The sequence below is a fragment of the Amphiura filiformis genome, chromosome 13 (assembly GCF_039555335.1).
Source record: "Amphiura filiformis chromosome 13, Afil_fr2py, whole genome shotgun sequence".
NCBI classification, from domain to species: domain Eukaryota; kingdom Metazoa; phylum Echinodermata; class Ophiuroidea; order Amphilepidida; family Amphiuridae; genus Amphiura; species Amphiura filiformis.
Window position 1 is genome coordinate 6,981,134 of NC_092640.1, and position 144,179 is coordinate 7,125,312.

General features: G+C 35.8%; 5 protein-coding genes and 1 long non-coding RNA gene across 7 annotated transcripts; 3 read left to right on the plus strand and 3 right to left on the minus strand.

Moving 5' to 3' along the window:
- Positions 1–45,930: 45,930 nt before the first annotated feature.
- On the minus strand, positions 45,931–68,885 carry LOC140167934 (serum paraoxonase/arylesterase 2-like). Of its 2 annotated transcripts, XM_072191228.1 has the most exons (9): positions 68,481–68,885; positions 64,443–64,513; positions 62,735–62,790; positions 61,894–62,052; positions 59,675–59,816; positions 58,109–58,309; positions 53,905–53,986; positions 50,405–50,533; positions 45,931–47,667 (listed from the first exon to the last, which is right to left on the minus strand). In XM_072191228.1, exons 6-9 carry the CDS (start codon positions 58,189–58,191, stop codon positions 47,500–47,502), a joined length of 462 nt encoding a protein of 153 aa, XP_072047329.1. In that variant the 5' UTR covers positions 58,192–58,309; positions 59,675–59,816; positions 61,894–62,052; positions 62,735–62,790; positions 64,443–64,513; positions 68,481–68,885; the 3' UTR covers positions 45,931–47,499. The 2 variants fall into 2 exon arrangements, with proteins under 2 accessions (XP_072047329.1, XP_072047330.1); XM_072191229.1 differs by lacking the exon at positions 64,443–64,513.
- Positions 68,886–69,177: 292 nt separating this feature from the next.
- Positions 69,178–113,541, plus strand: LOC140167936 (uncharacterized). The gene is made up of 6 exons (XM_072191231.1): positions 69,178–69,284; positions 71,457–71,758; positions 76,153–76,280; positions 105,742–105,860; positions 105,990–106,117; positions 107,076–113,541. The coding sequence occupies exons 2-6, from the start codon at positions 71,474–71,476 to the stop codon at positions 107,190–107,192; spliced, it is 777 nt and encodes a 258-aa protein (XP_072047332.1). The 5' UTR covers positions 69,178–69,284; positions 71,457–71,473; the 3' UTR covers positions 107,193–113,541.
- On the plus strand, positions 77,009–83,625 carry LOC140167935 (putative nuclease HARBI1). Its single transcript, XM_072191230.1, is given in 4 exon segments — positions 77,009–77,247; positions 77,249–77,594; positions 80,616–80,856; positions 81,689–83,625. Coding segments are annotated over 4 exon segments (1,077 nt in total). The 5' UTR covers positions 77,009–77,058; the 3' UTR covers positions 81,990–83,625.
- Positions 96,590–100,006, minus strand: LOC140167937 (uncharacterized). The gene is made up of 3 exons (XR_011861091.1): positions 99,862–100,006; positions 97,760–97,881; positions 96,590–96,645 (listed from the first exon to the last, which is right to left on the minus strand). It is a non-coding gene; the product is annotated as an uncharacterized lncRNA (long non-coding RNA).
- Positions 113,542–126,355: 12,814 nt separating the features above from the next.
- LOC140167383 (uncharacterized) lies at positions 126,356–132,718 on the plus strand. Its single transcript, XM_072190689.1, has 3 exons — positions 126,356–126,399; positions 130,401–131,519; positions 132,685–132,718. Exons 1-3 carry the CDS (start codon positions 126,356–126,358, stop codon positions 132,716–132,718), a joined length of 1,197 nt encoding a protein of 398 aa, XP_072046790.1.
- Positions 132,719–141,308: 8,590 nt separating this feature from the next.
- Positions 141,309–142,385, minus strand: LOC140167384 (5-hydroxytryptamine receptor 1D-like). The gene has a single exon (XM_072190690.1). The coding sequence runs from the start codon at positions 142,383–142,385 to the stop codon at positions 141,309–141,311; it is 1,077 nt and encodes a 358-aa protein (XP_072046791.1).
- Between the last annotated feature and the right edge of the window lie 1,794 nt (positions 142,386–144,179).

Genomic DNA, 144,179 nt, shown 5'->3' on the forward strand with positions numbered 1-144,179 from the left:
GATCTGCTTTACGGCATACATATATTCTTTTTCTTGGGTATACCGTTTACCTTTCAACGTACTCATGGATACTTCTTCGGCGAAACTGGCTGTATGATAACGGTTTTCTTAAATCATCTCTTCGTTATTGGAAACCTTTTATTACTCGCTATTAGCGTTGACAGACTGCTACTGGTATGTTTAAAATACTCCAATTACATGAAATTTCAGACAACTTCTCGCGTTGGAATCGGGATTGCAATGTGCTACGTAGCAGGAGTTACCTTAGGTGTCATCGAGATGAGCATGTGGAATTTTGCGAAAAAAGATAAAACAGTTGCTGCGAAAATCAACTTCAACAGGTATTGTATTTCGCCACCGCGAAATCAAGGAGTATTTGGACTGTTGCTGTCTTTTGGGTTTTATGTCACTCCAATTACGTTGGTGTTTCTCTTGAATATAGTGTTCTTTGCTTTATTGCTTCGTAAGATAAAGAAACGTGGACAAGTTGGGACTACTCAGGCTAACAGCAGAGTTGGAAGTGAAATGTATTCCTGGCAAAATACTGGTGGACAAAATGCAGCTTCAAGTGCCGCTAATTTGGAAATCACGCGCAGCCAGAATGACAATACGGATACAAATACAAAAAGTCGCTACGTGAAACCAGCAATTACATTAGCAGTGTTGGTTGGTGCTATGGCTATTAGTAATTTACCATACTGTACATATCTCGTAGTCATAGCTTTCTGTTCAAGTTGCAGGGATCCGATCATGGTTCGATACTGGTTGTTGGTTTGTCAGTTGAATTCACTTCTTGATCCGTTGTTTTACACTCTGACGCAACGTAAAATAAGAGAATATTACAAAAAGAAATTGACGAGACTTTTAGGATTTCTCAATCGATAGCACAGAAGTTATCATTTGAGGCTTAATGTTAAAAACACAAATTTCAATATGCAATATTAATATTCGCAAAGATAATGCTAATATGCACGAAGATGGCAAATTGTACGAAGTTTCTATTTCGTAAGTATTTCACGGAGCTTATAGAACTCCTTTAATATAATTAGGATAATTACGTAAAGGTAAAATTATACACTACAAAAAAAGCTGATATTGTAAATGGAAATGAGTAAGTAACCAACATGTGTTATATAAAAAATAGGATAAACATTTGCCAAAATTTGGCATTACATGTACAAGTAAATTGCACCGTTAAAATGTGCCAATGTCAAATGTTGTGCCACATTGCTGGCCGTTTAAAGTGTTTCAGTATTCACATTGAAGTCTAGCTAATACTAATGGGCCGAAATCTTAGTACAAGAGGAAAGGAAGATGGTTAAAGTGGATATTGTTTCACCGATGCAACTAAAATATAGCGTAAAGAACAGGGAAATATAATACAGATCAATTGCAAACCATCAACAAAACAATAACCCATACCATGTATTCGCGTTTTAAAAATATATAAATGGATTGTTAAAAAAATCTGACAATTAACCGTTATACAAGAAGTTAAACTAGCAATTATGTTTATATTAGTCTTGGTTGGTGCCATGGTCATTACTAAAGTACCATATGCTGTACACTTCTCGTATAGTCGTTGCTTTCTGTTTGAGGTACAGGGAAGCAATTATGGTTGGATATTGATTGTTGATTTGTTAATTAAATTCACATGGTCTGTTCTTTCACACAAGGACGTGACGTAAAACAAGCGAATAGAAGGCCTATGTTACAAAAAGAAATTGCTGAGAGTGTTTGGATCGTTTAATAAATCGATAGCACCGAGGATGTTTTTGAATCAAATTTTCACAGCATAGTTAAAATCTAACTCAGAAACTATATTCCTATAAATATTATAAATATGTTTACATGTTGACATTGATGAACAGGACCTATTGCGATATTTGCAAAGTTTTTACAGTTTTTAGTTAAAGGGTCAAAACCGATAAATCGGCAGTATTTGGAAAAAATCGTGTCGCACACATTGAATTCTAATTTTCACGAATACTTTAACTTCCATTGTTAATTTCTCTCGTATAATCAAACAAGCAGACTACACGCAGAAAAATGGCAATGTTTTTTTCATCTTGCATTGTTTCGTAAGGCTATGCCATTGTTGAAGAAAGGAGCCGCTATGGTGAGGGAACAGGTGTTAGATGAAATATTTTGCATTGTTTACCATCGAAATATGTCGCAAGGTTTCGTGAAACCTACATTACCCTGATATGTTACACTTACCTTAGTGGTTGCAAACACTGAAATTGAGCCAAAGTGTCCTTATCATGCAAGTTATGAGAGTATTGTTTGTAGGTCCACATGATTTATGTATTTGATAAAGAAATACTAGGACCGTGTGGTTAAGAAATGTAACATACGTTACCATAAAGTGCAGAGATAAAACAAAAAAGTGACTATAAACTGTTGGGCAAATTATAGCCGCATGTGTACTTGATCAACTTTATTAATATTATTTCGTCAACGCATTTCCAACATACTTGTTGGGCATTTTGAAGTTAAATGTAACCTACGTGACCGAAACATACGTTACCATTAATTTTTAGACCTTAAAATTGACTAAAACCGCGCCCGATTACCCGTGTATTGTTTTCTTATTAAACGCCACCATGCATTATAAGTACTTAGAAAAGGGCATTACCGAGAATGGGCTCAATGAAAAGTATCCTAATTGTAAGGTAAGTTTCATCTAAATTTTCAATACTTTTTCAACTCTTTTGTGAGGCAATCCAGTGGCGTACCGTGGCCGCCCCAACCCCGGGGGGCTGAAGAAGAAACAATTTTGCCGCCCCTTCCTTAACAGCCCGAAAAGGTTGACCCAATTTTTTACACGGTCGTTTGAAAAAGTGAAGAGCAAAAAAAAAAAAAAAAATCTTTTTTGCCGCCCCTACTTTGACCCCGGGGGGCTGGCGCCCCCAAAGCCCCCAAAAACAAATACAATATTTGCATCATTTTCGAATTGAAAAGGCCATATCTCCTCAATGGTATGAGCTATAGGGATGCGTTAAGTGCTTGTTTGCTCAGTATTTCAATAGCTAAATGGTGATATAACAAACAAGTAATCTAGATATACAGAAAAAGAAAATAACTTGCAAAATGCTACCCCCACCCGAAAGGATTTTGAGGGCGTGAAAAAAGTCACGGATTTTGCAACAAAAAAAAGTCCTCCCTCTAGAGCAACATGTTTTTTGTTTAGCCCTTAGTATCCCCATTTTGAAGGACTTATTTTTTGCACCAATTTTCGCTCAAATTTGAAGACTTCAGGCAGAAATATGCCAGTACAGTGCTATGGGAAAAATTTTCAAGTTGATAATTGTGCATTTTTGTGTGTGTCAGATTCAGTTTCTACACAAAATTTCACCCTAGAAAATGTTCCTTTAAGTGGGATATCTTTCACTTTAAGTTCTCACCATTCTGGCCACCAAACGTAAGTCAAAGCTTGAACGCTGTCATAAGCTCAAATGAGACACGTCTTCTGACAAATCATGTCTACTATAGGATACGCGAATAGACATGTCTTATAACCGGCGTGTCTTGTATAGAGTACCGAAGTGATGACGTCACAGAAACCTTTTTTTGCATTTCAGCGTTTTGAATACCATGTGTCGGTGGAGCATGATGAAAAACATCCGCAGTGCAAATTTGGTGGGAATCGGATCATGAGGGCCCGAGATATGGCCACATGAATACCTAATTAGCCCCATTGAAATCAGTGTAAATTGGCCTGGTTCCAAACAGTTATGAACCAATTTAAACTGATTTCAATGGGGCTAATTAGGTATTCATGCGGCCATATCTCGGGCAATCATGATCCGATTCCCACCAAATTTGGACTGTGGATGTTTTTCATCATGTTCTACTGAAATATGGTCATGAAAATGCTGAAATGCAAAAAAAAAAAATTTTATGGCGTCACACTTCGGTACTCTATTGAGACATGGCATTGTCTTGAGTCTTACTGTGAGCGTCTCAAAACAAGCTAACCAGGACGAGTTTTAGATTGTGTTTTCGCAAAACACATAGCTTTTTTCCGTATTATATCATTGAAGACATGACTTTTGCATGTATCACTATAAGAGTCGACTTGAAAGTGAAGTTTTTTTTTTTTTGTTTTTGTTTTTTTGTTGTTTTTTTGTCTCCAACAATCATAACATTATGCCTTATAATTATGTTAGAAAAATAATTATCAAGCGCAACATATTGCCCATAAAAACGAATAAAAATAGCCGCAACACGCGATATTCAAAGTTTCCGCGCCAAAATTGACTAGTGCAATGACGTAATCATGGTAATGGTTATTTGTGCTCAATTATCGTCAGCCTTCATTGTAATACTGGGACGTCATTGCACTAGACAATTTCGGCGTCCGGGAATTTTAGTATCGCGTGTTGAGTGAGACGGATGTTTTTATTCGTTTTTATCGTGCGTGATAATTATTTTCCTTACATATAAGGCATAATGTTGTGATTGCCGGAGACATCCTTTGGCACTTATTCACTCAATCGGTGCAAAAATCTAACAGCTGGACGTGTCGAGTCATTTTTACAGTGACATAAACATGTTACATGACAGACCATGATGACAGATCTCCATCGTGATATTGACAAGTCTGATTTTTAATATTTTGAGTAGTGGATGCCGGCGCAGCCGGTATCCACTACGATAAAAATATTGGCCAGCCCATCCATTATGACACGATATTGGATAGGCAAAAGACAAAATCCTATCTTTTATTCTCATTCTTATTCAGTTTTAATGTAATTTTTGCGAGAAAAACTGCCTTTTTTCAGAAAAAAATAAAGTAACTTTTGTGAGGACATCCCCGTTGTTTTAAATGAACGAAACCATCACGAACATCTAAGCCGCCGAATCGCGTTCTTAGTTCTCGCACGTGTATTACGCGAACGCATTATCGCGCGATCATTGAGGAGCAACAAGCGTGCCGCCGCCGTTGCGTGGCGGCGTGAGCCCTGACTAATATCACTATCAACTATTGTGAGATATTATACACCAGAAAACCAATCAAATTACGTGAATTCTTTACAAGACGCGCCCATTGAATAAGAATGTCTTGTCATTTTGGTTGAAATTGAATTGATGTTGGATTATGAAACTATATTCACTCAGTACGCCAGTGACCATCCTCTATTGTTATGCACGTGCTTAAGGTCGATCGATACATGTTGAAATCAGCATAATTTAGAAACACACCTTTTTGCTCTGAAATTAATTTTCTCAAAAAAACAAAAAACAAAAAAATAATATTTTTTCAGTAATGTCAGATAAAAATATGGCACGTGGATATACCTTTAAAAATGGTGTTAAAATTAGGCATGAAATTGTGTTTTTAGTGTAAGCTTTTTGATTTTTATAGGCCTCAACTTCGCCCGTGAGCTTTTTTTGGAATTAACTTTTTAGCGTTTCAAATTAATAAAGTTCGCCAAAAAAGGATTTTCCCACCTCTATAAGACATATCGTGTGGGTCTAATCATTATAGTTTTGTCAGAATATCCGTTTTGATTTCACAATTTTTCACTTGCGACTGCCAAAATGTCCAACTTAGTACTTCATTTCTAATATAACCAGCAGAAATAATCGATATATTATTGTGGCTTGCAAAATCATCCATCCATGGGTACATTTGCGAGTTGATATTGACAAAATTGGTAGTCGGAATTGAAACATGGTGCAATCAAAACCGAAATTCTGTCAACACTATGATATATGGCCCTATTATGATGTGCTTCAGAAAGTTGGAAAATATCTTATCGAATTATGTTACTTTGAAAAGCAAAAACGTTGACCCCAAAAAAACCTCATGGGGCAAGTTGAAGTCTGTGAAAATCGAATCGAAAATCTTACACTAGAAGCCTAAATTTCATACCGACGTTTAACACCAGGGTTTGAAAAAAAATATTGCTTTTTATTTGGCCGAGAAAATAAATTTTACAGTGAAAAGGTGTTACTCAAAATGTTGCTCATTTCGACACCTATTTCGATCGTTTGTACTGCCTCATTAAATGACAGTGTGCATTGTATAACAATAGCCATCGGTTTACCAGCGTTCTGAGTGTATTGGTAGATTAGCATATTTCAAGCCATTGACTAATTCTTAATTAAAATATTGATAAAGAATAAATAAGTAAAGAAATCCTGCATGGTTCATACGGTTATAGGTCGAAAGTCTGAATGGTCATGGTCTGAAACCCAATAACTTAATTATAAATCCTTATCCTAACCCCGAACTTCACCCTAACCCTAACCTATAATATCAGTATTTAATTGCAATGAAAAGCTGAACTGGTTTCCTTTGTAGAAAAAATGAATAAGCTTTTACGTCTAATCATGAACATAATCGACAACAATGTCTATTTTTATATCGTATGAAGTTCAGTTCAGATTTATTTCACCATTAAATAACGTTTACATAAGTATAGCAACATCACATGGTAGGAGACCAAACAGAGCAGGGCTCAAACAATTTTGGCCACCCTTTACAATAAGTTAAACATTCAGGACGAAACACAATCAATAGTATAGATTGTAGACGCAAGCTTTCGTGCGGCAAACATAAAAACATACTCGCCAGTCGTGCGGTTTTTATGAGATTTGACACGGCGCTGAAGTCTATAGCTGTTCCAAAATTAGTTCCAAACCCTGTTTCCAGACGATAATTTGTATGTTGTTGCAAGGAATTCAAAGTAATTTTATCATCAAGTGACCCACATAGAGGAATACGACATCTATCTTGAGCCAATATGCATTCTGTTGCCTGCAAAAGCCGACGATCAGGTAAAAATAATATTAGTAAATCACCAAAGCGAATGGTAACGTAGGTATGTGGAAAGAACTGCAATAACAATAACAAACTATGTGCCCAAAGAGTTGTCTTTGGCATGTCGCTTTTGAAATATCACCAAAAATATCAAATTTTGGAATAACGCCCCAACATTTAAAACAAACACGAACCTTCCAAAATGAATACATATTCGCACTCGGCGGCCCAGTCACTACCTGCCGCTATAATTTGGGGTCACTCGTTGATTCCCCTCTCTAGATACCTGTACTTCAAGTTCGCCCATACCCATGCCTTAAGTAATCACTACAACTACCAAACAAGGGACAGGACAGGGTAAGTGCAAAACCAGAGCCGGACAGGAAGCTACAGGACATGTGCGAATAGACACTAAAGTGTAAGCAGTTACAATAAACAACAAAATCAAATCTGACAAGTAACTGTCACACAAGAAGTCAAACTAGCAATAATATGTATAGTATACGAGTGGATATTCATACGTAGTGGTAGATAAAATGAATTAAAGTTTTAACTTGAACACTACACTATTTTTCGCTCACCTGGAACGTTTTCACTAGTCCGACAGATGGTGACGCTAGTCGGACTAGTGAAAACGTTCCAAGTGAGCAAAACATAGTGTAGGGTTCAAGTTAAAACTTTAATTCATGTTTATAGTAGTCTTGGTTGGTGCCATGGCCATTAGTAATGTCACAAACCACGAAAGATCACCGACAACCGACGCCTAATAGGGATATCCAACTAGATTGCCCCGCAGGACTACAAAGAACCACAAACCGCGAAATTTGGATATCCAAGCAGATTGCCCGCAGGCCTATCTATTATAAAGAACCACAAACCGCGAAATTTGGATATGCAACAATTGCCCCACAGGGCTTCAAAGAACCACAAACCACGAAATATGGATATCCAATAAGCTTAAACTATAAATTAGCTCCCGATAGAGGGCAGGGCTTGATGAGGGAAATTAAAACCACAAACCACGAAAGATCACCGACAACCGACGCCTAATAGGGATATCCAACTAGATTGCCCCGCAGGACTACAAAGAACCACAAACCGCGAAATTTGGATATCCAAGCAGATTGCCCGCAGGCCTATCTATTATAAAGAACCACAAACCGCGAAATTTGGATATGCAACAATTGCCCCACAGGGCTTCAAAGAACCACAAACCACGAAATATGGATATCCAACAAGCTTAAACTACAAATTAGCTCCCGATCGATTATAAAGAACCACAAATCGCGAAATATGGATATCCAACAAATTAAGACCACAAACCGCCAAAGATCAACAACAACTGCCGCTCAATATTGATATCCAACTAGATTGCCCCGCAGGGCTATAAAGAACCACAAACCGCGAAATTTGGATCTGCAACTAGATTGCCCCACAGGGCTACAAAGAACCACAAACCACGAAATATGGATATCCAACAAGCTTAAACTATAAATTAGCTCCCGATAGATGGCAAGGCTTGATGAAAACCACAAACCACGAAAGATCGCCGACAACCGCCGCTTAATAGGAATATCCAACTAGGTTGCCCCGAAGGGCTACAAAGAACCACAAACCGCGAAATTCGGATAGCCAAGTAGATTGCCCCGCAGGGCTACAAAGAACCACAAACATTAAAACACGATTATCTTGCCTAGTCGGGGCATTTAGACGCTTATGCGCATTTACCAGTTCCTACTTGAAGTAGGCCTAAATCGGACTTACTCTCTGTGTCTCTCTGGCATTGTCAACATTGGGTGTGTGTTGTTCATATTTACATTTTCTTTACATATTTACGTTGCCTTGAATAATTAAAGTATATTAAAAATGTATATTGATCATTGTGTACGCCTCTTAACATTACAGTCACGCGTGACGAGCAAGTTTTAAAAATAAACGACTGATAAAGTTTTGTTTAATTATTTATTGTCATGAATCAAGAATAGCAACTTCAAACATCTATTTTTCGTTTTATTCTTTTTATTCGTTTTCTGGAGCACTTCGTAACCTGATTACTTTCCAAGCTTGGAGCTGCTTGGCTACATTCATAAAAAGAAAAGAAATCTACCAAAAAAACGTTGACAACGTAAAGAAATCAGCAAGTTTTAAAAACCCACCTTGGCTCACTTTTTGAAACTTGGTCCCATTTTGAACACAAATCAGTGTTTTTATTTTATTTCAACAGAATACAGCGTTTCCAACAAGATTACAAGCCTACTTGTTATTCGTTTAATTCAATCATTAATCATGATTATTATGAAACAAAACACAATAGGATATTGGCTTACCATGCAAGAACAAGATAATAACCTTTCAGGTCGTTCCAGAAAGCTTACAAATTAATATCGCATCTGCACATTAAAAATACATAACACTTCTGGAAATGTTTTAGATTAATTATATAAATATGATAAAGTTTAAATCAGTACCTTTTACAAATGGGACCAAGTTTCAAAAAGTGAGCCGAGGTGGGTTTTAAACTTGCTGATTTCTTTACGTTGTCAACGTTTTTTTGGTAGATATGCCTTAACGACAAACAAAAATGGTGTGAAAATCTAGAGAAAAGAGCCCACACGGTAGAAGAAAGAATCCAAATTATCTCCAAAATAAAACAAAAACAAATATGATTATTGGTATGGTATGAGAGATCAGAGTCAGGACAATAGAATTTGTTGCAATAAAAATAGAAATGTGCGCATGCGTAGATGTTACGCATGATTGAAAGTACCAAACATGTATGAAAAAAGTAAAATTTCATCAAAAAAGCGCTAAATATACAGGCTGAGTCAAAAAGAAGTAAACTCATGTTTGAGGGCTGTAACTCGAGATATGCAAGGAATCTGCTAAAAATAAAAATACCACTGGAAAGAGCAAATTCTACACGTCTAAATGAAAAAAAAATGTTGCAATTGCTCACAGCAAACTAAAGTTATACTCATTTGAATACAACCACCCATTTTTGTAGCTGCACACGGCTGATTGATTTTCATCCATTTCAATTTCGACGAGTCAGCTAAGTGCTAACCATGCTAACAGGATTTATTGTTCAAAAGACAACTTTTGCTTTTAATTAATATTCAACTAAGTCCATCACGGTACTTAAGTTTGTAGGGATACCAACTCAAGTCTTTACGAACCATCCGGCAGAAGCTTGATCGGGGAATGTTGGGTAAAGGATTGAGCTGATCTTTGGCCTTGCTGTAACGCATGTCTAACTCTAGCAATGTTCACTTGTGATCTAGTAGTTCGTGGTCTGCCAGAAGCTTCCGGCTGTCTGTTCCTTAGTGTCCCATGCACATTGAGCTTGTTCACATTCTTATATACTGCTCCCTTACATGCCCGGCTTACATGAAACCCGGTTAGCTGTAGGAAATTGGAGACGAAAAAGACGCTGAACTTCAGTGGGACTCTTAGTTTCATGATACTTCGTCGATAGAAACGTGCGCTCCCGTGCAGTAAATTGTGGTGCCATGTTGTCATTTGGCCCATTTTATTATAATGTAGTGCAATGAGGTAAAATTCATATTGAAAAGAGCCCTTTAACATGTAGGAATTATTGATCGAAACCACACCTGCCACAGAACTTTATTTGCATTTGAATATCGCGCCTTACCAGTCAATATAATAGGTAGACCCCTACTTGGGAAGTGAAACCGTGTGCAGCTACAAAAATGGGTGGTTGTATTCAAATGAGTATAACTTGAGTTTGCTGTGAGCAATTGCAACAATTCCTTTTTTCATTTAGACGTGTAGAATTTGCCTTTTCCAGTGGTATTTTCATTTTTAGCATATTCTTTGCAGATCTCGAGTTACAGCCCCTCAAACATGAGTTTACTTCTTTAAGGTTTGCGGAACAGTAGCTGTGTGAGTGAGTTGCTATATCAAGTCTTATGCTAGAATTAGACATACATTTCGAAATTCAAATTTCTTATTCAATCCAGAGCCTCTCTATGGTGTGCTACTTTGATTACAAAAACGAGACCTTTTGAAGACAAGGGTTTATTAAGAAAGAAATGTTTGTGATTTCACCACTGGGATCTCCCTTTTTAATAATCAGTAGATACCCAATCAAACCAGGTACCATTTGTTAAATTTTGTAATCGATTAATATTTCTATCTCTTATTATGTAAAGAACAATGGGTGATAAAGCCTACTCAAAATTGGAGATATTCAACACGATCCCTTTTCTTTAATAAAAATGGTATATATCTAAAAAGAGTACAGCATCATTCCCATGTTATTGGTCTACAAAGTTGCAAAAACCGCGCCAGATTCCATACCTTTATTCTCGAGATATTTGGAATTATGTAACAATACCTCAATTTGGCGCAAGATTTTCTTGACTATTTTTCTCCATAAATCAGGCAGTGCCCATACACTATTGTGTTTATGCTAATGTCATTACGTAATCATGTATTCAGCATCGCTAATACATATTTATTTTGAAAGACAAAAGTATAAACTTGTATTTAGCGTAAGTAACAGTCATCCAAGTCATGTATGAGCGGAGATACACCATAGTTGCGAGAACTTATTGACCAGCCCTTGTAAAAACAGCGATTGTGCGTATTCCGCACTGTGTAGAACTCATAACGATTCGAGCTTTTCGTAGGTGAAAAAAGTATAGTTAAAATAATATAAATGATGTATTTCCAATATTTTATCTTAGGTTAATGGTTCGGATATTTTTTTGACCTATACAGACATCAAGTTACACAGGTAATCAATTTGATATCACTCCCACATTTTGACTTATGACTATAAACTTACCACTAACATCAATCTAAATATAGCCAAACAAGTAGGAAAATTTATATAAACAACTAATGGATGCTGCTTTATATTCCTTTTTTATTCAGATTTTTTGTCTTCTTGTTCATGCCAAAGAATTCTGTAAAGTTCTAAATATATCACGTAAAAGCACAAGTTACGATTGGTCTTAACTCTGGAATTATGGAAAAGTTTGGGCCTCATAAGTGCTATATAAAAAGTATACATAATTACAATGGCAAAGACTTGATGAACCCATCTGTGTGGTAAAATTTAGGCAAAAATGTTCAGTTTTGGTAGAAAATACCAAAACACCGTGTTTTTGGCCCAATTTTTTTTCTGACAAGGTAACAAAAAAGTTCATAAGTAAAATTGTCAAAAACTAGATATATATCTAGGACCCGTTTTGTTATTGTTATTGTTGTTGTTGTTGTTGTTGTTGCCTTATATATGTCAATTTTGGTATAGCAATGGGCCGTCCTTTGCTCAAAATGTATCTGTTTTTCGAAAGTGTTTGCCTCATTTCAGCAAAAGTGCATGTTTTTAAACATTTGCAAAAATACATAGGCTATAATAACTCCGCTGCCAGTTGAAAGGACATTTCGTGATCCACAGCCTCATTCCACCACTTTCTCAAAAAAAAGTTGGGCATGAATTGAATTGGATTGGAATTGAAATCATCATGAGCAATGAAGAATTGAATTGGATTGGAATTGAAATCATGTTGAGTGATGAAGAATGAAGTGGAATTGAAATGAAATTCAGCTTTGATTTCAATTCAGCATTTCAATTCTCAAGCATATATGTCTGTAATTCCAGATCATTCCACCTGTAAAAAAGTGCACTTCCCCGTTCTGAATTTTGATACACTTCCAGGTCTAATCACACATTAAAATTTTTTGGCACTAATCACAAAGCCCATATTTTTCCCAAACTCCTAATTTTTATGCTCAAAAGTCATTGTACATGTCAACAAATTGTGAGAAAACCATTAAAGAAAATGCTTATATCTTTTTTCACACTTTTTCAAAAGTACAAGGATTTTGGGTGAAAATCTTAGGAGGAGCAGGAGACAAGTAGGGGCTATCTAATAGTATCAAAACCTTCATTTTGGACATTTTTTTAGGTCAGTGTGTGGACAGGGTCCAATTATCGATCGTACCGCACACCTTAAAAAGGCATTTCGTGATCCACAGCCTCATCCCCCCCACTTTTTTTTTTTTTTTTTTAAGTTGAGATTTTATACCACTGGAAACCTCTGGCTATTTACATAATGTTTATAACTGGCAAAGGCAAAATCGGAATAAACTCAAATTTTGGGAATAAGCTTTTTTCTTGGATATCCACTGAAAAATGTCATTAAACATGTTAAAAGAGGATCACAAAATCCTCTTTTAAGTTTAGAAAATAATGTGCATGATGGACAAAAAGTTTTAAAAGACAAATATTAGGTTGTCAGTCACCTAAGAACTAAGAAGTTCCAAAGTTTCATAAAATAGGACCCACAGGTCAAGGATCACTCGCATTGTTTGAATGTGAAAAGTGAGTTAACATTACTCGTTGATGGTCGATAAACGTCCCAATAAATCGGACTTAGTCACCGGTCAGTTCTACAGCATAGATATCCATGGCTAACGATGGTTAACTGTGGAAACATGTTAAAGGACATCAAGAAAATTTTCTAAGTTATTTATTTTGAGCTCTTTCGAGACGAGTAATGGATATATTCTGTAGATTTAGGTTTTGTCTGTGACTGCTAATGTGAGGCCGTCGTAGGTCGTACGGGGCTCAAACTCGGTGGGTGGGTGTAGTTCTGTCCTGGCAAGAAGAAGTTTATGTTCGTTAAGGCATCCGACCCCGGGGCCCTCCAAGGGGTCATTTGAGGTCAAATGACTAAAAACTGCCATATGGGCATGAAACTAGGTCCTACGGACTCAAACTCGGTGGGTGGGTGTAGTTCTGTCCTGGCAAGAAGATGTTCATGTTCGTTAAGTCATCCGACCCCAGGGCCCCCTCCAGGGGTCATTTGAGGTAAAATGACTAAAAACTGTCATATGGGCATGAAACTAGGTCGTACGGGGCTCAAACTCGGTGGGTGGGTGTAGTTCTGCCCTGTCAAGAAGATGTTTATGTTCGTTTTAAAGTCATCTGACACCGGGGTCCGCTCCCAGGGGTCATCTGAGGTCAAATTACTAAAACGTGTCGTATGGGCATGAAACTTGGTAGGTACAGTCAACATTTAAAACAACATTTTTTGAAGGTCATTTTGGGGTCATCCAAGGTCACCACGGGTCATCTGAGGTCAAATTAGTAAAAACTCATATATGGGCATGAAACTTGGTGGGTACAGTCAACATTTAGAGTTATAAGTTTAGATCATTTTGGGGTCATCCAAGGTCACCCAGGGGTCATCTGAGGTCAAATTACTAAAACTGTCGTATGGGCATGAAACTTGGTGGGTACAGTCAACATTTAGAGCCAAATTTTTGGAAGGTCATTTTGGGGTCGCCAGGGTCATCTGAGGTCAAATTTGTAAAAACTGTCATATGGACATGTCACCATCAGCCTGGTAATCGCGCCCAGCCGAGAACCGCCAAATATGGTAACCGCCTAGTCTATTTTAAAACTGATGCATCAATGACTATGTTCATCATGTCATTATTGTATCATTCTCACATACATTAGGAAATGAATTTGGAGAATAGAGGCCTTGCATGTGACATATCATCCCGTAAATATGGCGGACTACTCAAATGCATTCAACAAAAGCATGATTGCAATCAAATAGGTTGATGACAACATTCGATTGAATGGACTGCACTCCGCCATAACTACGGTGAAGGACACCGGCTCAAATCCTTTGTTTGGAGCCAATCGATAATTTCATGCAGGGCCTCTATACGCTGGCGAAGTTACGTAATAAATCGGATTAACTACCATAGCAATAGGTGAAAACAATTTTGAATATACCGCGCCGCACTACAAGCAGGTTGCACTCATCACCTGTGTATGTCTATAATCATAGATTGAATACAATACCGGTCTTTTCAAAGATACTTATCTTGCAGGTGCAAGTGATCAACACGATATGGTTCAATGCAGAGGTACCGCGTGAACGTATCAGTGCAGCGCGGTATATTCAAAATTAGTTTTCACCTATTGCTATGGTAGTTAATCCGATTATTACGTAACTTCGCCAGCGTATACTTTATGTTAATAAAATACTATGCTGACCTCACACTCCAGTAATTTCAGATCATTGAGCTCAGTAATACATCAAAGAATGTCTTCCAATTCATGAAAACAAATAGATAATCTGCATATCGGATTAAAAGCTTGAGGCATTTCAATTGCAAGGCCCATTACTTATACACCAACAACAACATAGGCCTACAAGTGTATATAATGTAGCATGTGCACACATTATCATGTTGTGGATGGTGAATCAAGCTGCAGTGCCTACCCATTCCCAAATAAATGCAGTGACCAACCGGTGTTCACTCATGATTGACGTACTGATCATTATGTATGATTTAAACTCATAGGTTTTGGCAATTTGGGAGGGTGGGTTCAAAATGACCCCATAGGATTATACGGGGTAAAAATTTCAAATTGCTCAAATACCCTTTCAAATATATCAAATTATTTAAATAAATGAATGAATGAATGAATGAATGAATGAATGAATGAATGAATGAATGAATGAATAAATAAATAAATGAAAAAAAATTGAACAAATTGTAGCGTAGCATTAAAATCATAATAACCATTGCTGGCAGGCGGATTCGAACCAACGATATTGACATTACAAGTCTGATGCTCTAACACTGAGCTATGCCATCATCTAGTAATGAGGGTCAAGTTTTTAGCGTATACAGTGTTTGTCTGTGAAAATGCCGCCTTGTGAAATAAATAAATATAAAGTCTCAATTTTTAATTTAAATTTATTTGATAATTTTCTAACCTATATTTTCTTTAGAGCAGGGACAAATATTTCCCCTTTTATCCAATTTGGCCGCTAAATAAGAATCTACTTCTTTTATTACTGATTTAATTCCGCGATTTGTTCCATTCAGCAATATCAAAGATTAATGTCAGATATTAGAGTCACGCGGTAGCCGTGACCAGCAAGTTTTAAAAAAAAAGACTGATAAAGAAGACTAATAACATATGCTCCCGCGAGACTATATTTACACCTAACATTAAAACACTTGACTTCTATTGTTCGATGTTATTTTTCGCTGGGTACAAAATGTATCTAAAACCATGGTAAATGTTATTTACAGTCCCAGGTGTAATATCTTGACAACTCATTAATTCCAAAAGGGCCACCAATCGTACAGTCAATCATTGTTCGTAATAAACAAATATTTTTGCTTCCATTTCACGCGGTATTTCATAGCGAAAATTAGTTGCAAATCAAACAGATCCAGAATTTTTGGACACTGCTACAGGTCTACCTGGTTCTCACCTTCACACTACTTTTTCAGATTCACTTCCAAATATACCCTAGCAGATTCTGAGATACCCTACATACAAATTCTGAGCCCCATTCGCCAAAAAATCAAATTTTTCACAATTCTTTTGTTCTTATCGGACGACGCATCCATTTATATAATAAATGCTGTATTTCGACACAGCAATTTTCAGCAGAGGCCCGTGGCCTAATGGTTAGGGCGTTTGACTCCAGACACGCTATCCTGAGTTCGAAACCCGGTGACCAACTGATTTTTTTTTTTTCAATATTTTATTAAACAATTTATTGTCATTAATCAAGGATAACATAATTTTAAACATCCAGTGCTATTGTGATATTATTTTTTATTAAAGCAATTTAAAAACACAGCATAGTGTGATACAACACCATCAAGGATCAAAAGAAATCTGAATAACACAAGAAACTAGATCAGGTATTTATAGGGTATACGACGTTACTCATTGTTATTCTCATTTAAATATATTTTGTCCTACCACGGACAAATTCGCATGATAATAGGACAATAAAACATGATTGTGATATGTATGAATGGTTGTTGAATCGATTTAGAGACCTGACTCTCTGTCATCTTCAGCTATCGTAGAACATGACAATTGTCATACCGTCCCGGTAGGTTGATTACAAACACTCTGTAGGTGTGGAAAATTGTTCCGCTAGTATGGAAGGCCAGCAGGAAAAAAAATCCAAATAACATTTATCAAGCATATATAGTACGGAAGCATCTTTGTGACACAACTTGACAAGATAATTATCTTGCCATGTCGACTTATTATCAGCATTATGTCAACATGACGATATAAAATATCTCGCCAAGACAATTGAACAAACAAGTCAACATGGCAAGATATATTATCATGCCATGATGCAGTCATGTCTACAGTAGAATTCATCTCGACCTTTGCAGGACTTAACCCCATTAAAAGCTATTAAACCAAGATAACACTCATTGAAACAGCTCAACTGATTAAATCGGATCTTCTCTGGTTGTGCACAAGTGACTGTTTTCATGTGCGATATCGCAATAAAGCTGGTATTCATAGCTTCAGTTGGGTAACCGATTATAAAGGAAACGAAAGGAAACAATGTTATGTGTGGCTTTGTTCACGAAATCAGACAATGTCGTGCTTTTTGTAAACCAGCATTCTTGAAAATGAGCAACATAATGATTTTTGACTTAACACAGTTTGGAAATAATTTCTTCATATTTTTGGTGTTATCTGTCGTTTACATGTCCTTCCTAAAACACAAAAGTACGACCCTCTCCAAACACCTAAATTAGCTAAAAATTTAGGACATGTTACAAAACTATATTGTCTAGAATTTTAGAAGAGTACTTTTAATATTGGCCGGTTATTTTTCACACAGCGACGTTAACTAGGCAATGTACTATTACCTATAACATTAACTAAAACACCAAAGTACGAATATTTCCAAACATCTAAATTAGCTAAAAATTTAGGACATGTTAAAAACTATATTTTCTAGAACTTTAGAAGAGTACTTTTATTATTGGCCGGTTATTTTTCACACAGCGACGTTAACTAGTCATATCCCCATACTGTTAACGTAGGGCTATTTGTAAAGGTCACGCGTCAATGGGAAAGAGCACTGTGTATTGTGTATACACCAATCCGACTTCGCCATTACTGCGGTGTCCCCGATGTAAAACTGCGGTGTCCCGAGGTCGGGGGTTCCACCTTCCACCCATTATTTATTGCGTGCTACACAGAATTGTATCCGGGAATTGTACACAACAGTGATATTCAATACACGATCATAAGTATTGAATTACGAATTAAATCTCCCGCTCTGGTACATCTGTGTTACCGTCAATAGAGGGCCAAATACAGTAAACGCTTCTCGGATTGGTGTATAGGAAAACGGACAGTAACTGCAGTATGCTAAGTCGACATACCAAAAATGGATGTCGTCTTCGCGAAATAAATTATTATGCCAAGTCAATGTAGCAACAAATTAATGTCAACATAGCAGGATATTTTGTCACGTCCAGTTGACTTAAAAAACAAACAATAAGTCAACATGGTAAGATAAATTATCATACCAAGTAATAGTAATTTTTGACACCGTATAATTTAAATTATTGAAAAGCATCCTCGGGATGTAGAGGAGGGGCGGCCCGAAATTAAAGGGAAAATTAAAACCACAAATCTCAAAAGACCGCCGACAACCGCCGCTTAATATGGATATCCAACTAGATTGCCCCGCAGGGCTAAAAAGAACCACAAGCTGCGAAATTTGGATATCCAGCTAGATTGCCCCGCAGGACTCAGGAACCACAAATCTTGAAATATGGATATCCTACAAATTAAAACCACAAACCGCGAAAAACCGCCAACAACTGCCGCTCAATAGAAATATCCAACTAGATTGCCCCGCAGGGCTACAAAGAAGCACAAACCGCGAAATTTGGATATCCAAGTAGATTGCCCCGCAGGGCTATAAAGAACCACACACCGCGAAATATGGATGTCCAACAAGTTTTAACTATAAATTAGCCCTCGATAGAGGGCAAGGCTTGAAGGATTAGGGAAATTATAACAACGAACCGCGAAAGTTACAAACAATGTAAGTCAAAATGGTAAGATAAATTATCATACCAAGTAATAGGCCCTAGTAATTTTTGACACCGTATAATTATTGAAAAGCATCCTCGGATGTAGAGGAGGGCGGCCCGAAACTTTAAAAAAGGGAAAATTAAAACCACAAATCTCAAAAGACCGCCGACAACCGCCGCTCAATAGGGATATCCAACTAGATTGCCCCGCAGGGCTACAAAGAACCACAAACCGCGAAATTTGGATATCCAGCTAGATTGCCCCGTAGGACTCAGGAACCACAAATCTTGAAATATGGCTATCCTACAAATTAAACCCACAAACCGCGAAAAACCGCCAACAACTGCCACTCAATAGAAATATCCAACTAGATTGCCCCGCTGGGCTCTAAAGAACCACACACCGCGAAATATGGATGTCCAACAAGTTTTAACTATAAATTAGCCCTCGATAGAGGGCAAAGCATGAAGGATAAGGAAAATTATAACCACGAACCGCGAAAGACCTCCAACAACCGCCGCTCAACAGAGATATCCAACTAGATTGCCTGCAGGGCTACAAAGAACCACAAACGGCGAAATTTGGATATCCAACTAGATTGCCCTTGCAAGTCTAAAAAAACCACACATCGCGAAATATGGATATCCAACAAGCTTAAACAATAAATAAGCCCCGATAGAGGACAGGGCTTGAAGAATAAAGGAATACCACAAACCGCGAAAGACCGCCAACAACCGCCGCTCAATAGAGATATCCAACTAGATTGCCTGCAGGGCTACAAAGAACCACAAACGGCGAAATTTGGATATCCAACTAGATTGCCTCAGGGCTACAAAGAACCACGTACATTTTATAGGTTTAGCTACATATACTCGTATTTTTTATTGTCATAAATCAAGGATAATATTATTCAAACTTCTATTTTTCGTTTTATTCGTCTTATGTAGTACTTCGTAACCGGATGACTTTTCAAGCTTGGAGCTACTCGGCTTCATTCATAAAAAGAAAGGAAATCTACCAAAAAACGTTGACAACGTAAAAAAGCAGCAAGTTTAAAAAGCCCCACCTCGGCTCACTTTTTGAAACTTGGTCCCATTTTGAACATCAAATACAGCGCTTCCAACGTTTTAATAATAGCATGACTGGCATTATATGCCTATTTGTTATTTATTTAATTCGATCATTAATCATGATATTAATATTATAAAACAAAACATATATAGGATGTTGGCTTACCATGCAAGAGCAAGATTATAACCTTTCTGATCTTACAAATTAATATCGCATCGGCACATTAAAGACTCATAACACATATGGAAATGTTTGAAGTTGATAGTATTTTGATAAAGTTTAAATCAGTTCCAGGAAATCAGTACGTTTTACAAATGGGACCAAGTTTCAAAAAGTGAGCCGAGGTGGGGCTTTTTAAACTTGCTGCTTTCTTTACGTTGTCAACGTTTTTTTGGTAGATTTAGTTGGCTTAGTGGTTTTGCACAGTGCTTTTTAACCGGGAGGTACCGAGATCGATTCCCACCTCTGCCTGCAATTTTTTCAAGACTGGGAAATAATAACCTGACATTCGCCGCTGACATTCGTACTGCAGAAGCGGAGTTGTAACTTGTTAAACTTTGCTCCTTCCGTAAAAGGGTACATTATTTTGGCACTACATTATTTCTTTTTTCCACATTGCTGGTAGGCCCTATTAAATATCAAATGGTCATAATTGGCGGTCACTTCAAATCATCGCCAACTGAACGAGGTTCAGGAATGTACTCTCATTGTTAATTGTTGGTTAATCCACCACTTGAACAGGACTTAACCAAAGCAAACAAAGACTTAAGCTTTTTTACGAATGCTATACATAAGTATAAGCTTATTATCCTCTTCAACAATAGGATTAAAGATTGGTGCTTGACTGGAATTACGTGCTAGTGTCATTGGTTATTGTTAAAAGGCAATAAGGTGTGTAATTGCAATATTTCCTCTGAATAGGAAAGACTCTCTACATCGAACCATGGATGCTGGTGGTTCGAATTAAGCCCGATCCTGACTCCACTTCGCAGCGGTATGCGATGCTGCGATGCTTTTCAAACATCTCAGCATCCCGCGATGAAATTAAAATGTACAGGTGGAGTCAGTATCGGGCTTTAGGAATAAAAACTCAATTCGAAATGATGCGCTTGAGAATTCAACAATATAAATAATGGTAGCTCTATTATAATACACATTAATGATAAAATTCCAAAATATAATACGTTTTCTGTCTTTGCTTGTCACGTGGTAGCGATTATATTTTTAAATAAGTTTCAAATTAAATAACAACAAGACAAGTGGTCGAGTGGTCTAAGGCGCTAGGCTCATAGAGTACTAAGCGTTGCGCCGTGAGTTCGAACCCCGCCTCTGCCAAACTTTAAAAGAAGTAAATTAAGATTTGACTTTTTTTAATTTCATATTTGGGAAATGTGACTGGGAGAATTTATGTATGGTGTGGAGTGGTGTGATAGGGCATGTACTTTAACTGGCCGGCGCGGTCCGGTGACTAAGTCTTTATTGGGCGTTTTATCGGCAGTCAACGAGTAATGCATAACAATCAAGTATCTTCTGTTGACATGGTTGAAATGCTTTTGTGACAAATAGTGTACTTTATTTTGACTTTGTGTTGTGACAAGTGTTATAAAATTGGTAGTAAGATTTAAAACATGCAATGCAAAAACAGATATTAAACACCATTCTAGACACCATAATTGTTCTCGATTTGTAAGCATGTCTAAATGCTAAACATGTTTAGTAATTTGATGCCATGTGTTAATGTTTAGATATTAAACACTTGATATTTTGAGTTTAACATTTGTGTTTAGATTTTACATGTGTGTACAAATCGAGGAAAAAAAAGTGTTCAATCTCAGTTTTGCAGTGTGCCTTTGGTCAATTAACCCCGGGCAATTAACACAAACTGCAACTGTATTGGAATTGGAATTGAATTGGAATTGAAATGAATGCTCAGAATTGAATTGAAATTGATTAGCTGTTAATTTCACTGCATTGAATTGGAATTGAATTGAAATGATTTTGAAATTGAAAAATTGAATTGCAATCGAATTGAATTAATTCTATAGCAAGGTGGATTGAATTGGAATCGAATAGCAAGACTCCAAGTGCAGAAAGAATTGAATTTGAATAGAATTGAAATCAATTTTCTGGAGTGAAATAACAATAATCACATGGAGCAGTGTAATACACATGCACAATCATGCATAACTCGCAAACGCAAATTCGGAATCAACTGAAATTTTGGGAATAAGCTTTTTTCGTGGATATCTACTGAAAAATGTAATAAAAAGAGGCTGCTAGGATCACGAAATCCTCCTTTAAATCATAACCCTTTACAATTCAAATTAATAGCCAATAGATTGAATCAATTTTATATCGATATCATCTGACACGTAGACAGATATCTTACCTATTTTCATGGTTATTGTAGTCAGAGAAATCGAGTTATAATTCGTAAACATCAAATTATTCTATTTTTACTTCATTTTGAGATAATGGGAAATACAATTTCCACATTTCTGATTACATTATGACGCATATGTGACAAGTAACACATTTGAAAATGGCTCTTATATTATATAAAATATTGTTTAATTAAACTCAGTTAACCTTCCAGTGTTTAACACAAAAGGTTACGTAAGGTTGAAATCCTCGCTCTCTCTCCCATCTATTCATCTTTTTGAAAATCTTGATATGCAAGTCCTTAACAAACTGCTATGCCCTATAATTGCTCAGCACCAAATAAGCGAGCATTATGGTCATTTTGCACCATAAGAGATAAACAAAGAAAATATCAATCATTTTCAAGTCAAAAGTAGCTAGAGAATGACATTCAATAAAATTTTAGCAGGAAGATCTATTTTAAAACTAATAAAATGTGTTCATCAGCAGTCGATATGCCCGAAGAATTCCTTGACAAAAGGAGAAACTTAATTAATCTCCTAGACAGTGGTGGCGGAAGCATTAAAATTTAGGGGAAGAGGTCGGAGACGAGCACTTGCACTTGCTAAGCGAGCAAAAATGTTCAGTTAATTTGGTTTGTTATTTGATGGGTGAAGCTCGCAAAATTGTGCAATATTACCCTGTTTGGTAGCATTTTAGGAATCGGATGCAGATCACTGGAAACAGCATTTGAAGACCTGAGCGCAAGAAGACCGTAAGTCCACTTGGCCCCTCAACATGTATACACTAAAGTTGCGTATAGTTTCGTATAGTTTGGTAATGTTTTATACATGTTCACAACCTTTCATGGTGTTTTCACCCTGGAACATGTATTAAACATTATAAACCCTAAGAAACTATACGTAACTTTAGTGTATACATGTTGAGGGGCAAAGTGGACTTACGGTCTTCTTGCGCTCAGGTCTTCATTAATGGAATCAGGTGCTATTTTATCTAATGACAGCAGAACCAGATGCTGATTACTAAAGATAGCATTTTAAAATAATATCATGTTTTCTACTGATGACATCAACATGAGAAGCTATCTACTGATAGTAGCATTTAACAATCAGATATGGTATCTACAAAATAATATCATTTTAACCCTAGAACTACTGAGCCATATTTTGTAACACGAACTACGAAGAGGGGGAGGTTGTTGCGACCCCCTTAATTTTCAATTATAGACGTCATATAGCGTTATATTTGTTACTAATGTATAGCTATGGGTCTCCTCTATCCATTGATTCCAGTATAAGTACAAACATTCCCCACATAATGTCGCTATGACGTCATTATGTGAGCGCGCCCATGAAAATTTGTGAAATTCTGGCTATGTACAAAAATATACTGCTAGTAGTCAAAATTGATTTTCGGCTAAAAATTCTACAAAAATGCGATTTTCACCAAATTTTCTGCTAAATATAAAGGTAAATGACTATTTTCACCTAACTAACAAGTAAAAAGTCAGTACCCAGCAAACACAAAAACGTTTTAAAAACGTTTTAAATAAGTTATATTTTGGCTTTTGGTTTAGGTAAAAACGTTTTAATAACATTAAAATGTCGGGTTATATAAAGGTCATGATAACGTTTTAAAACGTTTTGTATGAAAACACACTACAACAATATTTTTAATGTTTTCAAAAATGTTATTGTAAACTATTTTTGCAAACATTTTTGCCAAATATTTTGTCAATACTTAAGACTAGGGGTCTGTTACCGTCAATTTTCATTTTTGAAAAAGGGCAAAGTTTGGTCGAATGCCACAAATAAATAAGATGTGATATAATTTTTATTTTTTTCTTCAGATAGGGGCATGCTTTGGTAGTCCTTGTAAATGAAGAAAGAGCTTTTCACTCTTTTAAAAGATCCTTTAATTTTAAGTAGAAAAAACACATTTTTGGGCGAAAATTGTAAGTGTCATTTTACCCCAACATTGAAGGGGTGTAACTGTAAAGAAGAAATTGATATTTTGTAAGTGTATGGTGGCATAGCTAGAGTGAACCCTTGCTGACAGATATATAGTTTCAAAAAATTGGGGTCTCAACTTCTAAAGAAGTTCTGGCTTTTTAAAGTACCAAGTTTTTGAAAAATGTGTATTTTTAAGGAAATTTATGGCAAAAAAGACAAATTTCGCTTAAAAGGATTGTGTTTAAATAACCGTAATGAAATAATTATTGAATATATTTCTATTGATAAAAAGATTAAGTGACTTCTTAAATTTGAGTCTCAGTTTTAAATGGTACAAACAAGCTATATTATACATACAGATTACAGGCCTTTTAAGCATGTTAAGCAGATTAGACAGATCACAGTGCTATTCAAATAGAGATAGAGCACAGCGCTTGGAAGACAGGTTGCTTTTAGTATCAGACAGCTAGCTACCCGATACAAAAAACAGAGTTCACCAACTCTACGAGAACACCAATCAGGGGCTGTGCAATAATGATAAGCCCGGTAGGAAGAGTAAATATGGGGGGTCCAAGAATAGGGTAGTGTCAATATACCGGTAAACGACATATCTGATTTGCCCATCAGGATACCGGTAAACGACATATCTGATTTGCCCATCAGGTTTTTTAAGTTTGCCACTGCTTTTAGCATCAGACAGCTAGATACCCGGTACAAACATCAGAGTTCACCAACTCTACGAGAACACCAATCAGGGGCTGTGCAATAGTGAAAAGCCCTGTAGGAAGGGTAAATATTGGGGGGGGGTGTCCAAGAATTTTTGGCAACCCCAAAAAGGGGGGGAGCAATTTTGGCAGGTCAAAGGGGTGAGGGGTCTAGTACATGAACCTATACCATGGTTCCTAGCCGTCGCAGAGGAGCTCATAGGGTACTGTCAATATACCGGTAAACGACACATCTGATTTGCCCAGGTTTTTGTTTGCCACTGCAAGCTACAATGCTGGCCATAAGTGTTGGGACGGTTTGATAGGGTAATGTAAATAAGCCCCCCACTCCCCCCGATCAATGTTGAATCCGACTTTTTTGGTCACACGAGCCTTGTGGCGCCCAACATGGATTGGTGGGGAAGGGGGAGGGTTGGGGTGTTAGGAAAGGGTTTAGGCTTGACACCAAAGAAACCCCCACTTTATCACGTTAATAATAACGGAAATAAGGTCATAATGTAGTGTACGTTTTCCATAAGTGTCCCAACACATTTTGGCCATGGTTGTATATGAAAAGTTGAAAAAAAATCATCTAATTTCAGTTTTTTGCTTATAACTCAAAAAGTAAATATGATATTGACACCAAATTTGGAGCAGTTAGAGATCTTATCATTTGGCGTTACCAAAGATTTTTTGGATGGCTACATTTTAAATTTAGGGACTGGTCACTTAAAATGTCTTAAAGCGATATTTTGGCCCTGTATAAGTTCACTATTCGTCACTTTAACTGTCAAAAACTTGGGTTTTAAAATGGAAAATTATTGTTTCCACCAATTAAAATGTTACATTACAGCTATAGAAGATACCGTAATAAAAGTTATCACAACATCTCGTGATCAAAAAAAAACAAATAAAGGAATCGAACCCATGCACACTTGTTTTCCCAATTTACCGCAGTCTACCACAAATGAAGCAACAGAGTAAATCAAATTGTTAGCATTAATTTCGATTACATACAATAATGGATGAAAAAGTACTGTGTGTTAGCTCAGTTGACATTCTGCTTTTATTTGTGATGTTATTTATGAAAATAAGAATCCTACATATTTTCATTTCAACAGAAAAGTGAGAAATTGGTAATTTTAATAAGAAAGCAAAAAAAAAAATTTTAATCGTTAGGAATCGAACTCAGACTTTTTGAACATAAGACAGACGCCTTATCAACTGAGCTAATAGTTCAAGTAACATTACGAAGTATTTTGGGGCATAAAAGCTATTGCGAAGTTAATAAAACTGTTTAAACTAACCCGCTGCTTTTAGGACATGAAAATTGTCTTATTGGCTATAGAAGAACGGTATTCAAGGCCTTTTTGAAGAAAATATATTCTAAAAGTGTAAGAAAGTCTGAAACCCACGGTATGCACTCGTAATCTAAATAAAGAGATAGTAGTGATTCTCTTTTATTATAGCCTGCATACCGTGACCCGAAATCACCTTCCGTGTACAAATGTCAATGATGAATCGAATTATTGAACGGTTCACTGAGGCATTGTATTATCTAAATGACCTATGCCGTGCATTAGGGTTTCAGCTTTGCGCATAATGGTATATGCGAGTTATAAATATGTTTAATAAGGAAATAAATATAATTATTAGGTCTTGATGATGCTGAAGCTGGTGATGATGATGATGATGAAGATGATGATGAAGATGATGATGATGATGATGATGATGATGATGATGATCATCATCATCATCATCATCATCATCATCTCATCATCATCATCATCATCATCATCATCATCATCATCATCATCATCATCATCATCATCATTGGATCCAAAAGGTGTGCCTATGCCTGTAATAGACTAGTCGAATTTCTTGGAAAGGGGTATAAGCCATCAAGGTGCATTTTTTGTTTAAAGTGATATCTATTTCTTTTAAGTCAGTTTGGGTATGCTGAGTTCATGAATCACGGATACCAAAATAATTTGCTTTGACCTGCTAATTTGCATCAAACAAAATGACTACCAAAGTTATCAGAGTTTTAAATACTAATTTAATGATTTTGGCGGTTATTTTGTTTTTATGCAAATTATAATGTCAAAACATTACAATTGTTTATGGTACCACGTTTGTTGGATTCAGCCTACCCCAATTGACTTTAAAAAACATAGAGACCGGTTTTAACTTTAAAAAACGCCCTTAAGACTTCTATGACTCAGCAGAAAGTCGACTAGTCTAATAGGATATGAAGGTGAATAGTCAATGATGTTTGCTATCTTCTGAAGATGATGAAATTCTGATTTAGAAATTATGTGTAATATTATGATAATTACTTTTTTATGTGCTATGTTATTTTTTATACGTAAGTTTCTTTGAAAGCGCTTTAATAAATTTCAGTCATAAAATGTAATTTAAGCCCACTCCTGCCGACTATGATTATATTTACACGATTTACACGTTGCAAATACCACATACGTTTTTGATACAAACGATGAAAATGATTAAAGTTTTGTTTTTTTGTCTAAAAATTAGCTTTTTTTTAAATTTTAAGTATTTTGTTTCCAAAATCACTCTTTTAAAAGATTTCAATCAATTCCTGTCAACAAATATCATGTATTTCTGGCGATTAAATCACTACTCTTTCAAAATAAAACGTCATTTTAAGCAAAATACGTAGTACGCATAGGCTAATAATGTTCAGAACGCACTGTAAAATACATGATATTGCGTATAAAACGTGACCGTATCCCTAAATCACGTGAGGAAAATGCAATATTTTTTATATAAGTGAAAAGATAAATAGTTTCTCCGTTTTCATGTAAAATTTGATGAAAATCCAAGCTATGGTTGAGGAGATATGGGCCAAAACACACATTTTGAAACTTGATTTTTTGTACCTTAGAGACAATGCTGGCCATAAGTGTTGGGACGGTTTGATAGGGTAATGTAAATAAGCCCCCACTCCCCCCTGATCAATGTTGAATCCGACTTTTTGGTCACACGAGCCTTGTGGCGCCCAACATGGATTGGTGGGGAAGGGGGAGGGTTGGGGTGTTAGGAAAGGGTTTAGGCTTGACACCAAAGAAACCCCACTTTATCACGTTAATAATAACGGAAATAAGGTCATAATGTAGTGTACGTTTTCCATAAGTGTCCCAACACATTTTGGCCATGGTTGTAGGTGGTGGCAATGGACATGCATTGGAGCACATTTACGGGGCAGACTATACTACAGACACGCTCTGATAAGGGCTTAGAAAAACAGTGCAGAAATGTTCAAATATGCACAATTCTTTGCTCACTACGCTTCCATTATACATGTACATCTAGACCATTATTATAAGGTTTGTAAATTGGGAACTCAAACATATGTCATGTGCGGGGGGGGGGCAAAGATTTGTTGGCAGGCCGAAAGGGGTAAGCAATTCTTTTTGGCACGCCGTTGGGAAGTTTTAAGCTTAGCCCGCAACATCAGGAAGCATGTAAAGTTTCATCTCCAGCAGATGGATCTTCAGGGACTTCAACATCAGAAAATGTTAACCAAGAAACATTTGAAAATCATCATGAACTATGTGCTGCTTTTAACATCAGGCAGTACTAACCCGGTACAAGCAACAGTGTTTACCAATTCTACGAGAACACCAATCAGCAATAGGAAGTATGTGAATCTTTATCTTCAGTAGATGCATATACTACGGTGGATTCAAGAGGTTTATTGCAAACGCTATTCAGTTACCCATGGAAACATGTACATCGACATACATAAAGCATTGAAGCATTGACGCTAGTAGCTCAAATTCAGTCAGGAAAATATGACAAAATTACAAACATCAAAATTAAAAAGCCTTCTAGCCAAGATAAGAGGAAATACAAGCGGACAGCAATGCATTCTTTCTGAATCCGAGATATGATTAGGTCATGATTTGGCCCTAAAGGTTATATACCACTAATAGGCCTGGACGATACATGGAAATACGACGAGTAACTATTTTGTTTGCATGGCATGGGCATGGTATCTGAAAAGACTGCTTTAAAATCGCTGAAATTGACCAAGTAATAGCCCAAAAAAGTACTTTTTTAGGGCTTGATGCTTCAAAATGTTATTATTTTCTCTCATTATATGACATTTTTGTTGCAATAGTACCAAAATTCATACGCACGACTTCGGTTTAGTAAATATTCGCCCTACCATATTGTAACTTTCAGCTTCGAGGGCGCACTGCCATTTTGAGGTGTTTACGGTTCAGTGCGTTAAAACAAGAAAAGTCTCAGGTCAACCTATGTTGAGTTTTTGATCATTTAGCATCTAAATCATGTAGTTTCACCTGATATTAGTGGCATTTAACTGTGAGAGTTCTGAATATGAGAAACGTCCACCCGAAATTAGCCATTTTGCCATTGAAACCCGTGTAATACATAATTAGTGGTATTAGTCAGCAAGAAACAAACAAACCCAATTTCCAAGAAGCAGAAAGAATTTATTATTGATGGGTATGAGCATGGAGAGGTCACTGGGAATCCGGGCTGGGAATAGAGAGACCCTTCTGCTGTTGCTAAGCAAATGCGTTTTTTGGTGGATGTAAAATAGCAACAAGAGGGCATTTAGCATGTTTAGTACTAGGCCTACATCTGAGACGAGTATCTGACCCCACAACACACAAGTAGTTTTTTCCTAGAGATCAATGATGAACTTGCAGATCCTGCAGATACAATGGTATATCAAGAGTGCCTAAAGCAAACGGTGCAGAAACCAGAACTTTATCATCCCATTACTCCTACTTTGGGGACAAATAGATTATTTAGAGTACAAGATGACAAACTTAGCAGTGTCAGCATCAAAACTCTCACAGACATCTGTCAGCCACTGTTCATGATCTTATTAGCAAATCCCATACATGAGCGACTCAGTTTATAATTCTAACAATCTACACAAAGTAAAGACTTGAGCATCACTTAATGATGGGTTGGCAATGGCTTCACCATGTCCACAATTAACTTTAAAAAAAAAACAAAAACTGTGACATTGCATTTTAAAAACAATAATTCAAGAGCATTGTCCAGTCCTCCATGTTTTTATAAACATTTTTCTATTGTTTTCAGTATCATGCAGTCTAAGAACTAAATTTATAGATAACATTGTATAAAACAAAGAAAAATGTTACTTGGTATGTCAGTTGCTGTTGTTGCTATAAACCCCAGATAAGATAGAAACAACTGGTAAAAAGGACTTTAATATTATAAATCCACGAAATTATCACATTCTCATTATGTTTAAACCATATTTAGATTATTGGTGAGGTATTTCAGATAAAGTCAATCAATGAGTCCAGTAGTGAATATAGGCCTAAATAAGAAGTAGAAATGATTATTATACATGAAAACCCCCTAGCCTACTGAGTAGTGACCAACTGAAATACAATGTGTTTTATTTGGTTTCAATAGTTATAATCGATTTTTCCATTGTTTAGGAAGAGTAGAGATTCTAAAAGACAGATAACCACCACCAAGAAATTAATGCGCATGGTACCATTTTGCGGCCCAACGTTGCACATTTTTCATGCATTAAACCATATGGCTGGGGGAGGGGTCACTGGCAGTTTACTAAGTAAAAATTACTTAAATAAATGATAACCAATGGTTATGATGGGTCAATGAACTATTCTTGGTATGTTATTTGCAAATCACAAGCCAATAAAGGATTTTTATACTGTGAAAGTGCTATGTAATTAGCGAATTTTTATCGAAAATAGCGAACTTTCTTCAAAGTAAAACTTCGTTATGGGGTTAAGACCCCAATTTTTTTATTGGTTGGTTGATCATCCCCATTCATAGTCATTCTCATCCAACCCCTGACTTTAATCAGCAAACTTCTTCTTGAGAGTTATTGAATTTCAAAGTTATACCACTTTTACTAATTAAAAAAAAGGCAAAAATGAGCGATTTTTCATTGCATATTACACAATATTTTAGGTGGGTGAGAAAACTGGCAATACTATTTTTGTAACGTCTAATACATAGGTATTTATCAGCAGCAATTTAAATTATTCCATACTTCTAGCAATTTCATTAGTGCTAGCTAGAAAAATGTGTCTTTTTCGAACTGTAAAATTGAAAAAATGTACTTTCCCTGTGGTAATATTCAAAGAACCGTTACCATGGCAACAAGGGATTTTTGAATTTTTGATCCAGTTACAAAATCATTAGACCCAAATACCTTTCCTATCACAAGATTTAGGCAAATTCCATGAACCTTTATTTTTTTTTTTTCCGCACATTGCTGAATTGATACAGACCCCCAGTCTTAAATAACATTATGTTAAAATATTTGAACCCAGCAAACACAGAAATGTTCTTAAAATGTTTTTTTCAAAACATTTTAATAACATTTAAATGTCGGGTTATATAAAGGTCATGAAAACGTTTTTAAAACGTTATTGCAAATATTTTGGGCAAACATTTTTCGCAAAATATTTTATCAACCCCAAAATGACATTTTGTTTAGAATGTTTTGTATCAAGTTTTCACGTATGTTTTTGGAATGTTATCAAAACGTTTTTATACTCTTTATATAACCCGACATTTAAACGTTTTCTGTAAAACATTTTTGTTTGCTGAGCAGTAGATTATCAAAAAATGTTTTTTAAGGTTATGAAACCGTTTTATACTCTTAATATACCCTTTATATAACCCGACATTTAAACGTTTTCTGACAACCTTTTATAACCTTTTGCGAATGATGTCGAAAACGTTTTGTGTTTGCTGGGTAGCTCTTGAAATAATTTAACAAGAGCGAAATGAAAATCATTGGGGCCTCACCAACCCCCCCCCCCCTTCTATGGTCATCTTTGATGGCCGGTCTTGCTCGGGTAAAAATTTTAAAACCAAAATGAGCGCAAATGATTATCTACAAATATCTTAGGTCGTTTGGACGTAAACGCGTGCGATTTTTTTTATGACGGAGAAATATTCTTGGGGGGGGGGGGTAGTTCTAGGGTTAAACTCAATATTTTCTACTGATGACATCATTAGAATTAGATGCTATAACTGATGACAGCATTATCGATTGATGATAGCATTTAAAAAAAATATGTTATCTAAGATGGAAGCATTTTTAGGAATCAAATGATATCTACTGATGACATGACAGCAACTTGCTAAATACGGATGATAAACTTGTTGGCATTAGAACTCCTATGGCTATCTACTGATGACAGAATTCAGGGAAACATATATATGCTATCTACCGATGTTAGCATTTTAGGAATTGGATCTGACCCTTCCTCAGGCTGTAATTTTCTTTTTATCATTTTCTTTGCTGCTTTTCTCTCTTTCTTTCTGTGAATGCGCCTTTTCTACCAGGCGGCGGATGACATGATCGAGCCGGCAACTTGTGAAATCGCCCGGCCGTATGGCATTTTCCATATACTCGGTTAGTTTTGTAGGGTTCATTATGGAACCCCAACGGTTTTAGCTTGTATTTATATTATTTATCAACATAGGCCTACTTGTTTGTGATATTTCAAGCGTTTTAAAATTTCAAAATAATCCCATTCAATTACACGGTTGACGATGAACATTTACTGAAATTAGAGAATGCAATGCGGGCACCACCTGTTTTCTACTTTGTAAAAGGCGTTTTAATCACATTTTTAAAATGTTTATGCCATCTATTGATGACAACATGTTTTATAATCAGATATTATCATTCTGAGGAAGCATTTTAAATTCAAATGTTGTTAACTGAATATATCATTTTAACAAATGTTGTCTACTAATCACAGTATTTTAGAATCAGATGACATCTACAGAATATAGCATTTTAGGAACCAAATGCTATCTACTGAAGATAGCATTTTAGGAATCAAATGCTATCTACTGAAGATAAGATAGCATTTTAGGAATCAAATGCTATCTACTGATACAGCATCTTAAGAATTGAATACCATATACTGCAGTATTTTAGGAATCAAATGCTATCTACTGATATAGCATCTTAAGAATTAAATACTATATACTGGAGCATTTTAGGAATCAAATGCTATCTATTGAAGATAGCATTTTAGGAATCAAATGCTATCTACTGAAAATAGCATTTTAGGAACCAAATGCTATCTACTGAAGATAGCATTTTAGGAATCAAATGATATTTACTGAAGATAGCATTTTAGGAATCAAATGCTATCTACTGAAGATAACATTTTAGGAATCAAATGCTATCTACTGAAGATAGCATTTTAGGAATCAGATGACATCTACTGAAGATAGCATTTTAGGGATCAAATGCTATCTACTGAAGATAACATTTTAGGAATCAAATGCTATCTACTGAAGATAGCATTTTAGGAATCAAATGCTATCTACTGAAGATAACATTTTAGGAACTGAAGATAGCATTTTAGGAATCTAATGCTATCTACTGATATAGCATCTTTTAAAAGAATTAAATACTATATACTGGAGCATTTTAGGGATCAAATGCTATCTACTGAAGATAGCATTTTAGAAATCAAATGCTATACTTATGCTAGCTGCTTTAGTTATCATACACTTTAAGTACATATCATTAGATTTATTAAATTTACTTCGAGGACTAATCAATTTCAAAAATATCAATTTTTAATCATTTGCCATGAAATGTGCATTATATCGAGAATTTCAAATTACCAAAATTATTTGATATCAGAAGGACATTCTTCGTATTCACAATGAAATTCGATATGCGCCTGTGTGTTCTCAGGTTCTATAAAAAGAAAAATCTTGATAAAGTCGCTATCCGAGCTCTTAAATATGAAAATATAAATAACAAAACTATTATGGATGTTTCTTTATAATAAAACTAATGGATGTTTCTTTATATTCCTTTTTTTATTTAGATTTTTTTGTCTTCTTGTTGGTGCCAAGTAAATTCTGTGAAGATCAAACTATATAAATATATCAGATAAAAGTACAAGTTAAGTAGAGTTGCATTATCATACACTACATTAGTATTGTCTGAAATGCCTTTCACGATTCTTTATACTTTCACCAGTTCTAAATGTCAAGAACTTTATTTTAAAATGTGCAAATAATACATGTCTAACCCCTCTGGCAGTAAAATCATAAATATTAGTCCTTTCCATTCAAAGTCAAGCGTCAAATTGGCAAATTCATATTGAAATCGTCTGCAACAAAGTGTTTGTTTCCAAAAGGCATTTAGTCCGAAGGCTGCTTTGTGGAATATTTTTATTTGTAGATATCCCTGAGAGTAGCGGTAACTTTGCCAATCTAATAACATTGGAGCAGTAGAATATCAAGAACAAATTGATGGTTATCTTTAAAAAAATTGCAAATCTCTTTAACCTCCCACACGTGCAAAAAAGAAAACAATAAATGTAAAAGAAAATAAGATTTTTTGGGGTTCAAAAAGGCATTAAGTCCAATGAAGTAATGGCAACCATTTTCAAACCTTGACAAAATGATATTGCAAATAGTTAGAGAATCAGCTAGAGTTACAACCATATCTATTCCGATCGTTAAATGTTAAATGTCAACTTTAAAATGTAAAAATATACCAGAAAAATATAACAAAAGGCAACAATTGGACTTAATACCTTTGGAAACAAACTTCAAATGTAGATGGATGTTTTTATGGTTTAATTAGAGTCAGAGAAATAGACTTATAATTCGCAACCAAAAATCAAATTATCCAATTTGACTTTATTTTCCGATAATGTGAAACACGAACAATTTTCATATTATTTTATGATGTTATTTAAGTGTTGAAACATTTTTAATATTTAACAAACATATTAGCTTTATATTTTAGTAAAACATTTTGACAACAACACTGGTGAAGTGTTTGCATACAAAACTTTTAAAACGTTTTCATGACCTTAAGGCTAAACCCCAAATTTAATGTTATTAAAACGTTTTTACCAAAACTAAACACCCGTTTAGAACATTTTCAAAACGTTTTGTTTGCTTGCGAATGGCTTTTATATGGAATAACTTCCAGTGTTGAACACAAGGGCTACGTAAGTTTGAATTTTGATTTGAGAAAATAATTTGAATTTTAAGTTTTCACATGTTTTGAATTACTGTTTTTGTTATGTATTTTCATATACAATGTTTTAAAAAATGACCTCTATACATAACCCGACACTTATGTTTTCATTAAAACGTTAGACCAAAACCAAAACATGTGTATAACACGTTGATAAAGTATAAAACATAATGTAGCGGTATATCTTGCTCATTTCCCCTATATTTGTGTTTCTTGGTGTAGGTATACATAAAGTCAATGTCACTAAAATGCTTGTGGCATATCTTCGCTTCCGATGTGAACACATTATTAGTTCTAAAATAGAAATTCCTGCTACATTTCATTCAATGTCATTTGGACAGTTTCTAGATGGCTGACGTAAAAAATAATTGACATTTTGTGTGTTTATAATGCTAATGTGCAAAATGCCGACAATGCTCGCCTATTGTGTTGTTGAGCAAATATAACAGGATTTTAAGGGGTCGAAAGCGACGTTTCACGTATATTTTGTGAGCCCTTGGCAGAAGCACGCAAGAGCGACTAGATTTGCAAAATATCTCTACTAGTCCGGTGGCAGAGCAAGGTTAGATGGTTTTGCCAGTTAAAGTAGTTTTCTTTGCTGATTATTACTCTTTCAGTGGTACAAAATAAGATTTTGGGGGATGTAAACTGGTAACCATTGGGCAATTAGAAATATTCAAGATGGCCGCTATGGATATTAAAAGTAAGCTGGGTTATTCACTAGCGGTACCATAATAAATGATAACTTAAAGTATTTTGTGTAAATTATTTTCCTTTTGGATGCTTTAAATATAAACTATATACAGTTTTAAACATGACACTCTCGCAATTCAAAATGGCCGCTGTTAAACGTCATAAGCAAAACCATTAGTTTCAAGGTAAAGTTCTTTTGCCAGATTTTGTTTCTTACAATAATTAATGTACACCCTAGAATTAAGCAGATCCAGTTTGACATTTTACTTCTTTACAATCGCATAAAAATTCCAAGATGGCCACCACCGACATGAAAGGTAGAAATATAACACATTTTGGAAGACTTTTTTCAGGGACTGTATTGAGTGACAGCTCGGGGTAAACAGCTTTCCATTTGGTGATATCTTAACTGATATCTGTATCGAAATTATCTGCCCAACTTGTACCAATCCTTCCTGACAGGTAAAACTTTATGGAAATGGTTAAGAATGATTAAATTAAATAACAAGAAACGTATGAGTATGATATGTTATGCAAAACATTCAATATGTTAAGAAAAGACAATTACCTATTATGAGCATACATTACACAACTCACGGGACGCCATCATGGCAATTTGGGATCACTGAAGCGTGTCAATTCATAATTTACATGCATATATTACATATTGAGCCCACACTACCATTAATGCGCACTAAATACGCTATAATTATTTGTTTTGTTACAAAAAAATCATTTGAATGCTATTTAAGAGTTACGTGTCGGCCATTTTGAATATCTGGGATTGCCCAAGGGTGACAATTTCACACCACATAGAATCTTATCCTAAACCACTGAAAGATCATTTATCAGCAAAAGAACTAACTTTAACTGCCCAAAACACTATAACTATTTGGTATGATACCATTTGTCACTAAAACACCATTTGAATGCTATTTCAGAGTTACGAATCTGCCATTTTGAATATCTCAGATTGCCCAAGGGTGACAATTTTACACACCCTAGAATCTTATTCTACACCACTCAAGGATCATTATATCAGCAAAAAAACTTTAACTGCCCAAAACAGTATTTGGTATGATACCTTTTGTCAATAAAACACCATTTGATTGCTATTTCAGAGATACGTGGCGACCATCTTGAATATCTCTGATTACCCAAGGGTGACAATTTCATACCCCTTAGAATCTTATCCTACACCACTCAAAGATCATTTATCAGCAAAACAGCTAACTTTAACTGCCCAAAACACTATAATTATTGGTATGATACCATTTGTCACTAAAACACCATTTGAATGCTATTTCAGTGTTACGAATCGGCCATTTTGAATATCTCGGATTGCCCAAGGGTGACAATTTTACAGCCTCTAGAATCTTATTCTACACTACTCAAAGATCATTTATCAGCAAAAAAATAAACTTTAACTGCCCAGAACAGTATTTGGTATGATACCTTTTGTCAATAAAATACCATTTGAATGATATTTCAGAGATACGTGGCGGCCATCTTGAATATCTTGGATTGCCCAAAGGTGATAATTTCACACCCTTAGAATCTTATTCTACACCACTCAAAGATCATTTATCAGCAAAAAACAAACTTTAACTGCCCAAAACACTATAATTATTTGGTATGATACCTTTTGTCACTAAAACACCACTTGAATGTTATTTCAGAGATACGCGGCGGCCATCTTGAATATCTCGGATTGCCCAAGGGTGACGATTTTACATCCCACGGAATCTTTTTCTACACCACTCAAGGATCAAGAACCAGCAAAAAAAAAAAACTTTAACTGGCAAAACCATCTAACCCCAGAATATGGTGTTTGCAGCCGGACTATACCTGGTTATTGCAAGAATTATTAGTAAAACGGGTATTCAGGGTCACAACACCATTCCCAACTTAGGTCACATACTTACGGGAACCTTTTGATATTATTTGCAACAATAAAATTTATTTTTCAATATATGATGTGGCAATATACGGTATTTGTAAGTAAAAGTTTTAAAAAATCTTAAAAAAATGTTTTCGGTCGGTTGAGGACAACCAACCAATAATGTTTTGTTTTTGGCCTTATGGAAGGTATGAAATGACGTATAAAATGCAAATACCTGGAAAGCAAAATATTCTGAAGTCGCAAAAGTATATATTTATATAGTGTTTGGGTAAAACTTGCAATTTTTCGTGTGTATAATTTGAAGATTTTATTTGAAAGACCAATTATTCAAAGTTGCAAAACTTACAATTTTAATATCACGGACGGCTTTTCATCCCAGCTACATACACTTTAAATACATATCATTAGATTTATAAAATTTATACAAGGAAAAAGGAATTCCTCTAAAAGGAGTAAAAATATCTAATGCTTTAAAAGTTGTCTAGTTGTCCTCGAGTATCTGTCAACATTTAATTGCCGATGAAAATCATTCGAAATTGCTTTAAAAGCCATTAAATCTGACTTTAGGGATGCTGTCATGATTGTGTAAGAACTATCATTAAGTGTATCTTTTACAAAAACAGCAGAATTCGAGTGAGAATAATACTTATTTATTAATTTATAAATTTACACACTGCAAAATATCTCCACCTGGTTACTGCAAGAATTATTAGTAAAACGGGTATTCAGGGTCACAACACCACTCCCAACTTAGGTCACATACTTACAAGAACCTTTTGATATTATTTGTAACAATAAAATTTATTTTTCAATATATAATGTGGCAATATACAGAGGGCACGGTGGCTCAGTGGTTACGGCCTTGGACTCATAATCCGAGAGCTTGCTCGACGTGCGTGGGTTCGATTCCCCGTCCTACCACCGTGTTGCGCCCTTGGGCAAGGCGCTTTGCCTCGCTTGCCTCACCCCACCCAGATGCAATGGGAAGCAGTTAGGGGTAGTCACAGTCGTTGTACTGATGGACCCTGCGCCACTTGTAGGCTGCAGACATGGTTCCGACATATTCTAATGACGGCAGAATAAATGTAAAGCGCTTTGAGGCTGTTTACGACATAAAGCGGTATATAAATATCTATATACATTTATTTATTTATTTTCTTTATTTGTAAGTAAAAGAAATCTTTAAAAATGTTTTCGGTCTGCCCAAGATGTAGGTCGGTTGAGGACAACTAAAAAATTTAATGTTTTGTTTTTGGCCTTATGGAAGGTATGAAATGACGTATAAAATGTAAATACCTGGAAAGCAAAATATTCTGAAGTAGCAAAAGTATATTATATAGTGTTTGAGTAAAATTGTACAATTTGAAGATTTTCTTTGAAAGACCAATTATTCAAACTTACAAAGCTTAGTCTATAATATGTAATCCCAGAGTGATTCTTTCATAGATATCCTGGACATGGCAAAATTTAACTTGATAAATACCACTAGTACCTAATGATAGAATTTAGGCAATCAGATGCTATCTACTGATGATAGCATTTATGGAATAAAATGCTATCTACTGATGGTCATGTTTAGAGTCTGATGCTATCTACTGATGACGGCATTTGAATAAACAGATACTGATCACTGAAAATAGCGTTTATGAAATCAGATGGTATCTACTGATGACAGTTATTATAATCCGATGCTAATCACTGAAGATAGCATTTTTAAAAGGAATAAAATACTATCTACTGATGATATAATTCATGGATGAAGATGTTATCTACTAATGATAGCATTTTAGATTGTTATTGGTTGATGATAGCATTTTAGGAATCAAATGCTATCTACTTATGATAGCATATTAGGAATCAAATGTTATGTACTGATTACAGTATTTTAGAATCAGATTCTATCTAACTGATGCATTCATGGATGAAGATGTTATCTACTAATGATAGCATTTTAGATTGTTATCTGTTGATGATAGCATTTTAGGAATCAAATGCTATCTACTGATGATAGCATTTTAGGAATCACATGATATCTACTGATGATAGCATTTTAGGAATCACATGATATCTACTGATGATAGCATTTTAGGAATCAAGTGCTATCTACCGATGATAGCATTTTATAATCAGATGCTCTCTACTGATAATAGCATTTTATAATCAGATGCTATCTGCTGATGGAAGCGTTTTAGGAATCTGATAACTTTGTTTTGAGCAATTTGTAAGCTTTTACTCATCTGCTTATGTGTGCCAGCATGCAAAGAAGAAATAGAATAACCACAACAAACAAAGTACAAGAGCAGAGCATAAAATTTTCTTGATATTTTGATCAAGAAACTTTGCCTGTCTTTAAAGAAATTTAAGTCTAGAATTTACTTTTTTGACTGATGATAGCATTTTATAATCAGGTGCTATCTACTGATGATAGCATTTTAGATATCAGATGCTATCTACTGATGATGGAGCATTTTCGAAATCAGATGCTATCTACTGATAATTGCATTTTATAAACAGATGCTATCTACTGATGGAAGTGTTTTTGGAATCAAATGCTATCTACTTATGACAACATTTTAGGAATCAAATGCTTTCTACTGATAAAATATATGGAATAAGATGTTATCTACTGATGATAGCATTTTTAGAATCTGACGCTATCTGCTGATGGTAGCATTTTCGGGATCAAATGCTATCTACTGATGATAGCATTTAGGAATCAATTGCTATCTGCTGACGATAGCATTTTAGGAATCAAATGCTATCTACTGATGATAGCATTTTATAATCAGGTGTTATCTACTGATGATAGCATTTTAGGAATCAAATGCTATCTACTGATGATAGCATTTTAGGGATCAAATGCTATCTACTTAATACAGTATTTTAGAATGATATACTATCTACTGATGATAGCATTTTATAATCAAATGCTGTTATCTACCAACAATATTTTTAATTCAATGTTATCTACAACTGATGACATCATAATTATTAGAACCAGATGCTATATACGGATGGTAGCACTTTAAATGCTATACTGATGACATCATTTTAGAATCATATACTATTTTACGGATACTGTTAAAATGTTGTTTAAAAGTTTAACAGCGCTGATTAATGGGTAAACTGACCAACCCATTAACCAGCTGCTTAAATATTGTTTAAGAATTTTAAAACAAGTTGTTTAATTATTTTTAAGCAACTGGCTGTTCTGATAAACAAGTTGTTTAATTATTTTTAAGCAGCTGGCTGTTCACCTGTTTGATCAAATAACAGCTAATAATTAAACTGAGGTAGCAAGCAAAAAATATCAAACCCACAGAGCCACAAAAGTAGCGTCTCTACCAAAATATAGCTTGCTACTTTTTTGGCCCTGTGGTTTTGGTTTTGATATATCTTTGCTTTCTACCTTAGTTGAATTATTAGCTGTATTTTGTTCAATTTTATATGCTTGCTACCCAGTCTACTTGTAACTAACTTAAAGCATTGGTTGTATATATTTTTTGTTGTGTGTCCCTTAAGGATAGTTTATTTGTCTACCATCCCAGTAGTTTTGGATTTTACTAGTACCGTGTCAGTGTGTACACCTCCATGGCTAACATACAGCATCAGTTGTTTTTTTTAATCTAATTTTGTCTTTGGCGTTCCCCACATCAAGTTGGTATACCTAGCTCGAATCTTTCTGTATAGCTTGACAATCCAATAAACACACATGGAAAACATGTTAACTGAGTTGTGAATCTTTATTAAGTAATCTTACTGTACTGTTCACTTTCACAACAAAAACACTGAATACATTAAGATTTAGGCACGGTATAATACTGAATCACAAAATTGAATTATGTGACCACAACTTATCATCCTGGACCATAAGAGATTGCATTGTCTTGAAGCAGGGTTATTCATTATTAATATTAATCATTTACTATCACGTCGCAACACACTCGATCTTGTAATCAAACTCAGCTCCAGATCTAAATTAGAAGAGCCCCGCAGGGCTGGTAAGATTAAGTAGTTAACCCTAACCATAGTCGGTTGTCTAAAGTACTATGATAAGTATTTGATATAAAAGAACAAGCTTCTGGCAACTCCCCGTGGCGACTCGGACTGCATTGTGTAATGATATGGGACTTGGTGTCATAATCTCTAAGTTGGTGGTTCGAGTCTTGGTAGATATTTTCTGATTTTTATTTTTGGTTAAGTTAGAGAGATGACACCAACTTGAAGTATCACTTTGGAAGTGTAATATTCCCATTATAATATAACAATGAATAGCTGATCCATTAGGTATGTCATCAAGTTATGGTACCGGACTATAAATAGTGGTCAAGAACTAATACAAGCAAATTATGGGCTAAGAATTAGGTCATAATTTTAATATTTTATGTTATTTTGACAATTAGTTAAAAAATATGTTGGAAAATATGATTTCCAAAATTAGAATGCATAACATGAAATTAGCCAAATTGTTGTACAGGTAAAATTTAAATGTCGGGTTGTATAAAATATATATATAAAGGGTATAAGAAGTTTAATAACATTCAAAAACATTTTTGAAAACTTGCTGCAAAACATTTTAACAGAATGTTATTTACTTGTTGATAAATTGTTTTGCGTAAATATTTTAAAATAATATTTAAGAATGTTGTTGTAGTGTTTTCCATTTTCATATAAAACCTTTTAGAAACGTGTCCGTGACTTGTATAGGTGACACAATCTGGTCCATGGAGGCCAAGGGAGGCATTCCTGAAAATTGGGTTACTATAATTTACGTTATACAAACATTAGGCAATCATATAATGAAAACACCAAAGCTCTAGCATACTTGGTTCAAAAGTTATGAAGTTTTGTGATGTCTATTTTCTTACGTATTTTTTTTTTACTCCATATTTTTGCCTTTATCTCAATTTCATCTTTGGCGCCATTGACCTACATGTACCAGATCCTGTCACATATAACCTGACATTTAAATATCAGTAAAACATTTGGACCAAAATCAAAACTTGTAAACATGTTTGTAACATGTTTATAATGTATTAAAACATTTTTGTGTTTTTTGGTTACATGTTTTTGGGCTAGATCGTCACTGCATTAAAAAAACGCATATTTTTGGTCCATATTTCCAACAATTGACCAAAAATTAAAATTTGACTTTCATTGCCAGTTAGATTTAATTAAAGGATTAGAATTTAGCTATGTTTCATTTGGCAAAACAAGATAATATGTTTTTAATTCCACAAAATCAGTGCTGTATTTTGCTAGAATATAGGGAGCAATGCTAATCAGGCTAATGTATACTAAAGAAAATGGAACTTAATATCTATTATGACTATAAACAATAAAATTAACTCACCAACATTATCATCAACAACAAAAATACAACATCAACAACTATAAAAAATATATTGAAAGCAGAAACAAATGAAAATTACAAACAGATATGTATATTACTTTTACATCGTATTTGGCAAATTAATGGTCAAAGAACAATTAACCCTGTATCAAATTTGCAAACGTACATTCAGCCACATGTCAATATGTGAAACACTGACAAAGGTAAATAGATAAAAGTAGATTATGATAATAATATTACGAATAAGATGTCATATACAGAGAATATAATAATATAATATAATATGATATAATTTCCTTTTCCCCTAAATTTTGAAAATAACGCTTATAAATTATATGGATTAATATTTAACATACATTTAAATGCATGAAAGTTACAAGTAGACAAAGCATGTTATGAAAGAATCATTTTTTGTTTTTTGTTAAACATGTATACGATTAAACAATTTATTTCAGAAAATGAATAAAATAATATATAAAGATCAAAACAAAAGTGGTACTAGGTGCTGTATATAAAACTCATGGAGAACTTCACAAGCTATGGTCCAACCTTAATACGAAGCAATATTAATTTTAAGAGCAAACTATGAGATATTATCAATAAGAAATTAAACTATTTGAAATTACTTGGTACTCTAGGTTGGTAAACATGAGTAAGATTTGACCTTTCCCCTACGGAAAGATCAAATCTTACTTAAGAAATTAAACTACACAAAAAACTAAACACAACAAAAATAACGACAAACAAATAAACAATATTATAATCATGTTATGAACAAAGCCTTTTATGAAAGCAAATCCTTATAATTTTGTTGAAAGAGAATATTAAGAAAGCATATCTGTTGTTATGCTTTTTAAAGCATGATATTTGCAGCATTAAAAGTGTATATCTTGGAAATAACTCATGTTTCTGTGACATGAAATTTTCATATATTTGTACATTTTCTTATCCTCGCGCATGAAAATTTTGCGAATCAAAGTTTTTCCATACACACAAACATTTTATGCTTCACAGTATTATGACTTAATATTATACAGAATACAAATAATATAAATTTATGCTTAATAGTGATACTTTTTTGGAAGTTTTTTGTCTTCCAATGGGCTATTCCAGATGTATTCCGCACCCCCCTATGGAAGACATTTAAAAGAATACAATTCCAGCTGGAATTGAGATGTGTCTAGAATTCCAGCAGTCATTTTTAGCAAAGATTCCGGCTGGAGGGTATGGAAGACATTGAGATTAGGTGAAATTCCGGCTGCTAAAATAAACGAAAAAACAAGAGTGGGGATTGTGAGAGGCCATGATGTGCCTATGGAAGACATTCACATTTCTTAATATTCCGGCTGGAAAATGGTCAAAAATGCTCCAATTCCAGCAGAATCTTCACTTATGATCACCATCTCGATTAACCTATGAAAGACATTTACTTGAATTCTGGCTGGAAACAAAAAAATGTTCTAATTCCAGCTGGAACCCTATGGAAGACATTTACATTTACGTGAATTCGGCTGGCCATATTAGACATATTACCACAATTCCGCAGTGTCTTCCATGGGTTTTTCCTGACATGTAATTCGGCTGTCAATTTAGCCCTAATTCGGAAGTGTCTTCCATAGGTGCGGAATACATCTGGAATAGCCCAATTCAAGTTCATGTTTACAATTTGATGCATAATTTTGGAGTTGTAATATTTATTCCTTAAGAGTTTGTAAAGACTACATAAAAGTAATTCAGCTATTATAAATAAACTTTAAAATTATTAGATGTATTTGGTATTTAAAAATACCAGGAAAAAGAAAGTTAACTCCAGTAATTTGGACACCTCGTTTGTTACAATTGGTCAAATATTTTGGTCTTAGTGAGTTTGAAAGTGACAAGCGGCAATTTAAATTGTGCTATAATTTAATTCAGTGCTACGATAATGGTTAGTTTTACATGTCAGTGCCTACGTAATAACCATTGATTGCTGCAAAATGCTGGTATTTTTCTTTAAAAACACTACTGTGCTGTTAATATTGGATGACATTTGACAAATGAGGTATAAAATGTGTGCGAATAAACCATCCTTCTTTCTATATTAAAATACTGTGAATACGATGGTTATTAGTTCTGAAGCAATGTATTTATAATGGCCGAGTTACTTTTTGCGAAGTTTTTATTTAATATTTGAGGTAAGCTACATGGTCAAGCAAATGTGCATTAATTCAAATCTATGTGGTTCTTTAGAGGCCTGCATTGCATCAAAATGACTGCATAAAATCACAGATCCTGGAAATTCCAGGATCTGTGATAAAAGCAACTCTCTTCCAGCATGACACTTTCCTGCATATTTAGTAATTATGTAATACTTACGGTGCAGATTTATTACATATAATATAGCATGGCATGTATTTACATTTATTTCAAAATGTTACATTGCACTGTTACTGAAAAATTTGTGCTTGTAAACATATCTTTGATTGGCTCAATTCATGATTATGTCCTCATTGTAACCAATCAAAATAGTTCTTAGAGGCTGATCACTGGGTTACACCAATACTACAGGAAAACAATCATACAACACTAACATATGAACTCAACATAGTTTGATTACAACTTAACTTTGAAATGGGCTATTCCAGTTGAAATCCATACCCCCTCTATGGAATACAGTCTTATTCTTCCACACAGGGAGTGAGAATTTCAAATGGGGTTACCTGCATGAGTGACTCTATTTGAAATCTACACCCCATGTGTGGAAGAATCAGGTCATGTCTTTCACAGGGGGTGTATGAATTTCAACTGGAATAACCAAATAACAGTCAGGGGTGAAATCCAGAGAGGGTGTAAGACAGGGGTGCTGCCCCTCCCTAAATCTTTAAAATCAACCTATTTCAGCCTCTCCACCCACCCACTAATTTGATCATTTTCATAACCCGGATGTACCCCTGACAGTTTTGATAAATATTTTGATAAATAATACAAACTTTGGCTACAAGAATACAGCTGCAAGACAAACATTAAATGGCTTCAATAATAAGTACTATTTACAAACTCTAAGATTATATAATATTCAGTGGCGGCGCCAGGAATTTTTTTTCGGGGTGGGGGGGGCATTGAGGGGCAAAGTGAATTTCAGGGGGTAAATCAACCAATTTTATGCAAAATTGCAGCAAAAAGTGGAAATTTTCGTAATTTTGGGTTTTTACTGGGGGGCAACAGGGGGGACAAGAGTTCTGACTGGGGGCATTTGCCTCCCCCCCCCATGCCTGTGGCGCCGCCACTGGTAATGTTTGATGAAAATGTTTCATCTTTGAAAATTTAGATTCCATTTTTCTTCACATAATAATAACAGAGATTTCATTAAAATTTTGGTAAAATGAGAGCTCAATCTATCACAAATCCTTAATTCCTGTGAAGATGGCCCAAAGATCTGATTCTGACACAATTATAATGCATTTTCACCCTGAGTAAAGCATCGAGATGCAAAGAACCTATTTATACTGTTGTCATCCAAATTACTTTCTAAAAATGTGACCCGCTGTGACAAAACCAGGATCAAGTCGCATTTTTGACATTTCATGATTTGAATAAAAATGTAAGCACAGGACAATAATCTTTAAAATGATACCAAAATTATATAAATAGCATCCATACTTTTCAAAATATGGATAATTTTGTAAATGATATCTTAATATTTTTGCCAAATTGCTATTCTGAGTAATGGGTCAATTAGTTTCCTACCTTATACAGGATTAAATAGGGATTATCATAGTTCACCCATTATTTAGTGATTAAATAACCCTCTCTTTAATAAGTACTTTCAAGGATATGAAAGTCCATTTAGTCCCGCAGTCAAATACCATGAAATTAAGAATTCCAAAATTTGATTTCTTTTATGGGAATGTCATCTTTAAAGGCCTATAACTCAAGAACTTGTCTGGCGACTTGTTTTGGGTTTTGTTGGAGCTGGTAACAAATATCAACTTTCTCATGGTTGAAGATGGATCGTTCCATTCATAAGCAGGTAAGGTGAGTGAAATGGAACGTTCATCTTTCACCAAGTAATTTATTTGTACCATGCATACATAAACTTTGTAACTTTTCAAGAAAATAAAACAAAATATTGCAGATGCAGCAAGACATTCCAAGATGGCTGCTGGTGGAGGATAGTAAAACCTCAAATTGTCAGTGTCAGCACCAACTGGATTTTTTTTTTTGCATTTATGTAGTACTTCTTCATCATGTTCATAGTAATTCACATCTTTCCTCAATTTAAAAAGCTAATAAACAAGAAGACATTTTTGTGTGACAAAACCAAGTGAATTTTTACTCACTACAATATTTCGTCCTTCACTTCGGAGGACTTCATCAGGTATGACTGATATGGTCATCTGATCCACTTTCATCCCGGGAGATGGGTTTCCGGTGATGCTTAGACTCATTTGCAGTCTTTAAAAGCGGATCGTATACGTGGCTAAGGAAATATGTGCCCTCCTCTCTTGCTCCCCCTTCTTCTTATATCCATGGCTTCTCGAACTTCTCTCGACTTCTTGTTATATGCTCTCGCCCAAGGATCTTTGAATCATCCCAATTAATAACGTGGTTGGCCCGGGCAACATGATCAGAAATTGCTGATTTGGTCTGTTCTTTTTCTGATAACTTGCGTTCAGAGCGAGTGTACTTTTTGTTAGTGGCCTTATTAACTTCAGTTTTGTGTTCTGACATCCTGCTTCCAAACATTATTCAACAAAGCTAAAAAGCTAATACTTCACAAAATAGCATCTTCCCATTGGCTGTCCCAACTAGCAGGTTACCATGGTGATAAGTAGCTACACTAGAGCCTTGAAGTATCTTCCCATCATCCATCAGTACTTCCTTTAAATTGTAATCCAGATTGTCACTGAAATGAATCCATAAGACCTGGAGGAAATAATGAAGCAAAACAAGAAATTAAAATAAGAAACAGTTGTGTCCTGCTATGTTGAAATTCCAGGGGTCCTTGTACAAATGACTATATGGGGTATATGCCGCAAACACGGATCTCATTTTTGGCCATTTGGTATATCAATGACCCCCTTTTCTAGGCTGACCCATTTTTGGTATATGGATGGGTCATTTTTTCAAAAATTTTCCTGATTTTTTTCAACTCAATTTTGCCTAACTGTAGCCAAATTCCTCTAAATTTGCATACAATTTTGGACTTTCTGTATTGCGATGGGTCCAAATTTTTTGAATTCCTTGATATTTAGCTGTATTTGGTTTCAAAACAATCCAGAGAACACTTTCGGGCTGAGCTATTATATTTGTACACAGATTCTAGAATCTGTGATTTGTACTCCTCATTCACACAAAATTTCATTTTAAATTGTTCAACTTTTCTAGTTCGTAACATAGCACTGAGATCATACTTTGGTGCACATAGCCCACTGACTGGGTCTATTCCTAACAGTTTGGTACCCAATTTGTAATGATTTGATTAATTTGGAAAGCTTTTAAATGGAAACCACTAAACACATCCAAATCTGATTTTGCACATTTTCCCGTTTCCATTATTGTCTAATATTACTGTGCAGTCATGTTGTGGTAGTCCGAGTATCTCATTAAACAAATCGTCCAATGATGCGAAAATAATAAAGGTGAAATGTACGTAACTCCCCCTGGGTTACAAATCTGATACAATTAAGTTGAAATTGTTTAGGAGCATAGAGATGTAGACAATATCTAGAGTCAATGCTAAGCCCTCTGGGGTTTCCAATATGAGTAATTTTTCTGATGAACATGTTACAACATAGATACTTTTAGTATCTATGCTTACAATAAGACTCTACAATTGGTCAATAAAGGCTCATATAATTTAGAATCTGTATATATATCCTGTGTGTAATCATTTCTTATGCTGATACAATACTATTCTATTAAATTCAATTCCAAATTCCCCCAGGTACTGTGATTATGTGATTGTTAATGCTCTGTATGCTGGCCATAGGGATCAACATAAAAAAGTCCCAAGTTTTGAAATATTTTATTAAAATATCAAGAGTTATCTTAAGAACCACTGAACCAATACTAGGCTTGTTTGTACTCATTTTAATGCAATTGTCATGCTGATTCTAAATATGGTTATGAAAATTTACAATTCTGACATTTTTTTAATAAGGCCAAGTAAAATAAAGAACATGTTTCTCGACCGGGTTTTTGAAAAAAAGGAGGAAAAGGTTTTTTTTTTTTTTATCGCAAAATCTGTGTAAATACCCATATTTAGAGCTGTTTTAGCGTATACAATAATGCCTGGAAAAAGGAGGAGGCCTTTTATTTCTTGTTCTGAGAAATAGGCTTATATTTGCAAGGCTATAGAAAGCATTTCTACTTCCAAGACATATTTTTTGAAAAGTTATAACTGATTTTCAAAAAATAAAAAAAAATTGAAGAAACCTCAAAAAAGGAAGCGCGAGGGATCGTGAAACATCTTTATTTTTTTATTGGGCCTAATAAAAACAAAAGAATGCAGTCAATGTCCTTGTGTAGAGTGTTAATCAACATGATCAGTGACTGGATGTTTCAGGTTTGCAACTTAATTAAGACTGAATTCTTTCTTTGTCATTGCATCTTCCTGACTTCTCTCCACTTTCTTTACCTTGAGTATTCAATTGGACCTGAGTATTGTCAATATCCATCCAATCACTATTGTTAAACATCTAGTATAGGGCTGACAGTTCATCAGATGTTAAAAATTAATGTCAAGTTCTAACATCCGGGCTGACAGTTCATCAAATGTTAGAAATGTCAAGTTCTAACTTCCCCTTATTATGGTATGTTTCAGTAGATACACACATGAAAAAAGCTTATTCATTACATTTCAATTGATTCCGATTATGCATTTGCGAGTTACCGGTATGCATGAGTATATATATTGCATATTAGGCTACATAGATTACTGTGCTGTAATTGTCTTCTGTTCAACAGAATATAAATACAAATTTGATGATATTTGTGCCAAGTGAATGAATCTGCAAGAATTTATTTTTCGCACAAACATAAGTAGCCATGAAGTTTCTGATTGTATACAAATCTCAACCTTTTTACGAAAGTAGGGGAATGAGGCTGTGGATCATAAAATGCCCCTTAATGTGCGCATATATATGATACTATTAGGCAATGTCCTTTGCACTTTGCCAATTGGGTGATGTTTACAGCATAAACACATGGAAGGTTCTGCAGATTGGCTAATTGAATCACATCATCACCACATTGGCACCAAAATCACCGAACAAGCTGCATAGCATCTCGAGACCCAGCCATTACCTAAAGTTTGTTCGGTTTATATAAGGCGGAAATTATTCAGCTTTTGTTACCGCACGTGTCAATAAAGTTCCAACTCACGCTTGCGTAAATTCACATAAGTGTGCGATAGTCACACAGTATGCGATGCACACCTAGCATAAGCACTGCGTCCAACAGCTTGCACGCCATTCTATATCAATACACAGTGTAATGATCAGTCTTATTTTTTCGCCTTATATAAGCTGAACAAACTTTAGTCTTTTTACACGATAATCAGGTAGACCAATCAGGCGGTGTGACCTTGCCAGAGTATCTCTTATGTAATTTATCTACAGATAGCACTTTTGTACTCCAGAGGGCATACTATATATCTTACCTGTGCAACACCTTTAGCTCTTCCTTCATCAAAGATAAATTTATATCCGTTGTAATTAGCTCCTATCCATAAATCTCCTGTGTCTTCTTGTACCTTGATATTATCAACTAAAGATGCTACAGGGATGAGCTGTGGAAGAACGCAAATAACAAAAACATGTCAATTTAGGCTAAAACATGTTTGATTCGTGTAGCTCTAACAAAAACAAGACCTTTCATTTCTATTCACCACGTACACTGTTCTGCCATGCTGGACAGCGCCTTGAATTGGCAACCATATAATGTGACATGATCTGCTCCATGGGGCCAAATGAGGCATTATTGACAATTGAGTTACCATAATTATTACTTTTAACAAACAATAGGCTATCATATACTGAAAACACTAGGTATAGGTCTAGTATATTTGGTTCTTAAGTCCTGAAGCTTTTTGATGTGTATTTTGTTATATATTTTATTGTTTTTTTACTCCGCATATTTGCCTTCATCCCAATTTCAAATTTACTGCCTTTGGCCCCCATGGACCAGATTGTGTCACATATATAGCAACACAATGTTATATGACTGGTTGAATACCCATTCATAACCTCATTAATAAACGCGATGCGTGCGATCCAATCATATTTTATTATTTGTGAAAACGCTAACGCAAATCGAGGTCATTAATATCTCACAATTGACCGCAAAATGCGTAATTGTTCCAATGTCGCACACAATTGACTTCTGCGTGCGCCGTATTGTGCGTCCAACGAACTGCGCAGCGCTGGCTGCCGATTTGGATTATGCGCGCGCTACCATATTTGCACAGATTCTGATACGCACTTTTGTTATTGGTCGTTTTGTTTTAGCCTGATCGATTTTGAGAAAGGGAAGATGTAAAAATTGTATATTTTTACAAACTTTTGAGGAAAATTTTGTGTTATTTTGTGAAGTTAAAAGATCAAAGTGACGGTTATGAATGAGGTTAATAACTTTGCATCGGTTATATGTCGGGCATTGTGAAAAATCTAAACATTTTGCTTTGGACCTCGGAATATCCCTCGGGGCTGCGCTCCTCGGGATATTCCTCGGTTCCAAAGGTTCCAAAGGTTTTCTTTGGAACTTTCCAAAGGTTTTCTTTGGAACCGAGGTTGCCTCGGTTCCAAAAACCTCTCGAATATCCCTCAGGGCTGCGCCTCGGGATATTCCTCGGTTCCAAAGGCAAAATGTTTAGATTTTTCACAATGCCCTCCAAATAACCGATGCGCAGTTATTAACCTCTAATTAATGAATACTGCCAGTTTGAGACTCTTATCTTAAAACGTGATGACTGTGCAAGAAGTGAATGAGATACATTTGCAAATATCAAAATAAAAAACAATATGAGTCTGCTATGTGAAAAACTCTCTTAGCTTAAAGGTTCTTAACCTGATTGACAGCCTCATCCCCCATTTTTCTTTATTAAAGTTGAGATTTTGGTAACAGAAAAAAGCTCATAGCTTTCTCATTATCCCAGTGAAATTTAACGCCCTTGAACAAAAACGTAGTGATTTGTGGTAACCATATTTAAAAGTGTATACTATCCTATGGGGCATTGTAATACATGTTTTTGTTTCTCATATCAAACCCACCGGAGCAAAATAACATGTTGTTTTAATGGTAGGCCTCAATCTAAGATAGAACACAAATTATGAAAAATCAGACCATGCCTCGTTAGTTTTTGCCCCAGGTTACTGAATTGAATAGAAAACAAAAACAGCACAAGAATATAATTCCTAAGTAACATAAAGATTTAATTGGTACTCTTTGGTGCAAATCACCAATACTATGGTGTACTTTCTATATCAATAACATATTTTGAACATGATTAAAGAGTTTAACTTCAACACTACACTATTTTTCGCTCACCTGGAACGTTTTCACTAGTTCGACTAGTGTCTTCAGCAGATGGTGATGCTGTGATGTTATCTTGTCTACGATAGGGATAACCTTCACTGATGACGTCATATGATTGACAGAATGACGTCATAGGATGTTACGATGTAGCGGCGCCCCCCCTGGGCATCAGAAGGTTGTCCCAAATTGGGTCTATTTATGAAGACGCTAGTCGAACTAGTGAAAACGTTCCAGGTGAGCGAAAAATAGTGTAGTGTTGAAGTTAAACTCTTTAATCATTTTATCTACCACTACGTATGAATATCCACTCGTATATTTTAAACATGTTTCATGTAAACATAATGTTTTTTTGTAAAATTTGGACAAGCTCTCTACAAAATTGAAGACCCTAAATATTTCATCAAGATGGCATGATGATTTTTTCACAAATATTGAATAGTCAATGTGACATGCACATTCGTCACAACAAATTTAAAGGTACTCAATGTGTATTCAAATCTATAACCATAATGTTTGAGGGGAAAATTAAAAAGAAATCATCAAAAACTGCACTGTTTACTTTGAATTTCTCAATTCACTTCAGAAATGACAGCAGGAAACAAAAAATAACAGTGTCACATTAATACTGTACAGCGGAATTTTTTGTGGGGGTTTAACTTTTACGCTTTTTGCAATTTACCAGGCACCCACGAATTTTTAACCCTGCAAAAATATCTATTGCACATAGTACTTAATGTGAATATATTTGGAAACGTGAATTTAACACCCACTAAACTGTTCAGAATTGATAAAATTACGAAAAATTAACCCAGCGAAAATATCCCACTATACGGTATCCTGAAAGGTTTAACTAAAACACTCCAGCAGGTTTGATATAAGAAGAGCTTTTCTAAAACACAAGAATTGTTTTCAATGTGGTTCCTAAGGCTGAGTTCACATAGAAGTATACGGTATATCACGGTATTAGCTATATAAAATACACTCATTCGATCAGGCTGAGTTCATATAGAAGTATACTATGTGAACTCAGCCTGATCGAATGAGCGTATTTCGTATAGCGATTAGCGAGTATAGGCATGATAGGTCAGTTTACCAATTTTCTTCGTATAATCAAATGCTTGTAAGTTTACTTCTTGAGGTCACATTGCATTCAATGAGGTGTCATAATGTGCAGAATTAGATAGTGCATCTATTTAAAAAAAATGAATTTACCCACATATGGTTTAGTTTTAAAATTAGGACAGTATATGCTGCACTAAAATCGAACACGCACGATTCCCACTTATTCCCACTATACTACTATACGCAGGTATACGGCCTTTTCGAATAGTGCCCTCTTATGTGACCTGGTACTATGAAATTACCTTGCTCGATTTAAGCTATACGTGTACACCTGCAAAACGTGCACCGTATACCCGAATAGTATACTTCTATGTGATCGTAGCCTTATGTGACCCGGTACTATGAAATTGCCTTGCTCGATTTAAGCTATACGCGTGCACCTGCAAAACGTGCACCGTATACCCGAATAGTATACTTCTATGTGAACGCAGCCTAAATAGCAACTTTGTAATTAATTCCTTAATTCCTTTTACTGCTGCTTGAATTAAAAACAGAACACTATACCTTTTTGAGTTGTAGCTTTGTTTCAGTAAGTAAATGGTAAACTCTGATGTGTTGTTCAAATGTGGAAGCTACATATAAATACCTGCAAGAAATATATTAGAAAGAAATTCAATATAGCAGAAAGTATATCGCCTCTTGATATAGCATGGGTGATACCATTATTTTCTTGGCAGAACAATATATGAGACGACTGATGCATAGCAGAGGCTTCCGATTTTGTCACCCCAAAACTAAAGCGGTAAATATAATTGTAATAACCGGTAGAGTTTGTACAAGCAAGATGGATAGGAAAATGTTAGTATTTACATTGCAATAAAGTATGTTCAGGTTGAATTTAAATGGTAGAATTTTGACCTTACAAAATGTGTCACATTTAGTAGCCCATTTTGACGAACATTCGGACCCAGATTTATTGGCCAATAAATAATAGACAATGAATTGCATCCATTTACCCGGCATTACATGCCCGGGTTTAGATGGTGTCACAGTTTTATTTGAAAATGCTAACAAACAAACAAATAAACAATTGTATGCTATGATATGCATCGCCAATCTTATATTGGGCCCCTGTATTGGGCTGACTCAATTCCTTGAAAGTAAACTGCTCCAAACTGCATACAAATAAAATACTGAAGTACAAGAATGTTGTTTTGCCATTTTAAAGAAACATTTTGTATTTAAATTTGTTTATTTATTGATTGTTTTCAAACTTTTTCAGTATTTAGTCAAAATTTAATTGATTACTTCCAAGACTTGTAAAAAGCTTCAAATGTGTGCATTTAAGATGAAGCTTTTGGTCTAAGTTCCTTAGGGAATTAGTCAAGGTTGAAATTTATCCATGTAAATTATGTTCCATCTATCATCAAAGTAACAGGTGTAAGTCAGTTCTTCTGTGGAGAACTGGCCAAGCGGGGCTTCCTGTTTTACCAATATTTTCATAATCCATTAATTACTCAAATTCACCCTATGTCATTCTTGCACTGGCTCAAAGATATAACGACTGCCCAGCAAACACAAAAACGTTTTAAAAACGTTTTAAATATGTTATATTTTGGCTTTTGGTTTAGGTAAAAACGTTTTAATAACAGTAAAATGTCGGGTTATATAAAGGTCATGATAACGCTTTAAAACGTTTTGTATGAAAACACAATATGTTTTCAAAAAAGTTATTGTAAACTATTTTTGCAAACATTTATGCCAAATATTGTGTCAATACTTAAATAACATTATGTTAAAATATTTGAACCCAGCAAACACAGAAATGTTCATAAAATGTTTTTTTCAAAACCTTCTAATAACATTTAAATGTCGGGTTATATAAAGGTCATGAAAACGTTTTTAAAACGTTATTGAAAATATTTTGGGCAAACATTTTTCGCAAAATATTTTTTCAACCCCAAAATAACATTATGTTTAGAATGTTTTGTATCAAGTATTCAAGAATGTTTTTGGAATGTTATTAAAACGTTTTTATACCCTTTATATAACCCGGCATTTAAACGTTTTCTGTAAAACATTTTGTTTGCTGAGCAGTAGATTATCAAAAATGTTTATTAAGTTTATGAAAACGTTTTATACTCTTAATATACCCTTTATATAACCCGACATTTAAACGTTTTCTGACAACCTTTTGATGATGCCGAAAACGTTTTGTGTTTGCTGGGTGCTTAGTGGCATAAGTGGCTAAGTGCAAATAGCTGCCCTGTGAACATTGGCAATTTACACACATTATATTGTACTCATCTGACACATGGCAGCTATTCCAAGTAACTTCTTGTTTCATACTATAACCCTACTCAACAAGGGACATATATAGTTCCCTTACAGTTTAAACTATAAACAAATCGGAAATTAAAACAAGTGACAAATTTAATTTTGACCTCATTTCTGAATGTGATAAAGGATTATTCATTATTACAAATTGATTTGAATTCATGGCTGTTTATCCTAAATGTACCATATTCGTTCCATTAACCGCTCTGGGCGCTTAAGAAAGTCGTTTTGGTTGGGCTCCTATTTTTTACATTGTTAAATAGTCATCAATCACCATCTGATAGTATTTAGTTACTCACAGTTAATGCGCCCTAAAGAAAATGGTGTCCAGATATGTCCAGGTCGCTTACCAATGGCATCAAATGGCGAACATGAGCAAATAAAATACAATTTTGAAGTCAGAATTACATCAAACTTGGTGTTTCAATGGCATATGCAGGTGGTTATTGATAAGTGTAGCCACTCCATAGGAAGCTTAAAGAAAGTATTTTGACAGTACAGGATGGGTGAGCGGTTAATAATATCACATTTGCTTGTTATAAAGTCGCTGGGTGGGTGCTTATAGGGGCATGGGCACTTAATGGAACAAATACGGTATTTGAATTCACCGGTGCTTACACTGCAATTAAATACAAGTTGAAATTTGATTACAACTATATTCATATGACCATGAATAGTAATCTTTCACACAGACACAAATTAATTCAACCACTAGTATACTACCAACAGATGCAATTAGAATAGCAACAAATTTAGTGACAGTCGGTGTCAATTTGACTTGCTGATGCTCACAAGCAAAAGGTGTGCTACTTAATTGCTTGATAAAAATGCAGATTTCGATAAAGCTCCGAGCTTTCTCATAACCCCAGAGAAACTTTAGACCTCAAATACCCCAACAAACACAAAACGTTATCGATATTATTCATGAGAGGTTAGAAAAGGTTGTCAGAAAACATGTTAAATGTCATGTTTTATTTAGGGTATATGAAGGGTATAAAATGTTTTAATAACATTCAAACACATTTTTGAAAATTTAGTGCAAAATATTCTAACATAATGTTATATTAGTGTTGACAAAATATTAGGCAAAATATGTTTGCAATAATAATTTTTCAATAACATTTTGATGCCATTTTAAAAATGTTGTTATAGTGTGTTTTTGTACAAAAGGGTTTAAAACGTTTTCATAACCTTTATAAAACCCAACATTTAATGTAATTAAAATGTTTTTACCAAAATCAAAACCGTTTCAAACATTTTTTTTGTGTTTGCTGAGTTGTTTTATTTAGGCGGTATAACCATAAACATGAACTTGTGTCTTGTTCTATGCAGGGGTCTATTGAAAAAAGAGGAAAAGCACTGAAATGTACTCAAAATGGGCTGAAAATGAAAGAAAAAGCCAAAATTTTGCCTCAAAGAAATTTCCAAAAAAGAGGAATTCAGCTTAATAGAGGAGATTTCACACACCTGTCTATGGTCCCCTGTGATAAAATCCAAACCGCTGGGACATTTGAACTCAAGACTTGAAATAAGGCAAAAAAGAAGGTTTGTCTCTCAAACCTATGTGCATAAGTAACTGGAAGCCATTCTATCGCATAGCCCTATTTGCTGTGCTTTTTTACAGGCTTTTTGTTTTTCTTAAGTGACCACCTAGCTGCTAAGAAATTCTGCATAGCACTGGCTTTGTTTTTTCTAAAAAAAATAAAGGCATAGCACCTGAATTTTTTGCAGAAAGTTTGAGGACACAAACCCTTTCCTATTTTTTTTGGGGGGGGGGGGCTATGAATGCTTTGGTGATGGGCTTTAATGTGAGGTAGAAAATCAGACATTTATAGCCCAACATTTAAAAGTTTTTTGTAAAACATTTTGTGTTTGCTGGGAACCCACATGCAACTTCAGCATACTTTCATTGTTTAATGTCTACCTCCTTTAACTCATAATCCAATAACACCTGTACATTGCAATTTTCCCCATATAAAACTAAGTCTATTTTGATAACTTTATGGCTGAGCAGTACAAAGACGTATCTCCAGTAGCTAATGTGTGTATGATTGCTGTAATATGTGTATGCTCAATAACCAGCTCAGAATCGGTTGGCCTTATAACATCACCGATTAATACCGAAATATTTAATTATGAGAATTGTCTTGTGACATCTCGCCAGAAGCATTACAAATTATTAATTCAAGCTTTATACTTTGTTTACTTTCTTTAACACACAAAATATAGACCAAGCAGATCAATCAACTAATAGCACACTTAACATGGGTCTACTTTTCGGCGTAGTTGTAAAGACCTAACATTTCCCGCCTATTATGAGCTGATCAAACTATAATACATTAGAACTTATGCATTAGTTAATCAAAAATGCAGCACCTAAAGGAGATACATCTTTGTGCCTCTAAGCCATCAAACTCCCGGCTCATCTTACTGTTTATCTGGTGAGATGTTGATGCCATTGGCCATACCAAACCCATCTGCTACTTTAATGGCATCCTTCCCATCGTAGTACATAACACTTCCTGTTGGTAACAACAAGACGATCTCTAGGAACCGAAGAACGCCCTCATTGAAATAACCATCATTAGTGATGTAGAATGTATTCTCGCTAATAACTACTATACCATTTGGGCTGAAAGATAAAAAATAAATGCATTTTCAAATATGAGAGTGTTCTTTTATTAATTATGCATGTGTGACTAAATTGTTTTTCACAGCAAATTTCGCCCTTTCAAAAGGTAAAGTTTAGACTTATTTCCAATTCTACTCCAAAAGAAATAATGACCCAAAATATATAAGAACAAAACATTATAACCTCTTTTTACCTTTTGGCAAAATGACAAATTTTGTGTTCTTTTCAGTCAATTTTGAAAATTCAAGCCAAATGTCCCACCCCTCATTTCAAGATGGATAGATGCTACTGCCTGTATGAGAGATTAAGGTCATGTCTTCCATAGGGGTGTATGGATTTCAACTGGAATAGCCCAAAGTATAATCAGGTGATATCCATCATCATATTTCTGACAGTTGATGTCCAAATGTCATCAAACTAAAGTAAATGTCATTATATGTTTATCCCATCATAATTCTAGCAACTATCTGCACTATATATAATAAGGGGAAGCAACAGAGATAAGTACCACTACTATTTGTATTTAATATTTAGATAATGAGAACTTTAAAACCTTAGGCCTATAACAGTCATCACTTGGGGGAAAGATAATGTGATAATATTTGACATGATGATATATCCTGTCCAGAACAGGGTTTTGTTTGGGTGCAACATTGGGCTATTCAGTTGAAATCCACACTCCCCTGTGGAAGATTTTGAAATATCTAACATAGAGGAGAATGTTTTTAAAATGTAATTGGTCAGGGTCAATCATTTTGAAACTCATACTCCCCCTGTATTATGGTTTTACCTATATCTTCCACAACTGGAGTGAGTAGTTCAAATGGAAGTTACCCAATTGTCTATACAATTCAAAACCCATACTCCCTCTGTGAAAGACTTTAGCTAAATCTTCCACAGGGGTAGTGTGAATTTTAAATGGAATAGCCCATTGCAGGATTTCTTTGCAAAATGATACAGATTTCTTCAAATTATGTAGCCTACATAATACAGCAATTTTGACACACTTTTCAGATTTTTTTTTTTTTTTTGGCAGGGAGCACTTTGCCATCCTGAAACATACTACATGACTATAATATTTTCATCCTAAAGCAACCCTAATCCAAGCCCTAATTATAACCCTACAACCTAACCCTAATAATAACCCTACAACTAAACCCTAATTATTAATCTACCATCAAACCCTAATCATAACCCTACAATAACCATGTCCCAACCCCAATCCTAATCTCTTGTCATGCCCAGTTATTCTGATATCTTGTCAGACCTTTTGGTTTATTTGTGAAGTGAATATTTTTTCCAGTTGCCTTAATTTATCTGCTATTTCTCATTTTCCCTTAAATAATTGCTTATCATTTCACTTACCAATATATATTAGGATGATGAATAGATTTTTGATGTATTAATTGATGTGTTTCTTTGTTGAATTCAAATACTTCAATAGCTGAACCACCACCACTGCCATCAAAATCACGATTTACTACAAATAATAGTACTTTTCCAGTTTCTGCCAAAAAAATGAAATAAATAAAATGAGAGTTGGAAAGCTGCGAGTGCAATATTATTAAACAGACTAACAGAATGAGTACACACAAATATAGTGAAATGCCCCTCACACATTAGCACATAAGTACATGACCCAGCAAATAAAAAAATAAAACATTGTAAAAAGGTAAACCTGTAGTTTGGTCTTGCAAAGAACTTTTATTAGCTGTAGTTTTAACATTTAAATAACACTAAAGTCATGAACACATTTTAAAAACATTTTATATGAAAAACGCTACAACACTATTTTAAAAATGTTTGCTAATGTTTATGTAAAATATTTTTGGCAAACAGTTTGGAAAAATATTTTGTCAAAACTTAAATATTGTTATGTTATGTTTTGCAGCAAGTTTAAAAAATCTTTTTGAATGTTATTAAAATGTTTTATACCCTTTGTATACCTTTATTAACACATAGAAGTGTTTGCTGGGAACCCAGCAAACACAAAAACGTTTTTAAAACGTTTTAAATAAGTTATATTTTGGCTTTTGGTTGATGTAAAAACGTTTTAATGACATTAAAATGTCGGGTTATATAAAGGTCGTGAAAACGTTTTAAGACGTTTTGTATGAAAACACACTACAACAATATTTCTAAAATGTTTTCAAAAAATGTTATTGTAAACTATTTTTGCAAACATTTTTTGCCAAATATTTTGTCAACACTTAAATAACATTATGTTAAAATATTTGCCCCCCAGCAAACACAGAAATGTTCTTAAAATATTTTTTTCAAAACGTTTTAATAACATTTAAATGTCGGGGTTATATAAAGGTCATAAAAACGTATTTAAAACGTTATGGCAAATATTTTGGGCAAACATTTTTCGCAAAATATTTTTTTCAACCCAAAAATAACATTCTGTTTAGAATGTTTTGTGTCAGGTTTTCAAAAATGTTTTTGGAATGTTATTAAAACGTTTTTATACCCTTTATATAACCCGACATTTAAACGTTTTCTGTAAAACATTTTGTGTTTGCTGGGCAGTAGATTATCAAAAAATGTTTTTCAATGTTATGAAAACGTTTTATACCCTTAATATACCCTTTATATAACCCGACATTTAAACGTTATCTGACAACATTTTATAACCTTTTGCGAATGATGTCAAAAACGTTTTGTGTTTGCTGGGAACCCACATGCAAATTCAGCATACTTTCATGGTTTGATGTTGACCTCAAAGACCCCAGTGAACAGATAAAGTATGTAAATAGCAAATTTCAACAATGTTTTGCTTCCTATCTTGTTATCAGGTAAATAAATATTTATCCTAAATTGATTTGGTTTTATTTGGACATCCTGATAACAAACATGAAAAAGAAGGTAACGAAAGTTATTTAATAAACATGTTTGGAGACAGAAAATATCATACAGAACCTGCAGTGGCATAGCAGGCCTTGCCATTTGAGGCAAGCGATCACTCTCGCTCGCCACCGCTCGCCCAAACTCAATTTCTAGCGAGCGATTTTCCACTCGCCATAGACACTAAATTAACTATTATTCTACTTTTTTTTTGCTCTTTACTTTTCAAGGCATCATCGGAAAAAAATTGGGTCAACAATTCACAACTTCTGTCACCAAAAAAGATTTCAGTCGCTACATTTACAAGTTTTGTAAATGTAGCGACTGAAATATTGTTATCTATATATATGTGAAATCATGTGTGAATAAATTGAATGAATTGAATTGAATTGAAAAAGTTATGCCTCCCCATCGGATCAGAAAACCTGGCTAAGCCACTGAGAACCTTTATTGCATAGGTAACTGACTTATATTTGACCTCATTTGAAGGGAAATTGTGGGGGATTTGAAACTAAAACACTTGTGAAATGTACAGTAAAAGGTGTAAAGAGATAGGGTCTATATATCAAGAAACTAGGATCTGCACCAGGGATCTGCACTGTCAAACTAAACAAAAAACTTTGTATGTTTAAAAGCTTTTGCCATCAAGAACTTTGTAGTTTGTTGGCGGGAAACTGGATTCAAAAATGGTTGTTTTAAAATTAATATTCATTCTGATTTTACCCCAAACACCTTACCTTTATCTTCCCATACATCTAACCCTATTGGATTGAAACTCTTTGGTGATGATTCCCTACTAACTCTATTTCTCTTACACCATCGTCATGGTGACTGAAGTCAAAGGTCATTATCTTGCCAGTAACTCCTTCCTCATTGTTGAGCATTGTCCTTAATCCCTGGATTCATTGCAAAGAAAAGAAAATTTACAAAACAATATTATTAGCATAAGATATTAACAAGAATAAATTCTTAAAGCCATAATGTACGATCTTATAATATGAAATTGGTTAAATTTTTTCAAACCTGATTTTTTGGCATAGGCCTATTGACATGTCCCAACTTCCACCTAAATGGAATCAGCCAAATTTGTTGTGTTTGTAAGTCAACAGAGCAAAGTTCAACATAAAGTCATAATTTATAAAATATGGCATTATGTCCTACATGTTAAACGGCCAAAATAACCAGTAGGGTTTCTTTCACTTTAATTACCTTGTTATTTCAGCTCAAAATGGACAGAAACCCTTCTTTTTAGTGGATGTAGAATATTTGATGTAACATATCTACGTTATTTAATCTATTCCATAATGTTTAAGTTCTAACAAATGTTTGATGATGTGAAATCGATAATATTTTTCTACCCAATATTCAAACATTCGTAGAACTTACACATTACTGGAAATAGAATGGGAATAGATTAAATAACATAGATATGTTACATCAAATATTCTACATCAAATACTCAGAGTATGTAGCGGCCATAACTGACAAAAGACCACTCCCCACACTTAGACATATAAGTGCTCTAATGGTAAATGGCATTATGCAGAATGTACAGCAACTATAAACAGAAAAACTTACAGATGAAATAAAAGCAAAGCCACTTGATGTTGTTGCGATATCTTCAGATCCATTCACTTTGAAAAATAAAGGAAGAGTTCAAAATTAAAAATAGTGATTGGTATAAAAAATGGTGATACATACAAAAATTCTATTTATACAAGAGGAAACAATGACTTAACAATTCTCCCCCCAAAAGGATGACTGGTATGTATTGTAATAATATAGGCCTATTATTGGTTAAACTCATGAATAATATGCTGTAATAATTTTTGTTTCTAAATCATGCTTCTTCTGCCTTTGTCAACGGGTTTATACTGAGCACTTCGCATCACCATGCTTTTGTTCCGACATATCTTGAATCCTCTTTCCGGCAACCGAATCATTTCTGCAGCGCTGCACCTGCTTTAAAGCAATGTGATTTCGATAAAGAATGGTTCTTATTATTTGTTTATCACAAAATGTATATCACATTATGTCCTTTTAATTTTGAGCTGAACAAATGAGGTAAAGAGATAATCGCTATTTCATCCCAGCGCCTAATATAATTTTCAGCAATGTGAGTATTAGCTCGCCAATCATTATTGAGCTGAGCTTCATGCAGTGGCATATACATTAGACATATAACTAATGACAAATAACGATATACGCAGTTTATATGTCAATGATCCAAATTTCTTGAAAATTGGTATATTGATGGATCCACATTAAAATTCTCAGCAGCACACCCCTACCCAAACCAAACTTGAGTACACCCCGATCTGAGAGAATGGGCAAGTTCTATCCCTTGGTCATGCATTTCTTGTTAATTGAAATAGAAACATTATTCTATTACCCCCACGACCCATTATTCAAAATTGCGCACTATGATTTGTTGAAACGCGTCACGTGACAGACCATTAATTAGCGATAAAGTGTCAAGGGCAACGAACTTTATGTTCTTCTCGCATCACAGCGCACTGCAAAGCGCGATACAGTATATTAGCGTTGTTACGCATTCTACGCGAAGCATCATGCTTGGTTACGCGGTCTGCAATACTCGCTATCACTTACCGTACGCTTTGGCTACGCGTAGGCAAAAAATGTGATATTTTCTCTTTAAATCGCACCATTTTGTGGTAATAGAATAGAAATAAAGGGTGCAGCATTATCCTTTACACGCAAATAATGTGTCCTAGGCAGTAAAAGCGTTTAAATAATGGGTTCGGCTGCCCTCACCCATTATTTACGTTTTACTGCCTCGACACATTATTTTCGTAAAGGATAATGCATTACCCTTTATTTCTTAAATGAAATGCTTGTAGGATGTTATTTAATTGTTGCTTGTTTAACATATAAATTTCTTTTTAAGATGTGTAAAATTTGAAATAATATTTTCATGCACTGAGATCTGATATGATAATGGCATGCAATTATACCCCAATTTCACAGGCAACTACAAAACAGACAGAAAAAATACAAACAACAAAAACTTTAGCGGTAAAACATGAATAAAAGTCCTAGAAATACACCCTATTTTCATTTCACAGACAATTTTGCTCCAAAAACACCTCTAATTTGGACAATCGCAGACAATTTTGTCCACAAAAAATTCTGCGGATATTTGTTAAAAAGTACCCCTAATTGGAACCATCATGCATACATATTGTCAGTGACGACTGAACCCACCAGACCTTTTAGGGAAGTTAATAGCCGGGGTTAATAGTGCTGTCCATGCATGTACACTTACCAATACCAGGTACAAGGTGGTTAGGTCCAGGTGTGTGGTTATATATGGGTTTGTGCATTCCAAGGGCAATACTGATAAGCAAACAAAAAAAGTTAGAAAATATTGTTAGTTTGAAATATTTAAAGTTACAGCTGCAGACTAACATTGTAATTCTGATTCTAATAAATAACAGCCAATATTGGCGTAACTGGGGGAGGGGGTGGGGCAGTTTCCAACCAATGTTTGCAACCTGGAGGGGGGCTAGCCCTCCCACTTTAATCAAACCCGTAATGTACTGTGTTATCTATTATGGACCCTGAAACAGAGTGTCAAAATGATTCACCAAATGGCTTCAATTGGACCTTCATTTTGCAGAATTTTTCAACCCCAAATCCCCCTTTTCGCTTAACACTATATGCTTGAAGCAATAATTTATACAATAATACTGAAGACATGTGCATGAGTGCCTTTAATTTGGCCTTCATTTCACCAATTTTTGGCTTTTGTACACAATTGTACCAAAATGTTCCACCAAATGGCAAATGGGATCCGGCCTCGCACACCCCCTTAGCGCAACACAATTTACATTGTCTATATCTGCCACTGACTGCCCCCCCCCCACTTTCAAAATTGTTCTGCTGCCGCTGATAACAGCCTAAATGTTACAGTACAGGCCTAACAATAACGACCCAATAAAATTATATGGTAAAAACAACTGTGATCCTACATGTAGTGGGAGGGAGTCCTGGAAGTAACTAAATGGCAATTTTATCCAAGTGTTTCCACACATATTGTGGACAAAATGTTAAAAGTTGCTCAAATCAATGATTGTCCCTTTAAAGTACTAGTGTTTAAATATGTGCCATCTGCCATGAAGTCAACCCCATCAAATTCTTCTTTAGTGCAAAGTATTAATTTTGCAGACAGGTTTCAAGTTTAATTTCATGTTTCATTTGTCACCATTATATCTCTATGAATCAAAATAACCTCAATGTAGAAGCACAGTTCAATAACCTCTGTTCACCAATCATATCTCTACATTTGACCTCAGGTTGTGCATTATGAGTTTTCATACCCATTTGTATTCAAAGGTTATTCAATAATGTACTAATATCTTGGGTTAAAAAACTGTGACCCAACATATGAGCATGTTCACAATCCTAGTGATGCAGTGAATGTCAACATAATTAAGGCTATATTAAGCTACTTGCGGTTCCGCCATTATGCACTATATGCGGGAGAGCCTCGAACTGGCAGCATACATGAATGGGAATTGAACTAGTCATAACGTTCTGTGTAAGGTTACATAATTCTTCCTTTCATGTATGCTGCCAGTTCGAGGCTCTCCCCACATAGTGCATAATGGCGAACCGCAAGTAGCTAATAATATTAGTACTTTGGTATTAAGTTATCCTATGTTCACTGCATGTGAACAAAATATTGGCAAATAACTTGACTTTACAAATTTCACATTTTAATTTGCTTCTGTATTAAATGAAAATGTACACTACCACAGGGTTTGTTATTTTATCAACCTACATCAATATTAAACTTATCTGGATACATTTTGTACATTTAATGGCAGATTATAGAACTGATCAAAGGTCTTTGACTACTGACACACATTGACACTTAGTTATCAGCAGATTCAGCACACATGGCTTTTTTTGCCGCACCAATAACTGTAACAGTCTCATTGGGTTAATATTCCGGTGGAAATCCAAACATCCCTATGGAAGACATGACCTTAATCTTTCACAAAGCGAGTGTGTATTTCAACTGGATTATCTGAATGAATGATTCCATTTGAAATTCATAATGTTCTATGGACAATTTTGGACATCAGTTGAAACCTTGATTATTTTAGGCTAAGCAATTTAGGGAGCAATTTCACCACATTTTGTTTTTTTATTTTTGAAATCTGGTAAAAAAAAGATATTTTCAAGCACAAAATGATGACAACATTTCAAAACATATTTTTCTCATACATTTCGTTTACAAACAATATCCTATGAAAATCAATCTATAATTTTCCAAAACACTTTCAATTTTCATATCTAACCTACACTGGTTTGACAAAAAAATTGCGTTTTTAGTCTGTTTTTGCTTCTATACTGCCTGAATTACCTGATATGTTTAGTGGAAATAATGATATTAGTTACAGGTCACTGATTAGTAAATATGAGGTTATTCAAGCATTTATATGCCCAGTTGCACATGGCTACTCATATTTTTATCTTTACATTTGTACAATATTGCTGTGTATGGGGTACTCAAAGGATGCCTCAATTTACCTGTCAGCTGTATCTTTAATGTTAACTCAAGCTGTGTGGTAATAACTGAATCCAACATCAAACTGGATTCAACTGTGTGATACTGTCCTAAATGGATTCTTGGAGGCGCATGACAAATTAGCTAATTAAAGCTTACTTGGAGGTGCTCCAACTAAGAACACATTTCCGTGTTTGACCTAATTAGTGCGCTAGGTGCTTTCTAATCTAGTCAGTTGTCTGAAGGGGGCGCTTAATATTTTGAAAGTCAAACTGGATATTAGTGCAAAACATTGTTGTATACTATAGTAAGTTTCAAATGAATAGAAATAATAGCAATATTGGAACAAATGTTACTGCTATTGCAAGTCTCTTATTTTTATTACACTCTATTGTGATTCAAATATGTGTAAGATACATCGATTGCACAATTAAAAAACAAAGTTATATTTAAAGTTGAAACACATGTCACAAAATTAGACCCAGTCCACAAAAAAGGAGAGGAAAGACAAAAAATCTGTGCCAAGAAGATTTTTCTGTAATTGAACTAGCATATAAAATCTGTGCACATTTAAGGGGGTACTACACCCTGGTCAATTTTGTGCCTATTTTTGCATTTGTCTCAAAAATTACAGCGCATTGGTGACAAGTAAGATATGTATATTATAGGGGCAAGGACGACAACTACTGCACTGAAAATTCAGCAACTCAATGCAAGTAGTTATTGATTTATTGATCAAATATTGGTTTCCCTCATTTTTGACTGTAACTCCACAACTGTTGTCTGTGTTGAAATAAAATTTTCAGTGCAATAGTTGTAGTCCTTGCCCCTATAATATACATATCTTACTTGTCACCAATGCGCTTTAATTTTTGAGAAAAATGCAAAAATAGGCACAAAATTGACTAGGGGTGTAGTACCCCCTTAAATACTTAAAGGGACACATAAACAAGTTCAAAATGTGCGCTAATTACAGAAGGGATCTAATTAGGTCAAATCGGTATTTCATATTTGGTCATTACAGGCTGCATGTACCAGAATAATGCGTGTGTGCATATTAATTAAATATCTACAGGAAGATCCCATAAGGATTAATTTGATTGGATTTGATGAATCACAAGTCACAGCAAGTGAAAATAGAAAAGCAAATGCTGTAGGCCTAAATGATTTAATGTGACCCTAGATATTAATGCGACTTTTATATTAATTATAGTGAAACATTTAAGCTTTTAAATATTCAATTCATAGTTCAACTGTCATAATGGAAGAGGGGCAAAGGAAAATTAATGTTGTCCCCTACAAAACATTGAGAAATACCATGCTGAAAAAAGAAAAAAAAAACACTACAAACACAAAACATAGCAAGCAAACTTACCAAACCAACTTTTAAATTCAAGTTCCATTTTAAAAACACAATGAATGGATAACAATTTTGTTTTGTTTACCCATATATAATATGTGACCATTAACAATTGTATTACATGCATTTGAGACTGTGAGCAAGTCAGATTGCTTTAAATCAGTTGAAAAAATACAGCTTTGTTATTTTTGAAGAAAAGATTACAAATAATAAAAACAAAATGTTATCTACTGTAGACCTATTTCTAAAGATGCTTGAAATCCTCAAAGCCAAGTACTCTTCAAGAAAGATGCACTACATTTATGTATTTAACAAGCATATTAAATATAGAGCTGTATATTTGGTAGATAGGCTCATCCTAAACCCACAGAGCAGAGGAGAAAATGCAAATCATCTTAAACTCTGTCTCAAGACAAGATCATACTTACATAAATTTTGTTAATCGGTGGGTAAGTGCAGCTAAAACAAGAGCTGCAATGACTTTCCTAATAGTCTCCATTTTGCTATAACAGCCGGATCTCTCTCTCTCACACTCTCTGTGCTGTGAAATTCGTGCTCACTCAGTGCATATGATGACTCAGCTTCTGCAAATAATTGACACTGTGCAGATGCCTGGTTGCAGATGAAGATGATGAAGGTCGCCGATTCCCGGTCATGTAATGACCTCTAAATGACGCAAATCACCCCTTGAATACCGCGAAATTCAAGAAATACATTCTTGATAAGTCAAGCTGACTAACAGTTATGTTGCATATGATTTATGAAGCTCATTTTCATGAATATAATGTTTTAAAGTGATTTATTACCGCGCTGATCAAAGGTGAACTCATGAACTGTCATTCGCTTTGTTTTGATGGTTATTTGCAGCTCGTGGGCCAGATGATTAGAATTTTTTTGTGGGTAAAAATTACAATTAAAACTAGTAAAAGTAGCAGCATTGAATGGCTATTTATGAATGAAATTAAATATCATACACAACTATCTGTGATGAGCAGTCTTCATTGCCAAAATAATACCATTCAAATGAATTTAACTTCTTTAGAATATCTGATGATTCGTTTAGATCTTCAAGTGGTCCATCAGAAATGGATTCGTCCAAAACCTTAATCACATGATTTCACAATCACATGATTTTCCCCATTTTCCAGACATTTTTGTTTCGTGTAGTTCATATCATGTTCATATTCATCCAACAAATCTGACAAACAGCATTAGCAACGTTTAAAAGAAAGGTAGGTTTTCTGTAGGTGAATGTGAAAGAATTGAAGCCAAGTGTTAAATTGTTTTAACTTTTCTCTGATTGACTATGAGCTGACTGAGCGCGAGCTTAATCTGCGACTCGACTCTCACTCATGCACTCTAGTCTAACGAGTGAAAGGATTTCAATTTTCAAATTTGCTGTGTCATGATGTTTATTTATATTAATCATGTAATGCGAATGTCGGGAAACAGTCGGGAGTTTAAATAAAAACTGTAAGCCCACGTCCGTGTCCGAGTCCGGGTCCGTGTTCTAGTAGGGTCAAAAAAGGTAGGCCTACTACAAATTTCGAACGTTTGAGGACTTGTTCTCAAGTTGTAGAAGGTGCCATAGCTAGGGTGTCTACAGTGTTAATTATTTCCATTATAAATGTCGCAAAATATTAATATTGACAATAATTAACAACCTGTTTCACCTCTCCATATTCATACATTGCTCACCTGTTTTTTCATATCATATTTTGTGGTGAAAAATGATTACAAATGTGTAATTTGCAATCATTTTTGGAGCAACGATTTCTTCGTACCGACGGCGACGGCTAAGTGTGTATGTGAATGCACATTAAACACATACAAACACATACACAGCACCTGTTGGAACTCCCTGTCGGAGCGGGGAGTTTCAATTATTGGAACTGGCTTAACATGATCAATAAACATGCTTAAACTTAGACTGCGGAACTCAGTCCTCAATGATAGTCAGTCACTTATCTTTTGGTCGTTATATGACTATCATTTGAGGACTGAGTTCTTACCATACATCTTCCGAGGTGCAGTTTCAGACAATAGCTTGGGATTATTGGGGCAGAGGTTATCTTTTGAATTCTTTCATGACCACTGAAGCATAGTCAAGCCTGTCAAGGACACTCGGCGTGAATTGAAAGACCATGTCACTCACCACAAAAGAACGTCAAAGGTCACCCGACACCAATTTGGTGTACTTCCGCGCCTCGGAAAATGATGCTTAAAGTCTATGACTGGCTTAAACTTAAGATCCTACCACCCAGGAAGATACCAGATTATTCCAGCTCACATCATTCTCTACAAGCACTATTACTCAGCCTATGTAAATACATTGTACACACCAGCACGTCTGGCACTGCACATGCCCATCCGCATCCATTGGTATCACATTCAGACTTATGGCCAATTACCGAAGTAGAAGTAGAAGACTTAAAGCCATATTAATTATTATTACATTTTCATGCAAAATAGATTAGCATTTCTCTGCCATAAAATGTTATAAAAATAGTAAAAGGTTTTACTATTAGATATACCCCCTTTTATTTTTGAGCCGAACAACTAAGGCAAAGCAAAGAAAATTGTGGAATTTACTACCAGCGCCGATGTCGCCAATACGTATCACTCCTTCGGTCGTGTTATGGTAGTGATCCTTTGTTGTGTAGGTCACCGTCCCGCACGGCATGTATTCACTCGGTCGGACATCCGGGAACATTGTCCCCTTCGTCCCCTTTGCACAAGCGCGCGCATAGCAACCGGCTCGAGAAAGGGGATCTGCACATGCGCACACTGGTTTTACAAGGCTATAAATTTCCCCTTTGTGACGTCAGCCTGACCAAGAGAATGTAATGTGTTATGAACATTGTGTATGCGTTCGACTAATAATTCCATCATAATAATAAAATAACAGTAAAATAACAATAAAAATATTGAGGGCGTCCTCCTCAGCAAATGTTATATGGCTTTAAAGCCATGTGTGATTTTGTTCATATTTTAATTTTTTTTATTCTTTTTGCCAAAAATTATTACATTATATTACACTTTTTTGAATAGATCTATCACACTGGTCACTGTTTAAAATCACACCTGCCTCACACAATGCTACACAGATTGATAGACGAATGAGGTGTTGATGCATGGTATTGTTTTTAGCCGTTGTCATACATCTATCATGTCAAAACACGGGCAACATCGTGAAACAATGAGGCGAAGCCAAGTTGTTTTATGCCAAAAATAATGATAAACATTGTCATAAATCCAGAATAAAGCAGAGAAGTTTCTTACCAAGCATATTATTATAGAATTTATCAATAATCAAATATATACATAATAGTCATCAATCCTGAAAGAAATGTCCCTACAGAAACTTTATATAAATTTTAAATCACTTCTTTTCTTGACTACAGGTAATGCTTACTGCAAGATGGCCACCATTTTATATGTTCTAGTTTCTGCACTCACAGCATTATTAGCACTAGTGAAAGCACAAGTCCCAATTCCTTCAAGACCACAAGGGTTTCCCTATAACCAGAGTTCATGTCAGGCTCCAATTCACCTGGAGGTTTTTGTGGATTTGATATGCTCAGATTGTAAACATGCATTTCCTACAATACTGGAGGTAGCAGACCATTATGGATCAGAAATGTTGAATCTGAACATTCTCATGTTCCCATTACCATATCACAGGGTGGCATACCTAGCAGCACAGGTAAATGCACTTGAAGTTCATCTTGTAATCTTGTAAATTATCTGTATTTCTTTTTCAAGATGACCAACATTTTATACATCCTGGGTTCAGCGGTTGCAGCATTATTAGTGCTTGTGAAAGCTCAAGTCCCGATTCCACCAAGACCGCAGGGTTTTCCATATAAGCAGAGTTCATGTCAGGCACCAGTTCACCTAGAAATATTTACGGATTTGATATGTCCCAATTGTAAGGAAGAGTTTCCTATTATTAGGTATAGCACACACAAAATTCAATTACACAGTAGGTCTACAAAATTAGGTACATTTAAGAGATCTCTGAAAAAGAAAAAGAATGGTAAAAAAATCATCGTGATCGGGCTTACGGTTCTTGAGATATTGTCATTTGAAGTTCGGAAAAAATGACCATAAACCTGCCACCGAAAGCCATTTTTGGCCAAAAATGGGATTTTCTCAAGTTCAAACACCCCTAAAAATGAAATTATACAAAAAGGATGACTGAAAATGACAGAGACAAGACACTTTTCATAGGTTAATACATATTTAATAAAATCAAGTGTATTACTAATCCCATTTTTGTACAATACACTCTCGGATATGCCAATTTATGCAAAAATCACAACCGCAAATGAGAAAATCATGAAAAAAGCGACTAAGTACAGCTAATTAATATGCGTAAATTGAATATCTGGACTTCTACAAGTAGTTCAGTGATGAAACTTGGTATCATGATTACTTGTGCCAAGATGTATCTTAAAATGTGCAATTCAGCTAATTATCTCAATAAATATGCAAATTAGCTAATTACATATTCAAATTTCAAATATGCAAATTAAGTATGATATATCGGCACTTTTTCAACATGAATGTAATCCACAACATATCTATAGTATGTTTAAATATATCTGAACACTTTACACCACATGCAACATGAATATTGTTGTCAATTTGAAAGAAATAATTTATTTTTAGTTTGAAAATATAACATGGTAAATGATCACCTAATTAAATATGCGAAAAACTTTGTTGAGCCACTAAACCAGTAAAAAAATTACATATCATCTCAGAATTGGTCAACAATCATAAATAAATATATGCCAATACATTCACAAGATGTTAAAACTCCTAAACATTTGGCAAATGCAAATAATTTAAAGTAAAGAAAGCCCTTGATTGCCTAATTAAATATGCGAAAACACAACATGGTATACAGGCCAGCAAATCTTCAAATCATAATAATTCAACATTTTTATTTCTTGATTATGCTGAATTTGTGAACAAAATCATATACATTTGTATAGACAGCTGATGGATTCATACATTTTCATTTCTGGATTGTATTGAATACTTGTGTAAACAATTACATTATTTGCATATGCAAAGCTGATTAATTAGGATTCATTAAAGTTCTTTCCATAATGGATTCATTGTCCGATAATTTCCAATTTCCATCGGTGCAAAGGTTGGTCTTGGCAGGGTCATCATACAAGTGATCTGAAATGACACAAAGAAAAGAAATAATAAATACCGTATGTAGGCCTATATCATGGTCTTCATGGAAGTCATTATCAATTAACAACATATTTTTCCTTTACAAAATACAATGTACAGAAAACACGTTCAGAAATTCGGCTTGAATCCAAGAATTCATTCTCGCAAAGATTCTCGTCAACAAAATTGCAAGAATCTAAATGGATTCTCATAAATATTTCAATTTATCATACAAAGTTCTACGGCGAGAATCCATGGATTCTTGCGAAATTCCACTGGGAGAATTCTCAATTGGTTGCGAATTTCTGACCCTGGAAAAATTTTCCATAAAAATAAATCAAAGTGATGAACAAAATATTTTTGATCAAATAAAATTTATTTTACTGAAGATCACATTTTTCAAACTCATTATGTCAGATTTCCCCTTAAAAAACTATGAACAAACCAGAGACAAATCAAGACAAGAGACCAACCAACGTAAAACTAAAAAGAGCAACAAAGTGATAAGCCTATTAAATCTAAGGAAGCATATGATATATTTATCTACATGTATTGGAACTGGATAATATTAAAATTATACACATTAAAAACTTCCAATTATTTTGCCAATACAGCACTAGAATTTTTTAAGTTTTCCCTGTATTTAGCTGGAACTCTTCTATGCAATTCTTTTCCTTTGGAGTAAGCGCAATCAGTGGAACAGCCACAACAAAGTACTTCCACATACGCACAATACACACGTACATGTACATGCCAGCATACTCTTCCATGCAACAAGTTGTTGGTCGCAGTGCTCTTTACTTTACATACTCCCTAAAATATGCATGTTTAAAATATGTGCTGGTTTCCTCATTTATTCTATCATTATTAAGCCTCTGATACTCAAGTTATTTATTACACGTGTTATAAATATGTTTAAGAACATAAAACAATCAAAATATCTTACCAAAATAAGTCCGATCATGCACAAGATGGGTTATTTCGTCGGCCGGCCAGCCTGTCAAATGAAGAATTTGTTCATGCACTGGCGCATGGCTTGGCGTCTTCAATCAGTTGAGTGAAAGTTGAACTGAAAGTTCTCGCGCATTTTCTGGAGTGTTACACTGAATGTACACAAAATATGAGTAGATCACAGACAAATATGGTGTTTATACTTCTATAATATAGTTTCATCTAGTCAAAACGGTCAAAAATTAAGCAATTCTGGGCAAGTTCACAAAATTCATTTGAACGACCGTAACTCCAAAAATATTTGTGTTGTCCAGAAGATGAACAGAAGGTCATGTAGAGCAGGTCACAGGCTACCATATATGGTAAGGGTTTCTCTCTATATGGAGTGTAACACACCAGGAAAGTCCATTTTAAAAGAGGGGTTTTTGCAAAACTGAGTGGACTCTGTGAAGGCTGGTTAATTACGGCCATTGAAGTGATCATTTGTGCCGTGCATGAAAACATGGGTGCGGTAATAAAATTTTTTTAAATACTTCTGGAGTAATTACAATAATAATATTTAAAGGTAATAACAAGGACATATCAAGCTAAATAATGGTGAAATGATTATGTTTATAGCTACTTTCGTTTTCTCACAATGATTGTTGAAACATTGACTTGAATCAAGTGAAAATCTGTTTTTGTGCATGATTGCAAGGTTGGCAGGTTTTACTGTGTGTTGTGTGCTATGCCTACTATTATACTGGAGGTAGCAGACTATTATGGACCACAAAACTTGAGTCTCAACATCCTCATGTTCCCATTACCATATCACAGGGTCGCATATTTAGCAGCACAGGTAAATGTGACATGATCTGGTCCATGGGGCCAAAGGCAGCAAATTTGAAACTGAGATTATGGTAAAAATATGGAGTAAAAAATTAAGAAAATACATAAGAAAATAGACATTAAAAAACTTCATAACTTTAGAACCAAGTATGCTAGGCCTTAGTGTTTTCAGTAAATGATAGCCTACAATGTATTGTAAGTATAATGTTATAAATACAGTAACTCAATTTTCGAAAATGCCTCCTTTGGCCCCCATGGACCAGATCGTATCACAAATACTCTATGAAGTTAATTATTATGATTAATTAATTAGATCATCTAATTATTTTGAAATAGAACCGAGGCCATGAGAAGCCCAAGACAGAGGCATGAAATGATAATAAATGTATTACTATCTCCAGAGTTGTAATGATGACTCTCCAAATATCGAGGTTGAGATAAGAAATATGGCCTAACTTGAGGTGATTGACTGCACAAATTTAATGCAGTTAAGGGGGTTCTACACCTCTGGCCAATGTTGTGCCTATTTTTGCATTTTTCTCAAAAATTATAGTGCATTGGTGACAAGTAAGATATGTATATTATAGGGGCAAGGACTACAACTACTACATTGAAAATTCAGCAAATCACGGCAGGTAGTTATTGATTTATTGATCAAATATTGGTTTTCCCTCATTTTTGACTGTAACTCCACAACTGTTGTCTGTGTTGAAATAAAATTTCCAGTGCAGTAGTTGTAGTCCTTGCCCCTATAATATACATATCTTACTTGTCACCAATGCGCTAGAATTTTTGAGAAAAATGCAAAAATAGGCAAAAAATTGGCCAGGGGTGTAGTACCCCCTTAAGTCAATGAATATCACTCAAGTGAGTTGTATTCACTATTCATTTCACTTTGATTCTATAACTAGTTGCAGCTTTATGAAAGATATTTTTGCCGCTTCATAGTAAACAAACTAAGAAATATTGGCAAAATGAAAAACATTCCGCTGCATACTTACATCACCTTAGCTTCATTCCATAGTGCGATATATCCTAGTGGCATCAGAATAATTGTAAAGCGATTTGAACAAATTGAAAAGGTGCTATAAATACCAATTATTTATTTAACTACTTTATTAATTTCAGGGTACATTTGTTGTTGATAGTCTATCTAAAGGGAATGCAACCTACAAATGGATGAAGACCATGTTTGATAACCAAGACAAGTTTGAAGATTTTGAAATATTTGACACCACTCAGAAAGATGTCATTAAGTAAGTAATATGCATGTATGTGTATCAGTGTTCCATTGCCAAGGGAGGCAACAGTCCATTTTCTCTTGGTATGCATCATGTTGGCCTGATATGCTTGGTGCATGTTTAAAGAGGGACTACAAAGTCTTCATGCTGATTTCAGTACTTCAAATATTACTTTTATTCAACATAGAAGTAGTGATGAAACAGGATTAAATACCGAGCGATTGGTGAATACAATTGCCCAGCGCTAGACGTACATGTACGCTGTAATGCTGCATCGCACCATTGATTATCAAAGAATATGCATAAAGACCAGGGTCCTATTTCATAAAACTTTAAGATCATCTTAAGTCAGACTTAAGATGAATTAATTCATCTTAAGTCTTGAACTCCTCTTAACTTTAAGATTAATCTTATCTTCTATATTATAAAACAACTTAAGATGAATATCCTTCTTAAGTTGCCTCTAAACTTAAGAGGGGGTCAGGGGCCTCTTAACTTGTGGGGATTCATCTTAAGTCAGAGGTCAAATTTTGCCGAAAATTGGTAAACAAAACAATGACAAGTTAGCTGTTTAATTTAATTTAACTCAGATTTAATGGTCAATTATGGCGATGTTTTTGGGTATTCAGCTGCAAATTCTGAACGAAACGAAGCGAGAGAGTATAAATAGACAATTCACCTACATGACATCGAGAATTCTTCTCAAGTGTCATAGGTCACATCCGGTCATACGGCGGGAAATAGATGATCGCTCCCGAATATACTGTTGAGTTTGGCTTAAATTTGATCAATTATGGCGATGTTTTTGGCAAATCAGCTGCATATGGTAATAAATCAACGAGCTCTTCGACGGGAGAGAGTATTTAGAGATAGGTCGCATCCACTGGATAAATGGAATGATCACGACATGTACAAGAAATATCGCTTCACACGGTTGGCATGTATCAACATCATCGACCTCTTGTCTGACGAACTGCAACATCCTCACGGAACGGAATCACGCTTTACCACCAAGCCTTCAAGTCTTCATAGCACTTCGCTTTTACGGAAAAGGATCTTACCTGGATGAATCTGGAGCTGAGCCTCACGGTGTAAGCATTCCCACCGCTCAACGCGCCGTGAGCAGCGTGACTCCACTCCTGTGCCGGTTACAAGATGATTACATCAAGTTTCCCCGGACAGCGGAAGAAGTGCGACAGAAACAGAGGGATTTCATGGCTGTTAGACCAAGGGGATTTCCTCGTGTGGTAGGCGCTATTGATTGTACCCACGCCAGACTACATGGTGTTACGCTTGGACCCGATGAATATGTGTACATCAACAGGAAAGGTAGGCTACAAATGTATATAAATTATAATACATGTTTTAAAGTATAAAGTGGTGGCAATTTGCTGGGATATTGACTTGGAAAAAAAAGTCTGAAATTAATTGGCAACATCTGTAGATTAAATTCAGACTTCCGCTCTCCCCATGGTTCATTTAGAATTGGGTAAATGAATCATGAAAGTACTCCGTCCTTCGGAGGGGACGTTAAGCCGTCGGTCCCGTGTGCAGAGAGACATACCTGTACATGTATTTCGCAGCCAGTTTCGAAAAGAGTAGGGTGTTAACCCCTGACTGTTCCCAACCCGCCCGGTGTTCAAATGGACCCCAATGGAAATAAGCTTCAATAGAGGCTTTCTTGGGGTATCCAGGGTTATCAAAATCCGAACATATAACAAACAAACAAAAATCATGACTTGTAATGGTTAAATTGAATAAGCTAGCTCATGAGCTACAAAATAAAAGCTTTCATCATTTTTTTAGATCAGGCATGCCAGACACCCATCATGCCCATGATCATCATTATCATCCAAGCATCAACATCATCATGCACCAGCATGGATGGTTAGATTCAGGGTTCGATTTACTTTGAAAAAATGTGTGTACATGTACAATGTAGCATTTTTTAATGAAAAGCCGCCTCCGTGCATCCAGGACGTGATTTTCTATATTGTTGGACGCAATGTTCAACAAGCTGATGGCTGCCTCAATGCCTTGCGTCCGAGTGGACGGACATGAATTTCAAATGAAAATCATCCCCTAAGCTTACTCGATCTACTTCCGATGAAATAAAATAAATATTCTTATTATTTTCTGAACCCACTGAAAAAAGATAGCGACATATTTTGCATCAAATGTGTAACTATAATTATTCTCTCGGTCGGGGCCACATCACATCCATTCATGTATTGGAGTGAAAGCAACTTATCGCATATTTTTATTTGCAGAGAGTCGAACCTGGCACAATAGTGTGATAGCTTGTGATAAATTCCAGAGTTCAGTGAATGCGAATGTTGTTTTCACTCCAGTGCTATTGACTATTGTCAACCGGTTCATGCCCGGATGTGCGACCGACAGAATATTAAATATCATGATATGCAAATTTGTAGTGGCATCAATGCCTAGGCTAGGTAGCAAGTCCAGTGGAAAATTTGGTATGAGGTTAAAGGTCATTTCTTGATGTCTTAAATTATATGAATTCATATACCCTAATTAAAATGATGTCAGATGGTGATTTGAATAGAATAGTAGTGCATACATGTAGTACCGTATTCATTCCAATAAGCGCCAAGGGCGCTTAACAAAGTGATTTTGGGTGGGCGCTTATTTTTTTTTTGTGAGGGGCGATTATTAGAGATGAATTTATGTATGTTATAAAAGGGTCCTGAGACGTTCTAGTGGCTTTACTGATGTAGTAAATGTATTGCAAGTTTACACCGGATGTGTAGTCCTCCAGCTATTTCACTATATCAACCTCTAGCTGTCACTTCAACATTAATGGTACCCTAACCCTTTTAGCAAATTGAATATACCTTGGGTGGGCGCTTATTGGGGCATGGGCGCTTATTGGAATGAATACGGCGGGTACATGTATTTCGCCCCTCCCGAATTTTCAAAATCGTAATATATGGTGACCATCACGTAAACAGGGTATGATTTAACTTGTGTAGTGGAGCAAAATGCTCCCCATTTTGGACAATCTGCTACACAAATTTCAGCTTGTACCCAGGAGAGACAGGGACACATTGAATTTTTAAAAAATTTTGTAATTGTGTATATTTTGGATTGATATCATGTACCGTATGTATTTTTCATTTGTTTGCATATATGATTGATCTGTGTATGTTTGGCGCTTTACAAGTTCAATTGCAAGTTTTTTTGTTTGTTTTTTTGGTTTTTTTTCTACATTTAAACAGCCTGAATTTTAAATACCGTTTAAACGGAAATCGACAGCCTTCATACGTAGTAGGCCTACATGTACATGTACATGTATGTTAGTCCTGCCAGCAAGACTTCAGTCTTTATGATAAACATAATGACATCTACGGACCATCTAGGTGCGACGAGTTACAGTTACTGGAAGTACATGTACATGTATGTAGGCCTATTCATGTTGCTGTACAACTTGCATAAGGTCATTTTTTTATATTGGGTACCTAAAAATTAGTTGCAATTGCATTCTCGTTTATGAAATCATGTTTACATGTATGCAGTTAGTTTATTTTATGTCCCAATCCATGTCAATCCAGCAGGCCTTGACCATCTTGAAATTAGCTGATATGCTCAGGATGTGTTCCCAATCAGTGTGATCATAATGACTTAATTGTGCAACCTTGACCTACTTTTTAAACAAAATTGACTCTCAGTAGGTGCTTTTCCATCTTTTCCAGACTTTTTCATAAATGGTCATGTGTCTTATGGTGGGACCCCAAAAATACCTGGTGACGTTACATTTTTCTCTCCTCTTTCTGATTTTAACTTGTTGTCACAGGGCTATTCTTGGTCCAATTGCGTCAAATTTGGGCTCATTATACAGCCTGATTATTCTAATTTTCAAATATGTTTCTCAATTTGGAATGCCAATTTGATTAATTCGTGAAAAATACCAAAAGTGTTGCCTGCCACAAAATTAGATTACATTTGATCCTGGTACCATATTCTACATGTATATCAGTAGCAAATGCAATAAATTATGAATGTACTAGTAAAATTAATTTTTTTCATGATATCACCCTATATATTTTCTTACGCACCCTGTATACCAACTTCATTTTTGCATAGTTGGATTCCTTGGAACATAAGCTTTCCAAAATGTATACTTTTGTTGGTGTGAGATGTATAGTTTTAGACATGTAACAATTTAAGTGAAAAGGAGGACAGATGATCAAAATCAGTGCTTGTAACGCAAATGTGCCCCACCATATGACACATGACCAAATGCGTAGTCCCATGCCTGACACTTGTACAATTTGTATTACCTCCATGCATTTACAGTATTTCTTTTTTAATTTTCATGAATATCTATAGGTAAATATAGTATCAACGTTCAGCTTGTCTGCGACGCCAAGTACAGGATCCTTAATGTAGTGGCACGATGGCCAGGCAGCACGCATGACAGTCGTATTTTGCAGGCAAGTCGTCTGGGCCACGCTTATGACAACGGACGCCTGCAGGGACTTCTTCTGGGAGATTCCGGCTACGCTTTAAAACCATGGCTGATGACTCCTATTCAACATCCAAGCACTGAAGCAGAGGAAGAATACAACAGGTAGGCTAATCTATTTCATTTTATGATGTACGGTACATGTATAGATGAATGCCTAAATGATATAACAGTGCAGTGCTGACACCTCCATGTTTGTGTCAGACATGGAGGGCAAAATACTAAATGTTAAGCTTATTTTGTGTATGTTAATTAGCTTAACGAGTGGCATAATTTAAGACTAGGTAGGCCTATCGGTACCAAAAATTTGTTGCCAGGAGGGACGATGGGTGTTTGATGTACCTCGGTATCTACATGTACATGTAGGGCTTCATTTAGGGCTTCATTCATTATACCTCATCCAATGCTTTGATTTTAAAAACATTTGTGTTTTGCATTATCACAATATGGTAAATCGTAACATTTCACATGGGGCAAAAGTTATGAGGAACGAAATGCAGATTCCGTGCTGGTTGCTGCCCCTCTTCCATCCCGCCCCCACCCGGAGGCCGGAGCCAAAGACAGACTGTTGCTCTTGTTATTTGCTTTAGACATACATATGTGTAGACGTCTTTTGGGTAGGTATAGCTGTTTTAGGTTTTAATCAGTCTTAGGCAGGGTTTGAAGGTTTCGGTGTGTAAATTCAAAAAAAACTGGGTGTGTAAATTTAGATACAAAGGTACAAAGTATCTGCCATGTGGGCAAACACTGGGTGTGTATTTTACAATTTTGGGTATGTAAAACACTGCCTACATGGCTGGCTGCCTATAAGTCCTTGGAAATGTCGAAGGCCATATGGGATCATTAATTATAATTTTGTCTCTTTTACTCTCCCCCTCTATCTTCCTTTCTTTCTTCGCCCTTCCCTTTCCTTTGTGTTTTCCCTCTTGTGTTTCAGAGCCCATAAAAGAACCAGGGTTCTAATCGAGCAGCTAAATGGCCAGTTGAAGAACAAGTTCGCCTGCTTAGGTAGTAGCGGCCCTAAAGTAAAATCACCTGAGACTGCCTGCGATATGATAGTTGCGTGCTGCGTCCTATTCAACATCAGCAAGGATGACTACGTACAGGAGGCTCAAGACGATGATGATGACAACCAACCACCAAACCCTGATGATGCCGGCGATCTTGAAGCCCCTGATGCAGATGAATTACTTGGAATTGCAGTCAGGAATGAACTTGTTCGCAATGTTTTTAGTTAAACTGTAAATATGTTACAGAACTATAAACTTAGCTCTGTGTCAGGAAAGAACTTTTATGTTACGGAACTGTAAATAGCTGTGTCTGGAATTAACGAACTAACAAGTTTCAATTTTTGTATTAAGAAGTATGTAAATATGTTTAGCTAACATAATATAAGGTCTAAGTTTCTGTTTACTTCTTACCTGTATAATTGTGGCTGTAATACAATCATGTGCTCTGGGGAGGGTAAAATTGAGAAACATAATATATAAAAATTAAGGTGGTGCTACACCTGATAAATTTTGTGACTAACTTTGCATTTGTCTCAAAAAATAACTACACACTGGTAACCAAAGTTATGCATATATATATGATAGGGGCAAGGAATCCAGTTACTTCACTGATATTTCAGTGATTCAAGACAAGTGGTTCATTATGTTAAGAAATGAAGTGTATTCTAGCGATACCTCTTTTCTTATCATAAATAATGTAGCGCTTGTCTTGAGTCACTGAAATTACTCTGTAGCAACTAGATTCCTTGCCCCTATGATGTACATAACTTTTTGTTACCAAATGTGTTATTAATTTTTGAGAAAATAGTCACCAATTTATCAAGGGGTGTACATGTAGGGATGCACTGTAGGCCTACAATGTAGTACTCACCTTAATGAGAGGGCAAGTAATTAACATAAATTGTTCAGAGGTCTTACAATGTGTTTTTTAAGGTCATTTTATTTATTTTAATCCAAATTTAAATATGCTTTTCAGTCTTTCTGTTACAGTACAAACTTGTGACATCTCTAATTTTACCTTTCCCAAGGCACAATATTGTTACACAGCCCCATTTGTACACAGAATTCAGATCAATGTGAGATGTAATTTGAGTATAAAAATAGGTTTGTCTTTGAAATATTTGGTTAGTTGTTTCCCCCCCCCCCCTCAACCCAACACAAAAGGTGGTAACCACGAGAGTTACCAATTAGTGCGGAAAAGGGATAATTTTTTTACCAGTAGCGAAGACCGCAAAATTTGCAAACTAGAGTGTATTTAATTTGCATTGTCTGTGAAGTCAGCAAAATAGGGGGTAATTAATGTGCACTGTCCGCAAAATGTGATTATAATGGGTACTTGAGAATACTTAATTTTATGTCGGTATTTAGTGTAATTGAAAAGGGGTGTTTGAAATTCCAGTCATTGAAAACCACCAAAAAGGATTTGTTTTTGGCCAAATTTTGTCCTTGGTCTTTGAAAGATTTTGGTAACTTTAATGGTTGCCAACTTTTGTGTTTAGTTGGAGGGTCGAGTTGGGGTGTTGATGCTATGTGTGATAATCTTATTTTGGGTTATTCCATCATGTAATTTTTAAACATGAAATTAGGGTTAGTATTAGTTTACAGTCAGCTTAATTTAATTGTTAATTTTCGGTCCTACAACATGGATGAGAGTATTCAGGATTTTGTCTGGATTCGGGCTATTTTGTAGTTCAGATTTACGCAATTTCACTTGTTTCAGGACCCTGATCAGTTTCTCGCTGTTTTCAGTTTATACCACAATCTGAGCATCAACATTCAAAAGCTTGCAAAATTGCCTTAAATTTGATATCAAGTCAAGTAGGAATGAAACATTCTTGTTATTTTTTAATCTGAACAAAATTCACAGGGTCAGAATTTTGTAAACTAAAAATGTTTATAGAATCAACTTGATTCACACAAATCTGTTTACGAGAATCTTTGCGAGAATTAATTCACAGGATTCTCGCTGAAATTCTGAGCCTAAATTCAGATTATTTTTGTGACACAAAATCTCAGTATTTTCATCCAAAAAGTGAGCGCTTGAGGTATGATGTACAAAACATGTACCCTGTGAAAAGTATACATTTTCTGAAGTTAAAATTTATGAAGAGTTCAATATTTTATCGTACTGGTATTCAATCTAATTAGCACCCATGCCCTACTTAAGTGCCCTATTTTAAGTGACATTCTTTCTAATCACACACTTGTGCACCTTCATGTAGGCCCTACTTTCTACATGTAGATATAGACATTTATTATTCCATGATTTTGACTTGGGCATAAATCATATTTCTAACTGCCATTCATAATTTTAGTCATGACCCATAGGCTCTTCTAGCCTCAGAAAATTATTGAATTAAAATGTCCGGGTGCTAATTAGAATGAATATGGTACACCATGTTTTTATCCCCCTGACTTTAGCATAGGGGATATGAGATGGTGACGTGTTCCTTCTGTATGTGGGTGGGATATGTGTGCTTAGGAAAATATACAAGATGAAATTTTTTTTTTTAGCTTGAGACTTGATTTGTATTGCTTAATTTGATAGCAGGGTTCGATTTACTTTGAAAAATGTGTGTAGCCATTTTTAGCGAAAACCTTATTTATGCGATGTTCTTATAATATTAGCATATGTTTACATTGTAAATAATACAAGCTGAAATTTGTGTAGCTGGTTGTCCAAAATAGGGAGCATTTTGATCCACTACACAAGTTAAGGTTGGTCTGAACCTTGGAAATATGGAAACTTTCGGGCCTCATAACTTCTAAATTGTTGGTCCAAAGTATATAAAAGTTATACATATTTAGAATGGCAAAGACTTGATAAGTTCATCTGTGAGGTCAAATTTGGGCCAAAATGGCACTTTTGGCCCAAAATCCCAAAAATAACGGTTTTTGGCCCACTTCTTTTTCGTGCATCATAACAAAAAAATTCTTGGGCCAAAAATTTTTTAAATTTATTTTTAAAAACTAGATCAAAATATCTAGGACCCGTTTTTTCATTTTTTTGAATTTCGACCAGCTTTGAGAAATTTGGGCCCAAATTTCAAATATTTTTGGTGAAATTGGTCGAAATTAAAAAAATGAAAAACGGTCCTAGATATTTTGATCTAGTTTTAAAAATTAAAAAGCAGCTGTTTTCGTATATCACATGATTGAAATTTGGGTCAGCATTCATTTTGTATTGGGAAATTTTTTTCCCAATTTGTTTACAATCTGGGTCGGTCCGGCCCATAGAACAGGGTTTTATCTTCTTTTCGCCTTACCTTCCATTCTTATTGTAAATGTTCTAAAGAGCTTTAAATTTTACCAAATTTCCTGCTTGGCTACATGTATGCATGTGCAATGTACTGTCACATCTTGGTTGAAGACTGTTATATTTGGCATTTTCAGAGGGTGACTTCTACTTGTTGAAATAAACATTTCGTCTAGCTATAGTGGGACAAAACATTTTGCGATATTTGCTGAACTTCTACATAACTTGTTGGACAAAACAAGTGGCTAACTTATACTTCTACTTGTACTGAGTAGGTGAGACTGAGGTACTTTATACACTGTAACTGACAGTCTGGGTTAAAATGAGGATGAATTTATAACTTATATATTAGTTTGTTTGTTTCCTGCAGTGTGTGTATTTCATCTTTGGGAGCAATTTTGATTTACTGCATTTCATGTTTTTTTATTCCTTTAGAAAGAAATGCAAAACGAATTTCAGCAGATGTGGGCCTGATAATCAATGTTAATTTAAATAGGATTGATCAATCTGGTATTGAAATCCAAATTTAAAATACTTTTATCATAAATATTTTTCAAAAACCTATTCATACATTGCTTGCTTGCTTATTTGCTTTAAATGAGTGGAATCCTCAAACTCATGCCAAAACCTTCTGTCCTGCAAGGCCATTCCCAAATCCATATCATCCAATCCAGTATTCTTGTACAGCACACACAATGAATTTCCCATCTTGATTTTTTGTACACCTGCAGGAATCATACATTTTTTTTAGAACTGTTCGCTTTCCCTTTTCTCTGTTTAACCACATTTCATACAGTAAATATTTTATTAGGCATGTGATGTATATTTTTGAATTTCTAGAGACCATAACTTTGTATCTTTAAACAACTTAGGGAAAGTATACTGCGCCAATAAAGTATCCTCACACTTGGAAAAATAATCATAATGTCAAAACTAAACAATATTGGGGTAAGTTGTTTTTTTCATTAGATGCACTATCTAATCATGCACATTATGATACCACATTTAATCCAATGTGACCTCAAGAAGTAAAGTTACAAGCAATTGAATAGACGATGGTCCAGTTTTAAAAGTGACAAACTGGCCTATAGAAGGCGCAAAAAAGATTCAAACAAGCCGCAACAAAGAGACAAACACAGTTTCGTCAATGAAGCATTATTTAAAGCTGTTTTAATCTAAGTTTTTACTTCTCTGTACTTTTCATAACTTCACAACATTTTATTTTTTAGTTCTTTTGTTTCAGTTTTCTTTTGTTCCTTTTGTTTTAAATTAAAGCCAAACGCATAAATCTGCTATTCACCACTCTCAAACCAGATGACTAGTCTGTGGAGTTTTGAATAGGCCAGCTTGTCACTTTTAAAACTGGACCTTTGTCTAATCAAATGCTTGTAACTTTGCTTTTTAAGTCACATTGGATTCAAAGTGGTGTCATAATGTGGAAGATAAGGTAGTGCATCTACATGTATTAAAAAAAATTTACCCCAATATTGTTCAGTTTGGAAATTGTGATTATTTTTCCAAGTGTAATGATACTTTATTGGCACAGTATAGATTACATGTGTGTAGGCCATCTTAATGAAATAGTTTGTCTCAAAGCCTTTCTGAAGCTGTAAATGTAATGTGGAATGCGATTTTGTTTTTAGGTTTTTTTTTATGTTTTGCCATGCTTAGCTTCAATTTTGAACAGTGACGGGGCAAGTGTGACCGGGTCACTCAGGGGTCATCTGAGGTCAAATTGCCAAATACTTGTATGGGCATGACACTTTGGGTACAGTCAACATTTGGAGTCACTGTTTGGAAGTTCATTTTGGGGTCATCAGAGGTCAGCTAGGGGTCATCTGAGGTCAAATTACTGAAAACTTGTATGTCATGAAACTTGGTGGGTGCAGTCAACATTTAGAGTCAAATGTTTGGAAGGTCATTTTGGGGTCATCAGAGGTCACCTAGGGGTCATCAGAGGTCAAATTACTGAAAACTTTTATGTCATGAAACTTGGTGGGTGCAGTCAACATTTAGAGTCAAATGTTTGGAAGGTCATTTTGGGGTCATCAGAGGTCACCTAGGGGTCATCAGAGGTCAAATTACTGAAAACTTTTATGTCATGAAACTTGGTGGGTGCAGTCAACATTTAGAGTCAAATGTTTGGAAGGTCATTTTGGGGTCATCAGAGGTCACCTAGGGGTCATCAGAGGTCAAATTACTGAAAACTTTTATGTCATGAAACTTGGTGGGTGCAGTCAACATTTAGAGTCAAATGTTTGGAAGGTCATTTTGGGGTCATCAGATGTCACCTAGGGGTCATCAGAGGTCAAATTACTGAAAACTTTTATGTCATGAAACTTGGTGGGTGCAGTCAACATTTAGAGTCAAATGTTTGGTAGGTCATTTTGTGGTCATCAGAGGTCACCTAGGGGTCATCAGAGGTCAAATTACTGAAAACTTTTATGTCATGAAACTTGGTGGGTGCAGTCAACATTTAGAGTCAAATGTTTGGAAGGTCATTTTGGGGTCATCAGAGGTCACCTAGGGGTCATCAGAGGTCAAATTACTGAAAACTTTTATGTCATGAAACTTGGTTAGTGCAGTCAACATTTAGAGTCAAATGTTTGGAAGGTCATTTTGTGGTCATCAGAGGTCACCTAGGGGTCATCAGAGGTCAAATTACTGAAAACTTTTATGTCATGAAACTTGGTGGGTGCAGTCAACATTTAGGGGGCGCAACACTAAATAAGCGTCCCATAGGATAACGTGTGATTTTGGCCTACTTCGAGCGCCATTCCTGGCGTCCCTGCAATACTTGGCAAAATAAATTTGGTATCAAATTAAAGCTCTGTTTCTGTAGATTCCAAAACTTTTGTCGGCATATATCGATGACCGTTGACTTTTTTTCACTATTTCGCGGTGCAAAAAATATGGCATAAAAATATACTAAATTCACCACTCACATTTCAAAATCGGAAGTTGTCTTCATCCGCCACAGAGAATTGCTTTTGAGATAAAATGTCCGGTTTTTCTGCATGTTATCATTGAAGACACTTGTCGAATTCATATGAGCTGATATTGAGTGATTTAAAGTGAACATGTCGGGAAATATGGTCGCTACAATCTCATACTCACTATGGACTATATTAGCCGATTTTCGTTCTTACATAAAATGCGTAGTGATTTAGTGTTGCGCCCCCTTTAGAGTCAAATGTTTGGAAGGTCATTTTGGGGTCATCAGAGGTCACCTAGGGGTCATCAGAGGTCAAATTACTGAAAACTTGTATGGTCATGAAACTTGGTGGGTACATTTAACATTTAGAATCAAATGTTTGGAAGGTCATTTTGGGGACATCCAAGGTCACCCAGGGGTCATTTGAGGGAAAATCACTAAAAACTCTTATGGGCATGATACTTGGTGTGTACAGGCAATCTTTAAAGCCAAATGTGTGGAATGTCATTTCAAGGTTATCCATAGGTCAAGCAGTGTATTTTTTTTTTTTTTTGGTGGATGTTTTTGGGAAAATCGAGATTTACGTAGCGGGAATAATGCTAATGCATGTGGTTTCTTTGAGACATTAACCCTAACCTGGCTGAAACTCTAAAGTGCACAATGTAAACTACATGTACTGCACTTTAAGCATTCCATTTGATGCAACTGGCCAAAAATGTTGGGTTAGGGTTAGATTAAGATGGCCTTACAATGTGATTATATTTTGTGTAGCAGTTGTAGCCAGTAACTACATGTATGCCAAATATCCACTACGGTATAGAAGAATTTATTATTTCTTGTTAAATGCGGTGGACAGTCGCTATACAAAATGTCCAAATTGTATTGAAGTACAGATGCTACATGTAGTGATAAGCTCCCAAAGCATGCACTTGTTAGTAGAAGCATGAGAAGTTTCACATTTTTGTTTTCGGTAAAATATTATGTTTTAGGTTGTTGTTTTTTTTTCAACCTGGGATCAATACCACATAATATGGTTACTGAATGACCTTTGACTTTGACTATTTGACTACAAAACTATTACGGTAATAGTATGACCTTTTGTGATCTCATTTGGTGACCATGGGTCTAATCCAAAATGGCTCCACAATTTCACATCTTAAAATCCACAATTGTACCATGTGTGGAAATTCTCATGCATCTACTGATAATTTACACGTGCTCAATACTTCAGTTCAGCATCTGTATTGTAGCGGTGGACAGTCGCTCTAAAAAATGTCCAAATCCACAGCTCTGCTGTACAATGTAATCATGGTAATGAGGGTTTACATGTATGTTTATTGTTATGTTGTTTTCTAAATGTGCTAAATCACTAACATTAGTTTGATAGTATTTTTTTGTTTTTATCGCAATTGAGTTTTTTGCCAATATGTCATGTGCTTAGTTTCTTTCCGCAATTTCCACTTTCGAAAAAATACTGTTAAATACTGCATTCATATTATTATTTGTTTCTTGGCTGTCTCCAGGCAGAAACAAATTCATTAATCCACTGTGCAGCTCAATGCAATAACCGATCATCATTATTATCATCATTATTGGATGGCTTATTTCGCATGATACCATAACATATCGGATTCGTCATACAAATATCGTTGGCTCGTCCGATATTTTTATGACGCATCCGATATGTTATGGTATCATGCTCAGCCATCCAATATTATATCAAACTAGATACGTTGATATGATATTGTGTCCTCATGTGCTGTATAGTTTTGTATTTACATATTTATGTATGTTAATGAGCTCTCAGCTCATTTGCATATTTTGCTTACATTTTCATTAATCCACTCTGCAGCTTCAACGCAATAACCGATTAACTTTGTACTGTGCTAGTATATGGTGGCCTGACTGGCCTCACACGCTGCATACTTAACTTTTGTGTCACATTAATTCCATATTTATGAATTTAAATAAGCCTAAGGGAACAAACCAAAACATTGATGACGTCTTATAAACGAAACAAGTTGCGTTTAGACGGGAGGGGGGTAAAAATACTTGATTACGTTTGTAAAAAAACATCGGTCTGAAGAATGTCATTACTATTATTATGTCAAAATTGTCAATATTTTATCATTACGTTTCTGGCCGGGAGGGAGGGGGTCGACTGAGAAACGAAAGTAGTTACGTTTATAGGACGTCATCGATCTTTTGTTTTGTTCCATTATTGTTTTCTAATCGATTTAATATCATATATAATTAGTTTTAAATTACTGGATTAGACTCCAAGTTGTTAAATTACATTGTTTATTAATCGTGTTCATTGTTTACACATTTTTGTTTTTTATTTATTCAAAGTTTCATGTTAGAAAATGTCATACAAATATCTATACCACAAGTTGTCAGCCCTTACCTAAATTAATTATTATTGGGGTACGAGGAGCTAAAAAGTGGTCCTTTGTGAACTTCATCTCAAAAAGGACTAATTTCAATGATTTTCCCCAAAAAGGATGCCTTTACATTCAGAAGGTAGATTTTCAAGGTTTTCTGAATTGATATTTTGAGGTGATTCGCACACCTATGGCCATGCTTTTGCAAGTCATACAACTGATACCGCTCATTGTTAAGCTGTATGGGATCAGTGAATCCTGGGCAGTGAATATTTTGAACTAGGAAGAAAAACAAAGCTTTTTAAACAGTAAAGGACCAAAATGTTTGGCATTCAAAACATGAAACTTTCCAGTCTTCTTATGTACATGTGGTGTTCCAGTCACAGCAATTTTGTCAACTTATTAACCTGCTATACAATCCATTTATGTACTTAATGCAGCCGAATCTTAGAATCATGAAGCCAATCAAAAAAGACATTTGAAAAATATGGGAAGTTCATTAACCTTGTCTGATCATGCTATGCATAGTGATTTCCAGGCATATGAATTTTCAGGTTTAAACCTGAATTCAGGCTTTTTATTAGGTTGTTTTTGTTGATGATCATTCTCATGCCTGGTTTCGGAATTATACTGTAAATTTAGTGATTGGCTATAGTTAATTTGGTTTGCTAAAGAGATTAATCTTGTAAAGCATGTTATAATTAGCTATGCTATAGGCATAGGTGTTGACAAAATTTTTGTAGTCACATGTGCAGTTCTTCCTGGATAAAGAAGAAACTTGGCTGAAGGTACCCGCCTTGATGTTGGAAGCCAAGCTTAGCTTGTTACGGAGAGGTCCCTGACTGGATCAAATCATATGAATAAAAAATATTTCAGCTTTTTTTTCTTTCAGGTGTTGGTGTACGTTCCCCAGATTAAGCCCATCCGATCTACTCCCAGGATCAGCTGAAGTGCAATATCATTGTATGTTTAAATTTAATATGGACAGAATCATCAAACAATAAAATACAATGCAAAGAACTATTTTCCCACTTATTTTATTGTGTGTTCACTATGTAGTATATAATAGTAGCCTTTAACACATCAAGGGCTCAGGGTAAGAGTATCTTACTTAACACCACAGTTTTTTGAAAAAGACTCCATGTAGAGTCAATGCAAATGCCATGAAACTTTCAGCAGCCTGGTATTTCAAGTATAAATATTTAGCATGGTAAATGGATGATGATGCTGAATAAATTTTCATACCAAAATCTCATTTTTGCCAAATTTACAGTTAGATGTTGTTGCGTTGAACCCTCGACACGTGTCCAAATCGCTACAAATTGAATGGAGTATGCATGAATGGGCGACTGCATTTGAAACATGCTCCCCCATTGCTGAAGATGAAGGTAATGACAAGCTAACATAATATGTGTCTGACATCAACTGGATTGTAACATTAGCAACAGAATTAGAGGCTGCCTATACTGCCACGTACAATCGCACCGTCAGCTATGGGGAGGAAATTGGTGGGTATTCGGGTCTTTGCGCTTGCATGACAACGAATGCCTCGAGTGCATTGTGATGGAAACTGCCTACCCCCAATTTTTGCTCCAAGCCTGTATCAAGATGGCGGTCCAGTCCAGGTTCTCTTTCTCTAATTCTGTGCCTCTAGCTGACCTCATTGTTTTTAAACACAACTGGTGATGCAGGACAATCTCAAATGGGACAGAAGCATTGATTGTATTATGCTCAGGATTTTTTTACAAATTGAGTTTTGATACCCACAAATTATATTCACTCTACAAAGGAGATGTATGACCATTAAGGTGGTACTACACCCCTTGATATATTTGTGACTATTTTTGCATTTTTCTCAAAAACTAATAAAACACTGGTATCAAAAGTTATGTATATTATAGGAGCAAGGAATCCAATTACTACACTGGAATTTCATCGACTCCAGGCAAGTAGTTATTGATTTATTGATCAAACATTGGTTTTCCCTCATTTTTGACTGTAACTCCACAACTGTTGTCTGTGCTGAAATAAAATTTTCAGTCCTTGCCCCTAAAATATACATATCTTACTTGTCACCAATGCGCTATAATTTTTGAGAAAATTTTTTTTAAATTTGAATGTATGTGAAAGTCCATCCTCTCTTGTAACGAGATTGAAAATTTTAAGAGTGCAGTGATTTATAGTGCGCTGCCGCTACTCACAAGCACAACACCTAGATCCACAAGCCTCAGCACACATTTCGTGTTGTCACTGACCACTACGGTTACATATATGGTTACCAAAATATGACCTGTTAATACGGTGCGAAACCAAAAAGTTGGCAACAACTAGTTGTTTAATTTTCTTTATTTTTGACATTCTGTGTTGCCAGGTAATTTTCTAATTATACATGCATGAATTATGCAAATTAAAGTTTTCAGATACAATTAGGAAAGGTGTGGTACTGGAACTTGGTACATGAGTAGGAGACATAAAATGCAAAAAAACAATGGCTGTATTTGGTTCATTTCCATAATTATGGCCCTAATTAACTTTCTAATAAATTAAGCAAAGTGAAATTTGCCAAACGCAATGATTTTGTAGCTTAACGGTACTATCCATAAACCATATGCCTCAATTGTGTAGTTCTTTTTTATATCTGAAAACTTTACATAATTCATGCATATATAATTACGAAATGATCTCACGAACTCTACTGGTCAAAAATCAAAAGAAAACTGTTGACATGTTTGGTTTTTGCCATTTTGATAGGAACTTGAGAACTGAATCTTGAGTTCAGCCTAACAAATTAACAAAAATATGCTTGTGGCCAAGTTTTATGCAAACTTGCCGCTAGGAATGCAATTGTTCTAAAATAGAACCAGTCTATGATGATATCAAATAATTTATTTATTTTTGAAATTCGCGATATAATACACATTTTATGATAAATGATTAAAAATTGACATTTTGATATTTTAACAGTCCTCGAGGTAAAAGTTATAAATCTAATGATATTTACTATTAAAGTGTATGTAGCTGGGATGAAAGCTGCCAATAAATTGAAGATTTGGAAGTTTTGTATTGAAAATATGGAATTGTTTTCCAAAAACAGGACTTTAATATATCAAAAATATCAAATTTTAAGAATTTGTTATAAATTTTGTATATATTGGGAATTTCAAATAATCAAAATTACTTGATTTTTTAAATTGTATAAGTGACACATTTTATTTTTTAAAGCATTAGAGAATGGGTAACCCGTAAACTAGGGATCCAAAATTAATTAGGTTTCCTCATAGAACTTAATGTATTACAGCTCTGTGGGTTTCCTGTAAAAACTATTTTTACGAGGGGGTATCCAAAAGTTTTTGACATCACCCAGAAGCGAAGGAGCTATATCGATGAAATTTTGTCAGTGTAATTACTGATCCTTAAGTACATTATGGTCCAAAAATGGTCTCATAAGTATGTTTACTTTCTTTACAGGTGGCGCTAGATGGACAGTAGGCACATAACCTTTTCATGATATAAGATCCTCCACTTTCTTGAATTTCTTCACTGTGGCCGCATCATCCGAAAGTGATGGACGTCCACTTCTTGGCTCATCTGTGAGGGACATGTGGCCAGTTTGGAAATTCCTTTTTCAAAAAGTAACAGTGCCATATGATGGGCAATCATCACCGTAGATAGCTTTCATTTCATCATAGATTTTCTGAGCATTGTAGGCCTAACCCTTCAAATGCAGGAACTTAATCACGCTATGTGCCTCAATTTTAACCATTTTACAGGTTATGCGCCTACTGCCCATCTAGCGCCACCTGTAAAGAAAGTAAACATACTTATGAGACCATTTTTGGACCATAATGTACATAAGGACCAATAATTACACTGACAAAATTTCATCGATATAGCTCCTTCGCATCTGGATGATGTCAAAAACTTTTGGATACCCCCTCGTACATAGTTTAAAAAAGTACAGGAGGAGTTCTGAAAAGGCCACAGAAATTTAATAAAGCAATATTGTAACTAGCCTTGTTCAGGCCTTCTAGGGCTCATGATCAGCAATCGAATCATATCACCTTGGCTTGAATCATTTTCAGGCTCACCAAGTCATTGAGGGTTACTGTACTGATTGAAGCTACAAATTACTGTAAGCATGTTGAAAACGTAATCGGGTTGAGTCTGAACCACCAGGACAGCCTGGCAGGCTCCTAGACTCAATCCGACTTTGATCGTTCAACATGATACACATGCTAAGTTACGTCTGCATACAGTTTGTTTGTGAGTCTGTGGTCCTCATGGACTTGGTGAGCCCAAAAGTAATGATAGGAGGGGTGGGGGTCATTAGCGCCAATCCGGCTTGAAATGTTGGGAGGACAACCGTCCAAAATTTAAAAAAGTGGCTGAAAAAATGGGTCATTTTGCCACGTCCCCCCCTGGATTGCCCCTCCTTTAAGGACCGCAATCCAATGTGAAAGGGATATGTAGGGTTTACATTTTCATAGTAATGAGCTTTCTGGTAGAGCAAAATGTAAAAATTAAGGCCCTATGTCACACGGGTGAAATGAGAGATCGCACAAAATCAGCCTGCAGATTGCTATAAGTAGTGGTAACATTGTGAAAAATTGCTTTAAATTGCCTATGCTAAATTGTAACCGATCACTGCAAATCTAGCTCAATTGTGACCAATCAATAAAAATTGGGCTAAATTTTAATAAATTGCATGAAATTGAGGTCAATTTTACAAGATTTGTTTCAAATTTGGATCAATGTCCAAAAATAGGACATCGCCACAAAATATGTTAGAAGTTAGATAGAAATCATCACAAACTTAAAATACAGGAAACATGTGCTGAATTCTACAAAATGGTGATAAATGATATAAATATGTGCGATTTATCATTTTCCCTCATGTGACATGGGGCCTAAAATATGGGGTCATTGGGTGACAGAATAATTTTGAGCATTCGGTGAGAGCAAAATGTAAGAAGTATGGGGTCTTTGGGTGATGGACTGACAGTCTGTACCTAAATTAGGACAGCATTGGATGAGAGCACAGACTCATTTAGAGTACCATTTTAGAGTGGGGTCCTTGGGTGAGAGTCAGAAGCTTCAAACATTGAATTTTTAGTTCTAATTAGCTTCAATCAGAGTTGTTTTTAAAGTAAGTAAGACAGCAGTGATAAATGAAAGTTTTTGTTCAAATTGAAGGGCCTTCGGGTGATGCTGACCGATCAAATTCAAAAGGGGTCTTTGGGTGTGAGCACAATATTTTCTGAAAAAAATGAGGTCTTTGGGTGACAGTGTTGCTGGAAGAGGTTGTCTTATAGCCCTACATGTGTCTCATCCAAAATGGGAATGCCCTCCTCCCCGAGAGCAGTGATAGGGTTTAAGTGCTGATCATGAGGGGGGGATCTTAGAAGGCCTTGGCACAAGACTGTAAATATAACATGCTGAAGAGGATGCCCTCAATATTTTCAGTGGGTATATCATTCATAGCTATTCGTGATTTTCAATATCAAAGTATTTCAAACAGGTAAAATTTTTGTGACAGATGGGTCTTAAAATGATTATCTAACAAATTCAGTTTCTTATGGGAATGTTACAATATTGCTCTAGGAAATTTAAAATTCATTACTACTACCAGGGGAGTTCTGGGGTTTTGATTAGGTGGAGATGGAGATGTATGGCTGAGATTTTGAAAGAATTGTACCCGAAAATATTTGATCATTGAATAATTAAGCCCATGAATACTCTTTCTGAAATATAAATTTCCTGTTTCCAAATGTTTCTAAGATATAAGCTCCCCCATTTTGTAACCAGATTTTTGAAATTTTTTAACCCACAAATAATAACATGAAAATGCTTCTCATATCAGCGGCACATCCCCATACCCACTAAGAACCCCCTCTGGTAATATGTGGCCTGGAGAAAGCTAGTGCTCAGACATTGAGCTAAACAGCCCCGACTGTTATGGACTCCAACGCGAGCAGCATTTTCTTACTTACCTCGAGCTGCTCGCGCTGGAATTCCATTCTAGCCTTCTCTATCTTCAGGAACTCTTCCTGGATTTTTAACAACCTCATTTCTGTCTCCAAGTGGGTTGCCCTTCACGTGCCCCGGGTCCATTGGATGTGGAAGGCTGATCTTGTTGTTGTTGCGACTCCGCTTCCTGGGCTTGTTTCTGCTGTTGCTGTTGTTGAATCATCTTTCGCTTTTTCTCTCTCTGGAGCTGTTGTTGCTGTTTTGCAACCGTTGCAGCCGTTGTTGCTGCTGTTGTTGTTGCTGTTGTTGTTTTTGTAGATCCTGGGAGTTCTGAGATGAGTCCTGCATATGGATAGTGTAGCTTGTAAGAAATTTTTTCATTGGCACATGTGAAGTAATTAAGCAAAATCAGTCGGAAGTTACATGTAGATAAACAGAATATTTACTTCCTTTTCCTATTGTTTTGAAAATTCTTTTAACTGCAGTGCTCATATCTTTTTGAACTGGTTGTTCAAATTCAATGGGGTTTTCTGAGAAATGTAGCAACAATCATATAATAAACTGAAAATTGAAAAATGTCTAACTTTAGACTGATTTTGATTGATCACACCACATATAAGAAAATCATTGCCCCTTGGGATGTTGAAGCGTAATGTGTGATTTGCTTCCCAGCAACGCCTCAATTTTACTCTCGATTTCTACTTTTTGCATAATTATAATGCCCATTGGTGTACTAAAATACCACGTAAAAGATTAAGCCTGAAGCGCTTTAATAACAGTAAAATTATTCAGAGTTCATCGATCGAATGCTTGCTAACATCTCCCGTGGATGTTAGCTTATGTGTAGACCTACACACGTCGAGTGGGATGCTCCATGCAGTGTTACACGTAATGATCGGCGAGCGATTACACGCATTGTTGGCACTGGAATGAAATCACAATTTTCTTCGTTAAATACGCACCTCATTTGTTTGGCTCGAGATCAAAAGGGGATAATGTGATCAGTGAAAACAAACATAAATAGGAATCTATTCTTTATGCAAATCACACATTACTTTAATATGAACCCTGTTTATTTTTCATATTCAATTGAGATTACTATTACATGTACGTGCATTGGGAAAATGTTTAGAAATCTCATTATGTTTCATGGCCTTAAACAGAATCATGTCTCACCTCCTTTTTCTACCAAATAGAAAAAGGCGGAGCGTTTGTGATTTTTCAAGGAAAAATGGCTAGCACAAATATCAATCTATTTCTTAAAGGTATTTTTGGCCCTTTTTCTTTTCTTAGGGGGGTGGAGTGGTGGATGCACTTCAGGGCCAAATTTTATCAGATTTTATTTAATATAAAAAAAACCAATCACCATATGTACCAAAAATGCATTTAAATAGCGCCATCTCCCAATACAAACCACTTTTTTTGGTCTTATGGAAACAGGTACATAGATACTTACTTGGGAGTCTGACAGAGGATTGCCCTCTGTGTTTGGTCCCATTATCCCAAACCGAACTTCTGGGGCACACATCTCTCTCACTAGATCAAGTATTGGATTTGATTTGACATGCCGTCCTCCTCCTGATAAAATTAATAGAGGATTATAAATAAATTAAAATCCATAGATTCCTATTTAGAGTAAATGTTTAGAAAAAGAATTGGAACAATAATAACAGGAATGTATTGAATATAAACTGGCCTCAAAAAGAAACTTATAATTTTTCACAAGATCATATCTTAAAATCCTCTCCATAAAAATGAACAAAAATTGCACACAGGATTACTTCAATACTCTAAAGTCAGTAACCAAGCAGTTGTCCAACTAACACAACAGCAAAATGCACTGACATGGAACACCTTCCTGGACCAAAATTCACAGCGCAACAGATTTCTTTTGTTGGGTTCCAATTATTCGCCTGTGAATGTGGTCCCGGATGCTGTTCCGTGTCAGTGCATTTTACTGTGGTGTCAGTTGGACAACTGCTTGGTTACTGACATGTGTTTAGAGTAGAGTATTGAAGTTATCCTGTGTGTAATTTTTTTTCATGTACAGGCAAATAATTGGAACCCAGGCAAAGAAATCTGTTGGGATGTGAATTTTGGTCCAGGAAGGTGTTCCATGTCAGTGCATTTTGCTGTTGTGTCAGTTGGACAACTGCTTGGTTACTGATATGTGTTTAGAGTAGAGTATTGAAGTAATCCTGTGTGCATTTTTTGTTCATTTTTATGGAGAGGATTTTAAGATATGACCTTGTGAAAAATTATAAGTTTCTTTTTTGAGGCCAGTTTAGGTTATTAACTGCTATAAAAGCAAATGTGAACTCTAAGAAAAGCTGAGAGTAAATGTGCCATTACTTTATAATTATTCATGCAAGATATATAAAAGTATGCATGTTTTTAAAGGCAGGACATCACAGGATCTAAATATAAATTCAAATTTGGTGTAAAACACACACACAAATCTGCACAAAATGATGCACTAAATCAGAAAGATGAGCATATTCGCTACCTGTTTTTTTTAATTTTTATAATAGATGCAATATTTATTGAGTTATTGTGTACCAAAATCGCCATTTCAAGTTACAAGTGGTCAGATTTTGCACTTGGATCAAAGATTCAAGAAGAATGCGACACATTAGCCCCTTGAGAAGTTAGATCGAAATCTATCCATTCATTCATTTATTTATTTACACAATTAACATAAAAATTGCAAAATATGCACAGAAATATCATTACATCAAAATACCATCAACAGAGATGCCAGTCAGTTTCACTCAAAAAACCTGAAACTCGTCAGAAAATCTGAAAAAATGAAAGCAGGCCAAAAAGCCCCAAAACAGGCTGAAAATAAAGAAAAACGTGGAATTTGAACTCACAAAAACCTGAATTCAGGTTAAAACCTGAAAACTGGTATCTCTGCATCAAAAATTCATGGAGGAGATGGCCGAAAGGCCAGTAAGGCCAGTGGAGTGGTAGCCATCCCCTTTAACATAAAAGTTACCAAACAGAAAACACAAAAAACAACCGCAAAAAATTAAAACAAACAACCAAAAAAATGCTTGGCAGTTAATCATATTTTGAAATTAAAAGGGCATTTCGTGATCCACAGCCTCATCCCCCCACTTTTCTCAAAATAAATTGAGATTTTTATACCACTGGATACCTCTGGCTACATAATGTTTATGTACCAAATATTTCTTGCAGATTAATTCGTTTAGCAAAAATATCGCCAAATTTTAATTTCGTTCTGGTGCACCAGAACGAAATTACAACACATCGCCTCTGGAGCATTGTGATACACATATAATCATGCATAACTCAGTAAACGCAGAATCGGAATCAACAGAAATTTTTGTGGATACCTACTGAAAAATGTCATAAAAGAGGATGCTAGGATCATAAAATCCTCCTTTAAGTGTGTTTCAGTACACGTTCTATTTTCCATTAATTAGGAGTGCATCTATTGTCTCATAATAACACGGACGATATCATTATTTTACAATTATTGACATGGAAAGTGTAAAACAAATTCTAATTTGTTTGTTTTATTGTTTTACATACCCGTCTTTTTATTTTGCTTCTTTATGCTCAATGCATCAGATTTGAGCAATTGCCATTTTTTCCTGCAGTCTTCCCAGTCCCTCTGGATGCTCTTGACCTGCGTTACCTCCTCGGCAATCAACTGCCAGTATCGCTTCTTTCTCTCCTCAACCTGGAAAAGATTTTTAAAATCTGATTTGAATCATTCTCTTTCATACTATTATTGCACTTATAGTTAAAACAATTTCATGACAATACAAACAAGGGACTCCTGATTGAAGTAATGAATGCAATTTAAAAAAAAGGTTACAAAATGACAAAACTGATTTTCTAGGTTTGTCATACATGATAAAGCTATAAATTGCCCATGTCCAGGAAGCTGAAAATTGACACAAATCGCAAAATACATGTTCAGTTTCATAATTATCTTAGATTGAATGTTCCGAAATTTGTAGTTGTCAAACAATCAAACAATTTAAATGAAAAATATTACGGGCGCTAAAATTCACTGGGATAGTGAGAAAATATTAGCTTTCTTATGATACTTTAGCTTAGATCCACAAAATGCATTGATTTTGCATCCACTCCCCATCGAAATATAATTACCTTCTGATTCTCATGACCCGCTTCCCAGCTACCAAACAGCTTGCCCTTGTGCAATTGTATTAATTCTAACATCACGTGCAGCTCCTGCTCTTTAAAATTTCTTTTTCTTGGAGTCTTCTTCTTCTGCAACAAGATAATTTATTTGATAAAATGTTCAGAGAAAAAATTAAACATATGTAGGCCTACTATTTTTATTTGAAGAATAATAATGTGACATTTAAAATCATATCACTGTCAGTTGCTAACTAGGCAGGGTGTAGATAATATGAATTAATTCCCAGACTGCTGAGACGTGTTTGTGATATGATCGTTTTTATTATTGCTATGCTGACAAAAAAGATTTTTGCCTGGAATGGCTCTTGCTTATTTGTGTCCTTTTAATCCTCCATAGTCAGTGAGATAAGCATTTAACTCTATAACCTCGGAATATCCCTCGGTTCCAAAGGCAAAATGTTTAGATTTTTCACAATGCCCTCCAAATAACCGATGCGCGAGTTATTAACCTCTCATTATGTCTTTTGTATTGCTTCTATCTTGGTTTGTTCAGCGCTACGAGACCTCCTATTTTGTGAGATATACTTTTCACACATTAAGTGGCATCAATGTGGAGATGAATAAAGTTAAAACATAAACATACCTGTACTTGCACTTCTAGCTCATCATCAGATGAAGGTGCCGCACCAAGTGCGGCAGGCACTGGCACTGGTACATATATGTTGTTGATATTTTGATTCTAAAATGATAATAAAGGCAAGTTGGGAAACAAACACAGTTGGTAATATTATAGGAAGTTTCAAACATTTAAATAAAGTAGGATATGGTACAGTTCATGTTGAATCCACTGTAGAGTTAGCGAATGATGTGAATATGCTAAAACTCAACTGCAATAGTCATGGCAAGTAAAATTTACACCAGACACAAAACAGTTAAGTAATTGCATTCCACCAAACAAGCAGAATCATTCGTTGAAAAGGTACAAGCAAGTGCAGAACGTGCTGCCTCCACTCATCCAGTCAACAGGTGGTAGGATTGGTGTTTAGCGTAAGCAAGCAGCGGTTGATGACACAAGTGACCATTAATCAGTCTCCTCTTGTCCTCTTCCAGTTAGTCGAATGTTGTGAATATGCTAAACTCAACTGTAATAGTCATGGCAAGTAAAATTTACACCAGACACAAAACAGTTAAGTAATTGCATTCCACGAAACAAGCAGAATCATTCGTTGAAAAGGTACAAGCAAGTGCAGAATGTGCTGCCTCCACTCATCCAGTCAACAGGTGTTAGGATTGGTTTTTAGCGTAAGCAAGCAGCGGTTGATGACACAAGTGACCATTAATCAGTCTCCTCTTGTCCTCATCCAGTGTTTGCAAACAATAACATGAAATGAAAAAGAAAACAATTGTAAAAATCTATTAGTCAAATGTAAAATCAGACGACGGTGGCCGACATTCATGTGGCAACAGCCAATAGCGTAAACAAAACAGACAATATGGAGGCAACACTGCCTGGATATTGGAGGCCCCGTGCGAGGTGTATTTTAGCTCTATTCAGCATCGAAGTGGTTACGTAATTCTCTTGGTTACCGGATCACGCTACTTTGGTATGCCTTCGAGTGCCATATACTTTATGTGGTGATCATTTCGATCGTGGTTCATTACTCTAGCGCGTGATCCCGTTGACATAGTAACATTACGTAACTCGATACTGAATTGGCCCGTTACAAAAAAAAATGCACAAAACATAAATCACAATTTAGCTCTCACTAGCAAGTTTTCAATCACTTGCTACATGTAGTATGTATATTAAATACAGGTTTGTGCTCATGTAGAAAATACTGCCAACAATGTGTTTTCATCCCTTTTTGTTTAAATTAAGAAAATATTGTCAACACAAAATACGGTAATGCAAAGATATTTGCGTGCATGAAAATTTTACAAGTGCAGTTGATTCACAACATTTTCATGCACAAAATTCGTTTTATCTTTGTATGCATTTGTAGGCGAATGTTAAAATTTTGCACAATTGAGTTCACTCCAAATCGCGACATTTTAATGCTTCAAAACAATATCATGTTTACAGGTAATCGCATCAAAAATGCTGTTCTTAAAAAACTTAATAATTTGCACTTCAACTCAAATAGACTTTTCAAAATAGGCATTTTGTGTTCTTAAAAAATGTCGCCTTTGATCTACTGGTACCGTAAGCCAACCGAAAATGAGAGCTTTGGTACGCTACATGTACATGTTGCGATGATCCAACTTGGCTAAGAATTACTCAATTTATCTGTACAATGCTGTAACACTAACACTACAGTATGAGGGAGTTTTTGATTGCCACGTTGGATCGTTATGTGACGAAACGTGAAACGTTGTTGTCGTCGCCAACACCCATGCACTACAACAGTTAGTATCATTGCGTGTTGTAGAATTTGGACTACGATGTCAGTGTGTCGTACTTTACTGTCTGTAGAGGCACCCGTCATGGAAATCGAAACCAGTCCGTATCAATTGACAACAAGACCAAGACGGTTTACCCATGGGCATCGGCATGTACGCTTAGTAAGGGCCCGGGGAGTAATACCCGGTACCTCGCCACTTCTACACAATCGTAAATTACCAGTGCATACCTCTACGAAAAAAAAAATAAAAAAAATTAACTGTATACTGGCATGTAATTTGGTTTAATGCCCAGCTGCAATCACAAGATTCAAGAAGAACAACTTCTTTTTATTCTTTATTTGGTATGTTGTCGATCACATTGCATCCAAAAATCACAACTTGGTCCCAAAAAATGTCACGATTTCTGATAGATTTATACGTAGAGTATACTTTAAATGCAAAAATATCCGCTTATTCTAGTAATCCTCAGTTGTGAAGACGGTACAAGCAGTGACAAGTATTATAAATCCATTAAGCTTATTTCGCTGTACATTTGTATAGGAGGTCCGTTGGTCTCCACAGACGCCAATTTACTCTCTTAAAATTTCATCTTACCTGATATTTTTATGGGTAGAAAAGAACACACATGCAAAATAATGTCATTTTCTAACAGAAAAGAAAAGAAAAAATACATAAATCACACGTTAAATGCAATTTGTTTACCATTTTGTTGATTTGTGCGACTAGTTTCCCCAACCGGAAGTGAAAAATTTTCCGCACTGAATTGACCCCGAACAAAAATCAGGCTCTTTCAAGAACATTAGATAAAAATTTAATTAAAAGATAAGAGGAATTGAGATAAGATTAATATTATCCTAAGATGAATTAAACGTCTTGACTTAAGATGAATTGCAGTTAAGATGAATACTTAAGATCATCTTAAATAGAAGCTTTATGAAATAGGACCCTGGATTGTAATTCTTTAAAATGTCAAATTATGCTGACATCACTCACACCTGTATGACTAGTGTCTTTGAAAAGAGCGGTATTGTATTTAATCTATGATTGCACACATACACAGATTTGACAGGTGATGAGTGCAGCCTGCTTGTAGTGCAGGGTAATACATTAAAAATTGTATTCATCTATTGCTATGGTAATTAATCCTTTTACAGCTACTTCTACTGCAAATACCAGGATCACAATGACACTCAGAATATGTAATTTTACACTATTTTGCCCCATAATCGAGGTGAATATTTTGTGTTGAATTTCTGCCTGTTCGACCAACCTGGCCTACCCAGTTTGAGCTGGTGGGGTAGATAACCAAATGGCAGCATATCAATTATTTAAATATCTATTCAAATCAAATATGTATTTGAATGACAAAAGGTAAAGAGTTTTAAAAGTGACAAATTTGGATATTTCCTCCTTCAATGAAATTTGCACTGCTTTTTTTTTGCATATAGCCATGATTTGTTGCAGGGTGGATTTTTAAAATGTGGATCTTTTTTCATCCCAAAAGATGGCAAAAGTGGACCTCTTCCCAAAGTTATTGATTTTTTTGACCATGAAAGCATAAGTAACCTCATTTTTCACAAGCAATGCTTGCAGAGTGGACTTTTTCGCTGTTTTTTCACCTGCAACGTTTGCAAAGTGGACATTTTTGGCCTTTGGCGAGGGGGGGGGGGAGCCGCCCTTGCCATTTGTTACAGTGTCATTATGAGATGTCAGATTAGCGCTCAGTCCACTGTATTCAATATATGTGACGTGTCATGTCAAAAGGAGACACTTTTGGGCAGGGTTATCAATTTTGATATTTTGACATATCTTAAATATAGAGATATTTTGCTCCACAAGGCCGTTTTCCCAATGAAATTGGACATTCCGAAGCGAAGATATTCAGTTCGTAAGTTATGGTATTATAAAATTGAAAATTGAGATATCGGCCTTTAAAAATACTATTGACAATGTTGAGAGTAGGAATTACCTTGAAAAATGTCTCACAAAATAGAAGATGCCAGTATTTCCGGTCTGAAACTATCAGACAATATTTTTAACATTAATCACATCACAAGTTCGCAACAAACCCAAATTGTGAAAAAATCACCCCCGGGCAGATTTTTGGCTATTTCTCCATTTACGATTCTGCCCAAAAGTGGCTCCTTTTGACATGACACGTCACATATGTGTGCTTCAAAGAAAAGTCCATGTAAATTTTTGTCACTTTTGACAAGTTCTCTTTTTTATTCAAATTGCTCTAAGTTAGCCGGGGAAATGAAGTCATATTGTACCGAATGAGGTATCAAAATATGCAGAACAAAATTCTCCATCTATCGGCCACTTAATTTTGTCATTTAGTTTAAGTGTCTTTAATAATTGGCCTTTGTTTTAAAAGTGTTTGGTTACTTTATGTGTGTAATATACTTCAAGAACATTTGTACATGTAAAGTATGGTTCACCACTCCTGTTATCACCTTTGAATTCTTTTAAGAACAGCACAGAATAAAGTGTGTACCTTAATTACATCCTTCATTCAGCCCCTGCAATGATTCATTATCATTATTTTCCTTTTTATGATTTGTTTGCAGTTTATTTATACCATTCAGCAAATTACTTCAGCGTTGTCTGTCTGCCTTGTCTGATTATCGCTTAAAAAGAACAACCTTTGCTACGCAATTTGACCAGCAAATGAGGTGCCGATGTGATGATGACGTGATTCAATTAGCCAATCAGAATCCCACTTCCGTATACGGCATAAACTGTGCCAAATTTATGACCGCTGAAGTTCTCTACTGAAAACTATAGTTTAGTCCTTTAAAACATAGGCACATTCATTGCAGGGGATATCAAAGTCTGCAAAACTCTTTAATATTTTGCTTCAATACTAACTCTTTGTGTGTTATGATTTGTTGACAGTTCTTTAGCTAAGTATGCCGGTATGAGTGGAGTTGACAGTGAAGAGTTTAAGGCACATCTGACACAGTCTGATCCCAGTGCATATGAGGCAGTCATACAGTGGAAGTATGGGTGCTCAAGTAAGTTGATAAACTTAGTAGCACATTTTGTTGGAGATACATGTAGGTAGTGATAAGCAGTTCCAATTTATGGGTTTTTTTTCTATCTGGAGGTAATTTGGTACTTTGTTCTTCTTTGGAACTTTACAGGGACAGTGTCTGGAACACCTTTTCCTTATATCAATGGAGTATTTGTTGATGCATATCCTACCTGGACTCTCAAAGATTGGCAGCAAGTTATTGATCCATTATTGGGATATGATAACAAGAAATATAAGGTAAGTAATAAGCCCCCGTCAGCATACAATTAAAGACCAAATTTAAAAGACTAGTTTGCGTATGATGTACTGTCAACCAGACCAAAAATGCCGTACTGTGCAGGTCAGCAACCAATCACGCCGCGCCTTTGCCGTAACCAGTGTTCGAAATATGCCTCAAAAAGTTACAGGCCAGCCGGGCTTGACCTTAAAAGTTACCGCCAGCCGGGCCGCAACTAGATGCCAGTCAGAAAAGTTACCGCCAGGCCAAAAGTTACAGGCCAATGGCGGCTGACCGCCCTATTTTCAACTCTGGCCCTAACGTCAGACACAAACTAGTCATTTTAATTTGGTCTTCATTTATAGTAACTGAGCAGTTTTTGGACACATGAGACAACATACACATGTGCAAATGATAAAAATCAATGCACTTGCCCTTTAATTTTTTGGCATCACAATGCACTCCCCCTTCTAGGTTGTGCATTGTTCCGGTGAATAAATTAAAGGGCATGTGCATTTTGAGTTTTGTCGGTGCACTACAACAAAATCATATTCTGTCATTAACCTCTAATCAGTGGCAAAAAACTCACTCGTTTGGACTAGTTCTAAGTGCAGAAGATCCTGTGCAAGTGAGAGAAACCAATGGAAAATGTAAATTTGTGGTAAAATGTCACAGTAAATTATGCCTTTGTGAAGTATTTTTCTGAGAAGCAGTCTTCCCTTGCTACCCCACTGATTATGCCCATGACTCAAAAAAGTGGGGAATTCGGAAAGCTTATTCCCAGGATATGTTGATGTTTGGAGGGAAGTTCTGGTATTTGGAGGGAAATTGTGTCTTTTTTTGTATATAAAAACATGCTATAAATTGTTGGAAATTTAGCTTGCTTCCCGGGAAATTAACATTGTTTGAGCCCTGATTATGCACCTGAATATGTCCAAAATGTTTTACTAGTTTTAATTTTGTTCTGCTTTTTTTCAGAGTTTCAATCAGATGAGTTGTCCTTCAGGGCAGTCGGAATGCCAGTATCTCCCAGGCAAGACTGCATGCTGTTTGGCAGGTGAACACTGTATACCAAATGTAGGATGCAGATGCTGATATCAAGAGTAACTTAAGGCCAAAAAATTGTTTTCTATGTCCGCACCCGACTGACCCTTATCCGGAAATAAAATTAATGTTACTGCACAAGTGAATACTGACCCTAATTGTGGAAATTGCAGAAAAGCAGGTGTTTTTTCCCTTCAGAATTTTGACATCCTGAATTATAACACACACACACACCCCCACACAAATGTCACCACACTTCACAGCTGTTGTAAAACATGCACCTTTATTTGTTTTCAGCCCATTTTGAGGCTTCATAGTCCCAATTCACACGCTTTTTCCTGCATTTTCACAAGTGATTTCAAGCTACTGACATCTTTGCTATTTTAAGCTAATTCGATTACAATAGAAACAAACAAACATCTTTCCTTTTTTCTTTTCTTTTTTTTGGCCTAAGGTTTTCTCTCAACTTGTCTTTCATCTTTAAAGATTTGTTTCTATTCAATACAATTCTTTATATTTTATTTTATCCATATCACTATCATGTATCATGTAATAATATAAACTGAGCTCAAAAAGAAACTTATAATTTTTTACAACTTGTGAATCACAAGGTCATATCTTAAAATACTGTCAATCAAAATGAACCAAAATTACACACAGGATTACCTTAATACTCTACTCAAAACACATGTCAGTAACCAAGCAGTTGTCCAACTGACACAACAGCAAAATGCACTGTCATGGGACAGCTTCCTGGACTTCCTTCACTTTCACAACCCAACATTTGGCACCCAGGACAAAAAATCTGTGAGAATGCACACAAGATCCTTGCACAGATGATAAAACGGTGCTACTTTCTGCTTTTCATACACTTTTTTCATGAAACAGGGCTGGGCTGTGAATGTGGTCCAGGAAGCTGTCCCATGTCAGTGCATTTTGCTGTTGTGTCAGTTGGATAACTGCTTGGTTACTGACATGTGTTAAGAGTAGAGTATTGAAGTAAATCTGTGTGTAATTTTGGTTCAATTTGATGGAAAGGATTTCAAGATATGACCTTGTGAAAAATTATAAGTTTCTTTTTGAGCTCAGTTTACAATGGCATATAGCAACAAATATTATCTGTATTATATATTTTGTACAGCATCAAAATTAATTTGTGGTAAAGCTGGGTATAAGCTACTCAAAGGGACAATCAGTGCATGGTTAGGCTATTCCGGTTGTAATCCATACACCCCTGGATCTTAATCCTCCCCACACAGGGGTATGAATTTCAAATGGGGATATCTACCCCCTAGATTAAGGTGGCATCATCTATAGGGGCGTATGGATTTTAACTTGAATAGCCATTTGAACAAGAACACACTAAACGCAATCAAAATTCAGATATTGGTACTTTTTGAGCATATATGTGACCGTCCAGGTCGAAACGCCCGTAAAGTGGGCCCCTGGTCAAATTTGTTTTCTTCCGTGTTTAGAAAATATATATCATAAGCTTTACAATGATAATATCATTTGACTTCAAACGATATCCAGAAGTGGAGTCATAACTTGTTAAACTTTGCTCCTTCAGTAAAAGGGTACATTATTTTGGCACTACGTTATTTCTTTTTTCCACATTGCTGGTATTAAATATCAAATGGTCATAACTGGCGGTCACTTCAAATCATCCCCAACTGAACGAGGTTCAGGAATGTCCTCTCATTGTTAATTGTTGATCCGCCACTTGAACAGGATTTAGCCAAAGCAAACAAAGACTTAAAGCTTTTTACTTATGCTATACATAAGTATAACCTTATTATCCTCTTCAACAATAGGATTAAAGATTGGTGTTTGACTGGACTAAAATGAGAAACATATCGGACATATGAATACAACCTCTATGCATATTTTGCATTGTAACTCGAAATACAATTTACCGACTTTACGAGCGGTTAGAGATGGATGGTCACATATAACAGGGCAAACATGAAAGCCATGTGATAACAATAAGACCAGACATTTTACATGAAGGTTGGATAAGGCTAATGAAAGTTGATTCCAAGTTTCCTGTTGCCCGCCCACATCACCTTCTCAGTTTGACTAAAACTTTCATTATGTTCATAAAAAAGTCAACTATCTGAAAATTGAGATGGAAATAATCAAAAATGAAACTCTCAAAATGTCTGACATCCCCTGCTGATCATCAGTAGTTTTTCTTAGTTGTAGGTGTAGAGGGTGTAGTAAATAATGGGGAAATTTAAGAATTAAGGATTACCTCATCATGTTTATAGTGATTACAAAAATTGCAAATTTCTTTTCATTTTAATAAAAACAAATTCAAATCTTTTCTCAATCTGTTGCAACATGTCTGTAATGATTATCTAAGCATTAATACCTATTTTGAGATGGTCTTTCATCAACAATATAGGTAAATGAGTGTTTTGACAATAGTGAAATTGTCAAAATAACGAATAATGAAATCATGACCTCATATTTCACTGAAAAAAATGTGACGGTAAACTAATCATTTCATTTCATTAGCCTAAATATACTTAGAGTATTGTTACTAATTAACGTCTCCGGCATGACATTTTTCAAACGGAGGCATTAAATAGAGTCAAAATGAAAAAAGAAAGACCATACAAATGAGGTGAAGTTTTCAAATCGGTAACCACGGTTAACATACACACATAAGCATTAAGTAGGCATTGCTGGAGGTGGCCGCTACAGAACTAGTTATTTGAACTGCCTTATGATATAGATGAGGTGACATCAATGTTGTCGATCAACAAAGGCAAGTGACTGGTCTATCGTATGCTTGAGTGAACTACATAAAATCACTACACTGTTCAATGACTTTTATATTGTGATGTGGCAGGAATTTTAAGCTCACAGGTTGAAGTTCTGCAGAACAAAACATGATGCTCATACATACTGCCGGGCAAGGAACAACCGGCATTGCAGACAAACTGCCAATGACATCACATGTCACCTCATCTATAAGCATTCATAGGCATGTCAATCATGTGGTGGTACAATTTATGTAAATAGCTTGTATAGAAATCTCTTGATTGTCCCTTTACTAGGCTGTGTACTCTCAGACATGCATGTAGTAAAAGTGCCATAACTTTGTAATTATTCACGCAAGACACATAAAAGTATACATTTTTATAAAGGCAATACATCAATGAATCTTAATATAAATACAGATTTGGTGTAAAAACAACAATTATGAAGAAAATCACAAAAAAGTGAGTTTTTGGCAATTTTTGTTCGGTACATCATAATAAAAAAAACACTCCTTCCAAAAATTTTCGTTTTGTTTTTTTCATAATCTTGAGACACCATTCCAAAAACGTTTTTTTTTAGTTTTTTGATATTGGCCTTATTTTTTGAGATATTGACCATATAAGGCATCAAAATGAACTTTTAAAATTCACAAACGCCTATTTGCACAAAATGATGCCTAAAATCGGAAATAGACCAAAATATAAAAAAATGAGAAAACCGTTTCTTAAGTCGATCATGCTTTTTATGATGAGCATAATTGCTTACCTATAGATGCTGTATTTATTGAGTTATCGTGTACCTAAATCGTCATTTTACCGAGAAAATGAACATTGAAATAAAGGCCGTTGAAGTTTAAAGTGGTCACATTTTGCACTTTGATCGAAGCTCACAGGAGAATGCGGCAGTTCTCGTTTTTCTACCTTACATTACGTAAACATCGGGGAAATCCACAGCCCCTGGAGAAGTTTGGGCGAAATCTATTCATATCTTGATGTTTAAATCCGGGGAAAGAACTTGAAAAAATTCACATTTTATCAGCTAAAACGGAGCCATTTGACCGCTAGGTTTTATGAAATCAGTGCTTCCATAAGATGCGCCGCGCATGCAGATAAGCGCTAATGTATGCGTAGCGTATCTGTGCGTTAACAAATTGCGCGTCTACAAAACGCGATGCGTTGTTGCGCGCGTATACCCTGATGGTACAACAAAGATTTTCTTTCCTTTTAAATTGCGGAAATAGTGAAATAAAATCCATAAAATAGAGCAGTTGGAGTTAACAAATCTGGAATTTCTTTCCTTGTATTTATAAAAAACATAACAAAGTAAATGCATTTCAAAAAAGCTCAATTTCGCGAAAGAAACAATGTCTAGAGTACACAGCCGCGTTAAATAGAAATCTCTTGATTGTCCCTTTAATATGACACTCGGAAATCAGGTGACAGTGAATAGCAGGGTATTTATGTAACAAGTTACAGTATATAGCAGGGTATTTATGTAAAAGGTAATTAAGTTAATTTTTTATTACTTCCGTGGTCTGTGCTGTGCGTAAACACAGAGGTGATAAACATTCACGCTGATTGACTGATCAACAGTCTTGACAACAAGACCGTTTACCCATTGGTTCATCGGCATGTAGAAGGGGAGGAGACCTCGCCACCATTACATGATCGCCGATCACCAGCGCGTACCGGACCGCTAAAATAATAAAAAATTAACTTAAAAAGCTAACATTTTAAACTTTATTTTTATGAAATCAGCTTGTGCTTTGATAATAACAAAAGCCAGTGGGGTAACTAGGGTTGGTAGCCCCTGGGGCAAAAAAAAATTGGCGCCCCTTCCCCCCCAAGAATATCTTATTCTTATATCAATTTTTGAAACAATTGCGCGCATAATTTTGGACAAATAAGGCCTACCACTAATTAATTTTGGTTACTAGAAGTTGAATATCGGTCTTAAAATGTTCTTTCAATTGATTTTGTGCTGAAATTTTTGACTTTCATCACTTGGAGGGGCGCAGAATCGATGCTGAATTGGTAAATTTTGCGCTCCCCTAAGGGTGGCACCCGGGGCATGTTGCCTCCCCCTGCCCCCCCTAATTACGCCACTGACAAAAGCAAAATGTAATGCTGTCTATCAAAGGGAACAAACCAGGAGTTTGATGACATTCTATAAATGAAAGTCCTTTCGTGGGATGGAGGGAGTAAAAAAGCCTGATTACGTTTTTAAAAAACTAGTTAAAATATTGATCAATCTTTCAGGTTGGAATTTTCAATATCACTTGCGTTGCAGGAAGGGAGTGGTCAGCCTCAGGGAGAAAGCGAGTCAGCCTCCTGATGAAAGCACTTTCGTTTCTATGACATCAAGCTTTTTGTTTGTTCCCTAATAAAAGAGGATATTATCAGTATTTCACACAGGGTTGCCAAGCCTGCGATTTTGGAGCTCAATTAGGTGACTTGGAGATATCGTTTGGTGATCTTTATATCAGTCAAATCATGCCATCTAATGTAATGTCTGGTTGCTTGCAAAGCCTACTGACAGGTGGTTATTAGCTTGTAGAACCATGCATATCACACAGATTTAATGGATTGGCCAATTTTGTTCACTGAGATAATTGTGTAAACCCAATTGTAATATAGAAATGGCCAGAAAAATGGATGTATATATCATAGACCACACACCGACATCGCCTGGTTAATAATTACATTGTACAGCAGAGACACTAAAATGAATACACAGGATCGATACACGTGAATGTGCTATGCACGATTTGATATTCAGGCGATAAATCTTTGGATACCGGGGTAGAAAATGATGAATATCTCCCGTAATTTTTTTATTCTAAAGAAGCCATATTTTTTTCCTTGCACTTGAACATAATGTGTTGAAAGGATATGATAGTCGTTGGCTTGCGTATTGAGAAAGAAGCGTGCGTATTGAGCTCAAAAACTGACAAAAATTCTGATTTTATATGTGCCGAACTATAGCGCAGCGTAGGCTAGCTACACTCACTCGTGGAGGCAGTCTAAAAGCAGATGACCTCATGGCGTATGCATGCTCACTCACACACAGAGAGGTCAATTACCAGGCTATTGTCAGTAGCCTTAGTCGAATGTTCCTCGGCTCATTATGCGTCTCAAAACTATTAAACAGGTCAGAACAAAATGGCCATGCGTGGCTGTGGATTCAACCTACCATGGTGATTTCTGCCATGAAGATATAATCAGGGCGATGACACTGTGGACCATCTCATAAGATGGTCTATGATATAATACAGATGTATATAGCCTGAATACAGTACTCCAAGAGCCCCACATTTTGGGGGTGTCACAAATGTTGTCAACCATTTTGTTAGCTGGAAGGGATGTTTTTAGATCTGTTTGCAGAAAACATTTAAATGTCAGGTTATATAAGGGTATAGTAGCATACCGTCCTTTTTTCCATATTGAACGGCAGTTTATATTGCACTGGGGAGTGTCTTTCGATAAGAGAACGCCTTTCAATTATAGCAGTTGTGACAACAGATCTGTACCATACTTGACTGATAAGAGATATTTAAGAATGGTCGAAAATATTTGGCAAAATCGTTTGCCAATAATATCTTGCAATAAAATTTCAAAAATATACTAAAAAATGTTGTTGCATTGCTTTATCTTTTTGAAAATGTGAAACGTTTTTGCCAAAATCAAAACATGATTATAACATGTTTATAACTTTTTAAAAACATTTTTGTGCGTGCTGGGCAATCATAGGCCTATATGTAGGCAATTATGGTAATAATAAGTATCAATAGTAAAAAAGTATTGGGATATACTCACATTGGATTCAACAACTCCTCCTATACCTTTGTACAGGAGTCAACCGTTGTTAATCCGTGATGAACCCACACTTTTACTGTAGCGTATACGCGAACGCGAGCGAGACTACGCGTTACGCGAGAGCGCGTAAAATTCGTCATGCCTGGAACACGTGTGCGTACGCAAGCTTTACAACTTTAATTCATTATTTTCAGGTAGCGGCTAAACATTGCAGTTTTATTCTGTGGTTTTATTGCGGATATCAACAGAGAAATCATCGACGTTTTTGCAAGGCTGAGTGGCAATGATTAACTGACACTCCTCATGAAATAATCATGTGAATTTACGATCTTTAGCTTCTTTTCGTTGTTGAAAGGATTCAATCATGTTTCACCGTTGTTCATCACCGTTTAACAACTCGCGCCCGGCGCGTCTGCGTGGTTTACTTCGCTCGGGCAGCTAAAGCTGCCCTCGCGAAGTAAACCACGCAGACGACGCGGCCGCATCGTTGTTAAACGGTGATGAACAACGGTAAAACATGATTGAATCCCTAAATCAAAACTCTTATCTGACAAACCGATGAAGCATTTTGATGTGGAAACTGCTGGAAAATAAAATACTGTTGAGTTCATGTGCAAAAGTAAAATTATGCAAATTATATTTATATATAAATTGTATTTAGATATTGTTTCTTTTAATAAAAGATGATTAGTGAAAAATAAATTTTGAAGTTTCTCTCCTGGTATGAATGTGTAATGTGTCTAGTAATACTGCAAACGTGCATGGAGATATTGGTATTTTTGCACCCTTCAGGCTGGCCCGAAATTAGCAGCACACAAACCTCTTCATTAGTAAAGAAAACTAACAATTGGTCAAATAAAAAACAAGCAGCAACACTTGAAACTCTTGTAATGTGAGCAATTTAATCACATGCAGTATACAGCGCTTAGTTTATTAAAACCTAAGAGTTTATTGCTCTAGGTTTTTTCCCCAGGGTTTTTTCTCTGCTCCCCACCTATGAGTTGCTGTGTGATTCCAATCTTGGACAATGTACCTGTGGTCAACTTCTTGCAACATTGTGTATGTGTAATAGTATGTAAAGGTTGGTCTTAACCTTGGAATTATACTTTTGGGCCTCATAAGTGCTAAATTGTTGGTCTTTTACCATTGTAAATATGAATACTTTTTATATACTTAAAAGTATAAAATAATTTCAAAGTATAGACCCATAGTATAATGGGTTTGAGCACTTTTAATTACAAAGTTAATCACCTGAAAAATAATACTTATTATACTTAAAACTATATATAAGTATTCATATTTACAATGGTAAAGACTTGACAAATCGATCTGTGAGGTCAAATTTGGATCAAAATGCTCAGTTTTGGAGAAAGGTGTTTTGACCCAAATTATTTTGGGAATTCTTGAGTAAAATGGTTTTTTTAAATTAATTTTTAAATACTAGATATGAATATCCAGGACCTGTTTTTATTTTTATTATTTTAAACTTTGAACAACTGTCAAATATTCACCCAAAATGGTTGAAAATGCTAAATTTTGGTTGAAAATCATAAAAAGTCTGATTTTGCCCAAATGTCAAATATTTTTGGTGAAGTTGAATAATTTTTTTTTTTAATGAATAAAAAACGGATCCTAGATATAATATATATCTAGGTCCTAGATATAGATATAATTTATCTAGTTTTAAAAAATTAATACATGTTTTACTCAAGAATTTTTTAGATAGGAATATATAGGACCCAGTTTGTATTATTATTATTATTATTATTAATATTATTAGTGTTATTATTATTAGTATTAGTATTATTAGTATTAGTATTAGTGTTATTAGTGTTATTGTTATTATTAGTGTTATTATTATTATTATTATTATTAGTGTTATTATTATTATTATTATTATTAGTGTTATTATTATTATTATTATTATTATTAGTATTAGTGTTATTATTATTATTATTATTATTATCAACAACATTTTCCCATTATATGTTGAGTTGAAAGCTAAACAGACTCCATGATTATTTCGTACCGATTTGAAGTCAGTAATTGTAGCAACTAAATAATAACCAAACTATACCACATGTTCATTAAATACATTAAAAAGTCAATTGTTACACCTTGAATATCTTCTAGTACACCCTGAATCTTGATTTCTGGTTTTGGTCAGTGTAATCTCTGTTTTTTTGCTTTCCAGTACACTGTTACATACCTGTAATTCGTACATAGATGGTATAAACTATTTATCTCAAACTTTTGACACATGGCCATAATTGATAAATTCTAAAGTAGGTCTATATAGCTATTGTATTGAATAAGGAAGTTCCGTTTACTGATTTGATTTGATTTGACAATATTTCATAATTTTCAATTTTATGACTCGTCTCGTGCGTATCGTTGGCCATGCCTATCAGTATTCGAGTGGGCCCGGTCGAGTGGGATTTTTCTTGGTCGACCGGGCTAAATCCGCACGACCGAGCGTCTTAACCAATCACGAAATGAGCCCACTCGGTCGTAATGATTTCCATTCGGTCAAGATTATCGACTCGGTGAATTTCCATGCGACCGGACTTTTGACCCGCCCACAAAGCGTGGAGGTTGTAAAAGAGCTACGTGGAAAGAGTATGATTATGTTGTTGGCTATCTGGTATAACCATTAGTAGCCACGCCAGTAATGGTCTGGGAAATGTTTACACGGGTATTCACAACTCTACAGCAATAAACGGGCTTGCTCAGAATTAAAATGTGTACGTGAATATATTTGCGGATTACCCATTGTATGTTATTTGTGTTTATTTCAAAAGGCATATCAGAGATAATTGTCTAAACACTGTTGCTTTATTAATGTGAGATTGTTATTTTAAAATTATATAAGACACGTCGAATGCAACACATGGATGGATGAAATTACAGGGTGCTGCAGGCTGAGAGGGCCTATTCATATAATTTGAACAAACATATGAATATTAATGTTCCAAGTATATACCCTTTTCCATATATACACAGCTCAAAATACTAGGATGACTGGACGGTAGTAGAGCATGTACAGGTACGGAAATGCAGCAACTTCATTTGCCATCATGTCATCATTAATATAATGCGTGTAATTTTCCGTGATACTAAGCGTGACCTTACAAACTGGTATGCTAACCTATAAAAAACGAGAAAGGGCCAGTTTCATGGTTATAGGCTACTCAGCCCATTGGGCATAAGATCAATCATGTGCCAATCATTTTAGTAACTTCAATTTTTCTTTTTCTTTTTTTTTAACTTTTAAAAAGAAAGGCATATATTTAATTTAAGAAAGGCATATATTTGATTTCACAAATTTAGTGTTAGTCATAATTATTATGTATAAATTAAGGGGGGAAATCCATAAGATATGATGTTCATTGAGGCACCCCGGGTAGCCCGTTTGAAGTGTGAGAGGCTTTTCCCTTGACAAGCTTCAAGAACTGGCCCATGTGTTTACACTGCAGGCAATACGTGAATTCGGTACGAGTGGGTTTATGTAGCCAATCAGATTGTATATCCCGGTCGACGTCGCATGTACATTCTAAGTGGTGCTGTAAACTTTAGCTAACGAGCGGGATTCAGGTGACCGCATGTGTCAATCATGAATTCACAAACTTTGCGACCGGATCTGATTGGCTGTAAACTTTAGCTAACGAGCGGGATTCAGGTGACCGCATGTGTGTCAATCATGAATTCGCAAACTTTGCGACCGGATCTGATTGGCTGATTAGAGTGCTTGTACCAAATACATGCCAGATTGACAAGCGCCGACATAGAAATTCGTCTTGTGTACAACCCGGTCGAGTGAAATGTAAGCCGGTTGATTTACTGAACATTCCATTTCGAGTGGGCAGCCTAATTGAAGGCACTGATTTATCCTACGTTTCCTGAATTGGTATAATCCATTCACTAGTTCATGACAATATAAAACATGATTTGACTAAAACGTGTATAATACATACATGTAGTACAAGAGAATTTTATTCATAGAAAGTTCATACCTACTACACTGAAATAATTATGTTAAAGTAAAACTTGAATAAAGTTGTTGAACGAAAATACACAAAATATAACTGCATTTGGAATAAATCTCAGCTCAGCTCAGCTAACAGGGAAATCCCCTGATGGTATTCCAATTTCAACCACATGTGCTCAGTGTACTATTACTGAGGTGTGGACATGAGATTCTCGAAGTTCAAGGCATGAGTGAAGATTTATGTCCAATTATCTCGGCTACTTCTGCCAGGTCAAAAGGTGGTGTCCGGTATGCCCATAGACCGCTATACTGAAACTACGGGAGCAGTGTATTTTATTGTAAATTGAAGAGGGAGGGTGGGGGGAACTTACTCGAAAGAAAATATAATGTCAACAGTCCATTATTCTACAACTCTATTTCAATGACAGTTACTCGCGTATAGGCCTATTATGTTATCTGAACAGGTCAGTATCTTGAAGACTGAGACTGAGTGCAGCCTTCGCAAAACTTATTTTGGTAAAAAAAAACATGTTGCGGGACACGCAAATTTTACCCTAAATCTACCAAAATATACAAATTATATTTGATGTCGAATATGTTGTAAAAATATATTAGGGGTTGTGAACTATAGTACGTTTAAGGGACCCTTGGACCAAGTTTGCAGGAAGAGAGGTAGAAGGTTGATTTGAGGTGCATGTGCTTGGTTAGAATGTTAAATGAAAGTTTATACTTGGCGTAGCACCTACGGACATATGCAGACGTATGACGATGTTAACCTTGCGTGCATGCTTACCTAATTCATTTATTTACACATGTCACACAAGAAGCATATTCGAAAGGTTAGCTTCAGGCGACGTCGCAGTAGATGCTGGTAGATTCAAGTATGAATACAACATCGTCCAAGTGTATAATCTCTTATAATCTTTAGGTCCGAGAATTACTAAAGTTTGTTAATGATGTTCTATGTACATCAGTGGAGAATTATGCTATGTCACCGCATCCGCAGTAGGCATATGTGGTACAATGTCATTAGATACTAGGACGAGTATCCAGAATCAAAGGTCTTTTGACAGCAACGGTTGAGTACACATTCTCTAAACCCGGGATAAATAGACGGATTTGCACTACGGACCTTTAGTTCAGGCCATACACACAGAATATTTTGTTTACTCACCAACAAGCATTATAAATGCAGGCATGTATTAAACATGTTTAACGCCAATTGGAAAAATCACAAAAGTACAAACCAATACTTTGTAATTCAGAATAATATACTACATTAAATTTAACTTGTCTCCACAAAGTATTCTTCACACAATCGATATATCTCCCATGCCATTTTAGTTAATTGTCCCCGTAGTTGATATCAGAACCTTCATCAACCATCACATAGGTATTACGTATCTTTAAACATGGCCGCAAAAATATCTGTGACATTATTTCCAGCTTGAATACTTTCTTTGAAAAAGAAAACGTGGAGGGAAATTCCATTTTGTTATAGACTATATTTTCACTAATACAAGTTATAGGCCTATGATGTAAAGGTATTAAAAGAAAAGAAATAGGTAATATATTAATCAAATCAAGAAGAATATCAAAGAAATCATCCTATATACCCGCACATTACACTTGAGGCAGGCCTGTATTATGAGTATAGGCCTACGGTAAAAATACTTTTATAAGATAATAGTTACGCTAAACAAGAAACTTTTCGTGCTTGGCTGATCCTCACTTGATGAAGATCATATTGATTTATCGTCTACAGAGATGCCTCCTCTCCAGGCCAATGGTACGTTCAAATCGATCGGTTGGACGTCCAAAGGTCCCATAAACGTATTATAATTAAAGGGGTCAACCAAATTTTGGCACTACATTTGGAAATTTTACCAGGGGGTCGTAAGGGGGTCGTAATTATTAAACCGCCCCTTATTGATTTTACGTTATCAAATTACATTTCTTGTAAGTTTGATGGTCACTTTACCTTTCAAGTTCAAGGATCTATTTCTCAGCGCTATTGAAGGCCTATGTATTCATTAAAAGTATTTATCTTTTCAGTGTATACCCTTTCAACATTGATGTGTTTTGTGTAGGCCTTAATTACGTTCACAATGTATGTTTCTGGTTTTGTTTTTTGTTGAATAGAGTTTTTTCTTTGATGTATTTAATCATGTTTTATGCTATAACACCACCATACCAGCTCATCCGACCAGAACTTTACAAACTATTATTTCTATCAAATATGTGTCCTGGATTTATAACATGGATTTTTGAAAAGTTATCAGTTCTGATTAATTTATACAGCAAATGATCAAATAAATATAAATTCGGTTTGGAATTTAAAAGTTTTGGAGCAAAAATAAATGGAACAGTTAGTCATATATTGTTAAATATGAATGAATGAATCTTTATTTCCATAATAAAAAACAACAAAATACAAAGAAATTCAACATCAAATACTTCTAATTTGCTTCATATTCTGAATTAGCTGTTTTGCTCTATACCAAGGAGATAGGCTTATTTATGAATATGTATGAATAAAGATGCTATCTGTTTTAAACAGATCGCCCTTTCGTTTTCATCGACCATATCGACTATCTACAGTACTTTTGGAATGGTTTAAACATATGGCAATGTTACCAAATATGTTAAAATATTCTGAAATAGGGGCAATCACCAATTATTGAAACATGATTTTATCATTTCATTCAGTAAACCCGTCATTTAGGCCTATATGAATAACTTTGATTTGGTTAGCAATAAGTCAAATAATTTCATTCAGTACATATATTGATATTCGTGCATCGAAACATGTAACAATTTAAATATCAGCAATATTAATGTTTTCCTCACATCCCTATACATAGACTCAGCAGTGCTCAATGGGCACTTAGTATACGAGCTTATACGCACATGGTCTATGCATTCATATGAGGCATGTGTATATTTCTTTGTCTGGTAAATGGTAAACAGAACTAGCAGCCCGGTCGTATCGGGAACCAATACTTTCTGTACTCTACGACCGGGCTAATCACGTGGTCAGGCCACCCCTCTAATCCCGCTCGAATTAAAACGTAAGCTGAAAATGGGCGGTCCAATTTAGTGAGTATGTCGTTCGAGTGGAATAAAATAAGAACGAGTGAGTTATTTAAGCTGATTGGTTAAAACAGCCAGTCACTCGTATTTTAACCGGACGACCGAGAAATTTCCCGGTCGACTGAGCCCACTCGAATTCTGATAGCTATGGCTTACGATACGTGCGTCATAATAAGATTTATGATAACCATAATAATGTGGACAACCATCCGCGTTATAATCTCAAGCTGCCATGATACGATTGATATGCTTGTAGACACCAATGGCGTTTTGCCATATACCCGAATGCCCGAATGTAAGGCCACTTCAACAAGAAAAAAGAAAACAACAATTATTACAAAAACAACAACAACAAAAGAACAACAAATCGTTAATGTTTATTGACTAGTTTACCTTGGCATTTTGTAATGTTTTCTGAATGGTCGAGTTTTATTAGAAATGGAAAATGTTACATCCCAGCAAACACAAAACGTTTTCGACATCATTCGCAAAAGGTTATAAAAGGTTGTCAGAAAACGTTTAAATGTCGGGTTATATAAAGGGTATATTAAGAGTATAAAACGTTTTCATAACCTTAAAAACATTTTTGATAATCTACTGCTCAGGAAACAAAATTGATTTACAGAAAACATTTAAATGTCGGGTTATATAAAGGGTATAAAAACGTTTTAATAACATTCCAAAAACATTATTGAAAACTTGATACAAAACATTCTAAACAGAATGTTATTTTGGGGTTGAAAAATATTTTGCGAAAAATGTTTGCCCAAAATATTTTCAATAACGTATTAAAAACGTTTTCATGACCTTTATATAACCCGACATTTAAATGTTATTAAAAGGTTTTGAAAAAAACATTTTAAGAACATTTCTGTGTTTGCCGGGTTCAAATATTTTAACATAATGTTTTTTAAGTATTGACACAATATTTGGCAAAACTGTTTGCAAAAATAGTTTACAATAACATTTTTGAAAACATTTAAAAATATTGTTGTAGTGTGTTTTCATACAAAACGTTTTAAAACGTTATCATCACCTTTATATAACCCGACATTTTAATGTTATTAAAACGTTTTTACCTAAACCAAAAGCCAAAATATAACTTATTTAAAACGTTTTTAAAACGTGTTTGTGTTTGCTGGGATAGTGAAATAATTTCTAAAGATATAAAAATGTAAAGGCCATTTTCGTGTCAAATTTAGTTAGGAAATGGTATATATGACTTTTAAAAGTAACAAGACTTTGCATAATGTGCCGTGGAAATAAATTTCATGCTTTTAATTTTTCTTATTATACACCCTTTTTTATCATGTTGATGTTGTTGCATGTAAAAGTAAATCGAATATAGGTGTTGATTAAGGAGAATTGAATTTTATTTCCCGTCTGCCGTCATAATAATAAATAAGGTAGTTTGTGCTATCATATTTTCTTAGAATTTGTGTTTTCGCTTTTGTGTTCACTTTACCACTTCATGCAAATCAAAAATAAATTAAAAGCTGCTTTTCATCGAGATGTTCCTTCACCTTATAATTCAGGTGTCACAGCATCCTTGTGGTATATCGCCCTATTTCACAGACAATATGAACGTTTATCAACTCTAAAATAGGTCCTACATCTAAATTGTATTAAACTATTATATTGCATTAACGACGTCAGTCTATTCAATAGCCCCCCCCCCCCACTCAACCCAAAATTGGCAACCATGAGAGTTACCAAATAGCGCGGAAAAGGGGCTATTTTTTTACTAGTAGCAAGGACCGCGAAATTGGCAAAATAGGGGGTATTTACGTTGGACTGTCCGCGAAATTTGACTGTGAAATCAGCAAAATAGGGGGTATTTGATATGCACTGTCCACGAAATTTTGATAAAAGGGGTACTTGAGAAAATCTGGTAATTATATGGCAATATTTAGTGTCATGGAAAAAGGGGTGTTTGTAATTCTAGTCATTGAAAACTACAAAAAAGGGTTGTTTTTGGCCAAATTTTGTCCTCGATTTTGTATGAAAAAGGGGGTAAATTTGATGAAAATCATTGCAAAGGGGTCTTTGAAAGATTTGGTAACTCCCATGGTTGCCAACGTTTGTGTTGAGTTGGGGTTGGGGGGCGGGCAATAAACTCATTAGATTATTTTCTACGAATCGACACTTTTCTGCACGAATCCACAGTTAAGCGTGGATTCGTACAGATAATGTGGATTCGTAAAAAACTTATAATCTACAGTTTATTGAATAGAATTACAGCTGCATTTTAAATGATAGGAAAAAGAGCATCGTCTTAATAAGAAAATGAACGTCACGCGTCATTCGACAGTTTTTTACCAACACCATTTTACATAATAGGAATACAATGTTTTATTAGTAGAAAGTGCTGAACTTACGTTTTTCCATAATTATAGGCCTACAACATAGAGCTTTTATACATCGTACAGAAAATTGTATGCTTTTTATTAAAGTATTTCTGTGTACAATAACAACGTGCCAGACATAAAGGAAACGATTTTTGTATGTGCCTTTTAGATTTTAATTTTTCGTGTTTTTCGTGGTTTTTCTTTTTAAATCAATTTTAGTAAAATTTTTACATAGTACAATACTCGGCCATTATACTTTCATTATAAATCTATTATTCCGCTTTATTTTGCTAATATAATGTTCTTTTCTTTTGATTATTTTTTATTAAGTATTTTTATGTACAATAACAACGTGCCCCATACTGTGATTAGTGAATCAACAATATATCCTCTTAAGGCTGCGATCACATAGAAGTATACGGTATACGGTATTCGCTATACGATACGCTCATTCGATGCAGGCTGAGTTCACATAGTATGCTCATATGTGAACTCAGCCTGATCGAATGAGCGTTAATCGCATAGCGAATACCTTATACCGTATACCGTATACGTCTATGTGATCGCACATCATCGCAGCCTTATGATTCCATCGCAAAATTACAATTATCCAAATTACCATGATCACGGAATACGTTTCAACGAAGGCACCTAACATGGGGACGGAGTAGCGGAAAATGGAGACCAGAAGAAGGGAAGAAAAGAGAGAAAGGGGATGGAGAGAGAGAAAGTAGAAGAGAAGGGGAGAAAAGGGGAGGGAAATGGGGTAAAAATATGGACAATACTGACGTTTGCCCCCCCTCCTCCCCGGGCCGGATTGACAATGCTTGCTACGCGCCTGTCATGTTTGATCCGAACACGTAATATGGATTGCAGAGGGCGGTGCCTGCAAGTAAGACTCGGAGACACGACCATCAGAAAAGCTCAGTTCGCGAGCAAAATTATTTCAGTTCAGAAATTGCGCAGAAGGTAACGGGAGCCACTGTCTTAATATCTTCCCGAGAATACCATTAGGCCTATGAGTTGCAGATCAGAAAGTTTCCAAAAAGACATGGATTAGCCAATAAGTACTTGATCCAGCTGAGGAAAAGAGCAGGTTGCGCAAACAAAGTAACACGCCAGCCAAGAAACAGCGATACATTGTATAAAGAACAATGTAAGCAGATTAGAGACTTTGATGCACCGGAAAATCCAAGGCAATGTTTGAACAGATCAGATCAGTAAAAGCCAAGTCCACTCCAACACAGTAAGCATGCATCAAGGATATAGAAGGAAAAGTCCTCAGTGAGTCGGAAGATATCATGAACAGATGGAAAGAATATGGTGGAAAACTGTTTGAAAAACCAGATAAAGAAGTACCACATTCCATGCCAAAAACACCGGTTGAAGAGGTAGAGCCACCACCTCTCATATCTGAAGTTGAGCATGCAGTCAGCCAACGCAAGACTGGGAAATCACCGGGTCTTGACGGAGTACCTGCCGAGCTAATAAAATCCACAGGACGGTATGGACTAGAACTTTTACACCAACTATGCACAAGCTAATGAACAATCTGTGAAAAAACATGAGTTTGATGTTATTCATGCAAGTCTGGGGACCCCAAGCACTGTTCCAATTACAGGACCATCGCACTCATCAGCCATACCAGCAAAGTTCTCTTGATGATCATTATACATCGCCTGAAAGCAAAACTGGAGCAAGAACTGCCAGAAGAACCAGCTTCTTACAGTAAAGGACGAAGAACCAGAGACATGTTGGTATGCCTTCAGACACTGATGGAGAAGATACGTGGAATAGGTGAAGACGTCTTTGTCATGTTCATTGATTATTCAAAGGCGTTTGATTCAGTCAGCCACGTTAAACTGTTTGCTGCAATGAAAGAAATGGGCTTCCCAGTACATCTTGTGTCTCTGCTACAATCCTTGTATGTAAACCAGAGAGGAATGGTGAAAATACAGATGAGTTCAGCATGACCAAAGGTGTGAGACAGGGTTGCATTGCGTCACCATATTTTTTCGTGACATACACAGAGAAAGCGACGATGGATGCTGATGTAGATACTTATAGCATCAAAGTAGGAGACATACCAATCTCAAACCTTCGTTATGCAGACTACACCGCACTCCTCGAAACATCAGAGGACATAGAAAAATTGGCAACAGCAATTAGATGTAACTGGCAAAGACATTTAAATCGATCTCAAACTCAACGTGAAGAAAACAATTCTTAAAACTTCTTGTCGCAGAGGCAGAAGAAAAAGAGTACAACATCACAATAGATGGAGAAGAAGTAGAACAGGTCGACCACTTCAAGTATCTGGGCTCGGTGAAAACATCAAATGCAAATTGCACGGCTGACATCAAAGCCATGATTGGAATGGCCAAAGGAAGAATGATTGAACTTCAGGATTTGTGGAATGATCGAAACCTTCCAACAGAACTGAAAGTGAAACTGAATCAAGATACTGGTGTACTCCTTTATGGCCTGGAGGGCTGAACTATGACCAAAGCAGATGAGAACCGGGTGCTTGCTGCTGAAATGTGGTTCTGGAGAAGAGCGCTAAACATCAGTTGGAAGGAGAGAAGAACAAACAGAAGCATCCTTGAGGAACTTGGTGTGAAGAGACAGCTGCTTGGAGAGTTGGTGACAAGATGGTTAACCTACCTTGGTCAAATCCTCAGAGGAAGTGGCAGTGCACTTACACTCCAGATAATAGAAGGAAAAGTTGAAGGGAGAAGGAGGAGAGGACGACAGAAGAAACAATGGTTTGACAACATCAAAGAATGGACAGGAATGAACCTAGTGCAAGCTAAGCGTCTAGCTCAGAACCAGAGGATGATTTAAGGAAGCCCCATCATGCACTGCAAACGTGTTATCACTGTTCTGTGCAAAAGATGTTGTTTAAGAATTGTGCGTGTGTCATTATTACTTGGTCGATTTCAGAACAAAAGTGATGTATGCATAAAGGATAATTCACACCTTCTGTAGGTAACATAAAATGTGAAATCGACTAGCATTTTGAATGCGTTTTTATTGTAAATATATCAGTCCAAATTCAAATTCAACCATGGCCGTCAATGCAGTGTGCGAGCAGTGGTGTCATGTTCACTCATACAGCTGTGCTAACCGCAAGTCAACACAGTGGCGTGGTGGGAAGTGCTAAAATCATCCTCTGGCTCAGAACTGAACAGCTTGGAAGACATGGAAGAAGGAGATAAGGATATGCATCCAGATGGTAGCCAATCGTAAGTAGGTGACGGCGGCCGAAGAAGAAGAAGAAGAAGAAGGTTTTAGTCAGAGAACTGTTGATTCTGAATACAAGTCCACTCGGCTAACGCCTTGTGGATTCGTATCCAAGAATCAACAGTTTGTCGTGTATAACAGAGGTGGACAAAAAACGCGCTCATTAACCCTAACCTTATTTTTTCCCGGATGCGGATTCGACTGCCCTGTACACACTTTTTAATATAATGCGCACACAGGAAATCGCATTGAAACATTTTAATGCTGATTCCACTCTAGTGTGGAGTCACCCTAAAAGGTATTCTTGAACTTAGCAATTTAATTGACAGGTTAGGTTGGTAATTTTAGATGAGAAGTTGTGACCCCAAAACCGTGAGTAGGCAGTTGTTGCAATATTGTTTTCTCATGAGTTTGATGAACATGATTTATTCATTAGATCATAAGTATTAAGTTCATAGAATTTATAAGTTCTTAACAAGTAGAATCATTAAAATGGGGCGAAGGTCTTATTATGATTTACAGTCAATTTTAGTTTCATTGTATTTGAAAATGTGTTAAGATGTGCCACAGATTTCTTTTTCAACAAAATTTAACATTTACAGTCTATGACTTAACCCGGTTTTATTTTATTGGTAGGCCTACATTAGTGTATGAAGTATGCCCTATACCTTAATTTCCATTTCTTGGTTTGCCCGTAGGTTAAAACTAAAAATGCACTTATACAGCTGTACACAACTTTGCATGGCTTTGATTTACCACCAAAAAGAGGTGGCCAATGCTTAAAAAAGAGAGGGACTATTTTCTGAAAAGGGTGATTTAAAATCTCTAAATATACCAACCTAGGAAATGTTCAAATATAAGAGTATTAACTTGGCATGTTTCTATCATTATTTTACAGCTTTGATGAAAATTCCTCCCAAATTCACCCGCTGGACATCGATTTTCACACCTTTCTGGTGTGTTCTTCTATATCTTAGGTCCCCCAAAAAGGTGGCCACACTGTAAATTTTTGTTTTTTAAAACAAGAAAAGTTTCAGGCAGAGGCGTAACAAGAGCCTCGGGGCCCATACAAGAAACAGTACGGGGCCCTTTGAACATCACCTTTATCAGCCATATCCTTAACCCACTTCAATTTCGCTATTGCTCAGGGCCCCTGAACACTCGGCCGGTACTTCGCCTATCTGTCCACCCCTGCTACGCACCTGGTTTCAGATCATCGTATAATGAAATTTTGATATTTTATAGGGATTCAATCGTCTACTTTTAATTGATAATGGCTTTTTGATGTGAAAGTTTTATGTATGAGTCGTGCTTGAAATTACCTTCTTTTCCATTGAAAACTGTGTGTATTTAACCACAGTGATTTAACCTAATAAAAACAATAATTACAATTCTTTTTCGGTAAATCTCATAAGCGTTTGCACTTGGACCCCTATAAATACATCACGCTCTTGGGGATTTACCTAAAATATCAATTAGTAAAAAACAATTGACCTTGAATCTTGAACATGACATCTCATATATTTTAGGGCTAATCGGTAGGTGGCTAAGATAAAATGCTGGGATCAGTCAATTCTGTCAGACATGCTCTCAATTCAGTGGCGGCGCCAGGAATTTTTTTCGGGGGGGGGGGGCATTGAAGGGGCAAAGTGAATTTCAGGGGGGAATAAATGCGCAAAATGCCGTATAAAGTGGAAATTTTCGTTATTTAGGATTTTTACTGGGCCCACAAGGGGGCAAGAGTTCTGACTGGGGGCATTTTCCCCCATGCCCCCCCCGTGACGCCGCCACTGGCTCTCATAATAAATTTATGGTATTACCATCGTTAATTAATACGGACAGAACGGATATGATAATCCCATTAGGACATTAGTTTTTTTTAAATGATTATTGTGCAGTTGATCAGAGTAATATATTGTATTTTGACGTTTTCAGGCAGCATAACCGGAACCCATTAGCTGTTGAAATGGTTGGTCAATTTTGTTGCCATGGAAGCAAATATAAATGAATCTTGTAGAGTGCAATAATGTTTCATATTTCAGACATAAAATAGGTACAAATTAGGAACATTAACAAATAAATGTATGTCGTACATTTGAAAAAATCTTACAGCATCCGACATGACGATATCTTATGATATATATTGCTTTGAATACCCAGTTCAAATATTTTGCTTAAAGAAAATAGTAAAACCAACAAGGTAATGTATTTTCCATAATTCACACAAATCACACAAGTATGAGTTAAGAAAAATAATAATAAATGAATAAATAAATAAAACGAATCATGGAGGAGCTGACCAGAAGGCCAGTAAGACCAGAGGAAATCACCCCTTTTAACAACAACAACAACAACAACAACAACAAAATGTTACTATCAAAAGAAACACACAAAAACAAGACAAACAAACGAGAAACACAATGCTCAATAGGCTCAAGAACTATTTTGAAATCAAGTCACGTTTATAGTATATAGTACTATAGTACATTATAGTACATTAAGGGGGTACTACACCCCTCGATAAATTTGTGTCTATTTTTGCATTTTTCTCAAAAGCTAATAACACAGTGGTAACAAAAGTTATGTATATTATAGGGGCAAGGTATCCAATTACTACACTGGAATTTCAGTGACCCAAGACAAGCGGTTCGTTATTTATGATAAGAAAAGTGGTACCGCTAGGATGTACCTCATTTCCTATCATATAAACTGAACCGCTTGTCTTGAGTCACTGAAATTTCAGTGTAGTAATTGGATTACTTGCCCCAATAATATACATAAATTTTGTTACCGGTGTGTTATTATTTTTTGAGAAAAATACAAAAATAGTAACAAATTTACCACTAGGGGTGTAGTACCCCCTTAAACCAGAACATAATTTAGTGCACACGCTATAATAAATGAACACATTAATACAATAGACAATTATATATACCCTCCAGTGACGTAGACAGCACTTTTTCAGAGGGGGGAAAAGGGGGCAAGACAAAGTTTAAGGGGGGGGGGGCACCTTTTGGCGACAAAATCAGTTAATGTTACAAATGCACGCGTAGTGCGTGAACAATTTTGCCATATTGAAGCTAAGCTAAGCTAAACTGGTGAAATATGGTACAGAAAGGGAATAAATTCGCGCGCAAAAATTGGCACTTTTTAGGTTAAAATGGCAAAATATAATGTCAATTTGGTCAGAAACACAAAAAGTCTTAAATGTCGGGGCACCCACCATCCCATGGGGGGGAGGGGAGGGGCAATACTTTTCACAGGGGCAGCTGCCCCTGGCTACGCCACTGATACCCTCTTAACTGAAAAAGATTGACTTTCAATCTATGAAGTCTGAGGTGAGTGTACAATCGAGAAAAAAAAATGAATCAATCTGTTTTTTGAAATAAACAGGTTTTTAATTTGTCAAAACCAGTGAAGAAACTTACTATTTCTTGCTGACAGTTTCGTCAGTGCACCACTGACTTTATCGAAGCTTGTTGATGTTGTGATCCAACAGCTGATGACTGGCGGAAGTTACTGTTACGTCACTTCCGGTAGTGATCTTAGTCCTACTCGCAGTCTCCAAGAGAGGATCATAAACATGACTCAGATTGTAGACCCCCTCGTCTCTGTTCAAAATCCAACATAACGAAGGAAGAAAGAAGCGCATTAATTGATTTACAAAAAGAAAAGACCATCACTATCCTACCAGCGGATAAAGGCAAAGCAACAGTTGTGATGGATACTCAAGATTATGAGGATAGAGTGAAAGATATGTTGAGTGATGGCAAAACGTATGAGGTGTTAAAAAAAGACCCCACCAATAAATACAAAAAAGACCTTATGTCAATTCTCACTAGTCTTCGCGATAAATCAAAGATCACGCAAGCTCAGTATGACCACCTGAGGCCCTCAGGGGAGGTGATTCCTAGATTGTATGCCACGCCTAGATCCATAAGCCAAACAATCCGCTCAGACCGATTGTAGACTACACAGGTAGCATTGGATACAACACTTCTAGGGCATTGGCTGACATTATCAATCCGATAGTGGGTACAACAGAGCACCATGTTAAGAACTCGTATGATCTTGCGGAGGAATTATGTGGTGTGATGATAGAAGAAAATGAGCAATTCATTTCACATGACGTTGTTTCGCTATTCACAAATGTTCCCATAGATGAGTGCCTTGACATAATCCGCAATAGGTTAGAAAAAGATCAAGACTTGAAAAAACGCACGCTCCTGGAGGTGGAAGACATCATGCAGTTAATGAAATTTGTACTGACGACCACATATTTCACCTTTCGTGGTACTATCTACAAACAGAAATTTGGCGCTGCCATGGGTTCGCCGGTCAGCCCACTTACTGCCAACATCTTCATGGAATGGTTGGAGCAAAACGCCATCCTTACTGCCCCGCTTGAATGCAAACCCCGCCTCTGGAAACGCTATGTGGACGATATTCTGGAAATTGTAAATAAAGACACTGCCGAAACCTTGACAGAACACTTGAATCAAGTGGATACTACCTCTAGTATAAAATTCACCTATGAGGAAGAACAAGATCATCAGATTCCTTTCTTAGACACTTTAATTGTCCGCAAACCTGACAATTCCATCAAACTCATGGTTTATAGGAAGAAAACCCACACTGATCAGTATTTGTCCTTCACATCCCACCATCCTCTTCATCAAAAAATGGGTGTTGTCAGGACTTTACTCGACAGGAAAGACAGAATTGTTACAGAAGAGCAGGACAAGATCAAAGAGGAAGAGCATATTAGACAGGCTCTAGCCAAGTGTGGATATCCTAAATGGACTATAGACAAAGTTAAGAAACAAATGGAAGACAAGCACCAAGGAAAGACCAAGAAAAATAAGATCGCAACTTCTGAGCATAAAAGCAAAGGCCTGGTGGTTATTCCATATGTCGCGGGTGTGTCTGAAAGAATCAGCAGAACCTTAAAGAAACACGACATCGCAACCGCAATGAGACCACACACTACAATCAGGAAAATGGTGGTCCACCCCAAAGACAAGCAAGAACCGGTCAAAACTCCTAATTGTGTTTACGAAGTCCCGTGCGGTAGCTGCGAATTAACTTACGTAGGCGAAACCAAAAGAACATTCGGCACACGGTTAGACGAGCACCGAAGGGAGGCGGAAAAAGCGAGTCAACAGAAATACACCCGGTCTAAACGCAAAGAATCCGAGAGCCATTTTAAGAACTCAGCTATTAGTGACCATGTAGCCAGGGCTAATCATATTATCAATTGGGGGAGTCTAAAATCTTAGAGAGAGAGAGTGACAGAAAAGCACGATGGATAAAAGAATCAATTCAGATCAGGAGGAGGGGGCGAGGAGTAATGAACAGAGACGAGGGGGTCTACAATCTGAGTCATGTTTATGATCCTCTCTTGGAGACTGCGAGTAGGACTAAGATCACTACCGGAAGTGACGTAACAGTAACTTCCCGCCAGTCATCAGCTGTTGGATCACAACATCAACAAGCTTCGATAAAGTCAGTGGTGCACTGACGAAACTGTCAGCAAGAAATAGTAAGTTTCTTCACTGGTTTTGACAAATTAAAAACCTGTTTATTTCGTTATTACCAAACCTGATGAACCTGTTTCAAAATCTGTTTTTTGGATTGCGCACTCACCACAGACTTAAAGATCGAAAAATCAGTCTTTTCATTTAAGAGAATACAGATTGATTGTTTTAATGGGTTTTTGCCATATCCGACAGTGTAAAGTGCCAAGGTTTTGTCAGATGCTTTAATGTGGAATGCCCCGTGTCTGTAGAGTATTATAGTAGGATGTCCATAATGGCGACTCTGGAAATATTTTTATACTAAATTTATAAATGTTTTTTCGCGCTAAAATACCAACAGTGTCGGCGTGGGGTAATTGAACACTCTCAACACCAATGTTGTTTTATCAGTACCTGGATTCCCGTGAGCTTTGTTTATTTGTGTGTGTCTGTGTGGGGTAATTTAACAATCTCAACACCAATGTTGTTTTACCAGTACCTGAATATCCTTGATTGTTGTTTGTTTGTGGCGGTGTGAGTGGAGTGGGGTGTGTCGGCTTGGGGGTAGTTCAACAATCTCAACACCAATGTTGTTTTACCAGTACCTGGATACCCGTGAGCTTTGTTTATTTGTGTGTGTAGGTGTAGGGTAATTTAACAATCTCAACGCCAATGTTGTTTTACCAGTACCTGGATACCCGTAAGCTTTGTTTATTTGTGTGTGTCTGTGTGGGGTAATTTAACAATCTCAACACCAATGTTGTATTTCAGTACCTGGATACCCGTGAGATTTGTACAGACTTGACATTTAGTATGGAATATTTTTCGCAGTATTCCAAGACTGGTCTGGAAGGGGTCTGCATAAACCGCACGGGATAAATATTAATTGGAGTGTTTCGGGAAATGGTGTAAGATAATTGTTTGATAGAAAATGTGCTTTCCATGAGTTTTTACATTATGGCGCTGATAATGTAGTGAATTAGCTCAAAATGGCGGATTTAAGGAGAATGAATTTGAGGTTTTTTGGGGGTAAAATTTCCGAATTTTAGCAAGATTTTTCTGATATTATCAAAATTATTGAGGTTTGAGGTGATATTACGTTTTCTATCAAATAATTTTTACACCACCTTCCGACACACCCCAATTAATATTTTCCCGTGCGGTTTATGCAGACCCCTTTCACACCAGTCGTGGAATTTTGCGAAAAAATTTTCCATACTAAATGTCAAATCTGTATATTTGTGTGTGTCTGTGTGTGGTACTACACCCCTGGCCAATTTTATGCCTATTTTTGTATTTTTCTAAAAAATTATAGCGCATTGGTGACAAGTAAGATATGTATATTATAGGGGCAAGGACTACAACTACTGCACTGAACATTTTATTTCAGCACAGACAACAGTTGTGGAGTTACAGTCAAATATGAGGGAAACCCAATATTTGATCAATAAATCAATAACTACTTGTCTTGAGTCACTGAAATTCCAGTGTAGTAACTGGATTCCTTGCCCCTATAATATACATAACTTTTGTTATCAGTGTTTTATTAATTTTTGAGAAAAATGCAAAAATAGTCACACATTTATCAAGGGGTGTAGTACCACCTTAAGCAACTCAACACCAATGTTGTTTTACCAATACCTGGATACCCGTGAGATTTGTTTATTGTGTGTGGGGGTGTGTCTGCGTTGGGTAATTTAACAATCTCAACGCCAATGTTGTTTTATCAGTACCTGGATACCAGTGAACTGTGTTTATTTGTGTGTGTATGTGTAGGGTAATTTGCCAATCGCAACACCAATGTTACTTTACCAGTATCTGGATACCCAAGAGTGCTGTTGTTTGTGTGTATCTGCGTAGAGTAATAATATCTAACAATCTTAATACCAATGTTGTTTTACCACTATGGATACCCCTGAGTATTAAGGTTTTAGTGTGTCTCTTAGGGGAATTTACCACTGTTGTTTGACCACAATCGGGTGCCCTTGCGTATGCGTGTATAGGAGGTGAAATGGGGTGTGTTTGATTGGGGGGAGGGTCCATTTAAATCTGTGAATATGTCTTTGATGTCATATACAATAGACGTCATAGAATGAAGAGACAAATAACTGTACGATGAAAAATGCTGCAGGTTGACTTTTGCTCGTTTTTATATAAAATTTAATTTTGTAAACAGAAAACGGAACATGTGCACAAGCAAACAATGACCAAAGAAGTGAACATTTAGGTCATCAATCTAATTAGTGATATAGATTTATTTTATTTATACTATAATTGAACACCGAATTAAATAGACTAGTTTACGTCACACGTCAGGTAAACGGCGCGACGTGATTGGTTGCTAACCCGCGCAGTATGGCATTTGTGGTCTGGATGACAGGACGTCATACGCAAACTAGTCTTTTTTTATTTCGGTCTGCAAATATATTATGATACAGGATAATTATGTACACGACCACTGCTGAAGACAAATCAAATTATAGTCATATAATTTTCTTATAAAGATGAAAGAAGACATCATGTTGACATAAGAAAAGAAGGAAAGAGATGTGCTTCTATATCAATGACGAATATAATACATTTCAAATCAATTTAATTGTGAAATCACTCTAAATACATCAATGATTGCCTGCATGCATGGACCAAACAATGGTTATTTGATAAGCTACAAAACTTTTGATGAAATATTGACAATGTATGGACGATCTTTAATCATATTTGGAAAGTTAATCCAAAACAACGGGGAAGAAATCTTTGTTTCTTTCTTTGGTTAACATGATGAATATCCTCGGAACCTTGGTGATAGGTCTCAACGTATAAGATAAATTGAGGTAACTGCACACTTACTATGAGCACAATGACGAACACAGAAACCTTGAAATGATCAGTGCTTTGAAGATGTTCGCGAGAGAATGTTTTCAAACATTTTGATTCTACAATATTTTATTTGAATTGGATTTATAAAAACGGCTTTATCTTTGTCTAAGATACACTGAGATAAAAATGCATGCAGGATATCGCTTTAGTTGGCGGTAAATGTGTACAACTTCATTTTCACCACTTTTATATATACAAGTATATAATTTTGGAAATGAAATTGATGCAACTATATCTCCAAAATTCTGGAAAAATTACCCATTAGAAAGTTTAAAACTGCATTTTCACTCCACCCAAAATGTTTCAATCACCGTATTACTAATTTATCGCATACACAAGTTACACTTTCAAAATAATATTTATACAGCGAGTATGCCATGCGCTTACATTATTTTAGTAGAAAGTAAAACAATGTTTTACTTAAACTACCAACATTGGATGACTCCACACGACTGAGAGGGTTTCGCATCAATGCGGTCTCCCTGGATGCATAATTGCGCATTCATAATAGAAACTGTCTACATGGCACTCGAAATCCGATCCACATCCGGGAAATGATCGCCTATTATGAAAGACAGAGATAAAAAGACTAAATCGCGCCTGACGTCACTGTCAATCAAATTCCCTACGATCCTTGATTGGTTAATAGCGCGTAAAAGGAAGGTCGATTTTTCTGGTGCCGATTAGAGAAAAGGAATAGCAGAAAATGACGAAAAAGGCAAACAGCAACTTTTCTAGGCATTGTTGACAAGTTGCCTTCGGGAAAGAAAGGTTTCTACTATAAAGACCTAACTTCTGAGATGGTTTTAAGGTGCAAAATTAACAATAAAGCGCCCGGTTATACCGTCGCGTTCAGCAAGTCATCATCACGACACAAAGCCTGCTCGAGTTTGATTGACAAATGACGTCAGACGCGATTTAGTCTTTTTGTTTATCTCTGTCTTTCATTATAACACGGTTGTTTGATCATTTATTAATGTTTCTAACAAAACATTATATAATCTTCAATTCTAGACCTTAACAAAACCAACAACACAACTATCACACTAATATACACATATTACTTAATTCAACTTAGATTTTCTTTTCTTTGTCAACTTTTTCATCTTTTTCTGCTTTTTTTTGTGATAATTTTTATTCTGTAAACTGTTTTGTGTGGAAATAGAGGGCGCTATTTGAATATATTCAACTTTTAATTTGACCCAATGATATTATTGGTAATTCCTTTCATTTTTATGATGTTATAATGTCATTACACAAGTTTGTACCCATTGTAAAGATGCAAACAGGATTTAAGATAAATAGCACCATCAGTGTTCAACTTTGCTTATAAATGAATGTCAGCCATCAAACAACTGTGGTAGTGAGCGCGTTTCTTGTTCATGCGTTACAGCGTGTTACAGTAGACTGCTGCCCTCAGTCGTCAACCGTCTGGATTGACGACTGAGAAAACTACGTGGAAAAAAAGTGACGGATTTTGCAACAGGATTCCTGTGGCATAGAGCGTGCGCAGTTGTGTCCAATTTGACCTTTTGACCGAGTTTGTTGTTTTTAGAAGTTCAGAGCGCGATCTTGTCACAGCGGCGCGGTACAGCGACGCGGTACACGAGCGCCGCTAGTCAGTCGCGCTACGGCGCATAACCAAAGTCGCATTGAATAGTTTTCAGAAGTCCGTCATGATTTGGGCTGTAAGATAATCAGTCGTCACTACGAAGTAGCCTGAGTCCCTCGGCCCCGATCTCGAAACAATCAACATGGCGGAATAAAATGGCCGTTTCTCGATTCGGGGCCTGAGAACGAACTGTGCAAAAAGTGGGGCGATTAATTCTTTTGTATTGTATTGTTTTTACGCAGGATCCTGCGTGCATGCGCAGTAGCTCAATATGGTTGACGCCTGCGCAATACTTGTTGTACGGCCATATATGGCAGCTGATACATGATGAATATTCATGAAATAACATTTTTGTGAGAAATCAGAGCAGAGACAGATCATCAGCTTGTCTGTGTAACCGTCCATAGGAAAAACAACAAAATATGTTTAATTTCAAACCTGGTTGTCAATGCTGAAACTTTGGCTGGAGAAGTTGAAGGTGACGTTGCTGGTGATCTTTTAGACTGTCTATTTGAAGTCATCGGTTGTTTTAGAGCAAAATAGGAGGCATTTTTGTGCCATGTAAACGGCGATCGGTATTTTCTTGATTTCAATTCACACCGGCATAGCCATAGGCCTACCATGCCATGTTCATGAATTTGGATGTGCACTTTCAACAAACAGCCTGATTCAACTACACGAATTGCACACCGTGATTTGTATGTTATTCATTGTCAGTGCAGCCTAGGCACGGGCTATTAAAGCATGTAAGTACTACAGATTCCAGAAAGCTACTCAGTCATGCACGGTCTCAAGACAGACAAAGAAATTCAACGGCCATGCCCGCTGTCTGAATCTGAATGGTACTGTCCAACACTCCTTGGTTGCTTGGCAATGGTAGAACCGTAGAAGTAGAAGTACAATGAAGTAAGCCGGATTGTCGGTCATGTCAGTAGGTCTGTGCTGCACTCAAATGGCACAGCCACTTAGTTCACCACGTAAACTTGTATAAGTTCCTTGTACTAACAGCCACTTGACTGCTGAACATGTGAAAGTTTAGTACCAACCTGTCAATACACGGCAACTTGCCTCACCGAGAACTGTGCTGTGCAACTGCACGACAGCACGAGTCCTAGTCCTACATCATGTACATCAGACGCTGCACTGCACTTGAAATCGAATGGATGGTATTCTTCATGTTAAAAAAGGTAAGTTCATGTCTTCATGCCAAATCATGGGTTGGATCTCACTCAATTTTACAAGACGAGACTCGATCCAAAAAACGGAGTCCCAAAATTATGACTAGGCATAGCATGCCTAGGCTCGGGCTTCATGGCTTAGGCTTAGCCACAAGTATTATGTGAGTAAGCCTAGAAGAATGATAGGCCTAGCCTGTCATGATATGTTTTGCATGAATGTAGGACAAAATACTGGTCAATAGTGGTCATGCTAGGCCTAACAGTAGTAGTAGTACCATGACTATGTACGGTACATGTAATCCTATTTACCTAACCTTTTCCAAGTCTACGGCTGGGCCTTGCACACATTTCTCCATTTAGGCATTACACTTACCGTAGTCTATGGCTGGGCCCTCATGCATCGTACCGTCGATCAGGGCATTATACTTGCCGTAGCTCGTAGTCTACGTCTACGCATACACACATTAGTCTAAGATTGGACCTATTATACACACATCGTATCGTTATGTATGCATGGTGTTACACTTGCATGACTTGCTGTAGTCTACAGCCTAGCCGTGTACCTACCGTTACTTATTAGAACGTAAGTTGCGTAACATTGTGACGTAAGTTACGCAACGTAAGTTACGTTTGTAAGTTACGTTGGGTAACTTAACAATGCAATGCAATGTAAGTTACGCAACGTAAGTTACGTTGTGTAACGTAAGTTATGTTGCGTAATTTCACAGCGTAAATTAACAATGCAACGTAAGTTATGTTGCATAACGTAAGTTACGTTGCGTAACTTAACAACGCAATGCAACGTAAGTTACGCAACGTAAGTTGCGCAAAGCAACGTAAGTTACGTTACGTTGCGTAACGTAAGTTACGTTGCGTAAATTAACAACGCAATGCAACGTAAGTTACGCAACGTAAGTTGCGCAAAGCAACGTAAGTTACGTTACGTTGCGTAACGTAAGGTACGTTGCGTAAATTAACAATGCAACGCAACGTAAGTTACGTCACGTAAGTTGTTTGACGTAAGTTGCGTAATGTAGGTTACGCAACGTAAGTTGTTCAATGTAAGTTACGTTGCGTAACTTAACGCAACATAAATTGCGCAACGCAACATAAGTTACGCAACGTAAAGGAGTGTCACGTTGCGTACATTATCAACGCAATGTAAGTTACCGTACGTCACGTAAGTTGTGTGACGTAAGTTGCGTAACATTGTGACTACCGTACCGTAACACTACTATACTGACTACCAATCCCGTACCGTAGTCCTAGGCCCACTCCCAACTGCACATTTATACATGACTTACAAACGGTATGACCCCCTATCGTGGGCTAATTTTTTTTACGACTCCCTTATCTCGAGTCAAAAAGTTTTATGACCCCCTCCCGCCTACACAGACTGACGACAAATTATTCATCAACGGAACTAGTAAGGCGCGAGGCATGCAAAACTTAAATCATTTGTGAAGAAAGTGTGTGGATCATAGGGTTAAAAAAGCGTAAAGAAGGTGCGCGGAGCGGGCAAAAAATTTGAATTATATATTATTTTGAATTAACTAAAGATTGTACGTACATTTTGAGCGTAAATTGAAAGAATGCACGCGCAGCTTAAACAAATTTTGTGTCATCAGCCTTCTATTCTATTTTGGGGTAAAAATTATAACCCCCTCTATTTTTGGTCTAAAAATTCTATGATCCCCAGTATATTCATGACCCACCCCCTTTCGAAGAAAATGACAGCCCCCTATAAACAAACACACTGGTCATAGAAACAAAATACACGTGAATCAAGTTGAACAATTAATAAAATAAACAGTAAAAAAAGGAAATATTGTATTACAATCAACATATTTTTTTTTCAATTTCCCACGTGCGTATTAAATGATGAAGGAAAAAAAGGAAAAACAATGCATATTTTGCAAGTCAAAGAGCTAAAGCATGAGGAGACGAGTGACAACGCAAAAATGCATGGAAAACGGCCTGGAAAATGATGTGTGAAATTAGAATGAATAAATATTCAGGCAGTACAAATTTGTTTATTTATTTATAATTTCATGTCAAATGTCATGATTATAGTAAACAATGCAAATATTTCATTCATAATAAATCATAACATCCTTAAAAGGAGATGCTGTGACCACGTGATAAGAACTAATTAATTATTCATGAGCTAATAAATGCTCCAATTTTCGAACGCAATCGTTACCAGTCCTCACCTGCCAGCACAACCCGATGACCGTGCGTAAGCAGTTGAAGGACTGGTGGATCAAGTCTAACTACGAAGCATGACAGTACATGCGAAGTGTAGACGGCTGATTGGAATTAGTCTAGTGTTACAGTACGTGTAGGGCGACTCAGCTCATGGCGAGATGCTGTGTGCATGTAGGGCGCTCATGACACGATGTTGTCTGCGAGCACAAGAGGACGTCACATTGAACCTCATCCGAGGAATTCGCATTGACGTAGATACCGATATGTAGAATCACTCAAGGTAGAATAAAACTATGAACTACAATAACAAGTCTATCATTTTTCATCCTGATTATGGCAGTGACGTTGAAAAATGCGCATTCCATTAGTCGCGAGTGTTCGCTCAAAGCGCTGGTGTATACACGTGCGAGCTCAAAGACGCCGCATAGACGCTAAAGCGAAACAGCTGCTTCAACGCGTTAATGTCACTGCCATATCAGGATGAAAAATTTTATAGTTACCACAAGTCATTCTTAAATATTGGGAATATATCGAAATTGTTAAAATTTGTCAATTTTTCACACATTTAAGGACCTGTACCTAACTCAAACTATGGGAGTAAAAAATGACACAATCGTTACCTCAAGGCACGCAATATTTTGTTTATCAAATGATGCGGTTATTATGAGTTATGACAGTTATTATACTTAGTTCTCTGGGTGAAGGGATCCGGAATGAGCGTTTTGACAGTATGTTTGTGGGACATGAGAGCACATCAGACATATCGAATTGCATTCTGAATACGAAGAATGTCTTTTGAAATTCACGATATAATACAAATTTTATGACAAATTATTAAAATTTGATATTTTTCACATTTTGATATATAGGGCCTAACAGTCCTCGAAGTAAATTTTATAAATCTAATGACATATTCTTAAAGTGTATGTAGGTGGGAGGAAAAGCCGACGATCAATTGAAAATTTTGACCTTTCATATTAAAGATATGGATTTTTTCCCAAAAAAAGACCTAATATTTTTGGTGTTTTGGGAAAAAAATCCATATCTTCAATACGAAAGGTCAATATTTTCAATTGATCGTCGGCTTTTCACCCCACCTACATACACTTTATGTATAAATCATGAGATTTATAAAGTTTACTTCGAGTACTGTTAAATATCACAAATTTTAACATGTTTGATATTTCCCCAGAATAGCCAGTGTACATAAACGTTAAAAAAACCAGTGCATCTGGCTGGTTTCGAACCGGCGCGGACCTTCGTAATACTAGCACAACGCTCTAACTAATTGAGCCACATCTATTCATACGGTACCTAATACCTAGTGCTACATGTAGTATTACGAAGGTCGCCAGTTTGAAATCGTGCTAGATGCACTGTTTTTTGTTTTGTTATTTGTTATTTTCAATGTTTATGTGCACTGGCTTTTCTGGGGAAAGATTAAAATTTGTTCTTCTTATTATGAGTTATGTTGTGCAAATTAGGATCTGAAAGTTGAGCCGCAAACGTTATCCTCTACTCTATCGATTGAACGAAGCAAACAGTCTTTGGAATTTCTTTTTGTAATACTCTCTTAGTTTACGTTGCGTGAAAGTGTAAAACAACGGATCAAGAAGTGAATTCAACTGACAAACCAACAACCAATATCGAACCATGATCGGATCCCTGCAACTTGAACAGAAAGCTATGACTACGAGATACGTACAGTATGGTAAATTACTAATAGCCATAGCACCAACCAACACTGCTAATGTAATTGCTGGTTTCACGTAGCGACTTTTTGTGTGGGCATCTCCGGTGTTGTCATTTTTCGGAGGAGTCGAACCCGACATATTCTGACTCTGCGTGGCTTCTAAATTTGCACCCAAACTGGAACCCCCATTTTGTCCACTTCGACTAGGGATGGAATTCAGTGAAGTACCACCTGTGCGAATACTGGACTGAGTAGATCCCACTTGTCCACGTTTCCTTATCTTTCGAATCAATAAAGCAAAGAAAACCACATTCAAGAGAAATACCAAAGTTATTGGAGTGACATAAAACCCAAAGGACAGCAACAGTCCAAATACTCCTTGATTTCGAGGTGGTGAAATACAATACCTGTTGAAGTTGATTTTCGCAGCAACCGTTTTATCTTTTTTCGCAAACTCCCACATGCTCATCTCGATGACACCTAAGGTAACTCCTGCTACGTAGCACATTGCAATCCCGATTCCAACGCGAGAAGTTGTCTGAAATTTCACGTAATTGGAGTATTTCAAACATATCAGTAGCAGCCTGTCAACGCTAATAGCGAGTAATAAAAGGTTCCCAATAACGAAGAGATGATTTAAGAAAACTGTCATCATACAGCCAGTTTCACCGAAGAAGTACCCATGAGTACGTTGAAAGGTAAACGGTATACCCAAGAAAAAGAATATATGTATGCCGTAAAGCAGATCATTGATTGTAAGAGCAATGATGAAATTGTTACTTGGGTTTATCCGCAGAGATTTCTCGTGATAAAACGCAAATAACGTCATTGCATTACCTATTACTGTCAGACTGGAGATACATAGAGATGAAACGCCGTAAAAGAAAAGTACTTCAAAAGCCATTGTCTTAAAATAATAAACTCCAATCAAACGAAGAAGATCGAATGTATTATGTAATTTTCAAAGGTTCAAATACAGATGTGATTTACACTTGTCCAACATGGTCGATCGTGATAGTTGTCGCTAATTGACTTCAAATTGCAAAAAAGCAAACGTTCAAACTCGACGAAGAACCGAATATAATGTTGGGAGAACTAATCCGTTATATGAATTAGATATTACATCAACACTCCATATATTATTGAAACAGTTGCTCTTCTTGCGGTGATAAAGAGAGGATGTACTTATTTGTTGTTGTAGATGAGATACACTGAACACTTGTCGTGAAAACCAACTACAAATGTACCGAGTATTAAACTACCTTCGCTTTTCTGTGTGCATCTTTATCTAAAAACGATGCTGTGATTTAGTCTATTCAGCGCACTGAAACAACCAATCACGGAGAGGTTTAATAATTTTATGCACTCACAGTAAAAGAGATGTGGCATTTATAGTTTCGTCAAAAATTGTCGATTTTTTCAAGCATATTGAAACAAAACAACAAACAAATATATCAATTTAATCTATAGGTTCACGCCATCCAAATATTGAAAGACGTTTATGAGAGCTTGGTTTCCATTATTAATTATTCTCCGCTATTAATTTACCTTTATAGCGCAATTGCACACATTTCTCTCATAAATAATTCTTTTATAACTAAAATCAGGAGGTGTTCAAAGCTATACCTGGCTTTTCAGAATACTGACCGGTACTTATACAAGCAGATAAATTGAAAACAAATACACACAATGTATTAAAGATCAGTTACTAGTAAACTGATATTCAAATAATTGCTTGAAATTTGCCATTATTTGTCATAAATGCATACAATTAACGGTGCAAACATCCGGCCAGAAATTGGAGGATTCTGCCATACTTACTGCGAGTTTTTGCCTCACAGGTACACAAATTTATGGTGCATGTGAAAGAGGAAGGTCTACAGATTAATATTTTAGCATGATCATTTTTGCAACCTAATAGGAATTTCTTAAAATAGGCCGGTATATTTAATGTTGCATGTTGGTTCATGCTTTTTTTAGACGTGTTTACAGGTATTTCACGGGGGCAAATTTTCCTATAATTTGTGTAGGTGTATCAAAAAATCCAGAAAAATAATTATGTTATTTATTTGTTATTCGGGTTGGAGTTGAAACTTATCAATGCAGACAATTGAACGTGATTTTACACGCTCGGAAAGGTGTTTTTGCAATTTAATATGTTTTTATATTATAAATTTACAATTTTTTTTACAAAACCATTTATTTAACGAAAAAAAAAACTTTTACGAATATTCCACTAATATTTGTGTATATTAGATAACATGTTTCCTGTAGAAAATGGGTTGCTGAATCTTGCATTTATCAATCGAATTGTTTTTGCAGAACATTTTAGTATAAAACAGTATATAGTTATGATTGATTATAAACTTGTCTGCCAACGTGTCGACATGAAATACCCAGATTCGATCAATTTTGAAATTTGAGCCCTGCATATAGCGGCTATTTTTGTTTTTATGCAAATTGGCATTTCCCCTAATTCCATTTTTATACGATGTTGGGACGTCTTTTACAGATACGTATAATTATACAACAAACATTGATGTTCCAATTTACGGTCCAGGTGTACCCATTGTTTTACTTAGCTTGACTAGTTTACTATGGAATTCTTTTTTTTTTTTTCCGTGGTCAAATGCCTACTTGACAGAAGACATAAACATAATCGGCGTTCTTATCATCTAGACACTTTTGTCCATAACTA

Coding starts and splice junctions, on each gene's coding strand:
- LOC140167934 (XM_072191229.1), bottom strand. CDS start 58,191: ATGTACTACGATGGGAAGGATGCCATTAAAGTAGCAGATGGGTTTGGT. Junction 53,987..58,108: donor AACATCTCACCAGATAAACA/GTAAGATGAGCC, acceptor TATTTCTTGCAG/GTATTTATATGTAGCTTCCA. Junction 47,668..50,404: donor GAGCTAAAGGTGTTGCACAG/GTAAGATATATA, acceptor TATTTCCTCCAG/GTCTTATGGATTCATTTCAG.
- LOC140167936 (XM_072191231.1), top strand. CDS start 71,474: ATGGCCACCATTTTATATGTTCTAGTTTCTGCACTCACAGCATTATTA. Junction 76,281..105,741: donor ACTCAGAAAGATGTCATTAA/GTAAGTAATATG, acceptor ATTTGTTGACAG/TTCTTTAGCTAAGTATGCCG. Junction 105,861..105,989: donor GTGGAAGTATGGGTGCTCAA/GTAAGTTGATAA, acceptor GGAACTTTACAG/GGACAGTGTCTGGAACACCT.
- LOC140167383 (XM_072190689.1), top strand. CDS start 126,356: ATGGAAGAAGGAGATAAGGATATGCATCCAGATGGTAGCCAATC. Junction 126,400..130,400: donor CATCCAGATGGTAGCCAATC/GTAAGTAGGTGA, acceptor CAACACTTCTAG/GGCATTGGCTGACATTATCA. Junction 131,520..132,684: donor AAAAGAACATTCGGCACACG/GTTAGACGAGCA, acceptor GTTGTATTTCAG/TACCTGGATACCCGTGAGAT.
- LOC140167384 (XM_072190690.1), bottom strand. CDS start 142,385: ATGGCTTTTGAAGTACTTTTCTTTTACGGCGTTTCATCTCTATGTATC.